The 144,179-nt window shown below is 42.1% G+C and overlaps 6 protein-coding genes across 11 annotated transcripts in view; 2 read left to right on the forward strand and 4 right to left on the reverse strand.

Annotated features, from left to right (window-relative positions):
• The first annotated feature begins 31,730 nt into the window (after positions 1-31,730).
• LOC108440028 (uncharacterized protein C1orf87) lies at positions 31,731-39,314 on the forward strand. Its single transcript, XM_017718728.2, has 8 exons — positions 31,731-31,930; positions 32,123-32,261; positions 33,063-33,198; positions 33,891-34,010; positions 34,339-34,578; positions 36,237-36,305; positions 38,260-38,425; positions 38,946-39,314. The coding sequence occupies exons 2-8, from the start codon at positions 32,158-32,160 to the stop codon at positions 39,104-39,106; spliced, it is 996 nt and encodes a 331-aa protein (XP_017574217.2). The 5' UTR covers positions 31,731-31,930; positions 32,123-32,157; the 3' UTR covers positions 39,107-39,314.
• A 2,003-nt stretch (positions 39,315-41,317) lies between these two features.
• Positions 41,318-52,965, reverse strand: LOC108440004 (cytochrome P450 2J5-like). Its single transcript, XM_017718689.2, has 9 exons — positions 52,725-52,965; positions 51,067-51,226; positions 50,122-50,274; positions 48,919-49,079; positions 48,345-48,518; positions 47,155-47,296; positions 46,063-46,247; positions 45,671-45,812; positions 41,318-43,104 (listed from the first exon to the last, which is right to left on the reverse strand). Exons 1-9 carry the CDS (start codon positions 52,917-52,919, stop codon positions 42,914-42,916), a joined length of 1,503 nt encoding a protein of 500 aa, XP_017574178.2. The 5' UTR covers positions 52,920-52,965; the 3' UTR covers positions 41,318-42,913.
• Positions 52,966-62,104: 9,139 nt separating this feature from the next.
• LOC108440005 (cytochrome P450 2B4-like) lies at positions 62,105-76,696 on the reverse strand. Of its 3 annotated transcripts, none has more exons than XM_017718692.2 (9): positions 76,441-76,696; positions 70,540-70,699; positions 70,234-70,386; positions 69,556-69,716; positions 69,106-69,279; positions 68,047-68,185; positions 67,518-67,705; positions 65,622-65,763; positions 62,105-63,790 (listed from the first exon to the last, which is right to left on the reverse strand). In XM_017718692.2, the coding sequence occupies exons 1-9, from the start codon at positions 76,633-76,635 to the stop codon at positions 63,600-63,602; spliced, it is 1,503 nt and encodes a 500-aa protein (XP_017574181.1). In that variant the 5' UTR covers positions 76,636-76,696; the 3' UTR covers positions 62,105-63,599. The 3 variants fall into 3 exon arrangements, with proteins under 3 accessions (XP_017574181.1, XP_017574179.1, XP_017574180.1); XM_017718690.2 differs by having other exon boundaries at positions 68,047-68,191; XM_017718691.2 differs by having other exon boundaries at positions 68,047-68,188; positions 76,441-76,695.
• An 11,104-nt stretch (positions 76,697-87,800) lies between these two features.
• On the reverse strand, positions 87,801-97,762 carry LOC108440008 (cytochrome P450 2B4-like). Its single transcript, XM_037541471.1, has 9 exons — positions 97,538-97,762; positions 96,246-96,405; positions 95,931-96,083; positions 94,195-94,355; positions 93,748-93,921; positions 93,288-93,429; positions 93,021-93,208; positions 88,768-88,909; positions 87,801-88,639 (listed from the first exon to the last, which is right to left on the reverse strand). Exons 1-9 carry the CDS (start codon positions 97,730-97,732, stop codon positions 88,449-88,451), a joined length of 1,506 nt encoding a protein of 501 aa, XP_037397368.1. The 5' UTR covers positions 97,733-97,762; the 3' UTR covers positions 87,801-88,448.
• Positions 97,763-101,659: 3,897 nt separating this feature from the next.
• Positions 101,660-124,033, reverse strand: LOC108440009 (cytochrome P450 2J2-like). 3 transcript variants are annotated; one of them, XM_017718696.2, is made up of 10 exons: positions 123,944-124,033; positions 121,430-121,660; positions 120,309-120,468; positions 120,023-120,175; positions 118,043-118,203; positions 117,469-117,642; positions 115,982-116,123; positions 103,958-104,145; positions 102,354-102,495; positions 102,035-102,225 (listed from the first exon to the last, which is right to left on the reverse strand). In XM_017718696.2, the coding sequence occupies exons 2-10, from the start codon at positions 121,622-121,624 to the stop codon at positions 102,035-102,037; spliced, it is 1,506 nt and encodes a 501-aa protein (XP_017574185.1). In that variant the 5' UTR covers positions 121,625-121,660; positions 123,944-124,033. The 3 variants fall into 3 exon arrangements, with proteins under 3 accessions (XP_017574186.1, XP_017574187.1, XP_017574185.1); XM_017718697.2 differs by lacking the exon at positions 123,944-124,033 and having other exon boundaries at positions 101,660-102,225; positions 121,430-121,624; XM_017718698.2 differs by lacking the exon at positions 123,944-124,033 and having other exon boundaries at positions 101,660-102,225; positions 120,314-120,468; positions 121,430-121,567.
• A 12,311-nt stretch (positions 124,034-136,344) lies between these two features.
• The window catches only part of LOC108440012 (cytochrome P450 2H1-like), an 8,986-nt gene continuing 1,151 nt past the window's right edge, over positions 136,345-144,179 (forward strand). The window contains exons 1-8 of one of the 2 annotated variants that reach the window (XM_037541233.1): positions 136,345-136,412; positions 136,583-136,813; positions 139,502-139,661; positions 139,847-139,999; positions 140,304-140,425; positions 141,101-141,242; positions 141,456-141,643; positions 141,979-142,120. In XM_037541233.1, coding sequence (XP_037397130.1) covers positions 136,619-136,813; positions 139,502-139,661; positions 139,847-139,999; positions 140,304-140,425; positions 141,101-141,242; positions 141,456-141,643; positions 141,979-142,120 — 1,102 coding nt within the window. In that variant the 5' untranslated portion in view covers positions 136,345-136,412; positions 136,583-136,618. The remainder of the gene's footprint in view (positions 136,413-136,582; positions 136,814-139,501; positions 139,662-139,846; positions 140,000-140,303; positions 140,426-141,100; positions 141,243-141,455; positions 141,644-141,978; positions 142,121-144,179) is intronic. The other variant, XM_017718701.2, reaches the window with a different exon arrangement.

Raw genomic sequence — 144,179 nt, forward strand, 5'->3', positions numbered from 1 at the left:
TATTTATTTATTTAGAGGAAACTGCTTTCTGAGTCAGCTGTTCAGAGGGAAGAAACGACTTCGCTACACATAAAGGAAAAGAACAAAATCCACCAGCAGCACAGATCAGGCCTGGGGCCACATTCATACCGCGCCTCACAGTAATGACACTGTTTACACAACAGAGCAGACACTTTAACCCACTGCGGCTGTGAGCCGCTGCCAGATTAGCACTTCAGCACCTCACACTCAGTACATTTCAGCTATTAAAGGAGTATTTGGCCAAAATTTCTGTATCATGTAATAGCTGAGGCATTGCGAGTGCTGCGATATGAAATCTTTCTTTATCAACACTCTGATTTCTTTACATCTGCTGGTAGGAACCAGATGTCACAATGTCACGTAACGTCACTCCAAAAAATGGTAAAACTGAATAACGAATAGGTTTTTTGCCTCGCAGTGCCCCACATGAACCCCTCCACCACGAATGGATTTAAAAATATGCATTTTTGGGCAAAACTGTCTTGTGTTAATGTGCCAAACATCAAGCGTTGTATTCAGAACCATTTCATGTAGTAACGTTCTGTGAGGGAGCTTTTCAAGGCAGATGTCCCATTACCACCACAGTGAACCCATTCTGACTCAGTATGTTTGCCTGGAACAGAGCATTTCACACCAAACCACTCTGAATGACTTTATTTGCGTTTCAACCGAACTGCTTAATTATGCAGAACTCATTTCTCTAAACTTAACAGACCTAAATGCCTCCCACCCTCTCAGCATAGCTTGTTTTTTGTTATAGTGCAGAATATATATGCTTTAATAAGTATATTCTCTAGTTCATTCCTAGCGTGGAGAACGTGGATATGTGGAACCATTAGCTTGATGCTAACACAACACGGGAAATGACGTTGATACGCTAACAAAAATGTGCATTACTGAAGCAAAAAACCCTTTAGAGGCAAAGGTTTCATCAACACTACTTACTAAAGTATAATATTATCTGACAAACAGTTACAAAGTGACTGCAATATACAATGATGGCTGGCCCACGTTATGCCTAACAACACCTGTTACCCATGATCAAAATCACAGCTGTGCTGCTTAAACCAGCACAGATCAGTAATGCCGGTCAACAGCAAAGCCAGCATAGGCTGTGCTTTGATTGTTGGTATGCTGGTCCACCAGCATGACCACCGGCCGAAGGCCAGTATAAACTAGTATGTGTGTAATCTGCTGTTTGTTTTTTTTTTTTTTTCAAATGGACAAAATTTCACACTCAAAGCAGTAAATTTACATTTTTATTTATGAATAAATGATCTTTTTTAGTCCCAACCATCCAGTGTAGTCCAGCAGATGTGGATACCGTACCTGTTAAATGTGCAATAAGAATAAAAAAACCATAAAACCATGACTCTTGACAATTAAGCGAGCTACTTAAGTACTTCCATCAGCCGCTTTGCCTGCAGGCGTGAGTAATAAAGCAGCCGTATCCGCGGCGGACCCGCAGCGTGGGTGTTCCAGAATAAAGGAGGACTGCGAGAGAGCAATACCTTAACGCTGACGATTAACTGTCTTCCATTCAGCGCTTCCCCGTCCGCCCACGTTCAACTCCACTTCTCACAAAAGGTTAAAGCATATTAAAAGCTACGCCTGACTAATTTAGCCACAGTAAATTGAATTGTGGCTGCGGATTTAATATAGACGAATGAAGAGAGCAGACTTGTGCAGTGATCTCAACGGTTCCAGAAGGCTTTCTGTACAGAAGAGGTGTCTAATGAAGAAGACTCCGCACCGTCCTCTTCTTGGAAAGGCGGCTGACAGGATTCATTTGATGCAGCCAGATTTTAAAGCAGTGCCCTGTGATGGACTGGCGACCTGTCCAGGGTGTATCCCGTCTTCTGCCGATGACAGCTGGGATGGTCTCCAGCACCCCCCGCGACCCAAAAGGAGAAGCGGCTTAGAGGATGTGGATGTGGTCATATTAGCTAAATGATACTCATAATACTTTGCAGTTAGTGAAGGTTAATCAGTGCTAATGTGCTGACCATAGTGCACCTGCAGAAAGGGGCTACTATCTGATTAGAGTCTACGTCGTATCAGTCGAAGTCCTCCAGCCTAATTTCTTTACTCAAGTTGATAAACTAGACCTAAACAAACACTGTATTCTGTAGAGCGCCCCCTCCAGCAGGCCGCCTCTGTTGGCTTCTCTCTCCCCGAGGCTTCTCTCCTGTGGTTAACACAGTGCAGGGTGTTTCTCAGCTGTGACGCAGGACAGATTGGAGTTTCTGAGATGTAATTACCACAGAGGGAGGTGAGAGAAACCCCAGGCCTGTACGGACACCGGCTTACCCCCACCTTTCCCTCATAGAGCGTCCCACAGGGCTACAACTTTTAGTGTTTTTATCTGCTCCGACCTGACCGGCCTGACCAATTATCCGATGAGTCTGAATCAGATGTGCACTGCAAGTAATTTCAGTACAGTTTTATTTATTTATTTATTTATTGCATTCGACTGCTGTTCAAGGAGATATTCTGCCAAATCAGTTTCTTTTTCTCACTGACTTTCCAACCACCAAGTACTCGACGCTTAGACAGTTGCGCCACTCGGGAGCCTATCAACGTTCCATGTTAAACTCATCAGATACGTGTAGGTTCACTTGTGGTTTTAGAGAGTAAATGAAATGGACATGTTTGTGTTGTAGACATGGCAACCCCTGGTTCCTATCACCACCACTGTAAAGTTGAGTCTGTAAGCTTCTCTACACAACGACCCCGAATGACGTACAGACTTTGTTTTTTTCAGAATTTCTGCATAATATAGACTTTGAGAAGGAAACAAAGACATCACAACCCCAATATTCATGCTATCCCATACATAAAAAATGCATAGCCTACAATCAGAGAGCAATCTTTGGAACACCTGGTTTCGGAAAAGTTTTTGCCGCTGTTTGTCCTTAAAGCCTCCCAAGATACCAACTGTGTGCCGCATTCGTACACAAGCAGATCCAAGAAAAAGCACCTCCCTTCACCTCCCAACGGGCTGCACAAAGCTCAGACCACAGTTATTAATTAATTGTCATACGAGGTAATGAGGTCTGCAATGAGAAATTCCCACCCGTGCTGGTGCCGAAGTACAGAATACGGTGAAATATGTGGAATGTGTGAAAAATGAGTTCTGTTTGCAAATGGGACTCCTGTGATAGAGCTGGATGCGGTGGTCCGGAAGGAAAAACGTTGACACTGAGAAATGGTACAAATGCATTCTTTTCGACCTCAGGCCAATTTGCTCCCAGCGTGGACGCCATTTATCAATGTCTGGAGGCTTTTGTCAGTGCCTTCATGCTCACCAGGTGCTCTACAATATGGACATATGTATCCTATGTGAGAGAAAAGGGAAGTAAAAGACACTGTACTTTTGTGATTGCTGTTCAGAATGACCCTGATGACCTTAATCCAGAAACAAAAGTATAAGATCAGTGTAGGGTCAGTTTTAGGGCAAAGTGACCGCCATACAGTACACAAACCATGTACTTGAGTTAAAATAGAAACACCCAAGGTAAAATATTCCTCCAGTAAAAGTTCCTCCCTTTAGACCTCCACTTGAGTAAAAGTACTAAAGTATTTTCCTTCAAATGTACTTAAGTATAAAGTAAAAGTACTAAAAGAGTAATTCTGGCTCTGATCTGGTCCTGTTATCATTTTTATAACCAGACTGGCTTCATGAACTCATTTCAGGTGAAAGTCCTCCAGCGTCTCTCTTGGTAAACCAGTCTTTTAATAGAACGTCATTAATTAGTGACGATGACGTCTATTAAAATGATCAGAAGCACAAAACACTGAAGGTAAACAGTTTCCATCAGGGAGAACCGAGTGGGACTCTCAGGGGACAAGTGGACCTAAACTATACCAGTGAACTGCACACCTGCTGGGGTTAAGCATTCTGGCCTGTACTGTTCTCTTGGTGTATGCTGCACATGCACTCTCCCATTTGTGGAGAACATGGTGAAGGATCTTGATCATGTTTTCCACATCTCTGTAGATGGTTTTTATACCAATGGACACTAAAACGGTCATTTGTCTTTGCATTGAGGGGTTTATACACTGCAGCCAAGTCGGCGCTAGCAGCTTTGGCAGTCAGGCGGGTCATCATCATCGCCTGCCAAGTCATTGAGAAACAGACCTGAAGAAGAGAATGGATGACTGCTGGAGGTCAAAGAGCACTCACATATTCTGAAACAGACCTGAGGTTTCAAGTATAATTCTTCACAAATGAAGTCATGCTTGGTTGGTGACAGTATCTGTGCTGCTTTGTGATTGGTCACATCTCTGATTTTGGAGCTTTAGCTCTTTATTTTAGACCAAACGTTCCAAACAGAGAACAATAAAGTTCCTGTTTCCAGTGCTGATAGAAGCTGGATGTTCTAAGAAGTTCCACAGCAGTTCTACAAGTTACTCAGTTCTTAAGTAGTTTTTTGACTTAATACTTTTGTACTTCTACTCAGATTATATATTGTGGGAGGGTACTTTTACTTTTACACGTCATTATTTCAACCACATATTAATACTTTTATCTAAGAGTTGATTTCGGTTATTTACTCACTTCCGTATTTAATCTACAACCCTATTTTCCAAAATGTTGGGGCATTGTGCAGAATGTAAATAAAAATAGAATGCAATGTTTTGCAAATCATATAAACCATAGTTTTTAAAGGAAAATAGTACAAAGACAACATTTCAAATTTTGAAACAGAAATTTTTATTGTTTTTGGAAAAATATATGCCCATTTTGAATTTGATGCCAGCAACAAATTTCAAAAAGTCGGGATGAGGCATGTTTACCACTGAGTTTCATCACCTCTTCTTTTAACAACACTCTGTAAGAATTTCTAAATTTTCTGCTTCACCTTAGTCCATTTCAAATGAACCCTGGCCCAGAGAAGGTGGCAGCATTTCTGGATCCTGTTTATATTTGGTTTCTTCTTTGCATTTTAGAGTTTTAACTTGCATTTGTGGATGCAGCAGCCAAATGTTTTCACAGACAGTGGTTTTCAGAAGTGTTTCTGAGCCCATGCAGTGATTTCCACTAGAGAATCAGGTCTGTTTTTAATGCAGTGCTGCCTGAGGGCCAAAAGATCTTGGCTAACCAATGCTCGTTTTCGGCCTTTCAGCCCTTACATAAAGAAATTTCTCCAGATTCTCTGACTCTTTTAATGTTATTATGTACTGTAGACGATGAAAAGCAGAAGTTCTTTGCTATTTTATGTTGAGAAACATTATTCTTGAATTTATGATCTATTTGATGGTGCAGGATTGTTGAACCCCTCCTCATCTTTACTGCTGAAAGACTCTCTGGGATGCTTTTTTATACCCAGTCATATAACTGATTTGTTGCCAATCAACCACCAGGTGTTTTTTTAGCATTACACAACTTCACTAAACTTTTCTTGCCTATGTCCCAACTTTTTTGGATCTTGTTGTTGGCATCAAATTCAAACATTTTTCAAAAAACAATAAAAATTCCTCAGTTTCAACATTTGATATCTTGTATCATTTTCCATTAAATTAGGGTTTAAATGATCTGCACATTGTTGAATTTTGTTTTTAATTACATTTTGCACAGCGTCCCAACCTTTTTGGAAATGGGGTTGTAAAATTGAACATCCAGAGATCCATCTTCTGTTCTGACCTTCAGGCACAGTCCACTTCTAAGGTTTGTCTGAGTCTAAGAAAGTGACCCTGTGAGTCTAGACGCTGCTTTATAGAAAATGTTGCGTTTTGTCTTTTTCAGTCCCTTCAGTGGATGAAAAAGGCTTTTTAAGAAGCAGTAGATGATGTTACAGAACAAGTTCTACAAAGTGACTCCACTCTTGCAGATTTGGAGACGGAAACTGGGCCACTCGACTCCCACCGGGACCCAGAGAAAACTGTTTGTTTTAACAGCAGAGAAAGTGAGGAGAGGTGAGGGATGTTCTGTACTGGAGGGCCAGAGAAGAGCTTAAAGAGACAGGCTGACAGAAATGCTAATGCGGTTAAGGACAGACGAAAGCTTGTCACGCTCTGTTATGATTAGCATTATGTTAATGGCTCCGTATCAAAAGCACTAGTGGAGAGCTCAAAAAGATGGACTGACCAAAAACGCTGAGGGAGTTAATAATGAGTGAAAGCAAGCCACACCCACTTAACATCATCGGCATGATCATTTCTTTATGATTAGCGTTTTGTGTTAGCGTTAGGTTAGCCGTTCTGTGTCAAAGCACTGGGCAAGGATTTAAACGGACAGACTCCAAGAACGCTAACAAGGATAAGAACGAATGAAAGCTGTCTGCACTTAATTAACATGGTCTGTAATCACTGCATTATGATTAGGGTCGTTCTACAGAAGCGTCCACTTTCCTATCTGTCCATAGGTGTCACTGGTGTTACGGATCGTCACTGGTGTTACGAATCGTCACTGGTGTTACGGATCGTCACTGGTGTTATGGATCGTCATCTGTGTTGTGGATCGTCACTGGTGTTACGGATCGTCACTGGTGTTATGGATCGTCACTGGTGTTACGGATCGTCACTGGTGTTATGGATCGTCACTGGTGTTATGGATCGTCATCGGTGTTATGGATCGTCACTGGTGTTACGGATCATCATCGGTGTTATGGATCGTCACTGGTGTTACGGATCGTCACTGGTGTTACGAATCGTCACTGGTGTTACGGATCGTCACTGGTGTTACGGATCGTCACTGGTGTTATGGATCGTCATCGGTGTTATGGATCGTCACTGGTGTTACGGATCATCATCGGTGTTACGGATCGTCACTGGTGTTACGGATCGTCACTGGTGTTACGAATCGTCACTGGTGTTACGGATCGTCACTGGTGTTACGGATCGTCACTGGTGTTATGGATCGTCATCGGTGTTATGGATCGTCACTGGTGTTACGGATCATCATCGGTGTTATGGATCGTCACTGGTGTTACGGATCGTCACTGGTGTTACGGATCGTCACTGGTGTTACGGATCGTCATCGGTGTTACGGATCGTCACTGGTGTTACGAATCGTCACTGGTGTTACGGATCGTCACTGGTGTTATGGATCGTCATCGGTGTTATGGATCGTCACCGGTGTTACGGATCGTCATCGGTGTTACGGATCATCACTGGTGTTACGGATCGTCACTGGTGTTACGAATCGTCACTGGTGTTACGGATCGTCATCGGTGTTATGGATCGTCACTGGTGTTACGGATCATCATCGGTGTTATGGATCGTCACTGGTGTTACGGATCGTCACTGGTGTTACGGATCGTCACTGGTGTTACGAACGAAAATGCTAAGAATGAATGAAAAGTATGTTAGCATAATGCTAGCTGTGATGAGGAGGTGGACGCATACGCTGAGATAAGCGACTTTTATTATGGGCCAATCCAGGGTCGTAGTCATGACAGTCCAAGTTCCTGTAACCAATACGGAGAGAGAGTGCGGGTCAGACATGATCAACAAAAACACAGAACCTCCACCAAGAACCAAACAACAAACAAGATCAAAACATCTAAAGACCATCCAAACAGAACAAGCAAACACCAGTGTGGCTGTGAACAAATGAAGGCTCACTTATTTATGATGAGTGTCCTTTCAGCATTTGTGGTGAGCTGTGACTTCGGCAGCGGGCCTCATGGTGAGCCTTGGAGAAAAGAAGAGTGTCTTATAAACACGCTGTGAGCTGAATCACCACCCGCTGCCTCCCCTGGGGCATCCAGAACACTCACAGCACCTTCCTGACAGTCGGTTAGTCCGTACATGCAGGCTTTGCTTCGACTTTCTTTAAGAGGACCAAAGAACTTTCGGTGGGTTATAATCGTGTGAAATCTAAATATCCCGCATGATCAATTTCATTCTGTTGCATATGCAGATGTTTAATCTTACAGGCCCGCTGTGTGTGTCCAGCAGCTCCACCTCACAATCAGCACAGTATAAGTAAACATGACTTGACCTTCTTCATGATTCTTCATGATTCTGTGCTAAATTGAATTTAATAAATTGGGCAGATGAGCCATAACATCCTGACCACCTCCCTGTTACACTCACTGTCCACTTTATCAGCTCCACTTACTGTATAGCTGCACTCTGTAGTTCTACAGTTACAGACTGTAGTCCATCTGTTTCTCTGATACTCTGTTACCCTGTTCTTCAGTGGTCAGGACCCCCAGGGACCCTCACAGAGCAGGTACTATTTGGGTGGTGGGTCATTCTCAGCACTGCAGTAACACTGACGTGGTGGTGGTGTGTTAAGTGTGTGTTGTGCTGGTGTGAGTGGATCAGACACAGCAGCGCTGCTGGAGGTTTTAAACACTGTGTCCACTCACTGTCACTCCTACCTGGTCGGTCCACCTTGCAGATGTAAAGTCAGAGACGACAGCTCATCTGCTGCTGCACAGTTTTTGCTGGTCATCCTCTAGACCTTCATCAGTGGTCACAGGACGCTGCGCACAGCCTGGATATTTTTGGTTCTCAGTCCAGCAGCAACACTGAGGTGTTTAAAACCTTTCTTTATTGGCTATTTTGACTGGAAATTGACTTTTTTATTACCAATTACATAACATTTATTACACATCTATAACCTAAGAATAGCTCAGCTAGTTTGCATTGAAGTCTGTGCAGTTACTGAATAACAAGCTTCATTATGCAATAAGCCTGAGATTTGAAAGGGTTAAATAAACGAAGGGGCGTCTCTGGCTTTCACACACCGCCGTACAACGAGGGAGAATCTACGCGCTGCGCTGAATGCCGTTATCTAAATGAACATTTATCATGCGTCGCTTTTCCCGATCACATTACCATAAGGTAATTCAGCTCATGTGCTCGAGTGGCTATCTGGTAAGCAGAGAGAATGGAGGGAGACAGAGAAAAGAGAGAGAGAGAAAGATGAAGATGGGGAAAATGGAGCGTGGGGGGGTGGAGAGAGAGAGAGATGGGGGAGGGGGAGTGTGTGCTGAATGCTGATGAGAGAGGGGATAATTTGTGCTGTGTTTTTGTCATGTGCAGATAAAGTAGGGCTGTATGACTGTGCCAGTTCAGAGAGGTCAAGTGGACTGACCCCGGCTGTCTGAGAGAGGAGAACAGACCGCTCACCACTGCACACCCAGACTCGTTCACCAGCACTCTGCTCCATTTCAGTCACACAAACACAGTCCCTGAATCGCAGGCCTACTTTACTAAAGCGGAACACACACACACACACACACACACACACACACACACACACACACACACCATCTCTGTATGATTTATTGAGCACGTTTTGCATCATGACTCATCTGAGCTCTCTGAGATAATGGCCTATTCATACAGTCTGTCACCAGCGCCTGCATTTACATAAAAACACTGGGCTATATTGTTCTATACAGAGCAGCAGGACTCGAACCGTAAACCCACAGACCTCCGAGGACGTGTCGTCACTTTGTAGTCGGTGAAAGGCCTAAATCAGTGACTGAAGAGCTCTGATATACAGCAGAAATACCGTCGCATGCAAGAGTTTGAATAGCTGTGGTTACATTACATATGCTCCCCATGTTCCCCTTTACAGCACACAAACACAAACATGGCATTTTCTGCAAAGTGTGAAGTAAAATTAGTGTAGTTTCTATTTCTGAGCGGAGTTTTATATTGGAAAACAAAACAAAAAACAAGACGGAACAACAAAATCTAAACTGTTATTTGTTTTCCACCAATATGTTCAATTCATATATCTGTGGAAAATGATTTATCAATTTATCGTAATAAATCAACTTTAATTTAACTTGAGAAATATATATATATACAGTAACTTAATGACTAAGTTGAAGAGCTTTGCAAAATTAACTCTTATAAATCATTTATTTTATTGTGCATTCTAGGTAAAATCAATCCAACTGCAATTGATTAAGTAGAAATAACAAAATGCAGGTAATTTATGAAACTAAACTTTATTGAAAAATTGGTTTTCTTTTCATTTTAATGTTGTTTTTCGGCACAAGCAGACTCGCTCCACGTTTCCAAGTGAAACAAAGACGCAATGGAAACTAGATTAAGTGCAATGTTTAACATTCTACATCACAAAACAAGCAGATGAAGTGCAATAAAATCAGCCCATTAATGGAATTTATCTGAAAGTATTCATTCATGTCAATATACACTCACCGGCCACTTTATTAGGTACAGGTTCAGTTGCTTGTTAGCACAAATAGCTAATCAGCCAATCACACGGCCGCAACTCACTGCATTTAGGCATGTAGAGGTGGTCAAGACGACCTGCTGAAGTGCAGACCGAGCATCAGAACGGGGAAGAAAGGGGATTTAAGGGGCTTTGAACGTGGCGTGGCTGTTGGTGCCAGACGGGCTGGTCTGAGTATTTCAGAAACTGCTGATCTGCTGGGATTTTCACACACAACCATCTCTAGGGTTTACAGAGAACGGTCCGAAAAAGAGGAAACATCCAGTGAGCGGTCAGTTGTGTGGACGAAAATGCCTTGTTGATGTGAGAGGTCAGAGGAGAATGGGCAGACTGGTTCCAGATGATAGAAAGACGACAGGAACTCAAATAAACAAACAGAATCTCTGAGGAACGTTTCCAACACCTTGTTGAAAGTCTGACACGAAGAATTAAAGCAGTTCTGGAGGCAAAAGGGGGTCCAACCTTTTACTAGCAAGGTGTACCTAATAAAGTGGCCGGTGAGTGTATAAGGTGTGGATATAAGAAAAACTTCATATCTCCATTTCTGTTGTTTTTTGGTTTTTGGCATAATTTGAAAGTGCCTGTTGGCCTTTATATTGAGTGTAAATTTCACGATGAATGGACAAAAACAAACATCCCAAACAGACTTGTAAAAAAGTCTGGTTCCACTGACTCACATTTAAAGTAAACTGTCTTTTCCTTCTCCTGTAAAGTTACCATTTTAGAGATTGTTTTGTTGCGACAGCAGTGATATGTGCATTTACACCTTTCTTTGCATAAAATTTAATAAAATGTAAGCAATTATGTAAATATAATACAACATAATAGAAGTACTTGTAGTGTATACATGCAACGTACATTATCCTGACTCTAGACTGGTCCCTCCACCCGAATCTGCTACAATAATCCAGGTTACTAAAGTTCCAGAAGTGGGCGGAGTGACAGTCTGTCACTCTTTCTAAGCTCCTCCCTCACAGTGACTGTGCAGACAGCTGGCCCTCTCACACCTCGGTGGCCTGAGAGAATACTAATAAAAGCCACATGACGAGCGCATACTAACGACAGCATTGATATTCTAAAATATTCCAGCACAGCAGGAGGTCCAGGACCTGCAGGAGTCGTTCTGCAGGAGAACTGACGGCTCTGTGTGCAAGAGGAGACGTCCTTATTAACCTCTAATACACACACACACACACACACACACACACACACACACACACACACACACACACACACACACAGGTGCACATACATACAGCAAGGAACACAAAGGGTTCTTCAAGAGATGCTTGTGGTTCCTTGTTTCTACCAGATATGTGTAAAGATAAAGAACCCTTCCTTGATGGGAATAATCTTTCTAAAATGTAATGGTTCTATATGTCATGGTTGGCCCCTCCCAGTCCTCCATGTGCTTTTGTTTTGTTTTGATCTTGTCAATGTGCTTTCTTTGTTTTGATTCTTCCCTGTCCTGCCCCCTTGTTTCTTGACTCCACCCTTGATTGTTCTCACCTGTTTTATCCACCTGTGACTTGTTAACCCTCATTGTTTCCTGGTATTTAAGCCCCATGTTTTCCCCTGTTAGTTTACTGGTCTTTGTTTGGTCTTTGCATGGTATTGTTTGGTGTTTGTTCTTCTGGTCTCCTTTATCTGTGTTGGCTCTCTGACCCTGGACTGTCTTGACCCTGATTATGGATTTGGCCTTAATAAATCTCACTTCTCTCGGTGCATGTGTCCACCTCATCATCACTCCCCAACGTTACACTATACAAATTTAAAGGTTCTTCTTTGAACCTTTAGATCAAGGGTCTCAAACTATCAGCCCACTGAGACAGCTGATCATGGCCCATCATGTATTTACAATTTACCTTTTTTTTTTCATCCCTACAGCGTTTTGAAGCTACATATTTATATCCGATGGGTAAGTTTGCTTCACTCAGGAAACTCTGGTTGGTTACCAAATGTAAGCTATGTAAAATCCTCTTAAACCAGGGCTGTATGTAAGCTTTTTGAGTAGGTAGCACTGGTGCTAGAAAAGTAACAAGCGGTGCAGGACAAATGAAAATATCGTAGCACTGAAATAAAAAGTGTATAATCATACTTCTGAAAGTACCTGGAGGTTCACTCAAAAGAGGCCCTGAATATTCTGTATATGTACTCTCGGCAGGACAAAGCAGTCTGAACGCAACAATGTGCAATGTGCTCCTCAGTAGATGAAACTTCGAACAAGCCAGGATGCCCCTGCGTCAGAGCGATGAGGCAGGTACTAGACAGCCGTCTTGACATTTAACCTCCGTTTAACCTGACAGGTGCAGACCCAAGTACCCCTTCATGTGTCTGTCAAAAAATGTCCCAGTTGTGGGATTAATAAGGGTCATTAGTTATTATTCTATTTTAGATTGAAAGTAACTTATATCAGTTGTTGTGGATTCATTCATGATATAGCTGTAGATACAGTGTGTAAACATGAAAAAATAATGGTAATGTTTTAAAAATTCACTATAACTTTGAATTTACTACCATTCAGCAGGAAAAATAATGGTATTACATTAAAAGTTACATAGAGTTCCACTGTTAAAATGTAGTAGTCATAATTGCACATATCCCATTTACAAAAATGGCTCTCTAAAGAACATAGACCTTCTTCAGAGTGTTCCTTCTGTGGCATTGCTCAAAGAACCTTTTCATTTTTTAAAAATGTACTTTTACGTACAAGTTCAGATTTCTGTTAAGATTCGTCACTGCTCGTTTATTGTGCATTTGCCGGCGGCTGACTGTCAGAAAGTAAACACACTCATCCAGGCATCTGTCGCTTCTTCAGCTCGAGGAGAGCAGGACAGCCTGACAGACGGAGTGCATGCAGACTCGCACTTGTTTGGTAAATAATTAACAGTGTGAGAGCTAATCACAGTTCAGCTGTTCGGACAGGACTCACATGATTGAGAAACAGACTGGAACGCACTTGAAACAAACTGCCCTGCAGTCAACCTGAAATCTACACTCCTGACCACCAGAAAAAAATCTGAATCAGAGTAAAAGAAGATAATTAGGAGTCGAATCAGAATCAAAGACAGAATTGAAATCGGAAAGAGAATCAGAATCAGTATTAGAATCACAAACAGAATTAGAATCAGAGTCAGAATTTGAACTAAAATCAGACAGAAAATCAGAAGCAGAATTAAAATTACAGTCATTGTTAAAATCAGAAACAGAATCGGAGTCAGAATAAGGAGAAGAATCATTAGGATCAGAATTAAAATCATAAGTCAGAATGAGAAATAAAATCACACAGAAAATCAGAAGCAGAGTTAGAGTTACAGTCAGTGTTGAAATCAGAATCAGAATTAGAATCACACTCAATCACAAACAGAATTAGAATCATTCTCAGAATCACAAACAGAATTAGAATCACTCTCAGAATCACAAACAGAATTAGAATCACTCTCAGAATCACAAACAGAATTAGAATCACACTCAGAATTAAACAGGATTAGAATCACTCTCAGAATTAAACAGAATTAGAATCACACTCAGAATCACAAACAGAATTAGAATCACTCTCAGAATCACAAACAGAATTAGAATCACTCTCAGAATCACAAACAGAATTAGAATCACACTCAGAATCACAAACAGAATTAGAATCACACTCAGAATTACAAACAGAATTAGAATCACACTCAGAAAAACAGAATTAGAATCACACTCAGAAAAACAGAATTAGAATCACACTCAGAATCACAAACAGAATTAGAATCACACTCAGAATTACAAACAGAATTAGAATCACACTCAGAAAAACAGAATTAGAATCACACTCAGAATCACAGACAGAATTAGAATCACTCTCAGAATCACAGACAGAATTAGAATCACTCTCAGAATCACAAACAGAATTAGAATCACTCTCAGAATCACAAACAGAATTAGAATCACACTCAGAATTAAACAGGATTAGAATCACTCTCAGAATTAAACAGAATTAGAATCACACTCAGAATTAAACAGAATTAGAATCACTCTCAGAATCACAAACAGAATTAGAATCACACTCAAAATCACAAATAGAATTAGAATCACTCTCAGAATCACAAATAGAATTAGAATCACTCTCAGAATCACAAACAGAATTAGAATCACACTCAGAATCACAAACAGAATTAGAATCACACTCAGAATTACAAACAGAATTAGAATCACTCTCAGAATCACAAATAGAATTAGAATCACTCTCAGAATTACAAACAGAATTAGAATCACTCTCAGAATCACAAACAGAATTAGAATCACACTCAGAATCACAAACAGAATTAGAATCACTCTCAGAAAAACAGAATTAGAATCAGAAGTCTGAATCAGACATAGAATAAGAGTCACATGCTAGAATCAGAATTAGAATCAGAATTAGAGCTACAGTCACTGTCAGAATCAGAGATAAAGTGAGAGTCATAATTCAAATTAGAATCGGATTTGGAATCACAAAGAAATTCAGAATTAGAATCGAAACCAGTATCAAAATTAGAATTGCACAGAATACCAGAATCAGAATCACAGAAAGAATCACAATCACAATCACAACCAGAGATGGTACAAATCAAAGAGTAAGAATCGAAATGACCTCACTGGTCAAGTAGATGTCAATAAACAAGAAATTTGCCTCTTTGTATTTGATACTTAGGGCAAATGCAAAAAAACAAAAAGCAAACAAATCATGTAAAATAAAGTAATGACACTTTTCAACTACGACGGTCGGAGTACAATTACAGTCTATCTTATTTGCATGTATTTGTTCTTTTTTTGTCTTTCCTTCCTTCTTTCTTTCTTTCTTTCCTTCCTTCTTTCTTTCTTTCTTTCTTTCTTTAAATTACATTCAGTTAATTCTTTACCATTTATTACAACAGACATTGCCCCAAAGCTGCTTCTTTGTTTCTTTGTTTCTTTCTTTCTTTCCGATTGACACAACTTTAGCTTGAGATCTGAATCTCGTTCTTCACCTGTCTGTATTTGTGGACGATGTTGAATAGATGTGGTGGGAAGGCTATTCTTCGGGCCGCTCCTGAGGGAGGCTGGGCCTGCAGTGTCCTTAAAAAACCCCTATAAAACCCTGAGGGTCTGCTTCAGAGCATCCATTATCCCCCCCACCCCACCTGGGATGAGACAGAAAGAGAGAGGAAAAGAGAAAGAGCATAACCTAACAGACAGATCCATGAAAAATCCGCCCCATCAAACGAGCCCCCTTTAACAATATATGTATTAAAATAGGGCTGCATTAGAATAAATGAGCGATCAGAGCGATAGCAGCACAGAGCCGATTTGCATCCGTTAACATTTAAAGGGCTGCGTGAGGATTTTGGGTAAATTCGGTGACCTCTCTGTCTCTCACACACACTCTGAGACAGATGCGCACACACACACACACACACACACACACACACACACACACACACTGAGCAGGGATTTTCCTCTTTTGTAATGCAATGACAGTCAGTCAAACCTCCCCCTCACTAAACACCCTTATCACTGCCACAGCTGCACACTGGCATATAGTGAAAGAGGCAATCATTACACAGGAAGACAGAGAACTGAACGATTTAGCTTGAAAAAATTTAACCTTTTTCTGGGGTAGAAAAGGGAAAGTTTAATTCGATTCTGCAGGACTTGGACAAAGCTGATGGACATAGGGTCACCTACTACATGTCCGCAAAATGGACACAGTCACCTGCACATCACCTAAGTTCAAACGAAAAGCATAAATATAACTGACTGACAGAAATACACATTTTTCTCTGCGTATCATTCACCTTCAGAAATCTAGACTTTTTTCATATACTGCTTAAATCCAACCACAAAATGAATTATATGATTATTCATATAATCAAACAGATTCTAGAGGTCTTCAATTTAAATCCTGCATTGGCAAGTAACAAGTTTGAGTTTGCATTTCTGTTTTCTTTTTATTAGTCAAATTAAAAAAAAAAAGCTCTTTTCACAACAAACACGACTGTGCAGACGACAATAACTTTCCATCAAATTCAGATTATTATAAACCATCTCCTCTTTTACTTACAACCCCAAATGGAGAATGCACTGAAAGTTCAGTATCTGCAATTTCTTTGCTTGTTTCAAAGAGCTACAAATAACAAGTAACTCACACAAAATTACACCATGCATTTGTTATCATCATCAATGATTCTGACTTCTGAAATCTGGGATTTTCACATGTTGATGCTTTCGTAAGGCCTTTTACAGATACAGCAATGTCATGAAGGGGGTATTAGCGTGAGGTGTTTTGGTTGGCAATTTTATTAGAGCCTCATTTTTAACGTTCTACAGTCATTTTACAGTCTATAGAATCTACAGTGCTGCACATCATTGTGGGCATCCACCAATTATATATATATATATATATATATATATATATATATATATATATATGTATACTGGGTTTCCAGCATGGGTCCTCAGTGATTTCCTGAGTGTCTGTTGGTGAGTGTAACATGCAGTGTAGACGGACATACGATTTCACCTATTATACATGGTAAGAGGAAGATGACATGTATCTCAGCCCCTCTTTATAGGCTCATAACTCCGGATGTGATTCATGTACAATCTTGTGATAAGATGGAATGGAAAGGGTGACTTTATAGACTCAGGAAATGATTTTCTTACCAAATCTCCAAATTTTTTTGGCTGTTCATATTATCTTTTAAATGTGATCTGTCGGCAAAATCAGTCTGAACAGATTAGCGCCTAAACTGACCTGCACGTGCAAAAGAATCAAGGCTTATCCAGAGGTAAACAATCATGATGGCTAGTGAACGCCTGTCACTCCTGGAGCTTCAGTTTCATCTTCGCCAGCATCACAGGATTATAAAGTTCCAGTGGTTGACAGCTGGGCTCTTCCCCCAGAATGGCCCAGTATTCAGCCACGGCCATTTCTTTGATTTGTGTCCTCGGATTCTTTAAACTGTTCTCTGACGCTGCAGCCTCTGTCTCCTCCGGCCGTTCAGCCGTTACAGAAACTTCAGCCTAAATATTTCTCAGCATCACAAAATTATGACGAAATGTCAAGTTGGACTGACATAAAAGACACATGAATTCTGATCTGGCTGTTCAGACTGAGTAGCATTGCTGCAGATCGGATATGTATCGGATTTTAATACCACAACTGAAAGTGTCTCAAATCGGAATTGAAAATTGATTCAGTGCGTTTTCTGCCGTTCACACTGACACACAAATGACACATCTGTGTCAGATACGGAGAAAAAGATCGGACTTGGGCCACTTTTTCCTGCTGTGTAAATGTAGCCATCGTTTTAAATATATTGAATTGACATGGGGGCAAAGTTGTGGAGCTCAGAGGGTTAAAACTGACAGCAACAGTACATTGTTTAATCTGTATTAAATCGAAAACACCTACAGGAACTTTATGATCATCCCAAATATGCTGAAAAAGACGTTGTCTAGAAGGCAGCACATGTTGTTCCAAAATGTGTATGTCTTTTCATGTTAGTGCTGCCTTCACAACAAGCTACCCATGCTTAGTTTTGAACTTTATGCTGGTAACAATCTGGATGATCCCATTTCTAATTTCCACTGAACATCAGTCCATTTCAGATGAGCTGAAGTCCAGAGAAGTCGGCAGCATTCCTGGACACTTTCAGCATTAATGAAAATCTTGACTCCAAACTTTCGAACGGTAGTGTATGTAATTAATACTAACCAAATAATAAGATTCTGTTAGCTTGAGCAGGTGTTTGGTGTGTTAGAGAAAGGAAGACTGAGAGAAAAAAAGAAAAGAAAGAAAGCAAGCAGATACAAAAAGCCTCCAGCTGCTTGAGGGTCACTTTGAACTCTACAGGATTCCCGACTTGATGAGGAGAAATGTGTTTTTCTAATGAATTCTGCGTTTTTGGAGCTCAGTGTGAGTTTATATCTGAATAACAAGGTCTGGCAGACCAACTCTTCTCCTTCTTCTTCTCTTGTTCTTCTTCATGTTCTTTCCATGCATTTTCCCGTTTGAAGGTCAAACAGAACTCAGGCATCTGAGCTTCACCCAGAAACAAATGGACATGGATCAGCAGGGACCAATATGACTGATTTATCATCTTGAAAATGATCAATAATGTCCTGACAGGGTTTCCTGAGGTATGAAATCAGGTCAGCTTCTTCTCCCAGTGGGTGTTTGTATTTAAGGCAGAGATGCACAAATGAGAAATGGTGGGATTTTAATTCTTACATATGATACTGAATGAGCTTTTACCAATATATGGCAAAAATATACAGAAAAATCTCACTACCTCGCTGCTGTTCTGCTCCAGAGCTCTGGACAGGCTACATTTAGCACCTGAACACGGCACTTCAAAGTGATGATCGCTCACCATTTTTGAAGGTGGTGCAAACGTCCCCTGAATGATGTACGATTAAACATCCTGCTTGCCACAATGAACAATACATGCATTGTAATTGCACTTAACATCTACTTTACAAGAGACATCAAAGCTGTACCTTGTGCTTCCGCTCACTGGCCACTTTATTAGAAACGCCTCCCTTGTGCTTCCGCTCACTGGCCACTTTATTAGAAACGCCTACCTTGTGCTTCCGCTCACTGGCCACTTTATTAGAAACACCTCCCTTGTGCTTCCGCTCACTGGCCACTTTATTAGAAACGCCTACCTTGTGCTTCCACTCACTGGCCACTTTATTAGAAACACATACATTGTCCTTTCACTACCTGGCCACTTTATTGGAAACACATCCATTGTACTTTCACTACCTGGCCACTTTATTAGAAACACATACGTTGTACTTTCACTACCTGGCCACTTTATTAGAAACACATACGTTGTACTTTCACTTCCTGGCCACTTTATTAGAAACACATACGTTGTACTTTCACTACCTGGCCACTTTATTAGAAACACATACGTTGTAATTTCACTAACTGGCCACTTTATTGAAAAATTAAGGACGAGAAGATGGCTGATAGAAGCTGTGCATCAACAGATGGGCTACAATCTCAGCAAGTTGGAGCTACAAGGGAGGGGTTTCCAATAAATAGGCCAACAGTCATATTTTGAAGTACTTGTACAACAAATACAGGATAATTCATTTCAAAACAACTCCCTAAGGTTCCACTTTCCTTTCTTCTCTGAACACCTGATTAAGGTTTAGGTCAATGCTTTTGTCCATTAATACCTTCACAAAGTTCCCAAAGCTTGAACTAATTTCCCTCAAACTCTGGAAGACCTTGAGAGTGTGTGAAGGACATGCTGAGACCAGTGTGTGTGTGTGAGAGGAGGGACACACACTTATGCAAGAGCCTAATGATGATGTGCAAGAGGCTGGAGGAGAGGGCTGAGATGGATTACACATACACACAAACACAGAGAGAGAGGAGAGAGAGAGAGAGAGAGAGAGAGAGAGAGAGAGGTTGCTGTATGACGGATGAGTGGCAGCACCATTGGCCTGTTGGAGATTGAGGGTGATGTTGAGGGTCTGATCGATGTTTCTCTGACAGAAGATCCACATTTAAACACAAGCTCCCACTGCAGCCTGACTTAAAGAGACAGTTCAGCCAAATGTTTATAGCATTGCTAGATTAGCTTTCTCGGTCTTTACCTCTCACTTGTTAGGCTTCCCTGACTTGAACACAGTTTTATTAACCCTAAAAACCCTAGAATTTTGGGTGTTGTGGTATTTTGGGGCAATTACAGTACAACTGCAGTTACAAAGTAGGTACATGACAGTCCTACATGCCATACGTTGTTATTGTCACATGCAAATGCAAACAGAAATCGGATACCTTTAGGAATTTGTGGTCATTTTTTATCACAAATTTACCAAATTTTGTACATTTTTGCTTATGGATATCTTGAAAACAAGTGTCGCCTCAGATACCTTTTCAGAAATCGCTCGTCTGGGGTGCCTCTGAGCTGAAAGTGCAAATCATTTTGACGGTGATTCGTTCTGCTGGTTATTATGAGTAAATATTAACAATTAGAGTAAGGCGGCCTTGTCTTTTATTGATTTTCCGTCCTCTTGGATTCAGGCTGAGTGCATGAAATTCTGATACACAGGCTCTATTTGCATTAAAATTGATTAAAACGGAGTTGCATATTTAATATCATATATTTTTAGCACTCAAAATCAATGCAAACTGAAAGACAGTTAGATATGATTGATTTTATAATACTATGTCCTATTTATTGTTATTTATCTGTTAAAATGTGTTTTAGGGCCTGTTTGTTGGAGGGAAAGTGAATTGAAACACTGAATTTGTCTTTTCCACCCCTCCCCCACTCTTCCAGCACACACCGCATGGCTACCGGGTAGCCTCAGTTTTAGAAGTGGGGCTGCATTTGAGCTGAAAATCTTCACAAAGTCACTTTGGACATGAGGGCTAGGGCCTGGCGGTCAATGCGATGTGTGAATTGCATCGCTGTTTTACAGCTGGGTGGGCGGGACAAACCATGTCAGCTCCGTGATTGGCGAGGGTGTCTTACGAAAACTTTCCTTAAGATTAGGACCAGCTGGTCTAGTCTAGGTTGTAGGATTAACCTAAGGAGAAAGAAAGGAGGCTTTAAGAACTCAACATGGTGTCAGGCAGGCGTGTAATGATTTATGTTCATGGTTTGCATGATGCTGATTGGTGGGGTATATGCTCTGATTATGTGTTAGCCACATTAGTGCCAGTGCAAAGCTAAGGATTATGTGTCGCACCAAATCTCACAAGTTTGCGTGATCAACTGCATTTGGGGTAAGAAGGAAAATGTGATCCTCGACTGAACTTTATCCTCTGCCTCTCTCTCTCTCTCTCTCTCTCTCTCTCTCTCTCTCTCTCTCTCTCTCTCACTCTCTCTCCCTCCCAAATTAAAGTTCAAAAGGCTCTATTAGCATGAAATGAATGTTTAATACTAACACTGATCATACTGTTGAAAAATCTGTATCCCTCTCTTTATCGCCTCTCTCTCCCTCTCTCTCTCTCTCTCTCTCTCTCTCTCTCTCTCTCTCTCTCTCTCTCTCTCTCGAGTTTTAGTGACTTTCCCCAGCCTGTGTAATTCATCTGTTTTATCTGGTCAAGCTGATTGAACCGGCCACAGTGAGCATGTTTAGATAGCCGCTACATCCATTATCTGTCCAAACCTGATTCAGGCCTTCACTCAGAGAATTACTCATTCTGCTGAAACATAGAGATACCACCGACTCTCTCTCTCTCTCTCTCTCTCTCTCTCTCTCTCTCTCTCTCTCTCTCTCTGTTTGTCTGTGTTGGCTTTAATTGGCTGGCTGATCAATCACATCTGTTTCTCGAATGCCCTCGTGGCAGGAGGTGTAAAACAGAGTGAGGAAATCAAACAGGATTATGGGTAGAGCAGAGAGCACATCAGGCTAATATGTTAAACATCCATACAGTGACTGAGATAATGATCCGTCGCCAACAGGGATTTCACAAAGACTGAAACTGAATCCGTTTTGGATCAACATTAACATTCACTGAAATGGATTCCCGTTAATTTTTGTCTATTTTATGTAATCCGGTTACTTAAAGCAACGTTACGAGATGCCGTCGGCAAGACTGAATTTGGCAAAGACAACAACAGAAGAAAAAGTTGTTGGTGTGGGTTGTGGCACTGAAGTGCTCTCACAAGAGCTTTTGTACCAGCTCCTCCAAGGATTCATAGCACTCTAGCAGGCATTCCTAGCCTAGAGAGGCATTAACAGAGATGCCTTTTTTCCATATTATATGTCAGTGTACCATCAAAATGATTTTGAAGCTGTTATTTTTAAGTAAAATTGTAACAGAATTTTGCTTTAAATGACAACACAATTAACTGACACAGCTCTAGTTTGCATGTCCAACATCCCTGTTCATTTTTTTGAGTATAGGTCACAGAAGGCACAAGAACCTGGTTGAACTTTTTACAGTAGTTGTCTATGTTTTTAACTGGATGATAACCTATGGTTAGTGTAAGTGAGCACATTTCAGATTAGCATAATATTCTCTGTGGTGTACCACAAGGCTATGTACATAGCCCACTTTTATTTTCTAGCATATTTGGCCACTGGACCAGATTATTAAGATATTCAGTTTCCATAGATGTGCACATGCTAGCAAAGATTAAGAAAGCAAGTACAGAAGGAACATAAGTGGCAGTAGAGTTTAATGTTTTCCATACATGCTTTGAAAGAACCCAACACGTCTGGTTCTCCAGCATAGTACGGGAGCCTAAGAGGGGCTCAGCAGGTCTACGAATCCAAGCTAAAGAGATCGATCTCTATCTGTCTCCCTCTCCTCTTTCTCACTGCGTGAGGGCAGAGGAGGGGAGAATGTTAAACCGACAGAAATCCTGATAAGAGATTATGGTGTCAAACTTCAGACAAATCCTTTCCTACTCGATCCTGATCTGCAGATTTATCCACAAAGACCAACACACTGTTACACTGTCTGACAAACATTTACATACACCTACCTCTTTTTTCCCCATGTTGGTAATGTGGGAAGCTACCTTGAAGAGTTTCCCAAAGAAATAACATTTCACATGAAGCTCTGCACATGTTCAGTTTCATGCCTTAGAGATATAATTAGAGTTTGAAGTAAATGAAGTAATTCCCATTCCTAGAGACTCCCTGAGCTACAGTTTTTTCCCCTTGCTGATTTCACTTCTTAAATGCTCAGGATTTGTCAGCAGGTCCAGGCTTAAGAGTAGTTCCACACTGTTTGCCATGCAATTCGCTGCTGTCAGAACAAAACCTTGCATCTCCCAAATGGTAACTTTACAAGAGAAGGAAAAAACATGATTTACTTTTAATGTAAGTCAATGGAACCAGACTTTTTTCTCCAAGCAATTCTGGACTATTTGTTTCAGCCCATTCATCATGAAACTGTAAACACATAATGCAAAGGGCAACAGTTGTGCCACAAAGGACTCTTAGTATTGATGTATAATTGAACTTATAGAATCTAAGGGTCATTTATATGGTTCAGAGTTAGTGCACATCATTGAGGGAATATGGTTTAGGGTGGTGTTTATAATATATGTTAGTCAAGTTGTAATTTAGGGTGCGACATGAGGGTTTGCATGTATAAATGACCTTATAGGGTCTAGGGTTAATGTTTCTAGGCTTTAAAGTCAATGTCTGTGTTTAGAAATGAAGTTTATAGTCTGTATTTTATAATTTAGGATATAACAGAAATTTTAGAAGTTTTACATGCCAGCTCTAAACCCTAAACCCTGAACACTTACCCTAGCTCCAAAACTTTGTATTCTATTTCTACACACAAGCCCTAAACCCCAATGCCTGCGCCAGAATTTCTTCACACTGGCGCTAAATGTTAAACTCTCCACTCTATTCTACACACTATCCCACAACCCTAAACTCTATACCCTAACTTCTACACACTAGCCCTGAACCTTAAACTCTATACCTTAACTTCTACACACTAGCTCTGAACCCTAAACTCTATACCCTAACTTCTACACACTAGCTCTAAACCCTATACTCTATACCCTAACTTCTACACACTAGCTCTGAACCCTAAACTCTATACCCTAACTTCTACACACTAGCCCTAAACTCTATACCCTAACTTCTACACACTAACACTGTAACTGTTAAACTGACTCCTGATCTACATTCTTACTGAGAGGTCTGAGAACTATGAGCCCAGCTAAAGATAAAGTTTCCAAATAGACCCTCAGCCCTGTGGGACAGCAGGTGGGCTTTTTTCTGTACAGCAGCGGTCACTAAACAGTGCTGTGTGTCCATGCAGGAGGAGAACAGGCATCAGTGCTGCAGGGAGGAGCGACTGTCGGCCTTCTCTCTGCTCCATTAGGCTGAGTGAGAGTGACCTCACACACACACACACACACACACACACACACACACACACACACGTGAGTTACCTCCTTTCTTTACCTCTGTTCCTGAAGAATCACTCTCCACAGAAGAGACACGTCGCGTACCTAAACCACACGCACCCCTCGAGGCTGAAGAGTGCATGAATTCCATACTGAGCCACGTGGGTTCCTGTAGTTTTACCATGATGTTTTCCCTTTTCAACTTTCAATTATTCAGCAGGACTCTTCTTCTCAAATGGATTTCAGGCTGGCGCAGGAATTACTCACCTTAGCTGTGCTTTCCTAACCTGACAGCAGAAGCTTTGGGTTGGAGAACACCTCTGAAGTCCTGTCATCACTTTGTAGTCAACGTCCAGAACATATTAGGAATCATGGTAAACAACCAGGTCTAGACCCGATACGTGTTGTCATTCGAATGTTTTTCCAACAAATCACTGGATCCTTTGAATTCAAGGTCATTAGGGAGTCGATATTTATACATCGCTACATCTTTGATAATAGCAGGATTGTTATATTCCAATATTAGTGTGGCAGTCGCCCAGACGGGGCCTGATCATTGTTGTTCTCCCGTCTTCCTCCCATTGTCACTCACGGCTCTTAGCATGCGAAGCTCAGGCACCGCCTTCCCGTCCTTTCTCAGCCTCAGGAGTTTACAGGAGGAACGACCGGCCACTAGAGGCATGAAGGCTGGACACGAGTCCTGAACTCCACAGCCCAGGCACCACCTCGTTCTCAGCTCAGGTGTGTGAGGATAGAGAGTTTGTTGCTCTACCTCACCGTCTGTAGCTTGGCTACCCTGGTCGAACGTGGGTCCTCACCCTGGAACAGGAGGTGGGGCCTGACTGTTGTCGTTCTCCCGTCCTCTGGCAGGGCTGTTGTACCCCTTCCCGCCCTCTCTCGTGGCTGTCTTCAGTGCCCACGGACCAGGCAACTACCACAACTAGCTTCTCCAAATGTACTCTACTGCCAAAACAGCTTCATTACCACTTGACCGTGCTGGTTTAGTGAGGTGTCCAGTCTATTGATTCTAAAGAGAGTGCAGTAGTGTTAACTTATGTAGACAAATTCATATTTCAGTTTGACCTCTTAATTCAGAGGATCCAAATCACGTTGGGAGGAAACATCTACAGGCAGCAAAACATATCGGGTTTGAACGTTTCTGATTAACCCCATTCATTTTTCCCTATTGAGGAAACAAGCTTGGACCCAGAGTTCCTAATGTGGGCATGACGCAACCACAGAATGACGTGTGGCCATTATGGTTCTAAATTTTTCCCCATCACTCTGTGTGTGTGTGTGTGTGTGTGTGTGTGTGTGTGTGTGTGTGTGTGTGTGTGCGATCAGTCTTTAGATCAAATGAAAAGAGAAAGAATTAAAGTGGTGATTCATCACCATGTCAATGCCCATGACATCTTCCCCTTTATCTACACTCGTCTGCTCTTTTTTCCCCTCCTCGCACCCTCCCTCTTCTCTCCTTTTCTCTTTCACATCTTTCACATTTCTTCTGTCACTCTTCTTTTATTCTTGAACATTTTGTCTTGCCCTTCTCTTTCCTCATCTCTCTCTCTCTCTCTCTCTCTCCCTTCCCCTGGTACTTTGGTCAGTGTTTGTCTGGCTGTGTGACCTGATACAAATAAGCCTCGAGCCAAAAATGCGTATAAAAGAGAAAACACACCTTTACAATAGTGCGAAATTCTGCACCCCTATGGCATTTCTAATACTATGTTAGCACTGAGTTAACACTGTTGCACAGGAGTATTTTCGCTTGGTTATTTTGAAGGTTATAAAATATGTTCTATGAAGTTTGGAACAGATATTGACGTTTTACCTTGAAGCAGTTTCATAGTCAATAACAGCTAACAGGGGCCTGAGACTACCTGAAGCTCATATTCACACTTAGGGACATATCTTGAACTAAGACTAGAGTGTTTTGTCTCATGAAACTGGCTCCACCCTTTAAATCAAAACACGATTGGTCGATTCCCCTGCCACTTCCTTATTAGACTGGGGGTTAATTTAACATGCAAGGCCTTCAGTTCAGCTCCTGAAGTCCTGACCAATAGGACAGCTTGCTTGGCTGTATCTGTCTAGACACCACAGAGAAAACGATCTGGATTGGAGCGTATAAAAGCTCCCAAGGCTCGTCTAGGTTCACAGGTGGTTTTGGATAGTAGATCAAATGTCTGTATTAGTGTTGTAGTCATGGCGACCCCCGGTTCCTATCACCACTTCACTCTGTTTACGTCTCAATTATATACAAATTTTAATTTTGAACCAACTTGAAATTGGTAGAGTTCCACTTTATGGTGGCTTATTGATTGAATGTTCACTTCAAAATAAAACCAAGTGGAGGCTTCAACTCCCTCTTTGGTCACAGATTCTAAACCCAACATATAATAAAACATTATTTTACACCACATAATGAAACATCTCCTATAACCTTGCCCATTAGTTTCTAATATGAGTCAACAGGCTTAAATGCACAAGGAGATTATTGTCTATCACAACTGACCGAATACTACAGATACTACAGCTAGGCAACAGCTGAAAAAGATGCTGGTTTGTATAGAGCTTTAGTGCGGAAGTGATAAGGTTTTACTAAACGCTAAAGGGTGCCTGGGGTCTTCAGGACCCCAAACAGATCAGGAGGGTTAAAGCGTTTGACTTTCACACTTCAGCCGTATTAAGCTGTGGGACGAGTGAGGTGTGAGTGGACTGCTGATGGGCCTCAGAGTGAGCTGTTATTTCCACATTCATTTACAGCCACTTTCACGGTTTAATTTGCCCAAATCAAACAGAATGAGACGGGAAGTCCGCAGCACAATGATCTCTCATTAGGACACTCGTCTTTCTTTAGAGATTACAGAGCAGCTGCAGCTTCAGCTCTCAGAGGCGAAACTTTGGGGGCAATGAAAAGTTAAAGATCTTAAATGAATCAATAGCATAAACACACACACACACACACACACACACACACACACACACACACACACACACACACACACACACATATACGCATTTGTTTCTACACACTATGAGGACAATGAGTCCTGCATTTGTCTCACATGTGTTATACATACAAAAAAGGACATTGTGCAGAATATAAATAAAAATAACTCATTCATATGCAAATCATGCAAACCTTATTTTTAAAGGAAAATGCTACAAAGACAGCATATCAAATGTTGAACCTAAGAAAGCTTATATTATGAAAAATATATGCCCATTTGGAATTTGATGCTGACTTTTTCCAAAAATGTTGGGACGGGGGCCTGTTTACCGCTGAGTTACATCACCTCTTCTTTTAACGACGCTCTGTAAGCCTTTGGGAACTGAAGAGTCCAGTTGCTGTTGTTTTGAAAGTGAAATGTGTTTCGGTTCTTGTTTGATACAGGATTTCAGCCGCTCATCAGTCTAGGATCTCCTTTTCATTTTGCAATGCGCCAAATGTTTTAAGTGATGACCGCTCTGGACTGCAGGCACTAATGCACCCCTATACCATCATGAATACTGGCTTCTGAACTGTACTCTGATAACTGGCTGAGTGGTCTTTAGCTCCAAGAGCACAGAGTCCATGATTCCAAAAAGAATTGACAAATGTTGATTCGTCAGACCACAGGACACTTTTCCACTTCCCCTCAGTCCATTTTAAATGAACTCAGGCCCAGAGAAGGTGGCAGCGTTTCTGGGTCCTGTTTATATTTGGTTTCTTCTTTGTGTTTTAGAGTTTAACAGCATTTGTGGATGCAGTGATGAACTGTGTTCACAGTCAGTGGTTTTCAGAAGTGTTTCTGAGCCCATGCAGTGATTTCCACTACAGAATCATGTCTGTTTTTAATGCAGCGCCGTCAGGTGGCACAAAGATCACGGCCAGCAAATACTGGTTTCTGGCCTTGTACATTGCCTATAGAGATTTCTCCAGATTCTCTGAGTCTTTTAATGTTATTGTGTACTGTAGATGATGAAAAGCAGAAGTTCTTTGCTATTTTATATTGAGAAACGTTCTTCTTGAATTGTTGCTCTATTTGATGGTGCAGTCTTTCACAGAGTGGTGAACTCCTCCTTATCTTTTCTTCTGAAAGACTCAGACTTTAAGATGAAGGAATGAAGGGAAAGAGTGGACACAATAAACAATGGAAATATGGTACATATTTAGTAGTTGAGGCTTCGGTGTAATGATCTTTTTCTGTCATGGAAAAATGAACTTGTACTTAATGGCACTTTGACTAAAAATTGAATTGAATCAAAATGAATTATTATTATTTCATCTTCTAATAACTTCTGTAAAAGTTAGCCCTGTTTTTCTGTAGGTTTAGTCCTGAAAATGTATGAACACACACACACACACACACACACACACACACACACACACACACACACACACTGTGTCCTCAGGTAATTGCTCCAATTATGTTTTTTCCCCTCCATTATCTGCCCTTAGTCCTCTTATCATAAGGTGTCCTTATCAAGAAAAGCCATTTAATTAAAATCCAAATTCAATTAATAAAGTTGGTTAGCCTAAGTGTTAAGCTCTTCTGCACTGTCATCTAACAGCTGTAGGCTATTACACCCTTTTAGCCTCAACAAATGAGACTTTAGTCCAGCTCTTTTCTTGGCAGCACTGATAGAGAGATGACTTACAAGCAAAACTGTTTGTAGATCTGCATGTAAAATGATGTTTTATCATGTTTTTTTGATGTTCGTCCTTCTACTTTAGGTCGGTCAAGGTTCTGGGATACAGATAATTGGACCAGAAACTGGAGATGAGCTTCTTCTTGGATGATGCACCAGAAAACAGACAAAAAACACCCACAGCACACGGACATCAATACTCTTTTCCAATTAAATCCTATGAACATAAAGAAGCTGATCTCAGTAAGAGAGTTCTCATTGTTCTGCTGACTGAAATCGAGCCCTATAGTAGTTTAGTTAAAGAGAGTGCGCCACCTGGAGGCGACTTGACAGAATTAGGCTTTATCTATCATTTTTTCATTAGGCTGGTCGGCCTTGTCATATGTATGAAGGGTGTGTACACAAAAAAATGATACTGATGTGCAACAAAATCAATATTTATTAAAGTGAAAGGGCTTGAGAAAGCAAGTCTGCATGCTCTAGAGGTGGTGTGCACATTTTGGCTGAGAATGGGAAGTACTGACAACTAGTGAAAAGAAGAGGTACTGCATTTGAAATGACTCTAACACAGTTGTAGGTAAATGTTCAAACATTCCTGGTCAAATTACATGTGTTGTTAATTTTCTAAGTAAAATTAGCCAAAGCATTCTCCTAAATACGGCATTTTGCCCATTTTAATGCACAACTTATATTTAAAACATTAGAACAATAACAAGATATCAAATGTGCCATAAATTTTGCACAAGCTACTTTTTTGGGCATTTGTAAATTTAATTTCTATATGGTGTCAGAAACCACATGAGCAAGTATATCAGAAGTTACCTAAAGGGAAAGTGAATGTATAATTAACTAGTTCAGATGTAAACAGAGTCGTGCAGAGTGGTTTGGTGCGAAATGCTCAGTTCTAGAGAGACTTACTGAGTCAGAACTGACCACAGTGGTGGTGGTAGGAACCAGACGTCCACTTCTAAAAGGTGGAAGGAAGTTATTACAGGAAATTTGATTTCTGGGACAAAGTTTTCTTTTTCTAATCCAGGAAAGCTGAAGGAAAATTGCCCTCACAGAAAATTTCCAGATTTACTAATATTTTACTATTATTTTCAACTCAGAAGACATGTGTGCTTATAATGGCTATAACTGTGTTGTCATGGTAACCCCTGGTTTTATCACCACCACTGCAAAGAAATCTCCAAGAGTCTCTACAATCAATCATTTCATGCCGCACCACTTGGAGTGACTCTGTTTACATCCCCATCACTGAATTATACAGACTTTTTGAAGAATCAGTGACATTTCCAGTTTGAGGCGGATGTATGATGATTTAGTCATGCAGTTTTCACCAGACTGATTGGTGTACATACACTGTCGCTCGAAGGTTTAGGGTCAGCTTCATAATCATAGCACTTATTCAGTAATAACTCATACAGTATAACTGACACCAACTTAAACCAATACTTTATTCACTGTTTTGGGAACAACATTTAGTTGATAAGACATGGTAAGAAGGGCCCGGGTTCGATTCCCCGGCCGGGCGACCAGGGTCCTTTCTGTGTAGTTCTCCCTGTGTCCATGTTCAGTCAGGCCATTTGGACATGGTAAATTGTCCCTAGGTGTGAATGTGTATGTCAGTCTGTCTGCCCTGCGATGGACTGGCGACCTGACCAGGGTGTATCCTGCCTTCTGCCTGATTACAGCTGGGATAGGCTCCAGCACGCGATCCAGAAGGAGAAGCAGCTTAGTTGATGTGTCTGTGTGTGTTAAATAATGCATTATAATTTTCTGTTTACTGGAATTTGGTTATTGGTTCATATATAGGAGGCATTCCGAGTTCATTCTCAGTGCTATATGGGTTTCTGTATTATCATGACATCACTTACAACTGTTCATTATCAAAACGTCTTTGTTTACTGGTTCTTACAAACTCTTTGAAACGTGTAAGAAATTAGCTTCATCACAGAATCATTTTATACATGCATCCTCAAAGACATCGATTTCTAATGAATTAAACTGTCTGACCTGTGATGGACTGGCGATCTGTCCAGGGTGTTTCCTGGCTTCTGTCCAATGAGCACTGGGATATGCTCCAGTACCTATCCAGGAGGATCAGTGCATTTCACTGACCCCAGAATAAAATCACTTAGCTGGCCTGGAAAGAGTCCTTATCTGTGGGGAAAGTCTCACGTTGCAACTATGGTGCATCACACAGGCGGCCGGCCTGGGAAGTCTGAAAATGTCCTCAGCCAAGAAGGGGCAGCATTTTCTTGCAGCTTAACGTCACCAGTTCAGGCAGCCTCATAGCTGCAATGAAGCGACACCCAGGTGGCTGGTCCAGGTAGCAAGACAGCTGCGATGTAACGTTGCTCAGGCAGCCCAAGACGTCTCGTAGCTGCGGCATAGCACTGCTCTTGCAGCCAAACACTACCGGTCCAGGCAGCCCCATAGCCACAGTGCAGTGTCAATCAAGCAGCCAGCCCAGGCTGCGATGTCACGTTGATCAAGTCCTCAGTCCAAAGAGCCTCATAGCATATTAAGCATCACTCAAGTGGCCGGTCCAGGCTGCATCATAGCTGTGATGTAGCATCACCCAAACAGCCAGCCCAAGAACCCTCTGAGCCATGGGTGGCTTATCACCTTCGGCCGAGGTCTCAGTCGATATCAGCCAGCAGGGAGACATCGAAACATACACACAAACAATACAAAACACACGAAAAGCTGATATAAACCGATGAATAAAATCAGTGACCCCAAACTTTTTAAACTTCCGTTGCTTGTTTGCTACATTAGCGTAACTCCAGTGCTGAACTAAAGAAGCTTCAGTCTCTGAATATGCCTCGGATGATGTGCTATATTTGCAGTAAACTGTATAAATTTGATGTTGTAGCCAAATTAAGGAGTCTGTGAGCCTTTAAAGAGTCTGAATAGGTAAATAATGCATGTTTTCAAGGTTTTCTACAGTAACCTCGTGGTTTATTCTCTCTGTTTGCCAGTGGAGCGTGCGAACCTTTGCGACTGCGCTGTGAGGAGACTCTTCGCCCACCAGAGAGCAATAAATCGCACTGTGTTACAGCTGAGCTCATGAGGGAGGGCGCATCAGGTAACCATGGCGCAGTATGTGTTATGAGGGGGGCACGCCGTGTGCATTCTGCTTCTATTAGCCATTTCAGCATTACAGAGACCGGTTGATCGATCAGAATCTGGACCTGGCGTTGCCATATTGTGTTGTAGTTGGACTCAAGTGGACGATAACAGAGCTGTGAGTAATTACTTCTTGACTGTTCTTTCCTCGGAGCAAACTGGTGATTCATCACTTCTACATAAGAGCTCATCTCACCTGCTTTTCTTCCCTGCCTTAGACACATACTTATACTAAATGGGGTCATTAATAACGACGGTAGAGCACATTAAGAACAGCTCATTTCTGCTCTATTGTGGTTTCCTATCACAGATCTGTGGCTGCATGTCAGTAACAGGCCTCTGGAGATGATGATGGATGTAAAGCGGCACTCGGGGAGGAGCGCCATGCCTCAGCTGCTCGTGAAGATTGTTGGCGGAAAACAAATTAAGCAACTCATTGATCCGAACAGGCATGTTTTGCATTTGGTTAAATAATACTACAGTACATGTGTGGAATAAGCCTAATTAGTGTTGGCTAAAGCCTTATCTTGGGCATGTTTACTGTCAACAGTGGAAGCTGTAGAATATATGAGTGTGCAGACCACACAGAAGCTTCACCAATTAAACACAATATAATATTTTTCAGTGTTTATTGTGTCCATTCTTTACTGCAAGGATTCAAAGTTCAGTCTTAGAAGTTGGTTGTAGCTTCTGCAAACCCATTCAGTGGTGTTGAGGTCTGGACTCTGGGGCGGTCAGTCCATTGTTCAGCTTCTTAGTTTGATGTGTCCGTCTCCTTTTCTCAGCGAGGTTCTTCTTGATCAGCTACACGTCCTTTCAGACCCACAGCGCTGAGTGGTCTTCTCACAGTGGAAGGATGGACAGAAACCCCTGTGGATGTTTTCAGATCTGAAGCAGCTTGATCTTCTCCTCTCTCTCAGAGATCAAAGCTTTCAGTGCTGTTTATCTGATGGGGACAGTTTTGGTGACTACCAGGTCTTCCAGGTGGTTGTTAGGAGGCCCATTTTCCCTGGAGCTTTTAATCAGATTTAGAACTCCAGTTCTGGAAACTCCTGTTTTGTTCACTTTCTTTCTTAGACTTTCTCCTTCAGTAAGCAAGCAAATTATCCTATATCTGATCTCTGCAGAAATATCTTCCGAACTACCAACAACTTGTGCTTTCTGTGAAAAGAATGATTTAAGTTAAGGGTGGTGTGACTTGTGCACAGTATATATATGTATATTATATAGAGCCTGGTGTTGGATTTCAGGACTGAAGCTGCTGGCAGGCAGAATGAAGACCCCAGTGATGCTCCCACAGTGATGAAGACTTCAGCACAAAAACTAGAGCTGCTTAGTCCCTCTAAAAACACAGAAAGTGCCATCATCCATGCTGCTCTCGCACAGGTAATGTAAATATATACACACTAGAAGGGTTGACTGGATACCTCACAAGAACCACTTTTGGTTCCCTAAAGAATAAAGAACAATGAAGTTAAACATTGCTGTCCATCATTAAACTTCATCGTGTGTATATGAAGTTAAGTGACCCTTATTAGTCCCACAATTGGGAAGCTTCACCGCTGCCGTCTAACCCATCCGTGCAGTGAAACACCACATACACCCTAGGGGCAGTCAGCCCTGTCCACAGCACCCAGGGAGCAGGTGGAGGTTGGGTGTTTTGCTCAAGGGCACCTCAGTCACATCCTGTCAGCTCAGGGGATCAAACCAGCGACCTTCTGGTTGCGAGGCAGGTTCCCTAACCTCCAGCCCATGACTGCCCCAAACGTTTGACCCACTTATGTATACTTTACTAGACTAGAATGTGTAGACTGTATGTATTATCCCATCCAGGCTTCGCCCACGAACGCATTCTGTATGTTGGACAAGCTTTTCAGAACACTGGGAAAAGTTTCATTCAATCTAATGAAGAAAAAAAAAACTACATCTTTCTGATCTTTTTCAAAATGTGTTCATTTATGGTGCAAATCATATTTCATTTGTTTGCATGTGATTGGATGTTGGTAACTGTTTCTACATGTTCATTCAAGCAGGACGTTGTTATGCTTTTATTAAAGTGTTAATGCTTCGCCGCTCAGGTTCCAGACAGAGTGTGTGTAACAGCTCCCAGTGGAGATCGCTCACACTCCTACATCCACCTCAGGAGACCCGCTGCTAACAACACTAAAACACTGCTGCAGTCACACACAGAGCAGGAGGTAGGAGGAGGGTCTGCATGATCCCCCAGCACTCATTCCCATCTACTGCAACATGTAGAATGGGTTTTTACAATCTACTGCAGTGAAGCTCGGAATATTCAGCTCATCAAAAAATGTCCTACTGGATTGTTATTTTATTTACTAATTACAAATACAATGTAGATTTAACGGTTATAAACCACACCTCAGTTTTTTGGGATGTATCAAGAAGTATTAAAATATATAAATATATATATATATTATAACTTCTTGTATGTTATTTTATTAGAATTTTCTTCTGCTTTGTCTAAACTGAAATGAAAATATCCGATCGGTCGAACCTCCACAGGTCAGGCACGTCCATCCTGAGGACTGGCTCCTCTTACTGGTCTCAGAGGAACTTGAGGGCTGGAAGCTCCAAACATTAGAAAAGCTGGAGGAGGACGTTGCAGCTCTTGACCCCTCCCACACGGGCAGCGTCCACCAGTCAGAACTGACATACCTGTTTCTCAGGTGGCAGGTGCCCCTCAGGCTGCCCACCCTGGCCTCTCTCCTGAACGTCTTCTGTAGCTCCGCCCACCCTGAGCAGGTACCTCCCATCAAATCCGTAAAACAGCTGAAGATGCCGTACAAGATTCAGATGCTTTCACACTAATAATAATAATAATAATAATAATAATAATAATAATAACAACAACAACAACTACAAAAACTTAGCTGTCCTATAAACTCGAGTCAGTGTCATAAAGGCAGCCAGCTTAACCGACTTATTTAAAGTTAGAACCTTAAATAATTTTTACAGTGCAAGCAAATTTCACCGTTGTGATGATGATGCTTTGGTAGCATATGAGCGTTAGGCCTGGGTGCGTCTGGGTCACCAGAAGAATCTGTACAGTGACCTAGTTTTGAACCAAAAAATCTTTTTTTCCTTATAATCAAAAAGGTAGGATGCTCTAAAAACCAGGACGGTACAAACAAAAGTATTTTCACTGTCAAGGTACTGTAAAATTTTGACCAATACCATTTTAAACAAGGTTAAAAGCATATAAAATAATCTTACATGCACTGAACTTTAACACTGCTGCTGTAAATTTACAGAAATTACCACCTTTATTTAACCAATATTGCATTTAATTGTTGTTACTGTTAAGATGATGCTAAAATACTGTATATCAGAAGGTGAGAAGCTCTGTCGCCTCACAGTGAGGAGGGCCCGGGTTTGATTCCCTGGTCCTCTCTGTGTGCATGTTCTCCCCGTGTCTGCGTGGGTTTCCTCCGGGTTCTCTGGATTCATTCCACAGTCCAGGCCGATTGGACATGCTACATTGACCCTGGGTGTGAGTGACTGTCTGTGTCTGTCTGTCTGCCCTGTGATGGACTGGCGACCTGTCCAGGGTGTGTCCTGCCTTCCACCTGATGACCACTGGGATAGGCTCCAGCACCTCCCTGTGACCCTGAGGGAGAAACGGCTTATTTACCTTTTACCTGTTTACTCAAATAAACACAGTACCAAAAAGTCACAAAACCAGACAATTCAAAAATAGTCAAAAACCAGGACAGCTTACAAAACCCAGAACAAAGAGAGTCCAAAAAGGCAAAGACTTCAGAGGAAAGTCAACTATAAATCCAGGAAAGAGAGAAAATATAACGACAAACCGCCGTCCTTCACAGAGAGCATGTGGAGGTGTGGGTCTATAAAAGGGAGGCATCTGAGCTGCAGGTGAATGAGATCAAGGTGTTATCTAGGATAGAGTTCAAAGCTTAGGTGAGGCTGACCTCTGGTGTCGAGGGTGGCTGTTACACCTGACAGTCAGTACTGATAAACTACATTACTGTCATTTTACAGATGTTTACCATCATTAAGAAAACGGAACATTACTGTTAATTAAAACATCCTTTGGCACAGACCTGCAGATGATCCTAGACTCGCCCAGAAAACGAGCTATTTTACAAATGCTGGTCCAAAAAAAGATGGTCAAAGCTAGTGGTAGATAAGTGGCCAATAATAATAATAATAATAATAATAATAATAATATTAATTTGACCAAAACAGCAAACATAACCTGTCATCTACTTTATAAACTCTACATTAAAAAGATCTACCTTAAGTGACTTATATCCTATATTGCCACATGATGTTACGTTCTGTTTTTATTCTATTGAAATATTTTCACTTGCAACATGAATACAAAGAAAACTAATATGAAAAAGAGAAAAGCACTAACCTGAAAGTGTTTTACTCCACAGGTGATGTATGAGAAGCTGCTGCGCTTCATACAGAAACGGACTCAGCACCAGGAGGTGCAGACGGCAGAGGTGGGTTTGTTATTTGCTCTCTGATTGGCTGTAGACGATGTCCCTTCCATGCACCAGTTGTTATCAGTGCAATGAGAAACAAGCTTCAGATTCAGTCACTCTGTACGATTACGTTAGTTCACAAGCTGTTCCGTAGTTTTCTTTGAAGAATTTAGTAGCCCATATATACACGACGTAGCTTTGTGTGTCCGCTTTGTTTCACAGGCAGGGATGGCTCATGGTATTGTGAGGCCAATGGGCACCGAAATCTTAGGAGGAGACCCCCAAAGTCTAACAATAACAGTAATTTACTAACTAACTAACCTGACAGGTCAGATTAAACAATAGTTGACTTTCGTTTATGTGCACTATAGTCTCATTAATGATGAATGTGCAATACTCTGTTATAACAGATCATTGCTGTTCACAGGAAAAAACACTCTCTCCTTTCACTGTAAGTCAAAAGAGAGAGATTTAATTCGAAGCAATTTTTGGAGCATTTCTATTGGTCCAATCACCATGAAATTTCCACACAATGTAAAGGATATTTGCTGAGCTTAAATGATTCAAACTCAAACTTCCTTCAGAAAAGGAAAAATTGGCAAAAAAAATGGAGATACGTGTTTTTCATTGGACATTGATGATATATTCACCTCACCTGGGCAGTCGAGGGCTGGAGGTTAGGGATCCAGCCTCGTGACCGGAAGGTCGCCGGTTCGATCCCCAGAGCCGACAGCACATGACTGAGGTGTCCTCGAGCAAGACACCTAACCCCCAACTGCTCCCCGGGCGCTGCGGATTGGGCTGCCCACCGCTCCGGGCAAGTGTGCTCACTGCCCCCTAGTGTGTGTGTGTGATGGGTTAAATGCAGAGGTGAAATTTCCCTGTTGTGGGACTAATAAGGGTCAATTAATTAATTAATTAATTAATTAAAGACAAGCTAGAATACATTTGTTCTTATTTTCCTGTAAGCCAAACTGAGTTGTAAAGCAGAAAGAAGTATTTCTACATGCAGTAAAGGGTAAAATACCCCGTATAATATAAAACCTGAGGTCTGGGAGAAGTCTGAGAAAATGTTATACGTTTTCATTGCTTTATTTGATGTATTTCATCTGTTGTATGCATTCAGTGGCTATTGAGAGGACTGCCCCCACTGGCCCCCAGGCCCACTGGCCCCACTGGCCTGATCAGTAACCCATCACTCTTCATGTAGGCCTGTTATTGTGGTAACACTGTTTGGACATGGTGGTCAGATGAAGATAAGAAAATACTTGGTTGTGTCCAAAACTGTGCCCTAACCCCTTTTTTGGGGGGTTCTTCCGTTTTGCAGTGGTGTGTGAAAACACAGTACGGAAGACCCAGTGCACTCAAACAAACCCACAATGTTCCACAAAAAGTAGTAAATAAGCGATGTACCCTAAGTGTGGATGCCCATAACGCATTGCATTGTTTGGTTTGAAGATTCATGTGATGAGTGAGCCCAGCTCCAGTGGCAGCTTCTCCACAGACCTCTCTTCAGATCAGGCACAGATGTTAAATCCAGTGGTAACAGCGGACCGGTGGCAGGACGCTTACAGCGTTCAAGCAACGGAATCTGCTGTCACACAGTAAAGAGAGTCCGAAACCATTTACTACGGTCAGGAGTTCTGTTCCATTTCAGACACGGCAAATGTTTCCATCAATTTATAGTAAAAAACCTAAATAAATAAATAAATAAATAAATAAATAAATAAATAAATCAAACAAACATTTGGAAGTTCGCCAATATACTAAGGCCAAACTTCAGTCATGGGAGAAAATGACTTCCCTTTCTATTTATTTATTTTTTTCTTCTTATTTTTCCATTTTTCTCAACTATTATGAACCATTATTAACAAAACGTCTTATGCGCTGGAGGAGAAAAAACACAATGCTTCAAAAATGCTTCTCCTGCTCTAGTGCCACTCAGACGCTTAGGTTCCCATTGTTCCTTCAGGTAGATATCTGGAAGGCGTCTCCTGAACTGGGGAATGGCAGCGATGTGGGCTCATTGTGGAGTGAAGGTGTGCTGATGTCTGTAGACCCTGGTGAAACTGAGACGTGGCTTCAGAGGTTCCAGAAAATGGAGAGTGCCTTGCGATTGTGCGACAGCCGGAATACGGGTAAGAAACCATAATGCCCAGGCAACACTTAGTACTATGTAAAACATTTGACTGAGTTTTTGTGATATAAATGTAATTTGGTCAAACACGGGGCTTAATTTGTAGCTGATGAGGTCCATAAACACTGACTAGTGAACTGGCAGGTCGATGGGGTAGGAGGATAGACCCAAGGAGAAAACATGACACTTAAAAGGTGCATCAGACATGTAGCTCTGTGGGAACTAATGACTGTATAAAACAAGACTCTTAAGTATTGATCATTTTCTGATGGTGTCAAATGATTTACCTCAGTGTTTGGCTCATTTGAGCTGTGAACAGTCACAGCAGTAGTCGCACATTTGCGACAGTGTTGGTGTTTTTATCCCCATTTCTGTGGCTCTGCCACAAACAAGATCTAAAACTGAAAGTACATGTGTGCGATGGCATGAGGTCATTTTTGCGTACTTTTTCCATAAAGTTGTTTGGAGAAAATATTATGGTGATTTATCTTAATAAATCTCACACATTCTGGTTGTTTTAGGATACATAGAAAAGGAGCAGGCCAGGCGTTTGATCCAGAACTACAGCCAGATCTTCGATTTAAACCTGAGTCCACTGAAGATCAACGAGGTGATGAGAATTGCTCAGCTACATGGCCGAGTTCACCTGGTCACTGCACTACAGCTATTGAAGGATCGCTGAGCATTGGACTGACCCTACACAAGCGTGGCTTTTCTTCTCTTGAAAGCATTATTTGAGAAAACCTTGTCACCCCAAACATATACAAGTGTGGAGTGGAATAAAATAAATATTATTAATATATAAAAATGTCACTGTAACAATGGCCTAGCATTGTGCAAGTCATAGGTGGATAATTATAAACGTAGTAATATGTTGTGCTAGAAATAAAAACGAGCAGTTCTGTTTAATTCAATGGTTGAGATGTACAGTCATTCAGACTAATTTGGTGTGAAATTGTTCATTGCAAAGACTTGACTGTGGTGGTGAGAGGAACCAGGTTCCTGCTCCTTGCACCCCCCCATGGTGCCCCCTGAGCTCAGAGCTATGACAGCTAATGGAAGGTGTCTTGAGTGCCTGTCCAAGAAAACTGGGTCTACTGTTCATCACTGACTTTTAGGGAGCACATCTGTAGGTACAGGGATTGCCTTCTATTCAACTATTATAAATGGTGGCATCTGTAGGCGCAAAGCTCTGTGCAGGACCATACAACAACTTTAAGACCCCTCCTAACCCCCCCAACCCCCATGAATCATGAACCAGTTGATAACAGGCAATGGTTCATCTTTATAGATACAACGCACAAATCATCCACTGCTCCAGTTGCTCAGGGTGTACCCCAAGGTTCTGTACTCAGACCCATCCTTTTCATCTCACCACAAGGTCAGATCATTCGAAATCATGGGCTTAGGTTTCACTGTTGTGCTGATGATCTCCAGCCCTGCATAAGCACTGCATCCCTCAGAGTCTCAGCTCAGCTGGTTGGACAATAATTTCTTGAAACTAAATACAGACGACACAGAATTCTTGTTAGCCGGTCCTAAAACACTTGTTTCCTACTTTTCCAATCTCACTGTGAATGTAGATGGTATCCCTATTGAATCAGTTCAAGTCAGTAAAAATCTTGGGTTTTACATTGTGCACTTTTATTTGAGCCCCACTGTGAAGATCTTTAGGAGGCTGGACACCAAGTTTTCATATTATTCTGACCACAATGCAAACTGTTCAGCTTTCCAGCTGGCATTCAAAACTAAAGAGCATGTTCACAGAAACCTTTCAGTCTTTTTTCTTTCTCAAGCCTCCACTGGTCTCCTTCTATCTCTGTGCTCTGCCATCTACTGTGAAGAGATGGCCATAAGTAGGCTGGCAGAAACAAGGCACAGGTGAATCTTATCAACTTCTCAGCCTGCTGGTTCAGCATGACTGGCTCTCCATCCTGCATGTGATGCTCGACCACGCCCCCTCCTCCATACCCATATTAAGTCACTTACCAAGGCTGCATTCTCCCATTTGCATAACATTGCACGCCTTCACCTTCTGCTCAACAACACTGATGCCAAAATCCTGCTTAATGCCTTCATTTTGCCCTGTTGTTATTATTGCAACTCCCTCTTCAATGTTTTCCCTGTTATATGGCTTAACCGGCTTCAGTTCATTCAAAACTCAGCAGTCCTCACTTTCAGTAATGAAGGGCCAGAGGGAAACTATATTTCCCAGCCACAATAGTTTATCAACTTTTCTCTGAAAACATCAGGAACTCTTTGTCTAATGAAAACCAAAAATATTTCTGCAGTAGCTAAAGTGCTTTCAATTGGTAACAGTATTATGCTCATGTAGCATGTCATGCGCTACCCTGGGCACAAGGAGGACACTGGAGGCAGGAGAAGTGTTTGCAGGAACCATGTTGTCTTCAGACTTCTCAGTCCTGTTCAAGCTAAGCATTTTAGCTCTTCAGTCCTCTTTTGTTGCTGCTGCTTGTCCCTCTCTCTTCTCTGTTCGTTCATTACTCCTCCTCTCCGTCACCACCCCTGTGCCGCAGCTCGGCCACCTGGTTCAAACATAGGTGTAGTGAAGCAGCCTCACTGTGGAGAAGGGGTTGGGGCCCGGGTGATGGAGCTCAGGATTCGCCCTTTGCTCTGGCGGCTGGCACCATCGTCCTCCTCCTCCCGCCATCACTCACGTCCTTTGGTGGAGCTCAGGCTTTGCGCTCTGTCCCCCACTCATTTGTGGCTCTCCCCCTGCTGTTCTCACTGGTGTTCATCACCACTTGGTGTTCAGGCCCCACCTTCAGGCAGGCTCTCGCAGCCGTCATCTGGACCCAGATCAAATGAAAACTCACTACTTTGGAATTATGCTGCTATAATCATTTTAAATCATGATGTCTTTCTGTTAGAATTGAGGATTTTACAAACTGGCTTTTATTTTGACAGAAAAGTCATGTGACTTTACAGCACCTGTTACTCATTTCACGGCTCTAGTAGGGATGGTGTTTATTTTGATCACATGACAGTCACTCCTGTAAAGTTCCATAAAGATGGGCGTTGCCAGGAGAAGGTAGTGTAACCTTCAAAAACAATACAGAACTGCAGACAAATTTCAACAGCACAGACAAACTTACTCTCACTTTTATGGCATATAGGTCAGATGTTCACACAGTTTACACTCAGATCTTACAATCTCATATCAGCAGTCAGCACTGAGGAGTCTGAAGATTTGTGTGATGCAGCCTGTTGGATTCAGGATTTCACCTTTGAGTCATTTAGTGTGTCTGCACACAGCATTAGACTGAACAAGAGAGCAAGGCTTCCTCCATTGCTTGCTCTGCTTTGGTAGAGGCAGAATTCAAGTCTGGCATTTGAAGTGTTTTAATCTACAAGCACATTAACATGTTTAAATCTTAACCAGGTTATTTAGACAGAAAAAAATCGGTTACTTCAGTTCAGTGATCTCAGATGGAGGTATCGCACTCGGCTGGATTTGAGAACAAGTTCCAGAAGCAGCTCACCCCGAGACTGAGACAACATTAGACCATTCATTTCCAGTCGTGAGGGCAAGATTGGACTTGAGTACTAGACTATATACATAAGACCTCCACATACACTATATATATAGTCTATATGAAGACTTTTTATACACATACACTACATTGTGTTACATTGTAAAAGCAAGTTCAGGTGTTAATATAATAATATATATAATAATGTAATGTAGGTAAAATGAATAACAACTACTAGCGCATGAATTGTTTTCTGCTTTCTAGCTTTGGTTGATTTTTAATTTTTTTTTCCTAGAGCAACATATGTGAGTGTTACCTCACCGACAAGTCGAAATCTTACATTTGCTAGAAAAGTCAGGTAAGTTGTTCCAAGCCAACTAATTCAATGTAATTCTATGTTGTTTTAACCTGTATCCATCAAAACAAATATGATTAGTGAAAAGAGGCTGTGTCAAACACAGGGAAATTACATTTTAAACAAAAACATAAGATTTTAAAAGCTTTTTAAAAATTAACTGCATTGAACTGAGGTGAGGGAAAATGAAGTGCACTCAATGTTTAGTTTGGGATGCTTAGTTGTAAAACTACCCCCCCCCCCCCCACCACACCATGTGGTGTGTCCATGTGGAGGCTGTACTTTGGCCTGGTTATCTCTTACGATGTGCTGTTTATCTGCTTCTAAACAGTCTGATGTTTATAGACACATTGCGGCTTTATTGCAGTGACTGTCATTATGTCTCCTATGTCATATCTGCTGCTCATCTAAAACAAACAAAAAACACAATATAAAAAGTTACTTCATAGTGCAATAACTGTCTTCAGGGTAAATCCTCCATCTGTCCATCAGATATTTGTCAAAGTTTACAGAGGTTGTTGCTGTGGTACTATTAGAAAGTGATGAGAAGTTCAATCAAAATCTGTGTTGAATTTTCCTCTGTGTTAGGTTGTGTCCAGCTCTCCAATTGGGTATTTGTGGTGTGAAAGCTGAACAGGATTCAGTGGGTGGTCTCTCTGCTGAGGCAGATTGTATTGAAGGGGAACGGAGAGCGGACGACGCCCAAGATGCCATCCATGTTTGGAGGTGGAGCTCCAGGAGGCCATGAGAACTTCAGTCGCTGGAGCAGAGCGGTGAAGAAGATGAAGAGCTCTGTTCTCGCCAGAGTCTCCCCCAGACACGCTCTTGGACCTGGAGCACACACGCAGCACTGAACGTTAACCCTCACACATCATGAATATACTCACAGGATGATGAATGCAATTTTCATATTGAAGTTGGCTCGTACAGGTCAAGCTTTAAAATATCAGCGGTGTAAAAACGAATACAGTATGTTTTATACAACTGACCAGTCACATATTAATTATTAAAGCTGCACTATGTACGTTTGGAGACCCCTCTGGTGGAAATGAGTAATTCCACGCAACATCCATTTTCTAAGCCGCTTCTCCGTCAGGGTCGCGGGGGGGTGCTGGAGCCTATCCCAGCAGTCATCGGGCAGAAGGCAGGATACACCCTGGACAGGTCGCCAGTCCATCACAGGGCAGACAGACAGTCACTCACACCCAGGGGCAATTTAGCACGTCCAATTGGCCTGACTGCATGTCTTTGGACTGTGGGAGGAACCCGGAGGAAACCCACGCAGACACGGGGAGAACATGCAAACTCCACACAGAGAGGAGCCCGGTCACCCGGCCAGGGAATCGAACCAGGCCCTCCTCACTGTGAGGATACAGCGCTACCCACCACGCCACCGTGCCGCCCAACTCGCAACATGTGGAAGAAAATTTTGCAGCATTGGTTGTGCTTCAAACCCCTTCCCCCAGTGGATGAATCGGATGCCTGAGTGCGTTGAAAGTGAACTCAGTCAAAACTTGGTGAAGGACGCGCCTTCTGATGATGTGAGTGAATCATCTACTACTGTCCTCATATCTTCATCAGTATAATGTTGCTTTTGAGATCATTTGGGACAATTGAGACCTAAGCATTGCGTCAGACTTTCTTTTTGAGCCTCTGCATGAAGTTAATGTGTAAAGACAAGTGATTTAGTGTGAAAAACTCCCGACCCGACGCCTCTGATGATTATCTTAAGCTTTGAAGGGTGACACACAGCATGATATTTTAGCTTGTTTTCATTCTCTTGACTTAGTAATGATACTTTCAGTTTTAACAAAAATACGTAGAGAAGCAAATAATGTCAAGAAAGATGCCACTTTGATTCATTCGCACAAAACATTTCTTGTTTTTATGAAAATATCGGTGGTGACTTTCCATTGAGGCGTTTTGTAATATGCAAAGAGGGAAAAAAAATCTTTTCAAAATTTTACAAAATAATGCGAGTACAATACTCAAAGTGTAGAAGTTCACACACAAATGTGCATAGGCTGACTGTATCTCGCAAACAAAGCCGTAAGATGCTCAGTGAAGTCGCCATCAGTAAACAAGAAATGTTGTATTTTCAGTGTATTTTTGCATGCATGTGTAATTTTACCTTTAAATCAATTTCATTTTTGAGGGTTTTGAAAATATTACTGGTAACTTCGGTTGCATGTATCTGTTTTTTTCTCTTTGGAGAAATTAAAATGTCAATTTTACAAAATTGAATGAACACATTTTGTTTAAGGATTTACATTTTATTCCATATTCATTTTTACTTAAAATTCTGGTAATACCAACTGGCTAAATACCCCACTCAATGTTGCTCTTAACTGCTGTCTTCGGCACCAAGTGTTAATTAGTTAGCACTGTAAATTAGTCCAGTGATGAATCAATTCACATTATGAATTTAATGTTGGGCTCAGACTCTTTGCTAAAAGATCTACACCGATCAGATCCTTGTTTCTACACTCACTGTCCACTTTATCAGCTCCACTTACTGTATAGCTGCACTCTGTAGTTCTACAGTTACAGACTGTAGTCCATCTGTTTCTCTGATACTCTGTTACCCTGTTCTTCAGTGGTCAGGACCCCCATGGACCCTCACAGAGCAGGTGGAACATGCAGTGACACTGATATATATGGTGGTGGTGTTTGTGTGTTGTAAGTAAGCTCGCTGGATCTGCCCCAGTCAACAGTAAGTGCTGTTATTGTGAAATGGAAGCGTCTAGTCAAATAGTAGACTAGCAGAACAGGACATGAGACATTTGACTTTATGTCTTTATATACAATCACTAAGCACTTTATTAGGGGCATCTGTACACATATTCATACTGCCAATCATGTGGCATCAGTGCAGTGCATAAAATCAAGCGGATACGAGCAGCAGCTTCAGGTAATGTTCATTCCAACGATCAGGGAGGGGGTAAATGTGATCTCAGTGATTTTGACTGTGGCATGATTGTTGGTGCCAAATGGGCTGGTTTGAGTGTTTCTGTACCTGCAGATTTCCTGGAATATTCATACAAACTGTCTTTAGAGTTATTTAGAATGAGGCAATGAAGAAAAAACATCCCATGAGTAGCAGTTCTGCAGACAGTTGGTAATATGACAATATTTTACTGGCCTGTTTAATTTGATTGTTTAATGCGAAGCTGTATATAAATGGATGAAGAAAAAATATACAAACAATTTGGATGGCACTTCTTAAATGTGGCACATGGGGTTTTTTTGTCTGTTCCAAATGATCAAAGCAAGTCATCAAATTAAATATAGGGGTATGTACTGTGTATTGTGAAAATGTCTTGAAATACTGTGATGTCACATTTTTCTGCCCTATGTGTGTAACTCTTTAACATTGCTGTAGGCACAACAGACTCACCCAGAGAGAACGGCAAAAAAGAGTCATTTTTGCAGAACTTTCCTTTCTCATCCAGAAAGTTCTCTGGGCTGAATGTGTCCGGGTGCTTCCAGTGCTTTTTGTCAGTCATGATGGTCACATAATTGGCCATGACCTTTGTTCCCTGCCATGGTGAACAAAAATAATAATACATTAAAAAACACCAGGCATAAATCATCCAGTCTATTAAAGTCAAATTTCTTGGGGAGTGTACACGGAATTACTTTATGAATGTATTCCTTATAAATGCTACAGATTATTTATCACCTGTTCAAAAATGTAACCCAGTCCAAAGGATTTCTATATTAGAGTTACATAATTAGGTCACGTTCCATTGCTTTTGGATTCCAGCCATTTCTCTATCCCTTCATTACCTTGGGGAGGTTATATCCGCAGAGCTGTGTTGGCTGTGTAGTTTCGTGTACGATGACCGGGACAATGTGTGAGCAGCGCTGGATCTCGTGGATGGTGGCATACATGTATGGTAGCTGTGTGCGGTCATCCATGCAGGGAGAGCGGTCAAAACCCAACACCCGAAAGATCTCCTCATGACAGCGCTCTGACATGTGGTCAAACGGACACACACACACACACACACACACACACACACACACACACACACACACACACACACACACACCCATCTACATCAAAAATGACAGCTTAACTCATTGTTTTATTAACCGTTTCTGTTACATGGGGCTGGCTTACCTACTGTGAGGAACAAGTAGTCTTTTGGTAGGGAAGCCAGAACACTAAGGGTTAAGCCATAGGCCTGAGGCAGACTCAGGAGCAGAGTGGTATGGAAGCTGCTTAAGCTGAGATAATTCTAGGTCAAAAGGGGGTTAAACCACCAACCTCATGGTCAAAAACCCAACATGCATATTGGCTGCCTTTATAAAACAGGAAATTATTGATTCCTAAAGTAAAGGAACTAAACTAAACCAAACTCTTTCTTTAATTGTTTTCTTTTATGGCTGTCTTTGCTGGTCAGGTAGTAAAGATAAACAAAAGGATTTTCAAGTCAGGATTTAAAACTTATACTAAGTGTTTTAACTTGAGGAGATCCAGAATGACACATGCTGAAATTGAGAAAGCAATACCAGAGATTACCAGCTTAGTAAGAGACATGCATGTGGCTGAATGGACTCAAGACTGAGCATTGAGCTGTGTGTGAGCTCTCCTGAAGTAGGGCTGCTTCACCACTGACACCTGTCAGCCCTAATCAGTCAGGTGCAGCAACCTTGCTCCCACCTTGTGGTCAAGGGTGGCCTAGCAGGAGGCCAGAATGTTACAGATTCATTAACCTTTCAAGGTCTAGAAATATTATTCCTGTATTGCTATTTGTCATACATTATATAAGTACTTCTGTGCAGTCGCATCAAATTGCATTCGATCATGGCAGGACAGAAGGAACATTGCTGTGTGGATATTGCTGGCTCATGTTGGTCCATACTGTTGTTTACCTTGCACATCAGGGTGGTCCATCATGTAAATGAGGCCCCATCTGAGAGTGGTAGCTGTAGTGTCCGTCCCACCGAGGAAAAGGTCAGCCGTGGACATAATCATGTTATCTTCATGGAATGTAGAGTCTTCTTTTGACCCTTGCTGCCCAAAAACAATAAGGAATGTTTGTAACACATCAGCTACCAGACAAGATTGAATTACTCATTATAGGCTGTATTGGACAATTTCAACACCCCCGTCATGTTTGCAACTTGAACATTTCTTCTGACATCCACTTGCAACATCATAGCCTGATAATATCTTTCAACTCTGGTATATTTCCACGAGCATAAAAACACATTTTCCAAGTAGACAACAAAGCACTTCTAGAAGTCTCTCTGGATTAGATACAGTTTAGAAAAGATCCAGATACTGTAATTATAAATGTAAAACACCAGGGGTTCTTGGTGCTCAGTTTCAATCAAATACTGCACTGTACAGAAGATGATGCAAGTGTCTATGATGCATCATTTAAAGAAACTTTGCATGATTTGCAGGGTGGCAAACTTTACTCCATTCCCTCTTGTGGATGATCCAGCTAGACTTTTTTACCAGCCAGCATTTGTGATAACTACACACATTTTCTATTCTACTCAGTGTTTTTGGTGGATTAGCAGAGTCTGGGACTGTTATTAGCATAATAATGGACTCCAAGATAATTACTACACCCACACACACACACACACACAGACACACACACACACAAATGTTTACAGTTTGATGTAGTTGCAGAGAATCATGTGTAAAGTTAAACGATTTTATAATTGGTGCACATATTCATCATGTACTAGTGATAAATAACAACTGCAAAGCCTGAGCTCAAATGAAACGCAGTACTCACTGCTGTGTTATTGCACCCATTATTATGAAGAGCTTTTGTTGCTTTTGTTAGATAACTTCATTATTTGTATGTTAGCCCTAGTATGTTACTATTTTACCTACTGTTTATCTAGGGGGATGCTTGCAAATACATTTTTCCACAATGGTATCAGTCAGTCAGTCAGTCAGTCAGAGAGCCACAGCAGTAAACAATACAATAAATTTGCTAACACTGTTCATAATTAATAGTTTGGGTTAAATTATACGAATAAATATGAAATGCCAGGGTTCCTCCTCTCACAATGGTCAACAATTTCACCTGCTATTTCACCTTGGTCATCTCCACAAGGTAGGCATCAATGAAGTCTCGAAGGTGTTCTGGGTCCAGAGACTTCCTGTGCTCCTCCACAGCCTCATGGATGAACTCTTTTAAGGAGTTGGCATTCTGCCACACCTTCTGGTGTGGCCCTGGGAAGTGTTTTATGAAGGGGAATAAGCTGAAGATCTGAGGAAGAAGGTGGATATTCCACATTGTCTTTACAAACAAGCACATTTTTGCATCTTGACATCTTAGAACTGTGTTTCCACATGAGGAGCTACTAACAAAAATATTACAGTGATGTTACATGTTTTGCTAAAGCTAAATTAGCATCTCTCACGCTAAAGATGACGGGGACTGGTTGCCTGGAACACAGGTTCCAAGGGTAGTCAAGGATTAATTAAATTGTCAATGCATATTGTCCATTTTCTATAGTCTAGGTGTAGGATTAATCTGGAATCTCAAAACATCGGCATTTTATAAAATGAACTTAGGTCATGGACATTACTAGCTGTAAAAACCATTCGACAACAAATCTTGACTCTGAGCATCAATCATCATCAGGAAAGATCTAACTGGTTGTTACCCGTCCTGGAGTTGATCCAATAAGCTGAAAGTTTTCATTCAGAATTTCCAGCAGCTTAGCAAAGCGCTTGTCATCATATTCAAAGCGGTCCCCAAAGACGACGGAGCAGATGATGTTGGAGACTGCGTTCATAATTGGGTGGATGGGATGAAAAGCCTTCCCTTTAAAACACAATGGCAGGACAGTGAACTTGATGGGGAAGAACACAACAGCAGAACCCCGACACTCAAATTCCACAAAATATCTTCACTAGCAATTAGAAATTTGGCTCTTATTGCTTTATCAGTGAGCAAGATATCATGTTTGTGCTACAGTGGAGAACACTGAATAAGAATTGACTTGTGAGACTTATTTGAACAAATATTCAGCAAACACTTAAGTAGCCTGACTATAAACATTGAAGTCAATGAACAAATGGTAATATAATGCTTTAGGCACCCTTAGAAACCTACAGCCATAGGTTTGATGTACGCTGCATGGTGTTTGTCGATAGAAATTGGCTAGCAGACCTGAACCCAGCCCGAAACCCAAGCTTAAGGGCTCTAGCTTAACTGAAAAGGGTGTTGAATTTCAAACCTGTTGTCTGGACTAATGACGTTTACTGTTGAGTGCTCGGCCACAGACACACACAGCTAGCCCATAAGACATAGGGCTAACACAGTTATATAGCTGGGCTGATGCCAAGAACAGCCCCAGTCACAGATACAGGCACAATGCAAAACCAATTCCTTCAAGGGGCACATCTCAAATGTGATGACGTAAGCTATTCAGAGGTATTATTTGTGTAGTCCTCCCATCTAATAGTATGATATTATGATCAGCCACTGTTGATATTTCTTTTTATGCAACAGTATAATTATCAATTACATAATGAAATATATTCAAATTCAATTTCCAGTCAGACAATTTAAGTTAGAATCAAGTTTTGTCTGTTTGCTTTAGTGCCAAACCATGTTCACAAGCATGACCACAAACATGGCAAAAATGTGCAGGATGTGTTTTTCTTCTCCTACTTACAAACTCAAACGTTGCAAAGACTGAACGTCTAAAATCTGCATTTTCAACAAAATTTCTCTCGTTTGTTTCCAAGTGAGAGATAATTGAACTAAACCTAGGAAGAGGCGGAGCTATGATTGTTCATTTGAGCACCGGACCCCAAATCAGCACTGATCCACTCAGAAAGTTCACAAATGCTGTGGCTACCTTCCTGCTTGAGCAGCTCTTTTATGAGGTACTGCGCCTCCTCGGCCACACGTTTCTCGACCGTTTTCTTCCCCAGACCAAAGTTGCGCAGCGTGTGCAGAGCAAAGCGACGCTGCTGTTTCCAGGAATCGCCATACGCAGCCATCAGGATACCTGAGAGAGGCAGACAGAGGCAGAGAGAGAGAGAAAGAGAGAGTGAACATCAGACACAAAGGCAAAAGGACTGTTAATCATCTATTGAGATATTGGAGAATGAAGTCATAATATTTTGAGGAAAAAGCTGTAATATTTAGGGAAAAACTTCATACTATTTCAAGAAAAAAATCATATTTGTATGATATTATAAAAAAGATTTTTAAAAAGTATAATTTGAGAAAAAAGTAATATTTCGAGAAAAATAATTATATTTTGAGGGAAAAAATGTGGAATTACAACATTAAAGTGGCATTAATACCAGGAAAGATTGCAACATTGTGGCCAAAGGCTTTGCAAAAGGAAGGCAGCACCTCCTCGTGTTAAATGCGGGGCATCAAGTTGGAGGTATACTTTCACATGGATTTCACGCATAAAGAAACGCTCAGTCTCCCTGTCTCTTCCGCACATCAGTACCAGCCTGTTATAATGTAAGAAACGGCTGAAACGGCTGAGCAGGAAACTGCGTTTTTCTACAATAAAGAGCCAGACGGACGTTTCACAGACTGAATGATAATCAAAATGATCCACAGAGAGACAGGAGTGAGTGGAGCTCCGGCGTCAGTACAGCAACCGAGACCCTAACACGTTATGGTAGCCCCCAAAAATTAGCCTACTGTATCCCCCAAATGCGTCTGTTTTCTCTCGAAATATTAAGACTTTATTCTCAAAGTCTATTATTTTTATTAACAGTGGCCCTAAAACACCATTGTAAATAGCAATGCTGAGAAGCACAAGTTTTGCGTTACTGACCGTGCCCATTGGTAATCCAGTCTAGTATTGGGTCGGCTGGCCTTCCAGCATAAATGGCCCCATTCTGAGCAAAAGATTCCTTCAACAACTGCAGGGTATTCAACACTATTACTGGCTTCCTGCCCATGTACATGGAAAACATCTCCCCATGTTTCTTCATCTGTAGAAGAAGTGAAAGGTTTACTGCATCTACAGCTTGATGGAAAAGTGTAGGATGTAACGCTTTGAAAGACACCACATTGACGTAGTGGCCTGGTTTCATATTTGTTCACTGGCTGCCTTACAGCGCAGATCTTAATATCCTCAGCTATCACCTAGACTTTAACACATCAGTAGTCTTTTACAATCCCCACACAGTTCAGCGATTTCACTGCTTCAACTGTAGGACAAAACTGGCATAAGTAGGATTTAATCCAGTGGGAGAAAGTGAATGTACACCACTGTTTTCTTTGCACTAACATAATACTGCAAAGCCCATAAAGGAAAATTAGCATTATTTTGATAGTCGGAATCAGACAAAAAGGCTACTTAGCTAATTAGATATGCCTACTGCTATATTAATAATATGGAGCATGTTTGTTATCAGATGTCAAAAAAATATATAAATGTTTGAACTTCTCATGCTTTCGTTTCCATCTGTACAGGTGGTACTAGGTTACAGAATTGCCCAGAGACAAAAACACCCCTGTGGGTTTCAATGTAACTTCATAGCTCCCTGATGCACCAACAGCTGTATTACAGTCACCCATAACGGATAATGGATATTGGTGGTTGGCCTCACTTTCAAACACTGGAGCAAAGTTTTATTACTATAGATCTGAACTGAATGGAGGCGGTGCAGTGGGTAGTGGTGTCGCCTCACAGCAAGAAGGGGGTTCAGTTCCCTGGCCGGGTAACAAGGTTCCTTACTGTGTGAAGTTTGTATGTTCTCTCTATGGCTGTGTGGATTTCCTCACACAGTTCAAAGACATACATGCCACTTGGACACGCTAAGATTCCCCTCTGTGTGAGTATCTATGTCTGTGTCTGCCCTGCATTGGACAAGTGACATGACCAGGGTTCTTTCTGCCTCCGCCCAGTGACTAGTGCTGGGGTAGGCTCCAGTATCCCCCCACAACCCAGAAGGATGAGTGGTTTAGAAAATTAAAATGAGTTTGTGTGTGTGTGTTTATAGAAGAGTAGTTGAATATCATATTTAAGTAGCCTTTTTAACCCTACCAAGCTATTAGTGATTTATTTTCACTTTCACACTATAGGCTTAGCTTAAAAGTGGACGTTTGAAGCTGAGAGACATTCAAGAAATGTACTCTTTGCATGACTTGTAGTTGTACAGACTGCAGCTCTTGGTATAAAGAGTTTCTCTTTCCTGCAGGCACATTATATATGTGTGTGTTGGCCATCAGCTGTAGCCATTGCACTGCATTCAAGTGTAAATATTTACAGAAGATGACAGGTGATGATGAGCTGGCCTTAGTTGGCTCAATTGACTCATCAATCATAAAGCAATTAGTGTTTTTAGAGATTACAAATGAGATACATATCAGGTTTCAAACATGCCCCACTTGCTAGAGGATTATTAGCGGTCGCTTCATAACACAGTACATACTCATGACATGGTCTCACTACTACACGCTATCTCAGCAACAGAATAAACTGACCGATCTGATGCTGGCCATTGGGTTCTTTAGGATCTCTGGCACGTTCCCCACAAAGGGCAGTGGCTTGGGTCCGGGAGGGTAGCGGCTCCTGGAGAGGTTCAACCTGAAGATCTCTAGCAGAAGCAGAGTGAGCAGACCACCCAGCAGGGCCAAGCCCACTGAGGTCCAGTCCAAATATCTCAGCAGAGACTTCATTCTGAGAGAAGCGTAGAAGAGAACAGACGCTCACGGCTTTATACACCAAAACCAGGAGAAAGGAGGGTGTTTATTTTGATCACATGCCAGCCACTGCTGAAAGGTTGCATCATGGTGGGTGAGTCTAGGGAGAAGTTGATGTTAACTGTTCAGAGGTCTAAAACTGCAGACAGAGTTCAACAGCACAAACAACCTTACTCTCGCTTTTATGGCATATAGGTCAGTTGTGTTCACACAGTTTACACTCAGATCTTACAATCTCATATCAGCAATCGGCCAGAGTGCAGAGTTACAGAAAAAAATAGAATAACTCAATGAATTTAATTAAATGCCCAATTAAATTTTAATACTACATCTCTTGCATATTAGTCTTTTATATTGTACATTTAATACTTAGATTCATTGATTGCTTTTAAGATGTATTACCCATGTGTATAGAGCTTCACGCTGCCTCCCCAGTGAGCCATAAACCAGTAAGATCAATGCTGAACCTAATCCAGTCTGTCTCCTGTTGTGAAGCAGGAACAATCCATACTGGTACCTGGCAGCAGAACAAGTAATTGCTGTATCCCTAGAAACCAGAACGGGTGAACAAGGCTAAAATCTCAAAGGCTAAGATCTGCTAAATGTCCCATGTGATCTATGTGCTTGTAAAGGCTTGGCTTGTGAAGGCCTAGTCATAGTGGTAGCAGTAAAGCCTGTTTGTTCCTGTTGTTAGTAAGGCCAAGCATGAGACTACTGTGTATCAAAGGACAATCTCCGGTGATCAAAACAACAGTACAATCACCACAATAATCAATGATTATATGAAGATAAAGAGTAACGTTCAGAATACATTTAAAATACATATTGATAAGACACAAGGGACAAAACTCTGGTGTTGTCATTTTTAGTAATTCAGACTGTTTCTTGCTGGTAGTGGTTTGCAGTTTTCTTTATGTTATGCTTCTGTTACTATGTTTCATAAAAAAAGTCAAAATAAATGAAGTTAAATTTTATATTATTTTGGCTCTCAGCACCTGTTTCAGTCCACTGTACCTCCTACCATCCCTCTGCCCTCTCAGGACCAAAGCCAGCAATTCATTTCATAAGAACAAACAATAACCAATAAAAATCTTTCAAATTTGACTATAAAGTAAGTTGCTACTTGCCACTATCAACATGCACAAGTCCAGATTAACCACTGTGAGACAGGCCTTTAGTTGCTTAGAAGTTATCCTGGGTTCCTTTGTGACCTCGCAAACTATTACATGCCTTGCTCTTTGTGTGATCTTTGTTGGTTGACCAATCCTAAGTAGGAGTCTTCATAGGACAGTTCTACTGAGGACCTGACCTACCTCAGGATATGGAAGGAAACGTGCAAGATGTCAGTCTATTTGTGCAGGTAAGTTACAGTAAGATAAGAGTGAGTCTGTTTGAGGTGTGGATGTGGTGTGGATTGTCCATGGTAATTATTGTGATGATGATTCAGAGGTGTATAGTGACTGGCCCATAGACCGATACACCAGCAGTACTGACTGTTCAGCTGGCTGGTTCTGTAATTTATGCTTCTGTATCTCCTCCCACTTGGCAGCTGTAAGTACAAACAGTTGTTCAGGTAGGTGGAGTCCTTTAGAATCTTTGTCAGACAGCGGCTGGTGTCTGGTTTGGGAGCTGGACCCCTGTCAGGTACTGGGCTGTCACCACCCTCTGCACAGCTTTCCAATCAGTGGCAATGCAGTTACCATACCAGGTGGTGGTGGAGCCTGTTATAAGCTCTCCACCATATAAGACCACTCAGCTTGTTATCAGTGCATAGTTTAAAAGCCAGTATTCATGATGTCATGATGGGGGGGGGGGCGGCTTGAAGCGGCTTAGAAAATGGATGGATGGATGGATGATAGGGGGTCATTAGTGCACATGGTATGTTTGACATGCACATCTCTGAAGGCTCCATTAATGCCAAACAATATATACGTGTTTTGGTAAAATATGCTGCCATCCAGACGACGTCTTTATCAGGTAAGGCCTTGATTATTTCAGCAAGACAATGACAAACCACTTTCTGCGTTTATTAGAACAGCGTCGCTCTGCCTGCAGTCCAGACCTGCCATCCATTGGAAACTTTTGGTCACATTTTGAAACAAAGCAAGTTCCTGAACTGTTAAGCAGCTGAAATCCTACATCAAACAATAATGGGGAAACATTTCACTTTCAAAATTACAGCAGTTGCACTCCTCAGTTCCAAAATGCTTACAAAGTGCTGTTAAAGGAAGAGGTGATGGGACACAGTGGTAAACATGCCCCCCGTCCCAACTTTTTTGGAACTTGTAGTTGGTATCAAAAGAATTAGATTCAACATCTGCTGTGTTGTCTTTGTCTTTGTAATATTTGCCTTTAAAAATATGGTTACCATGATTTGCATATCATTGCATCCTGTTTTTATTTACATTCTGCACAGCGTCCCAACTCAGTCCATGGGGTTGTATATGTGTATTATAATGATAAGTAATGTAAATGGGTGTGTCTGGTCCCCCTAGCGTCCACTCAGATTTACATCTGCCATGTGTTTGCATTAAAAGCTGATTTTATAACAGCTAGTTTTAAAATTTGGGAACAGTTTTAATTTTACATCATGAACATGTTGATTTGTGATGTGTTTGACCTGCTGTGACCTGCTGTGTTTTGAGGACTACCCCAACCTCTATACGTCAAATAAATACATACATGTAACTGTGAATATCACTTCACTGACTCAGAAACGGCTGTTACCTCGCTCACTACAATTCTGACAGCTCGTGTACAGCCAGGCGCCGGGGTCCGAGCAGTTTTATGGATAAAGTGGTGTGTAAATTAGAAATTTAATTTAAATAGAATTTAGAAATTTCTAACAATCAGAACAAATGTGGCAAAAATCGATTCAGTGTTCAGAAAGTCAGGGCTGGACTGTCTCCATGTACATCTCGACGTGAACATGACAGTGACAATACACGCAGAAGGTCGACACCGCCATCTAGTGGCAAGTGCAGTACTTGCCTGAAACATTCTGAAGGCCAAGACATCAGCGGTTTGGAGATTTCAGCAGGTTGAACCTGAGAGTTAGAAAGTTGACCTCTGCTTTATTTTTGCTTTTATTTATGTATGCACGTGTGTACATCTGTATGTATGTATGTTTGTATGCATATATGTATGTATATGTACGCACGCATTTATATATGTATGTATATATGTATTTATGTATGCATTTATTTTTTATGTATATATTTATGTATGTGTGTATTAATGTGTGTATTAATGTGTGTATGTGTGTATTAATGTGTGTGTGTGTGTGTGTGTGTGTATTAATGTGTGTGTGTGTGTGTGTGTGTGTGTGTGTGTATTAATGTGTGTGTGTGTGTGTGTGTGTATTAATGTGTGTGTGTGTGTGTGTGTGTGTGTGTGTGTGTATTAATGTGTGTGTGTGTGTGTGTGTGTGTGTGTGTGTGTGTGTGTGCGTGTGTGTGTGTGTGTATTAATGTGTGTATTTATGAATGCGTTTATTGGCTGGACGCTGCTGGACGCTGCTGGACCGGCAGGTCGCCCGGCCCCGGGTCGAAGGCGGTGAGACTCGCGCTTCTTCCCTTCGTGACGAATCGAAAGCGCGAGGCTTTTCCACTGAAACGAAAGAGGAAGCGCGCGCAGCGCGAGCGAGGACGCTGGGAGAGTTGATCCGCCGCTCGAGGTGAGTTCAGCGCAGTTTTAACGGCTCTGTGTGTTTCTGCTGCGGCTCTTCGGCTCTCAGACCTGCTTCACGGTTCCCGTCAGGAGGCAGTGATGACGCAGGGGACCGGAGCCGCTGGACCCGCTGGACCTGCTGGACCTGCGGTCAGATCCTACAGAGACGCGGCGCTCGCGAACCTGCCGCCCGATTTCCACAGCGGTGAGTCGCGCACGAGCTTCACTCCTGGACCTGTGCACGTATTCAATCATACGGACAGAAATGCGGAGGTCCTGAGGGGCTCGAGCGCTTCTGTGCGCCGTCAGTGAGGGCTGTTCGATAAACAGTCGCGTCTGTCCGTCTGTCGGTGTGTCGGTGTGTCGGTCTGTCGGTCAGCTGATTCAGTGGCGATTAATCGAGTGTTATATCATCGTGATTCTGGATATAATGAACTATATATCAAAACTATATATATCAGATCGCCAAACTTCAAGAACTTTATTTATTAATTTATTTAATTTATTTTTACAGTACAGAGCATGTGATGATATTTGTTTTTTTCCCCTGACATCTGATAAGTTAAAGAGACAAAGTCCAAATAAATAAATAAATAAATAAATAAATAAATAAGTACGTCTCATCCGATCAACCTAAACATTGAGTGGTAAGAAGTAGATTAACTAGTCTAATTCAACCCGAATAAACACTTTGAATGGACAGTTCTTGGAGTCAGTGTCACTTGTCTGGGCTGAATAAAGTCTTCAGCTGCTACATGATGTCATTTATCACGGTGACGATAAATATCGCCATATGTCCCAGATCTATGATCAGCCACCTTAGATAATCGCACATCTGGACACAATTAATCGCGATTAATCACAGGTTCGCTCTTGAAAATGAAGGTGCCAGAAGGTGTTGGTTCTTGGTGCCATTGAAGAACCAGTTTTGGTTCTTTAATTAAGCTTCCAGTGGAACCATTTAAAATGATACGCTATAAAAATGTCACATCAGATCAACCAAAAAAACCTGATGTAGAAACAAGTAGGTTAGCTCATTTTATTCAACCTAAATAATGACTTTGAATCAGGGGAATATTTTAATAATATGGATGTAGACAGTCATGATTCGTTGTACTTTTAGAGCTCAGATTAAACCTTTCGTAGCCCTTATTTAGTACATGACTAAATAAACGATAAAATCAGAACTCAGTTCGGTACAAATAATCATGATCAATCGTTTTGGATATAATTCATTCAGTTATTAACCTCTATTGAAACTTGTGTCATTTTAAAGTGGTATGAGTATAAATGAACACGCTTATTCTTTAAGTAGGTGATAATAAACACAGGTGTAGGTTATTTTGCCCTGAGTGACAAGGATGGACAAGATTAGAAACGAGCAGATCAGAGGGACGGTGAAGGTGGAGCAGTTTGGAGATAAAGCCAGAGAGGCCAGGTTGAGATGTTCTGGACATGTGTTGAGGAGGAATAGTGGAGATATTGGGCAAAGAATGTTGGAGATGGAGCTGCCGGGTAGAAGGAGAAGAAGTAGACCTCAGAGAAGGTTTATGGATGTAGTGAAGGTGGACATGGAGATGGTTGGTGTGAAAGTAGAGGAGGCAGTGGATAGGGCAAGATGGAGGCAGATGATCCGCTGTGGCGACCCCTAAAGGGAGCAGCCGAAAGACGAAGAAGCTACATATATAGAAGTCTTTCATTGCTCGCTTTATTTTTAACGAACTAAAGATTTGATTCTGTTTGCTAGTGTGAGTTTATAGTGAAGTCTTTGCTAATTACATGTGGACATCACTGTGATTCAACTGCGTCCTTCAACTGTGTGATGAATATCTTGATATTTCCTTCTTGATAATGGTACTTTTTATCGTATTGTCACGGTTGGCTCCTCCCACTACTCCAGGTGCCCCTTTGTTTTGGTTTTCTAGTCCTGCCTCCTCGTTTCATGACTCCGCCCCTGATTGTCACCACCTGTTTTCCACCTGTCCCTCGTTTTCCATGTGTATTTAAGCCCTGTGTTTGCCCCTTGTCTTGGTGGGTCTTTGTTGGCCTGTTCTGCTGCCCCCCCCCCCCCCCCCCCCCCCGCCCGCCGATCTCTCTGTGTTGGCTCTATGACCCTGGACCCTGATTTTGGATTGGCCCTTAATAAATCTCGCTTATCTCCGCATATGCATCCACATCCTTGCTCCACATTACAGGTATATTAGGCCTCCAACTTAAAACAGCATCAGTGCCATGAATCTAAAGTTCTACTGTCTATCTCTCTCCTAGGGACACCTACAGACCCCCGTGTCTCGATGCTGATTGTTTCCCTAAGAAGTCTTCTGGCCAGGTACCCTGCTGGAGTGTCGCTGACGAAGGCTCGCAGGTCCTGTCCGCTCCTCCTGGACCCGCATATACTCAAAAGCCATCCCTCTGTCCGGCACCTGCTGGCCTCCATGCCCAGTGTGGTCCAGCTGCAGGGAGTTGGTGTCCAGACCCGTGTCCTCCCTCCTGTCTCTTAGAGGGGATGGGAGATGATTCTTCTCCTGACCGGGAGTTTCTTCAGGGTGGTGGTAGCCCCTTCACAGAAGCCCCCGGGTTCTGTGGATGCTGGCGTCTATACTTCCATCACTTTTTAAAAATGTGATCTGTATTAAGAAAATAGTCCAGCTTGTCCGTCTTCGCAGACATTCCAGCCTATGACGTATCGGCCTCTGGTGAATGTTTTCTTAATGGCTGTTATCACCTTCCTACATTTTGTTTCTTAAAGATGAGCGAGATTACAAATCATTTTACTACCGAACATTTCACGGCAAACTCGGCTACGGGATAGAAACGAGGGACGCAACCTTAACAATACTTTTATCCCGAAGATACTCCTCACTCTGTCCCACCTAGAGATTCTTTATTAGTTTCATTTTGCCAATAGTGAGCAAACGAACTAGGATATTAAACACAAATTCCTTATTAAATTCCCATATCATCCCGTATTAAATCATCAGGATGTGAACGTCATTCCAATGTCTTTACAGTGGTGGTGATGGGAACCAGGGGTGGTCATGACTACAACTATAATATACAAATATAGACACTTTATTTACCATCCAGAACCACCAGAGAACCCACACGAGTCTTCTGAGTGTTTATATGGAATTTTGAGCATAGTACATTAGTGGAAAATTTGGAGAAAAAAATCCAGATTTAGAGATTTAAAGCACTGAAAATTAAGCTTTAGGCTAAAATCAATCATATAATCTCAGTATCTAAGTGTGTTTTTATACCTGAACATCTGGACCAAGGTTCATGTTTTTGCTGCATTGTACAGGGAGATTCACTGGAAAGTAACTTCACTGGAAGCAGTCTAACCCAAAAAAATGCGTTATATACCTTGACGTACGTGTAATCAATTGCATTATATGCGATGCTGGAAATGATCAGACACGTGAAGGGGTACCAGGGTGTGGACCTGGAAAGTAGCAAACGGAGGTTAAACGTCACAACGGCTGTCCGGCTCCTACCTCATCGCCCCGACGCAGGGGCTTCCCAGCTGGTTCAATACTTCATATACTGAGAAGCTCATTGCACACTGTTTCGGTCCTGGCGAGAGTTATTACAGAATACTGGGGGCCTCTTTTGAGTTAATCTTCCTGTATAAATTTAATCCGGTCAGTTCTGGTTTTACGTTGCATTTAGCGAGTGCACCAAAAACTTTGCGACATGCACCTCATCCTGTCGTCATTGTCTGCATGAGCTGTGGCTCATTATACTTAACTCTGTTTTGTAGGGGAGCATCTGGCGTTGGCATGTTGATCATTTGGCAGGTAGCTGTTTATATTTGCTTGCATTTTTGAAGCGTTTTTTCATGCGTTTTTCTGACTTTTACCTTTTCAGTGGACCAAATTAGTTATATATTTAATCTCCTCCTTCCTAATGAGCTGCCATGACTCATTTTACTCCTCTTGGTTCTTTTTCTTCTGTTGTTTAAACCCTTAACATTCCAGGCTTATTTCATACTAAGCCTTATTATTCAGTAACTACAAGAACCTCAATGGAAACGATTGGAAGTGTGTAGTGGAACCTCGGGCCTGCTGGTGGCCCCATGGCTTCGTGAAGGGTTAATAGGTGATGATGGCCTGCTTCAACTTCCTGTAATAGATTCTAAAGTAGGAACCATCTAGAAAGTGGTTTCACACTAGAAAGGAACCAAACCATATTCAGTTTGATCTGGACCAAGACCACCTTCTTTGGCTCTTTTGGTCAGTGGTCTGGACCGTGGTCCAAGGCACCTAATACACCTGCTCTTTTGGTTCAGACCAAAATGAAAAGCCCGAAAAATCCAGACTAAACGAGGAATGTGTGAAAGCACCCTCAGGCATGAGGGAGAATACTCAAAACCAGCATTGAACTCTTTAGACGTCTGGTTCCTATCACCACCATGGCGGCCCATTCTCATACAGCATTTCACATCAAACCATTTTTTTGCAAAAATTCTAAAGAAATATAAAATTTGATAAACAAAGGCTTAATGTAAGGTAACATCTTCAGGGTGCAGAATGGATGACGGTGATCATTTACTGCCTCTAATTGTGCCACTATGTGGAATGCAAAAGAGAGAGAGATTAAAAACACCCTTAACATGGACAGTCCAGTAACTTAAAACCAGCTGCTTTTTTATGGGACAGTTACAAACCAATGACATTCCAGGATCAGGACCAAAACTGTAAACACCACAAAGTTGTGAAGAATGAATTGTGCAGACAAGTGTCTGAGTAAAGTTAGATTAAAGTTTCTCTTAACTTCAAAGTCTGTTTTTTACATTTTTGTAACACACAGTGCTCAGTGGATGGTGGCAGCTCATTTTTCAGCTGATCTAAGACCAGTTTTATGTACTTCATTTATCTCAAGCTTGTTGTGAATGGTGGGCTGGTTCCAAATCAGACTAAAAGCTCAACTGCACCCTCCTGTGGTGGATTGAAGAAATACTGCACTGGTTTAATTGTCAGAAAAAATCTTGTTTTTATTGGCCGGTCTTTGTATTAATGAAATGCTGTTCATGAAATGAATGTGGTGTAAAAAAAAAAATTAATAAATTATTTTTATAATGTATAAGATAAATTATGTGGTGTTGGTTAAAAAAGTTTGGAAAGTGCTTAGAATTACAAGTGTTCTATGTGTTTGTCATGGAAAGTGTTGAATAAGTAAATAAATATTGGTGTTAACACCGGTTAGTCTGGTCTTTTACACTGTCGTATTGGATACCAGTGTTTTCTGTTTCACATGCTTTGTGTACGCATGGAGATCTAAGCAAAGACATTGTGGAGCGCAGGGGCTCAATGGGGGGAGTAAGGGTACCCGTGACGTGAATTACACTTCATTTAATTTACAGCACGTTTTAGGCACTTGTGCCAAATGAAACCGCAAAATCCCTGCGTTACTGCCTGAGCAGGGATTCGAACCCTCGTGTTCCACATATGAGGTCATTCATTACTATGAACCCATCGGTTGCAATCCTATTTCCACAGAGTCAAATCCTTTTATTGAAGTATAAAAAGTAACACTTTAGCTGAAGGATATCTACATAACGCATTCAAAACATCTTACATAAACACCCCATAACGTCTGCATGAATGTTTAAATCAAGTCTACATGTTTTACATGATATTGATGTGGTCGTTTTACAGAGATACAATTTTAAAAATAAAAATCCTGGACAGGCAAAATAAAATTGACCTTGCTTTATCCCTTTAGTCATTAAGCGCTTTGACAATGAGGCACTTTTCACGTATATTTCAATCCCTTTCAATTGTGTTTTACTTAAGCATTTGTTGATTTACATGTTATTTTACCATATGGACAGTAAATTTCTCATAAATATGCTGAGAACAATCATTTAACGGAATCTTAGTGTGGTGATGGGATCGCGTGAAGGAATTTACGGGGCCGGAATCCTCACCCGTTCTCTGTAGATGTTGGACAGCCACATGAATGCATGTAAACTGCTTTGCATTGCTATTTAAAGGCTCACGTAACATGCGTCTCAGTCTTCCATCACTTTTGAGGTAAAGGCCAAACAGACATTCATCAATGTCTGGGTTCACAGTGCAACATTAACCCTCAGAGAATGTCAGTTCAGTGGGACAACCAGGTTTATTAATAATTGGGCTATGCTACTGGGGTGAACTATAAGAGTCCTGGCATTATTATTTGGAGTGATGAGTGTGGAGTAGTTTCATGTATTCGTATTTTTTTGGGGTTTGTGGTGCTTCATTGTAGTGTGATTTGTGGTGTAAATTCTTTTCTCTCTGGCCTCTTGGGGCTAGATATATATATATATATAGATGTTATGAAGTAATGATTGTGTTATGTAGACACTCTTCAAGTAAAGTGTAAAGTGTCCTTCAATGTTTTTAAATTAAACCTTATTCTACCTTCTAATTAACTAATCAACAAAATTTGCATTGTGTTTGTTATTTAAAGAAAACTCTAATCGCTGAATCAAATATTCACATGTTGACAAGTACTTTTATCGGATGAATCAAGATGTAAAATGCAGGCAAATTCATCAACTATCAACAAACAAAGAAGGTACAAGTCAAACACTGTAAGGACTAACAAGGCACAGTTGGCCTCAGCCATGAATTACAAAAAATACAAAAACCATAGGCAAATTAGCACGACAAGCCACGGGTGTTGGGAATAATGAGGGGGTGGAGCTGGAACGTTCAAAGAAGAGGCAGGAGGAGGGTCTTCTTAGTCTTAGAGCAACCCATTTGTTTTCTCTTAATTTACACACAAATTGTCGAACCTTCGACTACAAGAGCCACACAACACTAACGTTTGACATTAAGTAGAAGCAAAAACTAAAAACCTCTCAGGAAATTAAATATTTACTTCTCAAAATGTAATGAGGTAAAAGTGAAACTGCACAGAAACATTTCTACTCATGCGGAGTAGAAATGCTCCAAAAATCCAAAAGCAGGTTTTGTTTTCTGTACACCACGGTCTGATTCAGTGGGTGGTCTCCCTGCTGCGGCAGACTGTATTGAAGGGAAATGGAGAGCGGACAGTGCCCACCAAGCCATCCATGTTTGCTGGTGGAGCTCCAGGAGGCCATGAGAACTTTAACCGCTGGAGCAGAGAGGTGAAGAAGATGAAGAGCTCAGTTCTGGCTAGATTCTCACCCAGACAGACCCTCGGACCTGCAGTGTACACACAATAATGGACATTAACCCTCACACACACACACACACACACACTGTTCATACTTTTTTCCTATAAAAAAGGACAGCAGGAAATTCTCCATATAGTGGCTGAAATGGAACTGTATTTTTCCAGATGTTCAGCTTTTGCCTTTTTAAATTCTCTTATGCAAAGATCACACACTGTAGTTCTGTGCACTGTCCAAGACCGCCAAAGCTTGTAAGGGTCCAGCTTGCACCACCTGCCGCCAGCAGAGGGCGATGGCGGCAAGGTGCCCAGCCTGAGCCGCCAGCTGCATGCAGAGAGCATGGCTGCAAGGTGCCCAGCCTTCACCACTGGCTGCCAGCAGAGGGCGATGGTGGCAAAGTGCCATAGCTTCAGGGAACACCAGTTCCCAGAAGCCCTCGGGCTGATTAGGCCCAACCTGACACACCTGTGGACTCCTCTACTTAGCCATGGCAAACAGCAGCCCTTTGTCACACCTTTGTAGAGGGGTGACCGGTATGGTACGCAGCCCAGGTGGGTATTTAGACAAAAAGAAAAAATAAAAGCAAAAAAGGTCCTGGAAAAAAACAAAGAGAGTAGTTGCCCCAAAATTGCTCAAAACAACAAAAAACACAAGCTATAAAAAAGGCGTTTGCTCCTCTAAGAGCAACAAGTTAAACAAATTCTGCCTTCCCTCCAGAATTACAGTGGAAGAGTCTTTTATTTTCTCATTATCTTTTATTTCACGTTTCTAGTTCAGCCATTATTTGAGCTGCTTTCAGCGTTTCCTTTGTTTGCCCTTTTTCCTGGTAAACCCACAGACTACTGGTCACAACATCAGCAGTTCGTGTCTGGCTCACCTCATTCTCCACATGCCAAATTTACATCCCATTACCTCAAATTTATTTAACACCCTTCCTCACGGGATTTCATCTTGGGTCCGCCTCCCTTGCCACCCCATAGCAAAGCTAGAACTACGAGCTGACACTTTATAACTGTTGGAACAAAACTTCATTTCTGGTCTCTCCCAAAAGGTAGCTCAACGTTTGGTGGAGTTTAATGGAGAAATGATTTATTGTGAGTAGATTCTGAGCATTTCTATTGCTTCATTCATCAGGAAATAACAAAGAGCCACTGGCACTAAAAATGTTCAAAATTTAAATACTGCATTTTCAGTGGCATTAATTACAGATTGTCACATGACTCTTATCAAACTATATAAAGATACAATATTAAAAACATAACTTTTTTTGGACTCTAGGAAACCACCACCTTTAGCGACATAAGAACGATAACTGTTTCCATATATTTTGGGTGGATCATATTAAGTAAACGAGTAAGAACTACCATTGTTGCCATCAGTTTCCATTGTTTTCACGTGAAGTGCAGACCTGCATTAACATGCATTTGTTAACAGTAAATACACTTTAGGTACTACATTAGCGAAGCTTAACTGCGAGTGCGTTCTGTTTGAACAGTCCTCACTGTTGCCTCCTCCGCTTCTGCTGTGAGTGGTCAGTTGTGTAACGTAGTTGTGATGCACATCCGAGTGTTGGCTCACAGTAGACGTGGGCAAGTTAAAGAAGAACTGAAACTGAAACTAGATGTTAACAACAGTGCCGGTGGTTTAAGTAGCATGTGATCAAACATGCTTGAGCGTCGCACTGGAAGTTTGTTTTTTTTTTTGCATTTGCTTGCAAAATTTCTAGATTTTTGCAAAGGTCTTTCATACTTGTAGGACTCCAAGTATGTCAGTCATGTCAATGAAATGAATCTTAACCATAGAGCATTTGTAAAAAGCATTTAGACAATTAACTCTTGTTTTGTAGACACTAGTACACTCACCCAGAGAAAAAGGCAGAAAGAAGTCGTTTTTGCAGAACTGTCCCTTCTCGTCCAGAAAGTTCTCTGGGTTGAATGTATCTGGATACTTCCAGTGCTCTTTGTCAGCCAAGATTGCAGTCAGGTTGGGTAGAATCATTGTTCCCTGCCATGGAAAATATTCATAATATATTTGTAATTAAATTCCGCCATGCAATCTATAATTCCTTTTGTTTAAAGATCTTCCAGGATCAATCCAACCTACTAATCCTCTATCCCTCAATCCAATCCAGAATGATTCCATTTTCAGATCTTTCTGGATCAATCCATTCCTCAATTAAAGTCCAAAGGTAAAAGTTTGTATCCATTAATAAACATCATTAACATGACACTTAGACTGCTGGGATAGGCTCCAGCACCCTCCACGACCCTGACGGAGAAGCGGCTTAGAAAATGGATGGATGGATGGATGGATGGATGGATGGAACATGACACTTAAGGGCATGAAATAAGACATCAACCAAATGAAGCAGTGCTTCTTAATAAAGTGCATTAAATTAGCCCACACTCAGTTGCAAACAATCAAAAATGTCACTGTAATAGTTTAGAACTCTTGGCAAGAAAGAAAGCTGGTGTATTTTTGTGCAGCTCAACATCCACACAAATGTCCTGCTGTTCCATCAGGAGTAATAGTCTGATTATACAGGCAAATGCACATGAAAGGGGTGTCTCAAGTACAGTAGGATGCTGCTGATCTCTTTCCTGGTAGTTAGATAAATGTCAAGTAGTACATCTGGTGGGAGGCCTGCATGCTTAGCAACCCTCAAGTAATGTTTGTGAGGTTGGACTCTGATGTAGAGAGATGGTTATCTGGTGCCAGATCTGAGCTCATCTGAGCACGGTAGGAGGGTCAGGTCTGTTCTGAGGCTTCCTGAATCTGTTAATGTCTTCTTTGTTTTTTAAAGCATTTTGTTGAGGTAATCTGGCCTCACTGGATCAAAAGCAGATTGCATCTGTCCAGGAAGAGATCCCATCAGCAGCTCGTTCAAGGACAGATCATCACCATACTTGATGGGTTTCACACATGTAGTATATTTAAAAATAAAAAAAGGAGAGGTGATAACCCATCCTTACAGCGTAGACACCTAAATTTGCTAAATTTCCTTCGGGATCAATAAAGTATCTATCTATCTATCTATCTATCTATCTATCTACCTTATGCCAAGGACATACAGTTTCCCCAATGTACAGCTTGTTGTCTTCCCATCAGATAGCTATGAAGGACAAGCATGAATAATTGGAGATACCAAGAGAAGGCTAATGTAACTAAAAGTTGACCATGATCAATTGTGACAAAGGCCCTCAAAAGGTCAATAAGTGCAATATGGGCATCCAGCTTAGGAGGAGTCTTCATTGCATCCTGCCAGCCATGCATGGCTTGCAGAGGAGCAGAGACCATCAATCTGTTCCTGTGTTGGTGCTTCTGATTGCATTATCTTCATATACCCTGCCTGTACAACTAAGCAAGGATACCTGTTGGAAATCCTGGGGGGGAACTGTGATCTGCTGTTCTTTAGTACAGCACAAACCACTGAGCTGGAAAGTGACCTGCAACCTGGCAAAAAATAATCCACTCTACAATGCTTCCATCCCTCAATCCATTTTACAGCTCTGCCATTTTTTGATCCAAGGGTTTTCATTGGTTTTTGTGATCTTTCTGGATTGACTCAATGTACAGTTCCTTCATTTTGCTAATCTTTCTGGGGCAATCCAATGCACATTTCCTCCATCTCTTGGCCCAATCTACAAATCCTATATTTCACCAACTTTCTGGATCAACCAAATTTACAATTCCTCCATCCTTCCATGACCAATCAATCCATTTCCATCTACGACTCATTCTAATCTCTCCATCGTTACCTTGGGCAGGTGGTATCCTTGCAGCTGTGTTGGCTCTGTGGTCTCATGCACTACGCTTAGAGGAACGACGTTTGCATAGCGCTGGATCTCATGCACAGTGGCATAAGTGTATGGGAGGCTGGCACGGTCTTCCATGCAGGGAGAGCGGTCCCAACCCAGCACTCGAATGATCTCCTCGTGACAGCGCTCTGATGTGGTCAAGTGGGTGAACAGGGGAGTATGGGGGAGAGACGGAGTACAGGAAAGAGAGTAAATGACAACAAAGCACATACAGCCATAGTAAAATTGGGTTACTAAGCAACTGTAAATTCTTAGAAGTTTGAAATTTTAATCAAAGTAAAATTATTGCTATTCATTCAATTCCCATCAGATATTTATACATTTCTTAAAATATTCAGCTAATTTAAAGGTAATATAACAAAAAAAAACATAGCAAGCCATAAATTGTTGACTAAACTTGACTGATATTTTTAATTCCCCACATCACACCCAAGTGTATGAAATCAGCCCATTTGTCCTCTCATGGTACCTTGCACATCAGGGTGGTCCATCATGTAAATGAGGCCCCATCTGAGAGTAGTTGCCGCAGTGTCCGTCCCAGCAAAGAAGAGGTCAGCAACGGACATAATCAAGTTATCTTCATGGAATGTGGAGTTTTCCTTTGACTCCTGCTGCTTGAAACAAGATACTGTTTTGTTTATCTGTACTAGAAAAGACAAAGTTGATGGAAAGACTGATTCTCTGTAGAATGCAGAGGAATAAAAACTTGGCTTTTGAAATTGAACTGTTTTCACAGAGACAGATTCTACTACCAGTGTTACTGGCAGTGCTGTGGCCTCTTAGTCTAGAACTTGAACTCAGATTCTGGTCCTGATTTTTTTTTATTTTTATTTTTTATTAGTACTATTAGTAAACACAGCTGTTGATTGGTCATCTATGCTAACCAACATTTTTTTTCATTAATTTATTTATTTTTGGTTAGTACACTAAAGTTCAATTGTCTATCAATTGGACAATAACAAAATATACTAGAACAACATAATTGTTGTCTTTTCATTTACTTATTTTGGAAAGAACTGGGTTGAACAGGAAACTGTGTTAGATACCAAACCTTCACTGTGTTCAGTAGATGAACTGAATTCAAAGCAGGCCAGGATAGATAATGGGGATTGGGGGACAAGTACAGGCAGGGACAGGAACAGAAACATTAACGGGGCATAGATGACAAGGGCTGGACTAAACCTATTGACAGGAAACATAGGCTAACTGATCAGAAGACTTTGGGCTACTGTATCTTACAAAGAACTGGGGGCCACCCGAACAAGGAGCTAGGGAACTGGGGGCCAGACAAGCGTGGAACTGGAGGCCTTCTAGTCGGGAAACTAGAGGGCTGGCCAAGGAAGTAATTGAGCTCAGCATGCCTCTCAGTTCCTTAGTAGGGAACCAAGTGGCTGGCCAAGGAGGCACATAGCGGGGTAGCTGAGCAGGGACCCGTGGGCTGGATGTGCAGGAGAACTATACAGTGAGGTGCAGTTAGGATCCCTGAGGTCTCTGCTTACTGCTTCTATCAGAATGTATGGCTTCTCACCTTGGACATCTCGATCAGGTAGGCATCAATAAAGTCCCGGGGATTTTCAGGGTCCAGAATCAGCCTGTGCTCCTCAACAGCCTCGCGGATAAATACCTTGAAGGAAATGGCATTCTGCAACATCGTCTGGTGTGGGCCCGGAAAGTATTTTATTACTGGGAGCAAGTTGAAGATCTGCAAAAAAAAAAAAATGTTTCCATGTTCCATGAATGAATATATATATATATATATATATATATATATATATATATATATATATATATATATATATATATATATATATATAATCATTTCAGTGTAGATAGAAACTTAAACATAGAGACAATTAAAAACAACTATAATTCATATGTAAATTGTATCATTTTGTGCCCTTTTGTCTCTCAAGCACCATTGATAACACTGACTCAGTAGCAATAAGAGGTCATCAGGAAAGTTCTTGCCGATTGTTACCTTTCCTACAGGTGATGCACCGAGTCGCATGCTCTGATTCATAATTTCCAGCAGCTTAGCAAAGCGTTTGTTTTCATACTCGAAGCGGTCTCCGAAGACGATGGAGCAGATTATGTTGGAAACTGCATTCAGAATGGGGTGGAGGGGATAAAAAGCCTTCCCTTCAAATAAAAGAGCAGGAGAAAAAAAATTGAACATAATAACAGAACCCTGGCCATCAATTTTTATAAAATGTTCTAAATATTATCACTGGTACTGAAGTGTTATTACAAATGTATATCGACCAGTTCTGCTGTGCAAAGTGATAAGTATGGAACTTGACTTGGGCAAACAGTCAGCAAACAAATTTTGACAGACAATATACTTCTATATTATAGAGTCCACAAATATAGCTCAATTAAATAACCAAAATAAACCAAATAAAATGAATATTGAATTATCTACCCTTCCCCTTTCAAACATAAATATGGAATCAATTGAACAATGTAGAAACCACACTTTCTATGCCATTTACCCACTTGTTTTAAAGAGCAAGAATTGGAAATTGACTAAACAAAGTGTAAGATGAGTCATTTTGAGCCACAAAGTCCTGGAGGTTTAAGAAGGTTGTACACCTCAGCCCTCAGTTCCAGCTGTAGATTAGATCAACTATCACTAATCCATTGAGAATTTTAGTACCTTCCTGTTTGAGCATCTCTCCGATGAGGTATCGCGCCTCTTCAGCCACACGTTCCTCCACCGTTTTCTTGCCCAGACCGAAGTTGCGCAGCGTGTGCAGAGCAAAGCGACGCTGCTGTTTCCAAGAGTCACCATATGTGACCATCACGATACCTGAGAGAGGCAGAGACAGAAAGAAATGGACAGATGATGATAGAGTGTTAGAGGCAGGGACAGCAAGGGGGATTATTAGTTGGCTACAAAGTAAAATCGTACAAGCAGTTGTTAAAGAAGTGCAAAGAAGTTAATGAGCCATGTGATGCTGACCATAGCCATCGGTGATCCAGTTCATTAACGGTACGAACGGCCTTCCAGAAAATGCGGCCCCGTTCTGAGCGAATGCTTCTTTCACTATCTGCATGTTGTTCAGCACAATCGTTGGCTTCCTGCTTAGATACATGGAGCACATATCACCATATTTCGTCATCTGCAGAGGAAAAAACATTGATAGCACATTACAGGTTAGTAATAAGCAGGTAATAAAAGTGTAATATCATACGTTATATCTAAAAATCACATGCTAATTGCCTAGTTCTTAATAAATAACAAGTTGGGGCACTCGTGGGCTGGAGGTTAGGGAACCAACCTTGCAACTGGAAGGTCGCTGGTTTGATTCCCTGAGCCAACAGGACATGACTGAGGTGCCCTTGAGCAAGACACCTAACACTGTGGACAGGGCTGCCCACTGTTCCAGGCAAGGGTGCTCACTGTCCCCTAGTGTATCTGGTGTTTCACTGCATGGATGGGTCAGATTGCGGAGGTGACATTTCCCCATTGTGGGACTAATAAGGGTCACTTAATCTTAATGTTAAGTTGAAGTGATAATAGGTTTGGGATAAAATGGATAACGGTAGCCAGTTGCAATGATTATGAATTCTATAGTAATTTTCTACTTATTGATAAGTAATAAGATAAAGATAAAGATATAAACATGCATGTAAAGCTATATGTGGTGTGGTTTGAGTTTTAAACTAATTATTAACCCTCTTGCGAGAGCTGTGCTTTACAATAGAGTAACAGTATGTTATTAACAGGTAACATGACAGGAACATGTGATGCTACATTTTCCAGCTCTGTGGAAATTCTGTGAATTTCATTGTGACTCTGTACCTGAGTAAGTACACCCGTGTGTAAGTGGGCCTGCATTGATCATTTCAAAACATTTAGTCACATTATTCTGATGTAATCACCTGATGAGATGCAGTAACTAAGAAGCAAGAAGTAAGTTTGCATTTTCAGCTTTAATAACATTTAACATTCAGTAGATGTCTGTACATCGCACTGTGCCTGACCATTTAAACACAATAGTTAAGAGTCAAAGCCACAAGTGAATCAGTACTTTACAGCACTAATACATCAATTCATTTTAGGGTAATATCTCTAAAACTGTAAAAACACAATAATTTCATAGAACTGGGTTTATAGGTTAAGCAGGTGTGCTGTAAGAGCTGGATGCAACATAATATAATAAAACATGTTAAGAAGAGAACAGGGAGCTAGAATGACTCAATAATTGTTTAGTACTTTCCACATTTTATATGTACTTGAAAAATAAATAATAAAAAAATTATTAATTGTTTTTCCTCTCCAGTCAAATAGATGGTGATGTCATTTTAAACCCTTATAATAAAAGAAGCTGAAAGTCGACCCGTTTTTCCCCAAATCTGGGCTCTAAACTATAAACAGACGGCGTCTCTTCAGTGATCTGCTCTGGAAACATCACTTTTAGAAAATAACACAAAGAGCGTCTTAAGATTTTTGGCTTTCAGCAGTAAATTGTAAGCGTATAGTGACGTGGAGATCATAAAACACATGTTCTGTTAATACGAGGGGAACTTTTATGATCAACATAAATGAGTAAATAAATAAATTACTTAAATAAAAACTTGAATTTATTTCATGCAGTTACTGAATAATTTTCCTTATGATTTGGTCACGTAAATTCAGATGGAAAAACCAAAATTCACCCTGGAGAATAAGAAGCCAAAGTTTGTTACCATTATTTTTCCATATTATTACCTGTTGTTAAAATGACTAATCTACTGTCTTATTAACAATTAGAAAATTAGCATGTCATTTTTAGGTAACTAAAATGTATTACCATAATATTTCCATATCATTTCCATATCACTTCTTACCTCATCTTATTTATAAAGTGCTACTAAAACATTTTTACCTAATCTAGAATTTTGAGATGGTGGCCGCAGTAGCTGCTAAGATCTGAAGGGCAGACATTTTTCAGGTTTGTTAGCTGAACGGTTTATAGTTCTCAGTTATCAGCTGTCCCAGCTGTCATTGGGTAGAAGGTAGGATACACCCTGGACAGGTCTGATCACCTGAACAGTGGTTCATAATCCAGTTATGAAACTGGTACTCAGGGCTCCCGAGTGGGGCGACCGTCTAAGCATTGGCCCTGTCATCAGGAGATCGAGTTCGATCCCGGGGATGCTACAGGCGTCTGTAGCCGGGAGACCAAGAGAGCACAACTGGCCTCGCTCTCTCTGTGTGGGTAGGATGGCCCCTCCTTCTCCCCCATCAATCAACGTGATACTAGTTAGCGCAGGCATCTGTTAGCTGACACAACAGATCTGGCGGTCAGCAGAGGTCAGCAGTTTCCTCTGAGAGCGTTTGGCTGTCCCATGACGTTGCATGAGCAGCAGGTCAAAAAGAAGTGGTGGCTGGTTTCACAGGTCTCGGAGGAAGCCTGTGCTGCCTTCACCCTCCTAGTGTTGGTAGTTTCGTGTGGTTTGGAGAGTCCTAAGTAGCGGGTGGAATTGGAAACGACTAAATTGGGGAGAAGGGAGAGCTCAGGTATTCAGGGGAGCAGAGATAAAGCAAAACATGGACAACCAACTATCATGTTAACAAACAAGATGCAGGAAAATGGATTGAGAACTGCTGCTTTAGCACAGGTGTGCAATTATTGTCCACCCAAAGTTCCACACACCTGAATGAATCCAAGCTTTGATTAAAATTGTTTGAGTCTAGACTCGTGTTTTACCACAGGGTCGATTTTGAACTATATGACTCGCCATTCTCCCAGTGTTCAGCACTTTTCCCAAGAAGTTGAGACATAGTGATTTTGAATATAACCCAAGCCTTTATTGAGAAGAATAACTTCATACAGCACTCAGATAGCTTGAGGGACAGACTGCTTGACATGCCATGCCTTGCCCAGTGTGTGCTGTGTATTGTAATATCGATACCAGGACTATCATTAGTGGGTGTTTTCCAGTGAAATGCGGGAGACAAACTATGTGGACTGTCATTTCTATAGTGATGTACTATGTTCAAGCCAGTTTTAGAGCTCAGAGGGAGGTGGTATCTCTTCAGGAAGATGATGAGGTTAGATCCATGTTCTTTTACATGTGGTTACGTGAGTTTTCCAGTGAAGTCATTCCAAATACAGATATAATCTATATAGATATAAAGGACATTGTTGTTGACTTAGACCTGCCCTGCAGGAGTGGAGTATGTTTGGACAGGATTGACACATACGGCCTACTCAGACATTACAGTCCTGGGGCTACTTTGCTTTCTTTTTTGATGAACTTCTTTTGGAGTTGTAGGATTGAAACAGCCCTGAGATACGCGAACTTGGAACAGTACATCTGTTTGATGTTTGTTAGTACAAAGACCAACACAGATCGGGGCAAACACAGGGCTTAAATATACGGCAGGATAATGAGGGATAGGTGGGAAACGGGTGGAAACAATCAGGGGCGGAGTCATGAAACAAGGGGGCAGGATTGTGAAAACCAAACCAAAAAAGCACATGAACTACCGGGAAGAAAACACAACAAGGTGAGTGGGAGGAGCCAAGCGTTTACACAAAGCAACCATGGACTGCTGAATTAGAGAACGTTTGGTCGCCCATCGCTGTACACTGCGGCCATTCCATGAACTTTTGTCATATAATAATTAACGTATGGTTACACAGCACTGTTTCATACCATAATTTCTCAATCATTATTGGTCACCAAACTACCACTGCAGGTCTTATGTAGCACCAATTCAGTGGTGCCCCTCTTCCTACGCTGAGGCTGAATCTCAAATGGCTCCCTGCTCTCTACATAGTGCATTTAAATACTGGCTCATGCACCCCAACCGAGCAAAATGTAGCCAAAAAATAAATATGGTAATTTAGGATTCAGCCACATCCATAATTGACACACAATGCGCTATTTGGCTGTAGAAGCTAGGATGTCAAAACATCCATAGTTGGAACACTATTTAGGGAGAATGTAAGGCATTTAGGATTCAGCCTGGGATTGGTCTGACTTCTGACTTTGGAAGTGTGTGCAGCAAATCATGTTGTAAGTACTTTAATTCTAGCCTGTGATATTAATAATGAAGTTGTTTTAACCTATTGTGTGGTTGGTTAGTGTAGTGGGTAACATCTCTGCCTTCTATGCTGCAGACTCCCTCCTGGGCAAGCACCCTACACTAAACCAATAAGACTCCTTGGGCAAGACTCCTAACACCGCCTTCACCTACCTGTGTAAAATGATCAAGTTGGAAGTCGCTCTGGATAAGAGAGTCTGCCAAATGATGTAAATGTTAGCCGCTGAGCAGCTTAGATCTAGTTCAGAAAATAAATGGTCAGCCCCTAGTTTAAACAGAAATGGGTTCTTACTCCATCAGCACACTCAGGTGTCCATGCGAGCAGCATAAGATTGAAAGATAATTCCATTAACAGTGCAAGGATATTTAATTACGTGGCATAGTAATACAGACTTCAGCTGCTTTAGGCGGCCACAGGTGTGTGTATATCTGGTATTTTACAGTAGCTTTGAATACAGCTCAGCAAACCAGATTTTAGGACCGACCTATCGGTTTTATAATAGTACTTAAAGCATCATTATATTTATGTAGGACCGATTTGCCTTCACCTGCATTTCCAACCAGCAGTAAATACACCTGAGGATTACATTTGCGGTGTCCACTTAGCGCTCCAGGAAGCTATGGTCAAGTTGTTGCTTCAAAGCTGATCAGCCGGAGACACCTGTTACCTCTTACCCCCCGAGGGCCAGCAGAACCTGAGCAAATTCGTCAGGAATGCAGACACTGCCTAAAGTCAGTTTCTGCTATGACATTTGCTGTGGTGCTGGCAGAAAAGCACCACCCGTGGTGGCCACGTAGCATTGTGACATGGTGACACGTGGAAAGCATCCTTTACAACCAGTATGAAGACAACTAAGTTAGAAAGATCAGCACTATCTAGTAGGTAGGTATCATTTTGCCATAAAAATAATAATAATAATAATAATAATAATAATAATAATTTTTATAGCATTTTAACAGAATATTTATAGAAGAGATTATCAGCATTTAATTAGAATGAGAAGAAAAAGAAGATTAAATTACAAGATAAAAATAAAACCACAAGACATTCAGTTTTAATTAAATGCTCATTTAAAGAGACACGTTTTTAGGTGCTTCTTAAAAGTGAGCACTGAGCTTGACTGTCTAATAAAAGGAGTTCCACAGTTTAGAAACTGAAAGAGCCTCTCCACTTTTTCGGTCTTGTACAGAGGGTGTCTGTAGTAGGCCACTATCTGCAGATCTTAGATTACATGCCGGAACAGACACTCTGTGATGTCAGCAGCTGTTTTAGGGCTGTTTTGAGCTTTAAAGACGAGTCGCAGAGCCTTGAAATCTATCCTGAATGATACAGGCAGCCAGTGCAGTTCTTTCAAAACGGGAGTGATGAGATTTCTCTTTTTTGTTTTTGTTAGGATGCGCGCTGCTGCGTTTTGTACGGGTTATAAGGAATGTGTAGTTTTCTTAAGAGGTCCAGTAATAAAAGGTCATTCATAACGTGAATCAATGCTGTCTCTGTACTCTGGTTGGAACCAAAACCTGACTGAAACTCAATTTTTCTAACTTGTCCCTAATCAGCATGTTTACAACCATATTCAGTCACAAATCCATGTTTACAGAGCACAAATGATGCTTTCTTGGGCCTACGAATGAAACGTGTCAGGTATCACAGTTCCCAGAATTAATCAAACCTGGTAGAAAGTCGTTACCACCATCATTACACCTGATCCACAGCACAGACGCATAGCTAATCACTGCAGCAATTTAACCCTTTGAACCATCAGGATCTTCTCAGAACATACAGCTAACAACTGCTAAACAGGTGAAGAAAAGGAGAAAACTGACCGATCTGATGAAGGCCATTGGATCCTTCACAAATTGGGGCAGGTTACCCACGAAGGGAAGTGGTTTGGGTCCAGGGGGGCTGCGGCTCCGGGAGGAGCTCAACCTTAAACTCTCCATCAGAAATAGAAACAGCAGACCACCCAGCAGGGCCAAGCTCACAGACGTCCAGTCCAAATATCTCAGCACAGACTCCATTCTGAGAGATGACTAGGAGAGCACAGGCACTCACAGCTTTATACACTAAAACCAGAAGGGGAGGGGAGAGAGAGAGAGCGAGAGAGAGAGAGAGAGAGAGAAGGAGAACCAGTTTCTTCTGAGAAATGATAGCTGTTTGTGTAGGATTCCGTGATCATGGGCATGCCTAAGGATGAGTCTTGATGTAACTTGTTAAGAGGTGAAAAAAAGATTTCCCTTTAAAACATAACTGTCATTTCCCTGGCATGTAACTGTCAGACACTGCTTACAAACCGATTTAATATCTATATTTCTAAAAACCTACATTTTAAGGTCATTGATCTCCCCACGTGACCCTTGCAAGTAATTGTCCACAGGCAAAACGAAGAAAATGTGAGGATGTGACTAAATGAACTGCAGCAATCTCTTGTAGACACCACTGTTTCAACATAGGGGGCGTGTCCATCTAGAGTACGTGACAATCAGTAAAACAGCTCTGTTTCCTCTGTTCTTTCCGGTTCTTCTTCCTGTGGTGCCAGCTGTAGAAGTGTGTAAAAAGCTGCCTGTAATATTCTAATATATTTACCATCTAGAATAAAGGACAAAATGAAATACACAAAATAAAATGTACAAGTGTGTGTGTGTGTGTGTGTGTGTGTGTGTGTGTATGAGAGAGAGAGACCCCTACACATCCATAGGCATTATATGGAGTTGGTCCCTCCTTTGCCTGTGTAACAGCCTCCACTCTTCTGAGAAGCTTTCTACAAGATTTCGGAATGTGTTTGTGGGAATTCATCCAGAAGAGCATTTGTGAGGCCAGACACTTATTTGGACGAGAAGGCCTGGCTCGCAACCTCCCCTCTAGTTCATATCAAAGATGTTCGATGGGGTTGAGGTCAGGGCTCTGTGAGGGTCAGTCAAGCTCTTCCACACCAAACTCACCCAGACAGGCCTTTATGGGCCTTGCTTGCGCACTGGGGCTCAGTCATGCAGGAACAGAAAAGGTTCTTCCCCGAAACTGTTCCCACAAAGTTGGAAGTGTACAACTGTCCAACTAACCCATTAAGATTCCCCTTCACTGGAACTAAGGGTTCTAAGCCAACCCCTGAAGAACAACCCCATAGCATCAACCCTCCACTACCAAATCTTACTGTTAGCTGCTCGGCCATGGAAACCCATTTTGTGAAGCTCCTAATAAAGTTATTTTGCTGATGTTGCTTACAGAGGCCGTTTGTAACTCTTTAGTGAGCGATTCAACAGAGGATAAACACTGTGCACTTCAGCACTCGCCAGCCCCATTCTGTGAGTTTTTGTGGCCTACTGCTTTGTGGGTGAGCTGTTGTTGCTCCTAGACACTTTTATTTCACAATAATAGCACTTATGGTTGACAGGGGCAGAGCTAGCAGAACTGAAATTTCACAAACTGACTTGTGGCAGAGGCAGCATCCTATGTTTAAAGTAACTGAGCTCATCAGTACGACTGATACGATGTGTTTAAGTTTATCCACATGTTAGCAATGCGTGTAGCTGAAACAGCTGAATTCAGTAATAAGAAGCTGTGTCCCAATATGTAGTAGAAACATCTCATTGAAGATGGGAGCTCAATTTTTTTTTGTCGCTTTTTATTTATTTTTTTTTGTTTCCTGCCCATGCTATGTGAAGCAACCTTGGGTTTGTGAGAGAAATTTATTATTATTATTTTTATTATTATTATTATTATTATTATTATTATTATTATTATTATTATTATTATTATTATTATTATAGATAAGTGTAAATTACACTCCAAATGAACTGCAAATGATTAAACAAAGTAAACCTCAGATATGCTGTGACACGTTCAAGATTTATACCACTTTTGGTAAAAATGATTTGGCAAAGATTAGGATCTTTATGTGCACTAAGAAATAATGCATGATTGAGTGTATCTTGTAAACCAAAAGCAGTGCTGCAGGGGTTTAACAGCAAAATGTATAGTACCTGCAGAACAAAAAACATAACTGTATGATCAACGTAAAGAGGCATATTACACTCAGTTAAAGAAGAAACAATATCATTAGTATACATTGAAAACAGAACAGACCCCATGATTGAGCTTTGTGGGACACCTTTTGTAATCTGCACAAATTCAGATCTCCCACAGTCACACGCTGCTGTCTGTCCATTAGGTCGCTCAGAAACCACTGATGGGCAATTTGATCAAAACCAAAATTAACAAGTCTTTTTAAAAGTAATGTGACCCACTGTGTTTAATGCATTTGAAAGATCAATAAAAAGGGCTGCACCACGCTTCTTTTTATCTGAAGCCAAAGTCATGTCATTTAAAATAAGAATGGTGGCAGTAACAGTGCTAGTTTTCTCCTTGAAACCAAACATTTTTTGCTAGGTATGGTAATTTAAAGATAGGACTATAGTTGTTGAGGTCAAATGCTCTGTAATGATGTACGGCATCCCTACACATTACCATCTAAGTAACCTGTGTGTGCATACTTACCTGTTGTAATGGGGCACTGTTCATACTTACCTGTGGGGTTCTAAAAGAGTACCTATGGGCTAGCTCTGCTTATACTTACCTGGGTGAGTTCATCCTCTGTAGAAGGGGAGGGGGCTGGTGGACCTACATGAACGGGGACAATGTGCATTATTAATTGTGCTGGGCTTATAATGTACTGCTGAGGTTTTATTGGACATTGGGAATATGTTTGATTTTACCTTTGCCCATGTTTGTTGGTTATTGTACTTTTTGTGTATATACTGATTATGTAACTTACCTGTTATCAAACATGGTATGTTCAAGGGCGGTGCTTAGCATATAAATACCTACCTGATATGGAGGTTGGGGGAGAGGTTGGATGGCTGACACTGAGCTAGACTGTGGTAGACAGTCTATCCATTGCTGGTGACTTTCATGACTTTGTAGTCATTTAGTCTTAATCCTCTGATGAGAGGTTATTTGTTTTTGTTTGTTTATTATTTTTTTTGTCTGGCGTGCTTGTAAATACTTGCACTGTTGTGGTGGAAATAAATTCCCACTCTAAAGGATCCTCTACTTTCCTGCAATTTTTACATTCGGCTCATCCTGTGCCCAAGGCTAATCGCCCAACACTACCCATAAAGTGTATTTTGTGGATACCGATCCGGTAGACATGACACGCACTTTATCACATGCTCCACCCCTCTTTATGAATACTGTCCAGTCCAATGAGCTTAGCACAAGTGAACGTTAATCAGAATATCAAGGATGACCCAGTAAACTCAGGATGCAGTGGCTCTCATCAAAACAGGTCTAAATACTTGGGCAAATGTTATTTCAGGTTTTAATTACAGAGCTTTGCAACGTTGCTTAGGCTGACCCAATGATGCTGATGTGTTTTGATACAAGCTTGCGTCAAAATCTGGCATTTCACCTATTATTGAAACATTTTGTTAGTGTGAGGGAGTGACTTTCTGCATCACTTGCTTTGTTTTGATAAAGATCAATTTTGAGGAATCTGAACTTGAGAGATGTAATCTAAATCCACAGCATGGAATCCCTATGCAACGCTCTAATAAACAGAATTAACTGTCCATCCAAGTATGTAGAGAAATTGTTTTCTTTATATGTTTTTAATAGTTTACTAGAACAATCTTTACTCTATAAACCCTAAAAATCTAGATAGACATTGTCCACTAAAATGCACAAAACTGGGCTGATAAGTTCTCTGTGCAGTCCACATTAACACCTATAACAAGCCAAGTTTTATTACACACTTCTATAACCATGGAATAGTGCCACTGGTGTGCATTGAAGCCCCTGTATTTTCAGAATAATAAGCCTTTGCATGAACTAAACCTTCACTTCTTGAGGGGTTGACTTCATTTCACTTAGCAAATCAACAAAATATGTAATTAGATGGGGATATTCAAACTTTTGCAAATGACAGTATGGCATAAATTGTTTTCAGCCCTGTTTTGTTTAACACATGATATCTTTCTTGGTATGAGCAGTCACTCACGGCCCCCAAACCAACAGGGGTATGTACTTCTTAAAAATGATACAACATTGTCTGTAAAAAAGGAAACCCAGTGAGTCCTATTTTTCTCTGATTAAAATCACAAATCCAAGTCCAAAACCACCAGGGTGTAACGCAGAGCGGAGGCGGATGCATACGCTGAGATAAGCGAGATTTATTAGGGGCAAATCCAGGGTCGTGGTCAAAACAGTCCAGGGTTAATGAACCAATACGGACAGATCATGAGTCAGACATGACAAACAAACTATAAACAGACTCAAGCACACAAACATAGACCAATACAGCATACAAGGCAAGGACTAAGACCAGCAAACACTAAGGGCAAACACAGGGCTTAAATAACAAAGGGTAACGAGGGACAGGTGAACACAATCAAGGCAGAGTTACTAAACCAAAACAAACACACATGGACAAACCAAAACAAAAAGGCACGTGGAGTGGGAAGAGCCAATCGTGACACAGGGCAGTTGGTGAAATACAATTAACAGCAAAAAGCAATAGTTTGTAAATTACCTTTTACCTGTATTTAAACAGAGCAACAGAGTAACCATGTCAAAAACACTGCCGACTTCTCTGGGCTTGAGCTCATACTCAAATGGGCTGATTCATGGTGGAAATTTACTGTGCTCTAAAGTGTTAGCCTATTAGATTTATTTGTTTACCTGGATGATTTAAACATATTTTAAAGAAGAAAGTAAAAAGTCCTTGCTTTCAAAATCATTTGGACATCATCAGAATGCAGTTATTACAGTATTCGGTACATATGGCAATTCAATTTAATAAAAAATGACAGAATTGATAAATCTGTCTGGTGAAGCCTTGCAAATGCATGTGTTATATGATCTATAGGTCCCCCCCCATACACTGTAGCACTGTAGGTCAGTGATCAGTTTGAATCTGGAGAAAGTGTCGCTGGTTTGTTTTCTTAGAAATGGAGGAAGCTCAATGGAAGGAATTCTGATATTAACTACATTCACTGTTCAAGCTCAGTGTTCCCTTCAAGGGCATCATAACGCAAAGAAAGGACAAAATTCATCAAAGATAAAGACCACCATCTACTGGCTGACTGCCACAACACAACCCTACATTCTAGACCAGTTACACTCTTGCTACGTCTAATTCGCCCTACATAGAGAGTCTAGTGAAAAGGTTGGGAACTGCTGAACAGTTTTTTAAACAATGTAAAGGGCAGCTGGTGAATTCAAATTATGTAAAAATATTGTGGCTTTGGCATGAAAGATGTGGAACGTGATGCATATATAGCTGAAATGCTGTTTTATTGAACAGGCACTTCAACAAACGGCAAGAACTGCCCAGCCCAGGGTTAGTGAATGACGGAGGGAATAGCAGAAAAGGTCACCAATAGCCATACAACCTCACTCAGAACCACACTAACTAACCCACAGCCCAACTGTTACTCTGAACAAGCACAGAAAGACAATCTTAAAAACGACAGTTGGTTCAATGAGAGAACACTTGGGAGAAAGGACAGAGTCAGGGCAAATGCAAAATCAGAAACCAAAGAAAAAGAAAAGAAAACAAAAAAAAAAAACACAAGCAACCAGATCAAAAGGGCAAATCCAAAAGACCAATGGTCAAAAAACAGGCATTGGGTTCAGTACACTAGTCATGAAGTCAGAAGAGAAACGCTCAGTAAACCAGAAGAAGTCTAGACTCGTGTTTTACCACAGGGCCAATTTTGAACTATATAACTCTCCTTTATCACAGTGTTCAGCATTTTGCAGAGAAGTTGAGACATACGGTGATTTGAATATAGCCCAAGCCTTCACTAAGCAGAATGACTCCATACAGCACTCAGATAGCTTGGGGAACAGACCGCTTGACATGTCATGCCTTGCCCAGTGTGTGCTGTGTATTGCAAGACACCTTGACTGGATCATCAGTGGGTGTTTTTGAGGAAAATGTAGAAGATGGACTACGTGCTGTCATTTCTTCAATAAGGTACTATGTTAAAGGCTTCATGATACTATAATAATCTATCAATGGCTAATCAGACACATGACAGATGACGTAAATCTTTGATCTTGCGACAGACAGAGAGTCAGGAGACCAGGGTTTGCAGAAATTATGGTTTTATTTGAAGAGCTCTGTCCAGTCTGCCACCAACGCTAGTCTGAAAAACCAGGTTGGACCTAGGGCTTTTAACTCTAAGTCTTCCCACCCCCATTCAGAGAGCCATTCAGTGGGAATAGAGTGGGAGATTTGAATCCTGTCCTAAATACTTTACTGTCATAAAACGACCACAGTGCTCTGCTCCTGTCCCCAGGAAATGTCCTAAACTGCTGTTATTGTTGAAACCGTGAGAACAGGGTATACATTCTGTTTGATAAAACTGTCTGTCATTTCCCTGGCACGTAACTGGCAGACTTTATTTATAAACATTACATGCAATCTTACATTAAATCACTGCAACTCTGAGGAGTGAGGTGTTCTGTGTCCATGTGACCCTTACAAGTAATTACCGATAGCACTACAAAAACACAGAAAAGCAGACATGACTGAATGAATCATGCAACCTCTGGTCTGATGTTTCACCACTGTTTCAACATAGGGGGCGTGTTCACATAGAGCACATGCCAAAGAGTAAAATACCTGTTGTATGTTTCTGTGCAGTTTTCAGGTCAAACAGAATTTACAAATCACCGATTTCTTTTTCATGCACATTTCATACCATCCCAGCTTGGGTTTCGAAATGAAATATTACTATATTATCTATAAAAGAATATGCCTGGGCTGCAGGTGAAGGACCAAGTGGAATGTTGCTTAGGGTCCCCAAAAATGTCTGAATACTTGGTGCTAATGTTAATGTTGCAACCTCTTGTAAAAGTCTGACCTTTCACTTTTGTTATGACATTGTTTGTGTGGGGGGAGTGGCTTTTCACATTGGTTCCTCTGTTTTGATAAAGGCGAAATTAAAGGAATTTGAACCTGGGAGATGTAATGTAAACCCACAACATGCAATCCCTGTGCAATAATCTAATATGATGGGCGTGACTGTACATCAAAAGTATTGGCTTGCAAACCGCTAAGAGGTCCCAGGTATGTACTTCTTCAAAATTATACAAAACTGTTTGCAGAAAAAGAAACCAGGGATTTTCGTATTTTACTGATCAAAATCAAAAAACAATTCCAAAGAAGTTGGGACAGCAGATGAAATGCAATTAAGAGGTTTGTAAATCCAATAAAAACAGTATGAAGTAACCAGGTCAGAAATGCTGCCAACTTCTCTGGGTTCAAGCTCATCTGAAATGGACTGATGCACATTGAAAATGTGTGGTCTGAAGAATCAGCCTTTTTAGATTGTTTATGAAATTAACGGATGACGAGTTCCCTGGGCCAAAGAAGAAAAAGATCATCCAGAGCGTTACCAGTGTAAAGTTCAGCAGCACCACCATTAACACAGACACTAAACATATATTAGGGCAGCATTTGCTGCTTTTTAGATAACATCTTTTTCAGGGATGTCTGTGCTTATTTCAACATAAATTAAACGTTTTGCATGAGTTGGAACAGTGTGGCTGCATAATATGAGAGTGCTGGTGCTAGACTAGCCTGCTAGTCTGCTCCTATTTGAAAATAAGAGGCATATAATGAAGGACAAAACACAAAATTGAAGGCCCAGATGGTTGTATAATATAAGAATGTCAACAATTCTAGATTGAAAAGTGGCCCAAATGATTTTGAAGTGTTGATTAAGCAAAAGTGGTGTAACACAGTGATGGACAACTTTTTTGTAACAATGTTACAGGCACAATATGCAGAATATGTATGTATGCAAAAAAAACAATATTTAATCAATTTTTTTTTAAATGTCAAAACAATACAGGTTAAATTAAATGCACTAATCACTGGTTTCAACTTTAAGTAGCATTTCACATACCATCCCAACTTTTTGGCATTGAGCTTACAATTAAGTATTACTTGCATACAAAAGAATATGATTGGGGTAGAGGTGGGGAACCAGGTAGAATGTTGTTTAGGGTCCCCAAACTTTCAGAAATTACTCTGTTTCTCAGTTTAAATAAAGTCTTCATCTTTATCTTCTGTATTTTCACTCTGTAAACTTATTTCAACATGTACAGTTTGTTTATTAAGTGTGTTGGAAATTCTTCAATGTAATAAATGATCTTTTATTATATTTCTTTGTTTTAGTATCATATGATTTGAAAAGACATTCTTTTATTATTCCTGTTGTAGAAAATCCTTGCTGTAAGCAATTTTACAGGCCTTTAGAATTCAGTTATTGCAGTATTTGGTATGGATAACAATTCAGTATGACGAATTGACAAATATTTCTGGAAATCTGACAAAAATACAAGCTATTCAATTTGTTTCCCTGCACACTTTGTATTTGTGGAGTGAATATTGTCACTTTTGAGCACAAACGGTCAGTGATCAGATTAAATCTAGAAAAAGGTGCTAGTTTTTGAGGAAAGAAGAAAACATCGAACTGAAAGAAATCCTGCTTTAATTACATACGGAATGTTGAAGAAAAGTTCTACAATTCTAAAAGAAAGATACTAGTAGTTTCATAACAGTGATGAACCCTGTCCTTTATTACAGATAAAGATGAAGACCCCCATCTAGTGGTTGACTGTCACCAACACAAGTTTCTGGACCAGTTACTCATTAGCTCATTAACCTCTAATTCATCCAACCTGGAGTCCAGTGAAGGCACAGGAAACAGCCTGCACAAGTACTGTATTATTTTTAATCTATAATCTTTTTTGACACAATTTACAGGGCAGCTGTCAATTTCAAATTATGTAAAAATATTTAAAATGACAAAAATGTAGGTACAAGGTAGCTTACAGATGACAGAATTTTCTGTTTCTGTTGTATTCATCACTCAGACCACCTTGATTTTCAGTGCAGTTTGCAACGTAAAACCAAGTAAACTGAATGTTATGCTTTTGGAATATTAAGCATTTCAAAGTATTTTACTGCCATGGGTTATAAGCTGGTTATAAGCTGACTTTAGAACAGATAAAAAAATAAAAAAAAAAAAAACACCAGCACTTAAAAAGTGAAAAAAAGGTAAAAAAGTATTTGTATTCAAACAAATCACTGTTTATTAACCTGATGTAATATGATCTCTTTTATATTAGATCATGATATGAAATCTATTGTTTTGCAACTAATAAAAATCTAAAATGAAAAGAAATTACATGTAATCTTAAAGGAATGTGGATGTAATTTTTAATTTGGAAGTAGTTTTTTTTTTAGAGCTGCAATATGTAAGATTTTTTACTTTCATTTCACACCATGTCATGTCTTTATATGTTAAAATCATGTGCACAGCCTTAAAAAGATGGTCCAACTTGATGTATCGGTTTTAAATGCAAAATCAATGTTATAAGATGACCGTAGTACATAAATCGCTCACATCCTCAGAAAACACATCACGCACCAAGTTCTGACTATGTTCTTTTTTTGAAGTCTCTTTCAAAATGCTCACAATTATCAGATTCAACTGCTGAGTGAAGGGGTTCAAAGCACTACCTACTGGAATGCATAGTGCCAACAGTAAAGTTTGGTGGAGGAGGAATAATGAGCTGGCCTGTTTTTCAGGATTTGGGCCCCTTAGTTCCAGTGACGGTTGATGTTAATGCTCCAGCACACTAAAGACAACTACATACTTCCAACTTTGTGTGAGTAGTGAAGACCCCTTCCTGTTCCAGCATGACTGAGCCCCTACACACAATGCAAGCTCCATAAAGACATAGTTTGCCGAGTTTTGTGTGGAGGAGCTCCAGCGGTCTTTCAGAAGACCTGGAATGTCAATTCTGAGCCGGGTCTTCTTGTCCAACATCAGTATCTGACCTCACATATACTCTGACTGAATGGGCACAAATTCCTACAGCCACAGTCCAAGATCTTGTGGAAAGCTTCCCAGTAGTACAGAAGCTATTATTGCCACAAGGGGGACCAACTCTGTTTTTATTGCCCATGGTTTTGGAATGGGATGTCAAATAAGCTCATATAGGTGTGATGTATGGGTGTCCACATACTTTAGCCACATAGTATAGATGACACTGGTTAAGCCATTCTTTCACGCTGCAGTAGCGGCCTGCTTCACCACCTTACTACACACACACACACACACACACGCATAAACAAGGCATGCCCTGCAGCTGCTTCACCTTTATACACTAATATGACTGGTAATGTGTCTGGGTATTTGCCTCACTCTTCACCTGCACTGCCCTGGTAGCTACCTTTGTAGAGTAATAGTGTTGTGTATGTTGCTGTGCCAGTCATTTTTATTATATATGTTGGTATTTACACAAAGCATCTGAAATTCAGTGGTAATATGCAAATGAAAAGAATACACTATATTAAAGAGTTAAATATCTAATTAGTTCCATTTAAGGTGTGAAAACTGTATATTAACCTAAAACACTGGCTTCATTCTTCATCTTCTACCGCACTAGGGAGGTAGGCTATGATTCTGACTATAATGATTTGTTTCATAGCTGGTATAAAGAAAACACTGAGCAGCCAGGCTCTAATTGTACCATTAACAGGCTCAATAGTTTTTTATATTGGGTCGTGCAATTTCCACAGCTGTCATTTGTTATAAACAGTTTAGAAAAGAAAAAAGCAAGACAAAGAAACCCCAGACATTGTTTCAAAGATATGTTTTAATATTCATCGATAATAAACTAAATGTGTATAAAAATAATCATTATAGTGTTTTTTCTATTGGGAGGTCTGTCCTCTCCTCCTGTCCTCCTAACGCGTGTGAAATAAAAATAAAATTTCAATGTTGTTTTTTAGAAGATGTTTCTAATTTTTAAACAGAAGTTGAAAGATTTAGAAATAAAAAAATCATGTCACTACCAAAACAGAGTTTTGGCCATGGCTATAAACCAACTCTGAAGAATGCACACACTGTACAGCACCCCACATACGACTTTTGGGAAATATCTTTAGCTACGTTTACCAAGCAGGTAAAATTGGCCCAAATCTGATTTTCTCACCAAATCCGTTTTTTTTATTCTTTGTTCACATTATGTTTTAAAAGTGATCTGTATGAGACATCAGTCTGAACAGATCAGCTAAACTGACCCACATGAACAAAAGAACAATGCGTCATGTGGCTTGTCCAGAGGTCAACAATCATGACCGCCAGCGAACGCCTGTTGCTCCCGGTGGTTCAGTTTCATCTTTGCCAGCATCATAGGAGCAATTATGAAGTTCAGATGGTTGACAGTTGGGCTCATCACCCAGAATGTTTTCGAGGTCGCCGGGCCCAGTATTCGGCCACGGCCACTTCTTTGGTTCCTGCCCTCTGATTCGTTCTGATTTGGCCGTTTCGTTCAAAACCTCTTTGAACACAAAATGGTTGTGATGAGTCTGTTCTAATTTTTTGGCGCAGAAACATCAGCCTGAATGTTTATGAGTCTCAGCAGCGCAAAATTATGATGAATGTCAAGATGAACTGATGTAAAAGTCGCATGAATTCCGATCTGGCTGTCCAGACTGAGTCGCATTGCCGCAGATCGGATACGGGTCGCGGTTCAGTACCACATATGAAAGTATCTAAATCAGAATTGAAAATGTCAGATTCACTGCGTTTCTTGCTGTTCACACTGAAACACAGACACACACCTGTGTCACATATGGAGAAAAAGATCGGATCTCGGTCGCTGTTACCTGCTGTGTAAACATAGCCTTAGTGTAAAAATATATGCAGTTGGTTCTGGGAGAAAGTGAGATTTTTATGAGTCACATCTGAAGTTCTCCAGGGTTTATACTGTCCATTGGTGGTGTAAAGGCTGCACATGGTGGTCTGATTCAGTTTGTGGTCTCTCTGCTGTGGCAGACTGTACTGAACGGAAACGGAGAGCGGACCGCTCCCATGACTCCGTCCATGTTTGGAGGCGGAGCTCCAGGAGGCCACGAGAACTTCAGCCGCTGGATCAGAGAGGTGAAGAAGATGAAGAGCTCGGTCTTTGCTAGAGACTCACCCAGACACACCCTCGGACCTGCAGCACACATGTAATCACACACTTTTTGCAGCTTGTCTGGACATTTGGACATACATGTGTCCCATATGTGTCTTTTATGTTTTCACTGTAATCTACTGGCTTTGCTGTAGACGCTGCAGACTCACCCAGAGAGAACGGCAGAAAGCAGTCGTTTTTGCAGAACTGTCCTTTCTCATCCAGAAAGTTCTCTGGGTTGAACGTGTTCGGGTGCTTCCAGTGCTCTTGGTCAGTCATGATGGCCGTGAAGTTTGAAAGGATCTCTGTTCCCTGCCATAGGAAAAAGAAACAAATAACAACACACATAAATGATGCTGTTAGTTATAATCAAGATAATCCTGTGACCAGTAGGAGGCCTTTAAGCCTCTATTTCATGCATTATAAGAGCAATGCATCATCATCATCGTTTACTGCTAGTCCAGATAGGGTCACGGTAGCAGTTGGGAGAGCAGAGAATCCCAGATGACCCTGTCCTCCGCAACTTCCTCCAGCTCATTCCCGGGGACCCCAAGCCACTCCCAGGCCAACTTGGAGATATAATCCCTCCAGTGGGTCCTAGGACGACCCCGGGGTCTTGTCCCAGTAGGCTGTGCCTGGAACACCCCCACTGGGAGGTGTCCAGGAGGCATCTGGATCAGATGCCCGAACCACCTCAGCTGGCTCCTCTCAATGCGGAGGAGTAGCGGCTCTACTCTGAGCTCCTTCCGGATGACCAAGCTCCTCACTCTATCACATAGCGTGTAGCCCGCCACCTGATGAAGAAAGCTCATTTCCGCCACTTGTTTCACAATCTCGTTCTTTCGGTCATTACCAACAGCTCATGACCATAGGTGAGGGTCGGAATGTAGACCGACCGGTAAACAGAGAGCTTCGCCTTTTGGCTCAACTCCCTCTTCGCCTCTACAGTCCAGTACAGTGACCGCATTACTGCTGCCGATCTCACGATCCCTCTTCCCATCACTCGTGAACAAGACCCCAAGATATTTAAACTCCTCCACCTGGGGCAGGTCCTTTCTCCTTACCTGGAGTGGGCATGCCATCCTTTTCCAGGCCAAGACCATGGACTCAGACTTGTAGGTGCTGATCCGCATTCCAATCGCTTCACACTCAGCTGCAAACCGCTCCAGCAAGCGCTGGAGGCATCCATGTGATTCCGCCAAAAGAACAATATCATCTGCAAATAACAGAGACGCCACCCTCCGGCCTCCAAACATAATGCCCTCCTGACCCCGGCTACGCCCTGACACTCTGTCCATAAATATCATGAACAAGAGTGGAGACAGGGAACAACCCTGGCGGAGTCCAACGCTAACACTGAAAGAGTCTGACTTAATGCCGAGTATACGGACACAGCTCTCACTCCGGGAGTACAGAGATTTGGATGGCCCGGAGTAGTAGCCCCGGCACCCCATACTCCCAGAGGACCTTCCACAAGATATCTCAAGGAACACGGTCATAAGCCTTCTCCAAATCCACAAAACACATGTAGACTGGGTTGGCAAACACCCATGCCCCCTCAACAATCTGTAAGTGGGTGAAAAGCTCGTCCATTGTTCCACGGTCAGGACAAAGTGCACATTGTTCCTCCCCAATCTAAGGTTCAACTATCAGTCGGAGTCTCCTTTCCAGCACCTTTGCATAGACTTTCCCAGGGAGGCTGAGCAGTGTGATACCCCGATAGTTGGCACACACACTCCGGTCCCCCTTTTTAAAAATAGGGACCACCACCCCAGTCTGCCAGTCCAAGGGTACTGTTCCCGAGGTCCATGCAATATTGCAGAGGCGTGTTAGCCACAACAGCCCCACAATATCCAGAGCCTTAAGCATCTCTGGATGAATCTCATCCACCCCTGGTGCCTTGCCACTGAAGAGCTTACCAACTACCTCAGTGACCTCCACCAGGGAAATGGAACTTGACACCCCAGGAGCCTCTGGCCCTGACTACTGTGAGGGAGGCACGTCTCCCAGATTAAGAAGTTCCTCGACAATATCCTCATTTGAAGTCAGAGTTTCTCCACCCTTGCCGAATACAGCTTGGGCGCAGCCACCCTGACCACTCCTGAGTCACCAGACAGTTGTCCAGAACCTCTTTGAGTCTTTTTCCATGGCCTCAACAAACTCCTTTCCAGAACCCTGCCCACTCGCTCCAAGAAGGCCGAATACGAATTTGGTGCTTAAGCACAGACAAACGTCAAAGTTTTCCTCTCTGCATTTTTAATTCGCATTGAGGCGACCCTCTCGTCCAGGACAAACTCCAACTGCATGATCACCAGCCGGTGACCCATGAGTATCCCCACACCCACCCGGCACCTCTCACCCTGTGCAACCCCTGAGTAGGAGAAAGACCAACTCCTATCCAGCAGTTTTGTTCCAGAGCCAACCCTGTGGGTGGAGGTGAACCCAACTATATCTAGTTGGTACCTCTAAACCTCCTGCACAAGTTCCGGCTCCTTCCCCCCCAGTGAGGTTACATTCCATGTACCAAGAGCCAGTTTCTGCTGTAGGGGCCTAGGCCACCAAGGGCCTCCCCGCAATCTCCCACTGCCAATATGGCACTGCACCGCTCCCCCATGCTGGACCTTGTGGGTGGTGAGCCCACATGGCCTCCCCACGTTGCCTTTTCGGGCTGAGCCCGGCCGGATTACGTGGGCTGCTCAGCCACCAGGCACTCCCTGTGAAACACTACCCCCAGGCCTGGCTCCAGGGGAAGGCCCCGGTGACCCTTTCCTGGGCAGGGTACATGATTTTTTGTGCACGATATGCATGGAGTAGTTTGGATCGTGTTAGTCTGGGTCTTCACTCCAGACCTGTTCACCTTGGGAGACCCTACCAGGAGCATATTGCTCCTGACGACTTAGTTCTGAAGATCCCTAGACCACACAAGCCCTTCCGCCATGACAAGGCCCCAATCCAGGAAGGGTGGTGGCCTGTACGGGGACCAGATTTTTCTTGGACCAGATTATTCAATTCAAAAATTTAAAAAAAGGTGCACAGGGGTGTTTTTGGAGTGTGCTGCTTTGAGGCATCATTGCACAAAAATGGAAAGAACTTATATAGACGTGTGCTGCTTGAAGTGGTGAGACCTGGCTTGTAACTGGCTAAATCCATTCCACTGTAAAACAATGTTGCTTCTAGGCAACAAATATATTACTGCAAATTCTCAAAACAAAAAAATTAATACTGAACACTAAAAAAAGAGGTTTAAATGTACCCACTAAGAGAGAGTATTACCAAGTACATGGTTTTTATTGACTTACTCAAACTCCTCAATTTATTGTCCTTCAGACAGCCTGTACCTGTTTTACTTAATCATATTTATTCATAACTTTTATTTTTGTGTTAGGTATCCTTAGTTCTTTATCTCTTTTTTACTTACGTATTTACTTCCTCTTATTTTATTTTTAATAGTTTTGTATCATTACTTTTTTTTAATTTGTGATATTGTATTATTACCTTACTAATTTCTAATCTACTTTTGATCTTAATTTCTTATCATTTAAATCTCAAGTTCTATTTTTATCTACTTTTATCTTTTATTCACTGTTATTTTAAATTTTCTCTTAATTTAAAATGATTAAATGTAGTTATTATTTTCTTTGTCATGTCAGTCCCTGTTTTTGTAAATGCTCGGCTACATTGAAATTGAGGGTTGCCCTTAATGTACTTTCAAGTCAAAATAAAGGTTGTTTGATTGTTAACCCTATTGTTGTCTTTAATTAGGTATAATGTCATTGTAAAGTGAGGAAAATGACTTTGTTGCCCTGAGGCAACATTGAGCAATAGAGGGTTAATGTTTGAAGTAAAAATAAATTTCTTTAATCAGCACCAGTAACTGTAGTAAAACCTGGTGGAGGGAATATCACTGAATGGAAGAGGTTATCTGTGGTTCCATATCTGTTTATACCTCTAAACATTCTACCTTCCATTCTTTCAACTCTCCACCCATTCAGCCTTTCATCCCTCCATACTCCAGTAAGTTCATATTCATATCTGTTTGACCTTCCATTAATGGTGGCTGGCATTCATCCATCCATCCAGTCTTTCACCCATTTAGATATTCATCTACTCCTCCGTCCATACTTCTGTCAATTTTGTCTTTCATTCAGCCTTCATCTTCCACCCTTTCTGGTCCTATTACCATCCTTTCAGACTTTTCTTCTTCCCAAAATTCCATCTATTCTGCTTTTTCATCTCTATAGTCTTTCATCAATTCATCATTGTATTAATACTTCCATCCAGCGATACTTCAATCCATTCAAACTTCCATCCCATGCATTCATATTTTCATCCCTCCATGCTTTCATTCATTCATTCAGAATTTCATCCATTTATATTGCTGTTCATCCAAACTTTGATCCATTCTTTCCATAGCCCACCTTACCGCAGGCAGGTGGTATCCCTGTAGCTCTGTGGGCTGTGTGGTTTGGTGAACCACGCCAAGCGGAACAATGTTAGCGCAGCGCTGGATCTCACTGACAGTGGCGTAAGTGTATGGGAGCTGTGCGCGGTCATCCATGCAGGGAGAGCGGTCAAATCCTAACACCTGAATGATCTCATTGTGACAGCGCTCTGATAAACCAGACACATAAAAGAAGGAATAAATAAACAAAATGAAATAAATTAAATAAAATCAGGTCTGTTTCTCTACCTTGTATGTCGGGGTGCTCCATCATGTAAATCAGGCCCCATCTGAGAGTGGTGGATGTAGTTTCTGTCCCAGCAAAGAAGAGGTCAGAAGTGGACATGATCATGTTGTCCTCGTGGAATGTAGAGTCCTCCTTTGATTCTTGCTACTCGGAACAAAGATGTAATATTTTTAATGCTCTATCAATGTGTTTTACAGAGTTTTACACATCCAGTGTTGAATTAGAGTAAACAAAAGGAAATGAGATGTGCGCAATACTTTCCTGTGGAGTTTAATTCCAACTACGATCTGCCACACCTGCTCCAGCAAATTAAGTAGTTGACTGGATGGATCAGATGCACCAGTGCCAGGTAAGCCTTTGAAATTCAGGTTGGAACTAAACTCTACTAGAAAATAAATCCCCAAGAGAAGACCTGGGGACCTCTGGTGTAAAGTGTGTGTGGTATCCTAGCTCACTGTTTACCTTGGTCATCTCCACCAGGTAGGCATCAATGAAGTCTCTGAGGTTTTCTGGGTCCAGAGTCTTCCTGTGTTCATCCACAGCCTCACGAATGAACACTACCAAGGAGTTGGCATTTTGCCAGACCTTCTGGTGCGGCCCTGGAAAGTGCTTTATGAAGGGGACCAGGTTGAAGATCTGCAGGGACAAAAAGACTGTTTTTTTGCGGTTTATACTTTTAACTCATTCCCAGAATTTAAATCCAGTTCACTCCTAGTTGATTTATTTTATAGCTACCTGGATGGAATACTTATCTGGGATTGAATTCCATTGTAAATGTTTATGATATTTTTATTCTGGGTGTGGAGTAGAACCTGGGCCTGTAAATACCTTCTAGCATGAAATTCATCTGGACATTGTATTGTTTTGACTTTCATCAGCAGTGATCATCATGATCATGCTGGTCATTACCTGTCCAACAGGTGATCCGGCAAGCCGAACGTTTTCATTCAGAAATTCCAGCAGCTTAGCAAAGCGCTTGTTGTCGTACTCAAATCGGTCTCCAAAGACAACGGAGCAGATGATGTTGGAGACTGCGTTCATAAAGGGGTGGATGGGGTAAAAAGCCTTCCCTTCAAAAAATGTAAAGAGAATGGATGTGATCAGAAAGAGTACAATGAAAGATACATGTACAAAAGTATGTGCGCACCTGACTATCACACCTATTTGAGCTTGTTGGACATTAAAAAATTCCCAAACCTTGGGAATTAATATGGAGTTTCCCCCTCCATTGCAACAGTAACATATTTTGGAGTGTCTCTGTGGGAGTTTAAGCCCATTCAATCAAAAAAGTATTCATGAGGTCAAGCACTGATGTTGGACAAGAAGGCCAATTCAGGTGTTCAGCAGGGTCCAAGTCAGCGCTCAGGCTACTGGAGTTCCTCCATACCAAAACCATGGACACAGTCATGCTGGAACAGGAAAGGGTCTTTCCTAAACTATTGCCACTAATTTGAAATTATATAATTTGCAACTTTACAGTATATGTACACCACTCCAGCCGACGCTTGGCATTGCACATATTGTTCTTAGGCTTGTGTGCAATTGCTCAGCCATGAAAACCCATCTTACAAAGCTCCTCCTGATCTTGCTTCCAGAGGCAGCTTGAGGCAGATGATAGATTGAGCTGCAGTATCCAAATTTTACAATTTAAGCAATTCTGTGATTTTGTGGCAACAGTTTGGAAAAGATCCTTTCCTGTTCCAGCATGACTGTGTCCCTGTGCGCAAAGTAAAGATCCTGAAGGTTTGATGGGTTTGATGTGGAGGGACTCTGTTTGTTTCTGTGAACAGCTTCCCATCCTGTGTGGTCTTATGCTGTTGCTACTTCTGCCTTGATCAGGTACCCACTGCTTGCCAGCCTTCTGGTCCATTTCAGTCTTCTGGAATATTTTGACCACCACTGAGCCTCACACTGTACAATACTGTGCAAACTTCACCTGCATGAACTGACCCTCCTGCTGCTGCTGCATAAACTCAAACTTTATACTGATACTGTTTCCGTTGTCACCCGGAAGAGGATGGGTTCCCCTTTTGAGTCTTGGTTCCTCTCAAGAATTCTTCCTCTTGCTCTTAGGGAGTCTTTGCTTTGCCACAGATGCCACTGACTTGCTCATGGAGGCTTTGACCCAGATTTTTCTGTAAAGCTGCTTTGGCACAACATGTGTGGTAAAAAGCGCTATATAAAAAAACTTTGAGTTTTGTGCATTATGCTCTTGAGCACTCTGCAGCCCCCCTCCATAATTTTGCATGGTCTACTGCTTCATGGCTATGCTGTTGTTGCTCTGAGAGGCATTCACTTCAAAATAATTGCACTTCCAGTTGACTGGGACAGATCTTGCAGGGGAGGATTTGCACAAACTGACTTGTGACAAAGACATATAAAGTCACCGAGCTCTTCAGACACGTTGCACTGTCGAAGTTTGTCTAAAGAAACAATGTGCTTGACTTTGTACACCTGGTTACAATGGGTGTGGCTGAAACACTTGAAGACTGTAAAATTAGGAGGTGTCCTCATACTCCTTGCCATATAGTGTACTGTATATATGCTACGGTTGACCAAGGAAGGATAGTTGGAGTACAGCAGCCTGCCATCTGTTGGCCTGCACTGATCGACTCAGAAGGCAGGTATAGCTACCCATCAGCTACCTTCCTGCTTGAGCATCTCCTTGAGGAGGTACTGCGCCTCTTCAGCCACACGCTCCTCTATAGTTTTCTTCCCCAGGCCAAAGTTGCGCAGTGTGTGCAGGGCAAAGCGGCGCTGCTGTTTCCAAGCATGACCGTAAGTGACTGCTAAAATACCTGAGAGAGGCAGGTAGAGGTAGAGAGAGAGAGATAAAGAAAGACAGATGGTGAGAAAGCATGGTAGTGGAGAAGGGATAGTTAACTGTCTATAAGAAATGCATGTCTGCCTGTTCATGGAATGACAGTAAAGGTACAGCAAAAAAATTGTGTGTTACTGACCATACCCATTGGTGATCCAGTGTATTATTGGAATGACCGGCCTCCCAGAAAACACGGCCCCATTCTGAACGAAAGCTTCCTTCACAATCTGCATGTTATTCAGCACGATCAATGGCTTCCTGCCTATATATATGCTGGACATCTCGCCATATTTCTGCATCTGGAAGGGAAGCAAAATATTCACTGTACCTGCAACGTTAGAACGTAAAAGTGTAGCTGTGGCTGAGACTATCTTACAATATAAATCTTGAAATATCCACTATAGGCTGAATATTTTAGCACACAAGTGAACAAGTAATGTCACGCCACAGGTCCATGCTCACACACCTGACTCAGCTCAACACATTTGAGCAAGATATGGCCTGAGAATTCTGCACAGTACTGTGAGTTCAGCTCACCAGATCAGATCATGGTCTCACTTTATTTAGATAGTCCACTATTGTCCCCTATAGATCATCTACAGATGTTCAAAATGATACCAAACTATCTGTAGAAACTCAGTTGATTCTGAACAGTGGTGGGGATAGGGTTAGGGTTTGGTCCAAGGTTAGGCCTTGGACCAGGGTGAGGGTTGAGATTGAGATTAAGATCAGGATTAGAGCAGATTTAGAGTTCAAGAAAATGATGGTCAATTTAGGAGATATTTAGTTGATATTTAGTAACTCAAAAATTAATGTAGTATGTACAAATCATCTAAAGTGACTATACAAATAATGCATTACCCTGTTTTTTGTTGGATGATCTTTAACAGCAAAGAGCACATTAGAAAAACCAACATAAAACAGCTGTGTTTTCAGCTGTTTCTGCACCAGCAGACAAAAAGAAGTGGTTACATGAGCCATGGTGTGTTTACCTGGCTGCATTCCAGTGATACACGTGACAATGCAAACTTTCCAACATGTTGAAGCATGATTAGATAACAAAGTCCAGCACGTGTGACAGACGCCGCTATAGTTTTCTAGGTAGTCTCACATCTTATGTCATACTAATTAATTGGACATGTGACTTATTTTTTACAAAATTTACCTTTTGTGGCATTAAATCAATATTCAGAGAAAATATTTAAAGTTTGAGTTTACTCTTCCCACTTCAATATAATTTTTTGTCTCATGTACAAATATAATAATAAACCATTTTCTTTCTCCAATTGTTTTCTTTTTTAATCCATTTCCATTATCACAAAACATACTGTTGTTATAACAGGTGTAAGTAGTGACGTCTGAATAATGAGCAGTTTAGGGGTTAATAGCTACTCCAGCACGTGTACATACTGTCAAACAAATGAAACTGACCGATCGGACGAGAGCCATTGGATCCTTCATGAGCTGAAGCAGGTTACCAACAAAGGGCAGCGGTTTGGGTCCGGGGGGGTTGCGGCTCCTGGAGGAGCTCAACCTGAAGATCTCCAGCAGAAGGAGAGTGAGCAGACCAACCAGCAGGGCCAAGCCCACTGATGTCCAGTCCAAATATCTCAGCACAGACTCCATTCTGAGAGGAATGCAGGAGAGAACAGGCGCTCACAGCTTTATACAGCAAAGCCGGGAGGGGAGGGGAGGGGAGGGGAGGGGAGGGAGAGAGAGAGAGAGAGGGAGAGAGAGAGAGAGAGAGAGAGAGGGAGAGAGAGAGAGGGAGAGGGAGAGGGAGAGAGAGAGAGAGAGGGAGAGAGAGAGAGAGGGAGAGGGAGAGGGAGAGAGAGAGAGGGAGAGAGAGAGAGAGGGAGAGGGAGAGGGAGAGAGAGAGAGAGACCTATGTTATGAGCAATTGGTGGCCTCTTTCATCATACTGGGTGTTTGTACAGACCAACTGTAAAACAAAGAAAAATACAAATCTGTTCAGAGGTCATAAAAGCTTCCCTAGAGGACAGTAAGTTACTCACACTTTTATAGCCAAGAGCTCAGATAGTGTCCATACAGTTTACACTCAAATCTTACATTTAATTTACAGATTTAATCTAATCAAATCTTACATTTCTTAGATCTCATTGTGTCAATCTTACAAACGTACAGTTATTGCAAAAAGTGGGAAAAATATGGCAGCTTGAATGATGCAACCTCAAGTCATATTCCAGGAATTCACCATCGTTGCAGTATACAGTGTGGGTGTGGCTTCCTTGTTTAGGTAGAGGCTGATTTTCTACCCTGGAGCTTAAAGCTGAGTGTCCTAATCCACATGTACATTACATTATGTGAACATTAGACCACAATCATTTTGCTTTGAGTGACTCTGTACATTATTTATGTTTATTCTAGTGAATTAAATATTCAATTTTTTGACTACCTACATAGGGTGTTCATTTATTTAACCTGAGAAATACAACAAAATGATTAGTCATTCCAAGCATTGTATAGCTTCCCTACATACGTTTTGGGTATTTGGAGACCTCTCTGGTGTAAATCTGTAATTACACGAAATGGGTGGAAGGACTTTTGTTGCATGGGTTCTGCTTTGGACCCCTTCCCCGACTGGATGAATCTGATGATTGCGAATGCGTTAAAAGAGTATTCAAACAGAATTCGATGAAGGATGCGTCTTCCAAGGATGTGAGTCATTTATCAACTATTGTAATTTCTTCATTAGTATTATATTGATTTTGCATTTGAGGCCTAAACATCGATCTGGGCCTTGCATGGAAACTATGTATTATTTATTATTCTACAACACACTAATAGCAATAAAACTGCATGGTCTTTCATTTAGCATAGTTATCAAACAAAACAGGGCACCAAGGGCGTAGCACTCTTCTACAACCAAAGCATAGCTCGACCAGTTTACATTGAAGTCCCTGTAGTTACTGAATAATAAGCCTCTGTAAATAATAATCCTGGGAGTTTAAGGGGTTAAAGGGCAGGGGACACAATGCTATATTTCTTTATGAGGTCTGTAGTTCTTCATAAGGCTTTAATGCATTTTTACCAAAACTGCACACAAATGTTTATCTGGAGGTCTCCTATTGGCTACTTGCTTTGGTGAGTTCACCTTCTATCATTTCTTCATTCATGTCTTCAGTTGCATCAGAAAGGAAAGAGGTGCTGCCGTCCATCTCTCAGCGACTGTGGCTGGCTGTGGAATGAACAGTGTGCGTTTCCCAGGTTAACTGCTGGGCTGAGGCTGAACTTCGGGCCAAACACAGTCTGCTCCATTAGCTATTTAAAAAAGCTTAATTGCTGCTCTGAATCAAATCCTGTGCTTGTTTATCAGCTTGTCAAAAGTTTGGGCACAAACTGATCCTCTAGTCTGTGGTGTAGCTTCCATTCTGCTGGCTATAGATGGCAATTGTAAAATGTATTTTTAAGATAAAATGTTATTTTATTCACACCAGCTTCTTAGTGGGGAAAATTCCCCTCAGAGTGTGTCAGGTGTTATTTTTGGATGATTGTGTCATGTTATGAATCATTATGGAGCGGGAAAACGAGGAAACGTACATTGTGCAATATATGCTGGTATTTCTCATTCATGAATGAGCAGAGTTGTTACTGCCATGCTATTAGCCTTCATCATCACAGTAAATCTGGATCTGCATTTCATGAACGTAGCGCACAATGTCTGAGATCAACTGGTACTGTTCCAGAGTCAGGCTCAGTGACCTGACAAAACACATGATGACCATTCATGTCTGGCCAAGACAGAAGAACTCTGGTAGGAGAGTGACTCAACATAACCCATTTTCAAAGTTGCTATTAAAAGCCGTTTCTGGCTATTTTGGACGTCACTCAGTTGAATTATGCAATATTTTCAATTCTTCAATAACGCTGATGAAAATCTTTAGATGAAAATACGATTTACAGAATTTACAAAATTGGAACCCAACTGCATTTTTTTGCAAATGTTTTATTTACTTTTTATTATTGTGTTTAAATTCCCTTTGACACATCTTTGCTCACTAGCAGCTCAACACAGAGTCAAAACATTTCACAGTTGGGGAAAAATATTATTTGAGTTTTTTTAAGAGTCAATTTCATTTCCATTATTTTGATTAGATCACTTTGTCAATTGTTCTCAAAATAGTATTTAATGTAAAATATTTTGCTGTGCAACTATTAAAGGTCTGAAACGAAATGAAATTAAACGTAATCTTAAGGAAATGTGGATTTCAGTGTCGAGTGGGTTTGTTGTTTTGAAAAACGTTTTTAAAGCTGCAATATGTAAATTTTTTTAAAAATAAAGAAGAAATCAAAGAATTTTTCTGACGACATCAGACATCTTTGCATATTAACATCACACACACTCAACGTTTAGGCCTCTATTGCAAAATCAATGTTACACTGATGAAAAATAACAATAGTTGATAATTCACTCACGTCCTTGGAAGACGCATCCTTCGCCCAGTTCTCTTTGGATACTCAGTTGCACTTTATATTAAGTGTCTATAACAACTGTGTAGTTACACATGAATAGCATTTGCAACAACAATGTAACTATTGATGATTTTGTCAGTGTGACAGACGGATTACAGAAGTGCAGCCTATGTAATTACACATGTGCATCAACGTCAGTTTTGCCTCATATAATTACACAAGTGTATTTTTGATACAGTACCAGATCAGAAGCCTTTTCCAGATGTAAAAGGAAGAATATTTTACATAATTACTGTGGAATAACTTTATTCATTAATACCATCCTATAATTACACTGCACCTATGTAACAACTACACAGGAACTTTGCTGTAGTGCAGTGTTAAAGTTACACTTTAAAATAATTGGGCAGTTCATGTGTAGTTGTTATGCAGGTATTGTGTAATAATGCAGGGGTACTATAAACATTGCTTTGGGTAAAATTCTATACCTTTAATTAAATGTCATATAGTTACATGTTAATATAAGGGGGCGTCTGCTGTTCTGTTACATTACAGACTGGGTTAAAGCCGAAACGAGTTATAGTGTCACAGCACTAACAACAGAAATGCTAGCTCAATGTTAGGAAAGCTAGCAGAAACAATGTAAGTAACATTAATGTAAGTCAATACTTCCTTTTACTGTGGGGAAAAAAAAACTTCTAAAAGTCACTACTGTTCCAGTCTGATTACAAATGTAATTATATTTGTTATTACCCTTGTGTAATTACAAGAGAGAATAGGCTGTTACAGCTATTAAGACACACGTGTGTAATGACATGAGGCCAAACTGAAGGTAATACATATGTGTAATTACATAATCTCTACATCTGTCGTCCGTCTGTAACGGTGACTAAATCATTAGTAGTTACATTGTTGTTGTATATGTTGTTCACATGTAACTACAGTTATTAGAGACACTTAATATAAGGTGGGACCGAAAACTCTTTTATCACAGTCGCAATCATCAGATTCATCCAGTTGGGGAAGGGGTCCAAAGCACAACCCAAACTACAAATGTTCTTCCACCCTTTTTGTATGATTACACAGTTCCCCTGGAGAGTGACAAAAGATCACAAAATGGAATGTTTAAATATTGATTTTATTAGAATAAACATAAATGATGTATAGTGTCAGTAACAGCAAAATGATTTTAGTCTAAACTTCAAGTCAGTTAAAAATCCAAAATGTGTTTTCAGCTCTAAGTAATTCCGTGCACTGATCCAGGTAAGCTCTAGTGTTAGCTTGAGTAGTGTAGATAACATTGGCTCACCAAACACTTTACAGCACCACACATATCACTATTGGAAAATCACTTATTATACCTATATATGCAGTTAGTCCAGTGAAGTGAGAGCTTGGTAATGTGCTCCTACTGAGTGAAGTTAGATCTGAAATAATGTACCCACTAAATATATAAAAATGCTGTGTGTTCATCGTTTTAAGGTTGAACATGACTCAGTGGGTGGTCTCTCTGCTGTGGCAGATTGTATGGAAGGGGAACGGAGAGCGGACCATTCCCATAACTCCGTCCATGTTTGGGGGCGGAGCTCCAGGAGGCCACGAGAACTTCAGCCGCTGGATCAGAGAGGTGAAGAAGATGAAGAGCTCGGTCTTTGCTAGAGACTCACCCAGACACACCCTCGGACCTGCAGCACACATGTAATCACACACTTTTTACAGCTTGTCTGGGCATTTGGACATACATGTGTCCCATATGTGTCTTTTATGTTTTCACTGTAATTTACTGGCTTTGCTGTAGACGCTGCAGACTCACCCAGAGAGAACGGCAGAAAGCAGTCGTTTTTGCAGAACTGTCCTTTCTCATCCAGAAAGTTCTCTGGGTTGAACGTGTTCGGGTGCTTCCAGTGCTCTTGGTCAGTCATGATGGCCGTGAAGTTTGAAAGGATCTCTGTTCCCTGCCATAGGAAAAAGAAACAAATAACAACACACATAAATGATGCTGTTAGTTATAATCAAGATAATCCTGTGACCAGTAGGAGGCACATAGAACAGAGCTAAGCCTCTACTTCATGCATTATGAGAGCAATTTAAAAATCAGTTCACTTTTTTCCCATAAAATGATGCTTTATTTATTTTCTTGGACCAAAAAAGGTGCACAGAGGTCTTTTTGGAGTGTGCTGCCTTGAGGCAACATTGCGCAACAATAGAAAGAAATGATATAGAGGCGTGTTGCCTGAAGTGGTGAGACCTGGCTTGTGACTGGCTAAATCCATTCCACTGTAGAACAATGTTGCTTCTAGGAAACAAATATATTTCTGCAAATTCTCATAAAAAAATTGATACTGAACCCTAAAAAAAGAGGTTTATCCACTAAGAGAGAGAATGACCAAGTACATGGTTTTTTATTGACTTACTCAAACTCCTCCATTCATCGTTTACCCTATCGTTGTCTTTAATTAGGTATAATGTCATTGTAAAGTGAGGAAAATGAGTTTTTGTGCAACAGAGCGTTAATGATTGAAGATGTTCCATAATGAATAAACCAGTTCTGTGATCAGCACTGGTAACTGGTAACATTCCACCTTCCATTCATTCAGCCCTCCCCCCATTCAGCCTTTCATCCCTCCATACTCCAAAAAGTTCATTTTCATATCTGTTTGACCTTCCATCAGTAGTTGCTTACATCCACACAGCTTTTCATCCATTGAAACATCCTTCCATTCATACTTTTCTCAGTTTAGTCTTTCTTTCAGCCTTTTTGTAAATTCATCTCTTTATATTTTTATTTGTTCAGCATTTCATCTTTCCATACTTCTATGCATTTTGCTTTTTCATCCTTTTAGTCTTTCTTTAATTTAGCATTTGATTCATCCATACTTCCATCCATCCAAACTTCCATTCATTCATACTTCCATTCATCCAAACTTCCATCCACCCAAACTTCCATTCATTCACATTTCCATTCATCCATACTTCCATCCATCCAAACTTCCATTCATTCACATTTCCATTCATCCATACTTCCATCCATCCAAACTTCCATCCATCCAAACTTCCATCCACCCAAACTTCCATCCACCCAAACTTCCATTCATTCACATTTCCATCCATCCATACTTCCATCCATCCATACTTCCATTCATTCACATTTCCATTCATCCATACTTCCATCCATCCAAACTTCCATCCACCCAAACTTCCATCCATCCAAACTTCCATCCATCCATACTTCCATCCATCCATACTTCCATCCATCCATACTTCCATCCATCCATACTTCCATTCATCCATTATTGCAGCCATTCATACATCAATTCATTCATACTTCCATCCATTCCAACTTTCAACCATTTATATTTCCATCCATTCAGCTTTTCATCCACTGAATCAGATATTCTTCCATCCCTCCATCATTACCGCGGGCAGGTGGTATCCCTGTAGCTCTGTTGGCTGTGTGGTTTGGTGTATCCCGCCAAGCGGAGCAATGTTAGCGCAGCGCTGGATCTCACTGACAGTGGCGTAAGTGTATGGGAGCTGTGCGCGGTCATCCATGCAGGGAGAGCGGTCGAATCCCAACACCTGAACAATCTCTTCGTGACAGCGCTCTGATCAACCAGACACACAAAAACAACAAAATGAAAGATTTAATAATCCATTATTTGTGCTCCCTCTAGGAAGTAATGTTTGGAACATTTCATCCCATTGCTATGCTGATGACACCCAACTCCACTAGCCTTTAAAACCAAATGACCTACATTCTGTAAGTCATCATGATATAAAGACTTCAATGGCCAGTAACTTTCTCCAATTAAACAAACAAAAATCTGGAATTCTTCTTTATGCCCCCCTATAATCTAAATGCCCTGGCTCACTGTCAAAATATGTTGAGCCCAGAGTTGAAAATCTTGGAGTTATCTTAGATCTCAGACTGGATCAGCAAATCAATTCTGTTCTTAGCATTTTTTCCAGCTCAGCGAAACCTCTACAATCAAGTCTTTTCTCTCTGTTCAGGCCAGGCAACAAGTCATTCATGCTTCTTTACTTTTTCACACAGATTTTGTCTCTCTATTTGAGCATGAACACAAATTAATTGGCACGATTGAACCCATAGGTACTCTTTTAGAACCCCACAGGTAAGTATGAACAGTGCCCCATTACAACAGGTAAGTATGCACACACAGGTTACTTAGATGGTAATGTGTAGCGATGCCGTACATCATTACACACCCCCCTCGACAAGGTCCATACCATCCCAATAACGAGATAAAAAATCTGCTGTCACATTCTGGGAACCTCTCCTGTAAACAATATCAAAACGGAAGGGCTGAAGAGACAGATACCACCTGGTCATTCTGGCATTAGAGTCTTTCATCCTCCTAATCCATTGGAGAGCCCTATGATCAGTTTCTAAAACAAAGTCATTTTCAAGAAGATAGTACCTTAGGGAGTCAAGGGCCCAGTTGATGGCAAGAGCCTCCTTCTCGATCGTGGAGTACTTTACCTCCCTTGGGAACAGTTTCCTACTAATGTACAGGACAGGCTTACGATCCTCCCCCTCACCCTGTAACAACACAGCCCCCAACCCAAGTCCTGACGCATCTGTCTGAATGACGAAAGGCTTATCAAAGTCAGGGCTAGCTAAAACTGGATCGTCACACAGTGCATTTTTAAGGTCCATAAAAGCATTATCACAATTCTCCGTCCACCTGACCCTCTGTGGCATGTCCTTTTTTGTCAGGCTCTCTCCGCAAAGTTGGGGATGTACCTGCGGCACCAACCAACTAAACCCAGAAAAGAGCGCACTCTCCGCTTTGTAGTAGGCTGCGGTGTCACTCTCACAGCTGCTACCTTGTCCACCTGAGGTCGCACGTGACCACCACCCAGGACGTAACCTAGGTAGGAGACCTCTGCACGAGCAAGATGACACTTACTTGGGTTTGCTGTGAGGCCAGCCTCGACGATCTTACCCAGAACAATGTCCAGATGCCTCAGGTGTTCCTCCCACGTCGAACTGAAGACGACGACATCGTCTATGTATGCCGCTGCAAAGCCTTCAGTGCCTCGGAGAACTTTGTCCATCAGCCTTTGAAAGGTCGCAGCTGCCCCGTGCAATCCAAACGGCATAGTCCGAAAATGGTACAGCCCAGATGGAGTACGGAAAGCAGTCACCTTCCTAGAAGACGGGCCAAGTGACACCTGCCAGTATCCTTTACACAGATCAAGTGTTGAGAGAACCTTGGCCTTACCCAAGCGCTCAATCAGTTCATCTGCTCATGGCATTGGATATGGATCGAACGCTGACACAGCATTCAACTTCGAAAAGTCCACACAAAAACGAAGTCCACCGTCCTTCTTTGGGACAAGAACGACAGGGCTACACCAGTCGCTGTCTGAAGGCTCAATGACGCCCGTTCGCAGCATCTCCTCCACCTCCTTCTGCAGTTGAGGGACTAGCCGCGCTGGTACCTGGCAGGTGGTCTGACGAATTGGCTCCTCTTTAGTGAGCCTGATGTCGTGCTGAATCACCGCTGTCCGTCCCGGTTCCTCTGAGAAGAGCCCTGCAGGAATTACTTGAAGTAACTCCCTCAGCTTTGGCTCCTCCAAGTGAGAAATCGCTGGGAGAACTGCCTCGTTTCGTTCTGTGGGGAAGTACTGTTCCGGCATTTCCTGCTCGTCTTCCACAGCTCTAATCCACAGCTGATCAGAGCTCGCAAACTCGGGTTCGTTCCAGGGCTGCAGCATGTTAATATGGAACCGCATAAACTTCTTTTTTCGGTCTGGGGTATGCAGCTCATATGTAGTGTCACCAATCTGCCTGTTCACTACATAGGGACCCTGCCATTTGGCCAAAAGCCCAGTGTCACTGGTAGGAAGGAGAACAAGCGCCTTTTGTCCAATCTGTAGCGTCCTGTGTCTCGCTGCCTTGTCATACCAGTGCTTCTGTAGTGTCTGCGCCTGCTCCATGTTAGCGCGGACTGCCTCCGTCAGCTCAGCGAGCTTCTCTCTTGTTTCTAAAACAAAGGATAAAATGTTCAGCTTCTGCTCTCTGTTCTCCCCCTCCCAGGCTTCCTTTAGGACGTCCAGAGGGCCTCTCACCTGCCGTCCGTAAAGCAGCTCAAATGGGGAAAAGCCAGTCGAAGCTTGCGGAACCTCTCGATAGCCAAACAGAACGTAGGGCAGCCACGTGTCCCAATCCGTCCCATTGCTGTTGGTGAGCTTGCACAGAGTCTGTTTCAGGGTTTTGTTAAAACGTTCAGTCAATCCATCAGTCTGAGGGTGCCAAGCAGTGGTATGTATAGCCCTAATGCCTAATAAGTTGTACACCTGTTTGATCTGCTTCGAGGTAAAGTTAGTGCCCTGATCAGTTAAGATCTCTCTTGGTACGCCTACCCTCGAGATAAGCTGGATAAGGGCATTAACTGTTTGACAGGTCTTAACCTTTTTAAGTGCAAACGCCTCCGGGTACCTTGTGGCATAGTCCACTATAACTAAAATGAAACGATTGCCATTTTTAGTTCTCGGTAGCGGCCCCACTACATCCATAGCGATGCGAGAAAAAGGGATGTCAATAATAGGCATATTAACCATCGGTACCCTGTCTGATTTTTTTTGCACTGAAGTGAGCTGACACTCTGGGCAATTTCTGCAAAACAAAAAAGCCAGTAAAATCAGTATGCTTGTAACGGTGCAACCTCCAAAAGAAGAGGCACCGGGATTTACGCACGGCCAAATTGGCGCTATGGGCGTGGGTGTGGATACGAGGAGGCGAGACTCCAAGTCCAAGTGCACACGTACTTATTTTATTAGACTCAAAACAAAAGAAAAACTGAATTAAACAGAAATAAAACAAAAGATAAACTTGAGATTTCGCCGCAAGGCTAATCCTCACCACAGGTTATTCCCAAACTGTTACAAGCAGCTAACAGCCTCGTACCGGGATTAAACCTCTCCTCCCACAGGTAGCTGAGAAAACCCCCTGTTGAAAGAACATCGAGCGTTCTTATTGTCGAAGCCCCGCCCCGACTAAACTAATAATTTGCTTTAAGGGACGATGTCCCAGGGCTCTAATCTACATTCACACATAAACATATATACACACCCATATATACACATCTACTGACTAGTCGTGACTAATATATACATATTACCGGTAAGTATTCCTTAGTTAACTAATTCATTCCTTTGCAGGTTTTTCACTTTAGGACACTGAGGCCCCTTTCCTTCCCTGAAGGTGGATCCGCCCAACAGGGACAAGAAGCCTCGGTCCACTTTACCTCCCATTTGCCCTCATCCCCTTCTACACAGGACATCAAGGTAGGTACATACAATATTCCTATTAATTTCAGTGATGGGCATACACTGCACCATCACACACCCCCCCCCTTACGTCAGTCACTGTCCTCGTGACGTGAGAGGTAGTCCGCTGTCACATTGTCCTGTCCCTTGCGGTAGCGAACCTGAAACCGAAAGGGTTGCAAGGACAAATACCAGCGAGTGATCCTGGCATTAGAGTTCCGCATCTGCCGCATCCACTGCAGCGCCCGATGATCAGTCTCTAACACAAAATCATGACCCATCAAATAATACTTCAAAGAGTCTAAAGCCCACTTGACTGCCAGAGCCTCCTTCTCTACTGTGGAATAGTTACGCTCCCTCGGAAAAAGCTTCCTGCTAATATATAGAATGGGTTTACGGTCTTTTTCCTCGCCTTGGAGCAAAACCGCCCCCAGTCCATTTCCCGACGCATCAGTCTGCACAGTAAAGGGTTGGCTAAAATCAGGGCTTACTAAAATCGGGTCAGAACACAAAGAGTCTTTAAGGTCCTTAAAAGCCTTATCGCACTCCTCCGTCCATTTGACTCTTTGCGGCTTGTCATTACGGGTCAATTCAGTCAATGGGGCCGCACGGCTTGAAAAGTTAGGAATAAAACGACGATACCAACCAGCCAATCCTAAAAACGACCTCACCCGTTTTTTTGTAGTAGGTATCGGACTATTCCTAATGGCCTCTACCTTATCCACTTGCGGCCGGATAACTCCTCCCCCCAAAACATATCCCAGGTAGGAGACAGATCCCTTGGCCAAGTGACATTTTGAAGAGTTCACTGTCAAGCCAGCCCCGCGAATCCGCTTTAGCACTTCTTCCATGTGCTGTAGGTGGTCCTCCCAGGTTTCACTGAAGACCACCACATCATCCAGATAAGCGGCCGCGTACTGTTCCGTCTCATGCAGCACTCTGTCCATCAGCCGTTGGAATGTCGCTGCCGCTCCATGGAGACCGAACGGCATGGCCGTAAAATGGAATAAACCATTCGGCGCCCTGAACGCGGTCAATTCCTTTGCCTCCGGGCTGAGTGGCACTTGCCAGTAACCCTTACACAAGTCAAGAGTGGATAAAAATACAGCTTTTCCCAACCTCTCGATGATTTCGTCGGTCCTTGGCATGGGGTATGGGTCGAAGACAGACACCGCGTTCAACCTTGAAAAATCCACACAAAAGCGCAGTTCACCGTTCTTTTTTGGAACCAACACCACAGGACTACACCATTGACTTGTTGATGGCTCTATGATTCCTGCAGAAAGCATTTGTTCCACTTCAACCTTGAAGTCTGGAATCAGCCTAGCTGGCACTCGGAAACTCGTTTGTCTGATCGGCTCGTCTTTCAGCAGACGGATGGAATGCTCAATCATTGTAGTCCGACCTGGCTCTCGGCTAAACAGACCTGCTGGTATTACGCCCTTGAGCTCCTCCACTTGCGCTGGTGTAAGGTGTCCCAGTTGTAAAACCTCTGATTGGGTGGTATTGGATGGAAAGTACTGCTCCTCACATTCCTCCTCCTCTCCAACTGCTTGCACCCACAGGTGTTCCGTGGAGTCTTTATCTCGTTCTTGCCACTGCCGCAACATGTTTATGTGAAAAGACTGCTCGGTTTTCTTACATTCAGGACGTAACAGTTCATAGGTGGTCTCATTCACCCTTCTTAGCACTTCGTAGGGCCCGTGCCATTTTGCCAGAAGACTTGTGTCAGACGTCGGTAGCAACACCAGCGCCTTATCACCTGGTGTCAGTGCCCGTTTCCTCGCTGACTTGTCATACCAGCTCTTCTGCTGACGTTGCGCTTGCTCAAGGTTCTCATGTGCTATCTGTGTTGCTTGTGCAAGCCTCTCTCTCATCTTGAGCACATGGGAAAGGACGTTCAGTTGTAAACCGGGGCTCTGTCCTTCCCAAGTCTCTTTCAGGACATCCAATGGGCCCCGTACTTCCCTCCCGTAAAGTAACTGGAACGGAGAAAATCCAACTGATGCCTGGGGCACCTCCCGGTAGGCGAACAGGACATACGGCAACCACGTGTCCCAATCAGATCCAGTCTCGTTCACAAAACGCCTCAACATCACCTTCAACGTCTTGTTAAATCGTTCCACGAGACCGTCAGTTTGCGGATGGTACGGAGTGGTTTTCAAGCCCTTAATGCCCAACAAGCTAAAAACATCTTTAAGCTGCTTTGATGTGAAGTTAGTGCCCTGATCAGTTAGAATTTCTCGGGGTATTCCTACCCGTGAGATCAGCTGGATAAGAGCGTTAACCACCTGCCTGGTCTTTACGTTACGTAAAGCAAACGCTTCTGGATACCGGGTTGCGTAATCACACAAAGTGAGGATATACCTATTACCCGAACGGCTACGGGGCAAGGGGCCTACAATGTCCATCGCTATTCGCGTAAAAGGTTCATCTACTATTGGCAGATTAATTAAAGGGGCTCTGTCTGATTTATTCGATGGGGCCGTTAACTGACATTGTGGGCACGAGCGGCAATAACTTACGACATCTAAGTGAAGCCCAGGCCAATAAAACCTCGCCAAAATGCGGCTTAACGTTTTGGCTTTCCCCATATGGCCCGCCCACTGTTCAGAATGTCCCATTTTTAAAACCTCTGCTCTAAGATCTTTCGGCACTACTAGCTGCTCCTGCTCCCCTTTCTGCCTATACAAAATCTGATCTCTGATGACAAACAAACTCCCTCTGTCGAGTGTACCCTGCACTGCTTTGAGAAATAATGACTGTAAGGTTGTATCGTTCTTCTGCAGCTCCGCAAGGCTAGGGTTCGTCAGGCCAGAGCCGAGGTCTGCTACCGCTACAGGCTCCGTAATTTTGGTGCCGCGCACCTTAGCTTGTCTCCGCTCTCGCTTAGACTTTTTAGCTTTAACCACATCGCTAAATGGCAACTCACTCAGGGTCCTTCTGTTACCCTCCTCAGCACTTTTAGCTCTTTGTCTGGTTGCGACTAAAACTTCTGATTCATTCTGCCTGTCCGTCAGCAAATCTATCAGCACTGGCACGTCGCGACCCAGTATAACCTTATACGGAGAATTCTGCATTACCCCAACCGTTAGCAGGTAAGTTTGCCCTTGTATTTCCATGTTTACCTCTGCTGTAGGATAGACTACCTCATCCCCGTGCACGCACTTTACTTTCAGTCTACCCGCTAATTTTAACATGTCATCCGGCAAGCAGTTGTTTAGAACGAGTGTCTGGCTGGCTCCCGTGTCTACCAACGCTTTCAGCTTTTTCCCTGCTATCTTAACATTGACTGTCATTTCTGTAGGCTTCTCAACCAAAGACACATTATCGCTAATTCCGGGGCTAATACCTAGCTGACTGGTGCCTCTAGCGAGCCTAGGACACACACTAGCTTTGTGACCGGGTTCGTTACAGTTAAAGCATTTAAAAACGCGCGATGTGCCTGGTTTGTCTAAGCTCCCAGCAGTACTTTCAGCCGTTTTAAAACTCTGGTGTCCCCTACTAAAGGGCTTGGAAATTTTAGGCTTAAAACCACTTCGAACCGCCCACTTTGACTCACCGGTCTCTTTGAAACGCCTGCCTTCGCTGTTGCCTCCGCCGAGCTGGAACGGTCCCTCCGCGCGCCTTGCCGTGACGTAGGCCTCCGCCATTTTGGCTGCTTCGGCCGCGGACGACGGACCCCTTTCCAGTATCCAGCTCCTTAGGTCGGGGTTGACAACTTTCAAAAACTGTTCCAAAATGATGGTTTCTCCTATTTGTTCTTTGGTCTTGGTATTCGGCAGCATCCATTTTTCATAGAGACCTTTGATACGGACGTAGAGTTCTCGTGGTGATTCATCTTCGCCCACTACATCATTACGAAATCGCAGGCGATATGTCTCAGGACTGATCTCAAATTTCTGAAGGATAGCGTTTTTAACACATGCATAGTCCAACGCGTCTCTCGGCTCCATGGCAACATAGGCTGAACGTGCCTTCCCATCCAGCAATGGTACTAAATGTATGGCCCACAGCTGCTCAGGCCATCCAGCGGCCGTTGCCAGCCTTTCAAACACAGTCAAAAAATGCTCAACATTGTCCGAGTCTTTTAACATGGGGAGTCTAGGTGTCGGCCAGGCTGTGACGGGCGGCCCGAGTTGCGCATATGCCGTTTCCTCGGCCGCTGACGCCATCCGGAGAATCCGCGTTGAGCTCGCTCTCTCCGTCGCTGCAACATTCTCACCGGCTACTTCACCCTCGGCTCCGCGTTCCGACCTTTCCTGCCACCGCGTCGTGCTAACTTGCTGCTGCAGCAAGCCAAACTGGTGCTGCATAGCGCGCCACCGCTGTTCTTGCCTCTCGGCCTCTTTACGTTGCAGCTCGTCCTTCTGTCGCTGCTCTTGCATGAAGCCGCTGAGCATTTTGCACAGTTCCTCGACGCTCGCAGACCTCGGGCCGGACGTCCCGTCGGAGGTAGAAGGTAAGTCGCTTTGTTGCTCCGTCTCTGTCATCGGCACCTGCTTCTTGGGCGCCATCGCCCCCTTTTTCCCACAGTACCCTATCGCTGTGCTGGTCTAACTGCAGGGGCACCCGATGCGTCAGGCGCTGGGCGTCCGCAAGCCTTGCACGCTGCTCCGTACTTCTTACACTGCTGCCACCATTTGTAACGGTGCAACCTCCAAAAGAAGAGGCACCGGGATTTACGCACGGCCAAATTGGCGCTATGGGCGTGGGTGTGGATACGAGGAGGCGAGACTCCAAGTCCAAGTGCACACGTACTTATTTTATTAGACTCAAAACAAAAGAAAAACTGAATTAAACAGAAATAAAACAAAAGATAAACTTGAGATTTCGCCGCAAGGCTAATCCTCACCACAGGTTATTCCCAAACTGTTACAAGCAGCTAACAGCCTCGTACCGGGATTAAACCTCTCCTCCCACAGGTAGCTGAGAAAACCCCCTGTTGAAAGAACATCGAGCGTTCTTATTGTCGAAGCCCCGCCCCGACTAAACTAATAATTTGCTTTAAGGGACGATGTCCCAGGGCTCTAATCTACATTCACACATAAACATATATACACACCCATATATACACATCTACTGACTAGTCGTGACTAATATATACATATTACCGGTAAGTATTCCTTAGTTAACTAATTCATTCCTTTGCAGGTTTTTCACTTTAGGACACTGAGGCCCCTTTCCTTCCCTGAAGGTGGATCCGCCCAACAGGGACAAGAAGCCTCGGTCCACTTTACCTCCCATTTGCCCTCATCCCCTTCTACACAGGACATCAAGGTAGGTACATACAATATTCCTATTAATTTCAGTGATGGGCATACACTGCACCATCACAATGCTACACGGCTGAATGTCTTTGCTTGGCCAAAATGGCCAGCCCAGGGATCTGAATGACCCAGCCTCAGGACTTCCTCACGGAGTCCTAGTGGAAGTACGAGTTGTTCCCCCTGCTCTAAGACTCTGTACAATTTATTGTCATTAATCGCTACATGGCAACCTTCCTCGCCGCTATCTGTGTATGGAACGCTCTTAGCATAAAGAGGCTTCAGTGTATTGTCATCTCTCTGCAGTTGCTCAAAGTTGGAGGGTAAGCTAACCTCTATGGCCGGGTGCTCTAATTCCTCACACACTCTGGTTCCTTTCACTTTCTGTTTCCTCCTTTCAATCTTAGATTTTTTCCGCCCAGCGTCTAGTGCATACGGCAGTTCGCTGAACAGTTTGGCTGCGTCCCTAGCTGCACTCTTAGCCTGGTGCCTAGTAACCACCATAACTTCAGCTGAACTCGTCTGTTCTTTGTTTAGCAGATCGATTAAAACCGGGATATCCCTGCCCAATACTACAGCGTATGGAGCGTGTGGAACCACACCAACATTAACCAGGCAAGATTGGCCTCTGATAGAAATAGTAATGTCAGTAGTCGGGTACACCTGCTCATCCCCGTGAATACACCTGACTTTTAGCTGTCCTATCAGACTGTACTGAAGGTGCTCGAGACATGCCTGTGTAACCAAAGTCTGACTCGCCCTGGTATCAAGTAGAGCTCTGAACTGTTTGCCCCCTATTTTAACTGGTATTGTGGTTTCCTCACAACTATCAGTGGAAATCAATGGGTTGTCAGTCCTAGGTAAGTAACAAAGCTGGTTAGAGCTAGTAGGTGGGTTCTGGCATTTGCTACTCTTATGCCCCATTTGATTACAGCTAAAACATCTTATTTTAAGCGTTTCAGTAGGGCTTTTAGAGCTATTGCGCCACTGTGCGTTAGACCTATTTTGAGTCACACCACTGCAAAAATCACGCCTCGTAGACTTACTGGAATGATTTGTGGAGTCTGGCTTCCCGAGATGAAAGTCCCTCTCTGCTCGCCGCGCTGAGACGAAAGCCTCGGCCATGTCGACCGCCTGCGCAGGTGAAGTTGGGCTGCGTTCCATGATCCAGCTCCGTAATTCTGGATTGATCACGTTCAGGAACTGCTCTAGGACAACTGTTTGCCCGATCTCCTCCTTTGATTTGCCAGCTGGACGCATCCATCTGTCGTATAATCCAGACAATCGTGTGTAAAGTTCTTTAGGCGTTTTGCCTCTCAACACTCTATCTGTTCGGAAACGCTGCCTGTAGGTCTCCGGATTGATCTCAAACTTCTTTAAAATAGCGTCTTTAACAGAGTCAAAGTCATAAATGTCCGCAGTGTCCATAGCGACATACGCCGCCCTAGCTTTTCCCTCAAGCAAAGGGACAAGCTGGAAAGCCCAGTCCGATCTCGGCCACCTAGCTGCTAGTGCTAGCCGCTCGAACATTACAAAATAGTGTTCAATATCATCCGTATCCTTAAGCTGCGGGAGCCTCGGCCACACCACCGGCGCATTCCTAGCGTGCTCTCCCTCTGTCCCACTCACCGACTCCGCTACCGCAACGGGTCTGTATATCCTAGTTCGCGCTGCTGCTGTTGTAGTAGTTGATGTTTGCTGCTCCTCCCGATCCTGCGGCATGCCCCTCCGACTTCCTCCTGTAGAAGCCCAAACTGGTGTTGTAGCGAGCGCCACCTCTGATCCTGCCTCGAAGCTTCTCTCCGCCACTCGTCGTCTTTCCGCTGCTGAATATCCATGAAGTGTTGGAGCATTCGCTGAAGGTTAGCGATCTCCCCCGCACTCCGGTCTAGTCCCTGTGCTGAGGACGGTTCTTCCTCTTCCTCAGCGCCGGTGTCCGGCTGCGTGTGAGTGACTGGAGGTTTCTTGGGAGCCATTGCCTCCTTACAACCGATACAGGTCACCAACTCACTGCCATTCACACCCTCGTGGGTTTAAAAGAAAAAAAATCACTGCCACCATTTGTGATAAAGTGCGTGCCATGTCTACCGGATCGGTATCCACAAAATACACTTTATGGGTAGAGTTGGGCGATTAGCCTTGGGCACGGGATGAGCAGAATGTAAAAAATGCAGGAAAGTAGAGGATCCTTTAGAGTGTGAATTTATTTCCACCACAACGGTGCAAGTATTTACAAGCGCGCAAGACAAAGAAATAATAAACAAACAAAAAAAACAAATAGCCTCTCATCAGAGGACTAAGACTAAATGACTACAAAGTCATGAAAGTCACAAACAATGGATAGACTGTCTACCACAGTCTAGCTCAGTGTCAGCCATCCAACCTCTCCCCCAACCTCCATATCAGGTAGGTATTTATATGCTAAGCACCTCCCCTGAACATACCATGTTTGATAACAGGTAAGTTACATGACCAGTATATACACAAAAAGTACAATAAACAATGGGCAAAGGTAAAATCAAACATATTCCCAATGTCCAATAAAACCTCAGCAGTACATTATAACACCAGCACAATTAATAATGCACATTTTCCCCGTTCATGTAGGTCCACCAGCCCCCTCCCCTTCTACAGAGGATGAACTCACCCAGGTAAGTATAAGCAGAGCTAACCCATAGGTACTCTTTTAGAACCCCACAGGTAAGTATGAACAGTGCCCCATTACAACAGGTAAGTATGCACACACAGGTTACTTAGATGGTAATGTGTAGGGATGCCGTACATTATTACAATGCCATTGTGTTAAATGTGCTACTTCCGACTCTAAGTTCACTTACTTTCCTACTTACTACAAAGAAAATAAGGCCTTATTCTCTACCTTGTATGTCTGGGTGCTCCATCATGTAAATCAGGCCCCATCTGAGAGTGGCCGCTGTGGTGTCTGTCCCAGCAAGGAAAAGGTCAGCAGTGGACACGATCATGTTGTCCTTGTGGAACGTAGAGTCCTCCTTTGCCTCGTGCTACTCGGGACAAAAAGAGAGGCACTATGTTCTTAATGTTCTTTAAACATGTTTTACAGTGATATACCCATCCTGTGTTGAGTTATGGGAAAACGTGTTGAGTTCTAGCAGATGATACTGCATCAGACGGCTTATTGTACTGCTAATGTAATACTATTGTAATAATATTGCAATAATAGATCAAAACTTTCAGTAGCATCAGCTTTACATTGTTTCCCTAACAGTGAGCATTCGAATGTTTTTTCATTGACATTGCTAACAGTGTTATCCAAAAGACAAAAGATTCATTGAAATATTGGAGATCTTGTTATACAATTCAATACACAGTCTAGTGCAGTAACTCTGTGTGATGTTCCTCACTTCGAGGGCTGGAAAAGACTAAGAATACTATTTTTTTCCTGGTAATTATTTAAAGCACAATAGTTGTCTTTGTGTATGAAATATGATACAGAAATCTAATAGCATGCTATACTACCTAGAACAACCTGTACCAACATATAATAAAGCAAAGAATATTCAAGGGAGTAACATATTTTGTCACATATGCCAATCTATAGTAGACACTAACGTGGAAACTTTCACGTATCATTTTTCTGTGTTAGAAAATTCCAATTCAAGCCAGCTATGGGATTCAGTCTCTATGGGAATTGCAATGCAATGTTAGTGTCAAGCTAACAAATCACTTTCTCACAGTGAGTTCAATACCATACAGCTGTAGTTTAAACACTGATATTTGAAGCATGTTAGACATGCATTTAACAAACTTTTACTTCATATATTGCAGTTTTCAATTAATTCATTAACGCGTACTTCCTCTAAAACCCTACCTCTGAGTATTTTTAGAGAAACTTGTTAGCTTTTGAAAGAGTAGACATAAACAGAAGGCTGAACATTAAAAGTTTAAATCTTATAAGCCAGACATATCCTACGTAAATTTTAGCATTAGTTTAACAACAGTTTGCCCTTTCTGGCATGTTGAAAACCAGAAGGTTGAGAGCTTGAAGCGATGAAAAGTATGGATAACCTGGCAAACTAGTTAAACTTCCATTTTTTGAAACATTCACAAGTTCTGTGCAATTGTCAGCACTGTAAACGAGCAGTTGATTCAGGGAACAGCCACTGAAAGAGCTGGTAGAGTAAACAAAAGTTAAAGAGATGTGCTTAATGCATTCAAAGTTTAAATTCACACCACAATCTGCCACACCTGCTCCAGCAAATGGAGTCCTTGAATGGATGGATCCGATTAAATCCAAGTTGGAACTAAACTCTACTGGAAAGTAGATCCCCAGGAGAAGTGTTGGGGACCTCTGGTGTAAAGTGTGTGGTCTCCTGGCTCACTGCTCACCTTGGTCATCTCCAACAGGTAGGCATCAATGAAGTCTCTGAGGTTTTCTGGGTCCAGAGTCTTCCTGTGTTCCTCCACAGCCTCACGAATAAACCAGAATAAGGAGTTGGCATTTTGTAATATCTTCTGGTGTGGCCCTGGAAAGTGCTTTATGAAAGGGACCAGGTTGAAGATCTGCAGGAGAGAAAAAGACCATGTCAGACCAAATGATGTTTGCAGTTTATACTTTCCAACAATTCCCAGAAAGATTATCATTGTAATGCTATTGAAAGTTGAGCTAAATCAAATATATTAGCTTTTACTGCAGTGACATGGTTCCTAGTGAATTTGTTCATTTATTTTATAGCTATCTGGACAGAAGACTTATTTGGGATTGAATTCTATTGTAAATGGTTATTTTATTTCTTTATTCCAGGTGTGGAGTAGAATCTGGGCCTGTAAAATACCCTTTAGCATATACTTCTTCTAGGCACTGTAGTGTTTTGTTCTCTAGTGTTTTCTCTACATTCTCTACAAACAATGACATGTCTTGACTCTTATTGGCAATGATCATCATGATTCTGCTGGTCATTACCTGTCCTACAGGTGATCCGGCAAGCCGAATGTTTTCATTCAGAATTTCCAGGAGCTTAGCAAAGCGCTTGTTGTCGTACTCAAAGCGGTCTCCAAAGACAACGGAGCAGATGATGTTGGCGGCTGCATTCATAATGAGGTGGATGGGGTAAAAAGCCTTCCCTTAAAAAAATAAAGAGGTACCTTAGCTCACCTTGTTTCAAACATCTTAAAGTGTGACACAATTAAACAAAGTCAGACAAGATAAATTGATGTATATGGTACATATGGCTGCCTAACCATTAAACTTATTGAATGAGCTTGTTGGTTATCCCATTTCAAAACCATGGGCATTAATATGGAGTTGACCCCCTCTTTTGCATCATGGGATCTCATTAAAGATTATGGAAACATACCTTGTTGAAATACTGGCTTCTTTGACAACAGTGCTGCAGCCAATGTGTACTATGAGCAGAAAGTCTGTGTTTTGGCCTGTGATCTTGCCAGCTTCCAATTTCTAAGTACTGTTTCGACACCTCAGGTTTCTAGATATGAATCAACCTGGCAGGCAAACACAGCATGCTACAGTCATACAAGCAAGCAAGCAAGCAAACTGGATCCACAGGAAAATCATTAGACTCTACCCAACCTTCTAATCTAAAAATATCTTCTAGAAAAAGCTCCATGACCAGAGACATAGTAAAACGTGAATAAATATTGGTGATGAATTTGAAAGACAGAGACAGCTTAGAGCCAGAAAGACTTTAAGACGAATGTTGAGTTGGCTTATTTTCTCCTGGACCGGTATGCAGTGAGGTTCACGCAAGTTAAGCCAAACTTAGCAGATTTTTCACCAGCTAAAAGAATGAATTTTTCACCAGTTTATAATTTGCAAACAATAAAACATTGCAAATGAATATATTAGCAGATCAACTTACATTGTAGCACTCGTCATCATTCGCTATTTTCTATCTAAATTTAGTGTCACCAAAGCATGGCAGCCCATGTAAGCTATGAGTCTAGGGAGGAGGGGACACGGGCCGACAACACTATTTTTTTTTTTTATTATTTAGACGGCAGTACCCATTTCAAACTATTGCTGTGAGAATTACATAATGTCCCTTTAATCAAACTGTTGCCACATATTTGAAAATATCGTTGCTGTCAGTTTTTGACATAATTTGAAAATACCTGTTGGTCTTTATATTGTGTCAAATTAATGATGAATGGCCCAAAAGAAATGGAAAAAAGTCTGGTTCCATTGATTTATATTAAAAGTAAAGTACCCTTTTTCTCTTGTGATGTTAAAGTTTTGGAGATACGAGGTTTTAATCCAACAACAGTGATAAAGACTTGTCTAAAACATCTTTGAAAGCTGCAGTATTGACATTACCCTGAACTGTAATGTGCTTTACACCACTCCAGCCAACCCTTTTGCATAATGATCTTAGGCTTGTGTGCAGCTGCTTGGCCATGAAAACCCATTTCATGAAGCTCTCAACACACAGTTATTGTGCTTATGTTCCTTCTATATATAGTTTGGAACCCTGATGACAATGAGTGAGGCAACAAACAATGAGTGAGGCAACAAATGTTAACCATTTTATAAGATATACACTTCAGCATTCAGTGGGCCTGCCCTGAAATCTTGTATGATCTATCACTTTATAGCTGAGCTGTTGCCCCTAGATGACTTCAGACAAAGGTGTCTTTGTAAAAAGTCAGTATCTTCATTACGATGTATTGTGATGTCAATTTTTGTCTAATGAGATTGCATGGCTATGACCATGTGCTTGATTTTATACCCCAGGTAACAATGGGTGTGGCTGAAACACCTGAACATGAATATTTACAAGAGTTGTCCTCGTACTGTCTGCCGTAACATGTGCTACGGTTGACCTAAAAGAGGTAGTGTGAGTTCAGCGGACCGCCATCAGTTGATCTGCACTGATTCACTCAATCACAAAACTAGTGAACGCAGGTGCAGCTACTTATCAGCTACCTTCCTGCTTGAGCATCTCACTGATGAGGTACTTCGCCTCTTCGGCCACGCGCTCCTCTATAGTTTTCTTCCCCAGGCCAAAGTTGCGCAGGGTGTGCAGGGCAAAGCGGCGCTGCTGTTTCCAAGCATGACCATAAGTGACCATCACGATACCTGAGAGAGGAGATAAAGGTGGAGATAAATGGTAGGACAGAATGGCAGTAGACATGATAGAAGCAGGGTTAGTTAGCTGTCCATAAGATACATGTCAAAGTGCAGCCAAAAATTTGAGGCATATGTTACTGACCATACCCGTGGGTGATCCAGTCCAGTAATGGAACGAACGGCCTCCCAGAAAACACGGCTCCATTCTGAACGAAAGCTTCCTTCACAATCTGCATGTTATTCAGCATGATCATTGGCTTCCTGCCCATATATATGGTGCACATCTTGCCATATTTCTGCGTCTGGAAGGAAAGCAAAATGTTTACTGTACCTGCAGTGTTAGGATGCAGAAGTGTAGCTGTCTGAGACCAGCCTGGTTTCAAGTTTGTTCATTAACCAACCCATAATGTAATCAAAATTTGATCATAATGTGATCAAATTTGAGCAAGACGTGGCCTAAGAATTTTGCATGGTGTAAGTTCAGCTCACCAGATCAGATCATGCATCTTATACTGATGAAGTGCACTGATTGCTCCTCCTAATGTCTTTAGCAAATGGGTGATGAACCTACTCTGATCAGTTGGATTATATTCAACAGCAGAGGAGAAAGTGCTTGAAAAACTAACATAAAATAGCTGTGTTTTCTGCTCTCTCTACACTAGCAGACAAAAGCAGGAGGCTGCATAGGTGGGGTATCTGGCTGCATTCCAGTGTAACACGTGACGAGGGAATGCAAACTTTAAAACACGTGTAAACATGTCTAGATAAGAAAGTCCAACTTGACTGACAGGTGGTTTTCTAGATAGTCTCACATTTTATGTTTGTAATCATATTCAAGTACAAATGCATTATTGTTTTTAGCACAAACTGAAAAGTAACGCCTTGTATCTGAAAAAGCCTTTTCCTGCCAAGTGGAGCAGAAAATATATTGTAATAGTATTCTATAACCTGCTTTCTCAACATGCTGTGTTACCATGTCAAAACCATTAAATATTTTCTTTAAATATTGAGTTATTACATCAAAATAATGGCCTATAGTGTCTAATTAATGACTCTTCTACTTACAAACACAAATGGACTGAACACACAGAAACGACAGAATGTCTCCATTCGTCTCTAAAACTGTTTAGTTATTACAAAATACGCTTTTGTTATAACAGGTGTGAGTAGTGACCTCTAAGGGTTAATACCTGAATAATGAGCAGTTTAGGGGTTAATAGCTACTCCAGCACGTGTACATACTGTCAAACAAATGAAACTGACCGATCGGACAAGAGCCATTGGATCCTTCATGAGCTGAAGCAGGTTACCAACAAAGGGCAGCGGTTTGGGCCCGGGGGGGTTGCGGCTCCTGGAGGAGCTCAACCTGAAGATCTCCAGCAGAAGGAGAGTGAGTAGACCAACCAGCAGGGCCAAGCCCACTGACGTCCAGTCCAAATACCTCAGCACAGACTCCATTCTGAGAGGAATGCAGGAGAGAACAGGCGCTCACAGCTTTATACAGAAAAGCCAGGAGGGGAGGGGAGAGAGAGAGAGAGAGAGAGAGAGAGAGAGAGAGAGAGAGAGAGAGAGAGAGAGAGAGAGAGAGAGACTTTTTGACTTTTAACAACACTTTATTGTAAGCACGTCTCATTAAAGTGTGTAAAAGCGACTTCAGGCCAATTCAGCCCTCAAATCAGCAATAAAAGCAAACAGGTTGATGAATAAATAAAAGAAATAAATACAAAAAAAGTGCAGTTCAAGTTTGTGTTAAATAAAATCAGGTGCAAAGCAAAGTTCACCATCTAAAACCGAGCACACTGCCTCTCCGCAGCACCACACCACTCTAAACGTCTCCAGGTCAGATAGACACTTATAGTAGTTAAAATCAATCAGAATCCCTGATCTGACCAGCCTAGAGAAAGTCCGTACTGCGTCGGAGTCGGCTGACCGCGCGACATGAAATAAAAGACAGAAACACCGTCTTTAAAACATCAAAATGGGGACGTAGCCTAAAACAGTGCATAAAAGCGTGAAACACTTTCCCTCTCAAAACAAAAAGGGCATCCTGGAGTGACCTCTGGATTTAAAACAGAAATAAACGAGTTAACAGAAACAATTCCATGTAAAACCCTCCACTGTAGATCTGCCACTCGTTTAGTTAACGGTGGTTTATACAGTGCTCTCCACTGTGGCTTCACCTCGTCAGCGAGACCCAGAGCATCTCGCCACGGCGTGTCGGTCCTGTTCTCCAGTCTCTTCCTATTAAAAACCTTCACACAGGCCGAGTAAAGCAGCTCGCCAGCGACTGAACTCAGGTCCATTCTCAGCTCTTCTGCATGGTCCAGGAGGGGGCCCTGACACCCCTGCAGGTCAGGAACAATGGTAACCTTGGGGAAGGGGTCATCCTCATCAAGGCTGAGCACTCCTTCACCATAGTCCTTTATCAGTCCTCGTTCCTCAGAGGACAGCACTGACCTGCAACACTGCAGAAGTTTGGCCACTAAACGCAAGGACCTCACCGCCAAGCGCACCGCCAGGTCCTCTACATGGTCCAGACCAGGTCCTGCAACGTCCACTAGATGACGGAGGGTAAAGAAACAAGAGTGCGGGAGACGTTTTTCTTGAGACGTCCAACTGAGACCCATGAATAACAGGTTCCTCCAGAAGCCAGTGTAATGAGGTGCTGCTCATTACAGACATGCTAAAAAAACTCCAGTCCATGATAAAACACAGACAGGCCATCAACATCCAGCGTTTTAGCATTCATAAAAAACAGAGCTCTGTCCAGTCCCATTCGCCCCACAGTGCGTAAAATCCTGCATGCCACTTCTCTCCACACCAAGTCTTTAGGGCCACTAAGGAGTCTCTGAAAGAACTGGAGGCAAAAGGCAGCAGTCCTGCTGGCTAAGTGAACCAGCCCTTGTCCTCCTTCTTCTTTAGGTAGATAGAGGACGGCCTGTGGTAACCAGTGCAATTGGTCCCAAAAAAAGTCCACCAGCAGTGCCTGCAGGTCAGCTAGAAGATTTGGTGGGGGATCTACACAAGCCAATTTGTGCCATAAAAAGGAAGCAACCAGGTTATTAACAACAAGAACCCATCCCCGATAAGACAGCTGAGGCACTAGCCAATTCCATCTACTGAGTCGTCCCTTCACTTTCTCAACTGCACCCTCCCAGTTTTGCTTTACATGCTTGCTGTCCCCCAAATACACTCCCAGATATTTAAACCCACCCGTCCTCAATCCAGGCAGTGTAGGTTCCCCACCAGTCCAATCCCCCACTAGAACAGCCTCACTTTTATTCCAGTTCACTTTAGCAGACGAGAGATTCCTAAAATCATTTAAAACATCCACTAAAATGTCCACACCCCTCTGTGAGATGGTTAAAACCACGAGATCGTCTGCATAGGCTGAAACACAGACATGTTGGCTACAGTTTGGTGCACCAAGGCCAGAGATCTTCTCTCTCAGTTGGCACAGGAGAGGCTCGATTGATTGCGAGTACAACATGCCAGAGAGAGCACAGCCCTGTCTGATGCCTCTGTGGACTTTAAAAGGAGCAAACAAACCACCATTAACTTTGAGTACACTCTCAATGTCACTGGACAAAACCTTGATCATGGCTATAAAACCTGGGTTGAAGCCAAAGTTCGCCAGAACTTTCCACAGATATCCATGCTCAACCCGGTGAAATGCCTTTTCCTGGTCTAAGAAAATAAGACCAGTCCTCAAACCCAATAGCCTGGAGACGTCCAAAACATCCCGAATTAAGTAAACATTATCAAAGATAGACCTACCAGGCACACAGTACGTCTGGTCACGATGCACCACCTGCTCCATCACCTTCCCGTCTGGAGGCTAACGCTTTTGAGAGCAGCTTGCAGTCTGTGCACAGTAATGCCACAGGGCGCCCGTTCTTCAGCACCGTCAGGTCTCCTTTTTTTGGCAGCAGGGTCAGGACAGCTCTCCTATAGCTAAGAGGAAGCTTTTCTTCCTGTACACTGACCCGGAGCACTTCCCGACCCAATACAGACCAAAATGCCTTGTAAAATTCCACAGGGAGACCATCAATCCCTGGTGCCCGGCCATTTTCCATACCCTGTAGGGCCTCGTGCAGCTCTTCCAAGGAGAGCTCAGCATCAAGCAGGGTGGCAGACTGCTGCGTGATTCTGGCCTGCAGTGGGAAGAACCTCTCCTCCACATCCCGGCAACTGGCCCACTCACTCTCAAACAGCTTAGAGAAGAAGCCGACTGTCTGCTGGCGAATTTCAGAAGGCTCAGAAACGAGACCCCCTGATTCAGACCGCACAGCATGCATAAACCTTTTCTGTCCGTTTTTACGCTCCAGACCAAAGAAGAACTTTGAAGGAGCATCCAGTTCCGTCACATTCCGGAAACGTGAACGGACCAGCGCCCCCTGTGCTGTAATGCCCAGTAGGTCAGCTAACGCAGCCTTTTTTCTTTTAAGAGCTGTAATATGCTCCTGATGTCCTGTGGCCTCCCCCGAACACTGGAGTGCCACTATTTCGATCTCCAGGGCTTTTAGAGATCGGATTATGTCCCTAGTGACATTGAAAGTGTACTGCTGGCAAAACACTTTAATTTGTACCTTTGCTACGTCCCACCACTGCTGTGATGAATTAAAAGATGTTTTCTGTGACTTAAAAACATCCCAAAAAAAGTAAAGGACTCTTTAAAATTAACATCATCTAAAAGTGCAGTATTAAAATGCCAGTATGCACTCTGAGGCTTAACGTTTCGTTTTTTAACAGTACACAGACCCATACAATGATCGGAAAACCAACAGGAGAAATAAAACACTGCGTAAAAACAGACAAATGATGTCTAAAACTGTAAAACCGATCAAGTCTGGCCAACGGCCGGGCATTATCCCTACAGTGTGCCCATGTGTACTGTATTTTGTTACCATGTAAAATCCTCACACAGGCATCTGCGGGAAGCAGTGTGTGGTTCTAGGTGGTTCCTATCCAGGACGTCTGCTGTGCAGTTAAAATCCCCACCCAGGACTAGAAAGTCAGTAAAATCACAGTTGGAGATTAAAACACTAAGCCTGTCCAAGAAAACCATCCTGTCCACGCCCACAGTGGGACAGGCAGCACTCCTCTACACTCGCCCTGCACACCACCTTCACCCCGCGCCTGCAGCCAGGCAGCTCCTCTACACTCGCCCTGCACACCACCTTCACCCCTTGCCTGCAGCCAGGCAGCTCCTCTACACCCGCCCTGCACACCACCTTCACCCCATGCCTGCGAGTCAGGCTCTCATACACGCTGCTTGGAGACGCCATACTCCCGGCGAAAGCACCGGCAACAGACCCTCCACACACACACACACACACACACACACACACACACACACAACCAACATCAGAATCACAACGAAACTTACGACCTAACAGAAAAGAAACTTGGCAGAACGCCAACTACACGCACTCACTCCCACCACACTCCACTCGCGCCACTGCTCACACCCGCGCATGCGCACAGAGAGAGAGCGACAGAGAAAAATAAATAAATAATAAAAATCTGTTCTGAGGCCATAAAAGAGGACGGCAAGTCACTCACAGTTTCGTGGCCCAGAGCTCAGACGCTGTATATAGTGTGTGGGAGGGGTTTCCTGAGTTGCTTCCTTTGTTTGTGTGGAGGCAGATTTTCCACCCTGAAATTTGAAGCTGAGTGTTGTGGCCTACAGGCAAACACGCAATGCCTGTGCAGTGACTTAGTATGCTGACTTGACATGAAGTGCCCATTAAAACTGGAGCACCGGATTTTAAAATGAGCTTTTATTTTTCACAGATTTTAGATTTTCCAGCATGTTGTATTTCTTGATTTACCAGAAGTCACCAAATTCAAACCTATGCTGGTTAATTATGTGTGTAAAAGTAAGTGGCAGCACTCGTGACAGTGCAAGCTCGACTTATATCCGTGGAAGACAAGTTAACTGCTGACCTAACGGGTTTGTCAACGTTTGCTAACTTCTGTGATAGAACAAGCTAACTGCTAATCTAGCTGGCTAGCAAGTCTCATAAAATGACCCAGAGTCTGACAGAATTGCGCCTATTTTAAGATTAGAAACTTACAAGCTTTTAACTGATTTCTTTCAGTAAGAATCTCACTGATTTGTCATAGACATTAAGCTATTTTCACTAGCTGGTGTGGAATTATTAGCCTTATTATTGTTCATATTACTCTTTTAAGATTTATTAAAGAAAGCTTATGTTTAGCATTGGAAGCTTAATGGTCATATTGTCCAATTCTAAGAGCTAAGAGTCAGCACATAAGGCTGTGTGCTGACTAATGGTGGAATACACAAGGACGTCAGATAACAGGTAATACCTCGAAGCTGATAGTAGTAGACCCTGGGATTAGCACACCACACATGTGGTTCATCTGGTCAGATAAGCAGAGCCATTGTCTGGAAAACGGGGGGAGTTGACAAACACAGGGAATACCTTAAGCTCACATCTGAGCACATCCTTAAACTTTTATGGTATAGATTGGTGAGCTGGGCTAACGCACACATTGGAGGCTTGATGGAATCTACTGCTATCTTGGGTAAGGAAGACCCCGGGGCAGACCCAGGACACGCTGGCGTGACTATATTGCCCAGCTGGCCTGGGAGCGCCTCGGAATCCCCCTTGGAGAGCTAGTGGAAGTGGCTGGGGAAAGGGAGGTCTGGGCCTCATTGCTCAGGATGCTGCCCCCGTGACCCGAACCCCGGAGAAGCGGAAGATGATGGATGGATGGATGGATGGATGGATGGACAATCAGAGAAACCATTCAGTAAGTTCAAGAGAAGCAATACTTCGCAATGACTAGTTCTAACGCCCGGGCTTATATTTTACCTACCTAGAACATGTGACAAACATACACAGGTGAATCAAGTCAGTAATCGGGTGATTGTGAGTGCTGATTGGTTGGTCTAACAGAGTCAGGAGTCATAAGATCCCCGTTGGGATTGTGGGTAGTGCAGTTCGACTCGGACTCTGAGTCAATGGGAAGTTTGGCTGTCAGGTGCTCTAGTGAAGGAGTCTGGGAAATGCAATCTGATTCATACTGCGTACGAGGCATGACAGTAACTGTATTAAGACCAATTGGCTTGCTTTTACGCTTTGGTTAAATGAATGTTGAAATCATACTGAGCTCCACCAAACTTTAACTTTCTAAATGTCTCCTGTGCTGGCAGGAATGGTAGAGGTATAGCTCTACATAATGACTTTCAAGTGCAAGCAAGCATCTTTTTGTGACTTCACATCCTTTAAGTAACCAAGAAAACTGCTTGGAAATGTCTACAGGCCTCTGAAGAACAATGCTAATTTTATTGGTGAATTTACAGATATCCTATCTTTTATATGAACAGATATCAACATATTGCTGGTGTATGTTTAACATACATGTGGACTTTCAGCATGTGAGTGGGATCACATACTGCCATGGTGACACACTGGATGTGGTTATCTCAATGGGTCACAACATATCAGCCATTGTTAAGGATGTTGCTTTGTCAGATCATTACTGTATTGCTTTGAAATATGGACCTATTCTGCTGAATAGCTTCAACTCAAAAACTGTCAGTGTTATGGTCGAAATTGAACCAGTTACTGTTAAAACCATGTCACACCAAGAAAAGAAAGAACACTGGAGGAATGCTATTGCAGCTCAACTCCAAAAGAGAGAATGTAGGTAGGCTGAACACAGATGGCATAAAACCAAGCCTCAGATCCACAAGGAATCTTCAAAGATAGACTGTGTTATTACAATATAATAATATGTGAAGCTAGACAAAGCTTTTTCTTCAGCATTATCAACAATAGCAAAATACTCTTCTCCATGGTTGACAAACTAAAAGTAACCACCAGTAGTAATCATCTTAGAACTTTTTATTATGCTAATAACAGTCATGGAGACTGCTAATTTAGATCCAGCTAGAAAACTTACTAAATTCATAACAGTGGATACAACAAGTCAGAATTAGGAAACAAATTCACAGAGAACAGTAAATAGTAGGAGTGGGAAATAGAATGTGTGTAGTAATTACAAAAAGTGGTTGGTAAAAAATGAGCAACCAGAAGATGTAAAATTTGCTGCACAAACAGCAGTTTTTTTGCACAAACCGCTTTTGGGATCATTCAGGATGATCGTCAAACTCTTTTGAACATCGGATCATAGCTCAGGACGGACTTCAACACAAACACACGCTCGGAAGACGCTGGCCCTTCTCTGCCTCTTTGTTTACCAACACATGCACGCCAGCGGAGCAGGAGGAAGCGCAAGAGGGGCAGACACACCGGGATACTGTGCAGGACAAGGAGAAGCTTCAACACTCCACTTCCGAGTATTCTGCTCGCAAATGTTCTATCGCTGGAGAACAAAGTAGATGAGCTGAACGTGCAGATCAGGTTTCAGCGCAACATCGAGAGCTGCTGCATTTTAGTGCTCACAGAGACGTCGCTCTCCGCGGCAACAACAAACAACGGCATCACACCGGCTGGCTTCACCATCTACCTCCAGGACAGGACTCTGGACACTGGTAAGGGCAGAGGCAGCAGTGTATGTGTTATGGTGAACTCTCGATGGGGAACAGATGTAGCAGTTCTTGCCAGTCACTGCTCCCCAGACACTGAACACGTAACAATCAAAGTTCAACCCTTTTTTTTTGCCCAGGGACTTTAGCTCAGTCATCCTCACTACCGTGTACATCCCATCTCAAACAAAGACTTAAACAGGCAAAACCAGTTCTCAGATCAGTCTATCAATGGAGTGAGGAGGCCATCTTCACACTTCAAGACTGTTTTGAATCCACAGACTGGATGATGTTCTGTGATGTGGCTGGCACAGACATCAATGAATACATTGACTCCATCACAAGCTGCATCAGTAAATGCACTGAAGACACTATTGAAAAAGCAATGTCATTTCCCAACCAGAAACCCTGGATCAATGCGGAGGTTCGAGACAAATTATGAACTCGGGCTGCCGCCTACAACTCTGGTGACCCGGCTAGCTACAAGAAGGCCAGATAAGTAAGATCCTTCAGGGCAGTTAACCCACGCAAGGCATCCAGTCCCAACGGCATCCACAGTTGGGTACTTAAAGCATGTGCCAACCAGCTGACTGAGGTTTTCACTGATGTCTTTAACTTCTCCTTAAGACTGTCAATGATTCCCAAGTGCTTTAAGGAAAGCACAATTGTTCCAGTCTCCAAGAAATCGTATGTCACCTGCCTGAATGACTACTGCCCTGTTGCACTGACATCTACAGTTATGAAGTGCTTTGAGCTGCTGATCAAAGCTCACATCTGCTCAACACTTCCAACCACCATTGACCCTCACCAATTTGCATACTGCTCCAACAGATCCACAGACGATGCCATTGCACTAACAATACACACTGCTCTCACACACCTGGACAGGAAAAACATATATGTACGAATGCTGTTCATAGATTACAGCTCAGCATTCAACACAATCATCCCTACCAAACTCATTCCTAATCTCACAGACTTGGGCTTGAACTCTCATCTGTGCAACTGGATACTGGACTTCCTGATGAGCAGACCTCAGGTGGTGAAAGTTGGGAACAGCTCCTCTTCCACACTGACTCTGAGCACAGGGGCTCCCCAGGGATGTGTGCTCAGCCCCCTCCTGTACTCCCTGTATACACATGACTGTGTAGCCAAACACACTTCTAACATCATCTTCAAGTTTGCTGATGAAACCACCATCCTAGGTCTCATCACTAATGGAGATGAACCGGCCTAAAGAGACGAGGTCAGTGCTCTGTCAGAGTGGTGCTATGACAACAATCTTTGTCTAAACATGAGCAAAACAAAAGGAGATGATCGTGGACTACAGGAAGCCGCAGAGGGGTGGTCCCTTTCCCCCCAGAGCCACAGAGGGGTGGTCACTGTGTATATGACATAGCTATAATGGTAGTCGCTGTAATATAGCTGTAAAATGTGGCCATAATAATTAAACTGTTTAGTAGCAGATAAACAGCTCACAGTGAGAGATAACCAGGCCAAAGTACAGCCTCCATAATTACATCCCAAAGTAAACAATGAGTGCACTTCACTTTTCCTCACCTAAATTGAAAGCTGTTCATTTTTAAAACTTTTTACAGACTCATCAAAAATGTACTGCAGATATCCATAGATGCAAATCTTTTTAAAAATAAATTTGCCACAGCCTCTTTTCACTAATCAGATTTATTTTATTTTTTCATGCATTGGAATCCAATTTTAGGTTCAAACAATGTGGGGGTTTTATTGAATCAATTGTGTTTGCTTCAATTTACCTTCATTTTTCTGGCAAATATTGCATTTATATTGAAACTTGTCCATTAATTAAATGTTCAATTGAATTGTTCACAAATGTTGCTCCCTGTGAAAATAAACCATTTCCCACTGAAGCTAGTGAGTGCAAAAAATTCATTCGCTAGTCCAGGGTGACCAATACACTGTAATTCACAATAATTCGTAGATCTTACCTCATTTAAATTTACATTACATTCAAACAGGCTATCAAATGTCAACACTTTACTACTCATGTTGGTGGGTAGGTAAACCTAATGACATTCAGCAACTGCCCTGCTGCTGCAGAACTTATTGCTTGTTACCATAGTTACTCCTTATCCTTCCATAAGCACTGCTGAGGGTTTGCCCTCTAGCAATATGGAAAGTTTTCATTAGCCAGTTCATGTGGCACCATTTATGCATTGTTTCCTTTTATAACTTACACTAACTTTCAGAAGATAAGTGTAAGCACCAAAAAATGGAAAACGTACCTCTTCCGTCATCTGCATGATTTTGAGTCATGTTATTGTGAAATGGTGAGATGGTCAATGAGGCCTTAGTCGAGACAGCAGACTTGTTGTTTTAAGATTTGAAAAACAAAACAGAGACAGTGTCAGTTAGTTGCTCAGTTATCCAGAAGCTCAATTATTGGCATCAGCAGCTACTGACCAGACTACACAAATCTGGCTGACATAGTTTAGTGCAAATCATCAGAATACGGTTAGTGTGGTTTTTCAGTCTTTTGTCAAGTAATACTGATAATATAAATAAAGGCCACTGAAGTACATTAAAATAGGTAGATATGATGACTTGTCCACTGAAAAAAAGTAGATCTCAAGCCAAAAACATGTGGCCACCCTGCACTAGTCGCCATTTTTACCTACAGTACATTACCTAGGCAAACACTTGAACTTGCTTATACACTGTAATAATTATGCCATATTGATGTAATGTAGATGTAGAAAAAGTGTTTTTTTTATTTAATTGCATAGTGTCTTGCTCAAGGGCATCAAACCGGCGACCTTCTGTTTCCCTAACCTGCAGCCAACTAATTGTTCTTGAGACCAGCTGAGTGCAATGCCTCCATCTGAGGTAGCTGAAAACTGAAGTGTTTTTGATCATTATTGAATAATTTACTACATTCAATTTATATAACGCCTTTCACAAACTCAAGGACGCTTTACACTGAGGAAAGAAAAAATAGACCTAACATTTTGAAGAAGAATGGTGAGTGGTCAAGAGGAAGGTTTTGAGTTGAAGTTGAATTTTAAAAGGAGATGGTAGAGCAGTCATACAGAGATTGAGGTAGAGGGCTCCAAAGTTTGGGAGTAGTAGTGCTGAAAGGCCTGCCATGCAGTGTCAAATATCTTCTGTGTGGGACAGCAACAAGTCCACTGCAAGAAGATCTGAGGGAGCGAGAGGGACAGTACAAATGAAGAAGTTCATAGGATAGGGGCAAAACCATGAAAAGCTTTGAAAGTTAGAAGTAGCCATTTAAACTTGATATGGGAGGATGTTGGTAAGCAGAGAAGCTGATGGAGGATGGGAGTGATGTGTGCTGCGCGCTTGGTGAAAGTGAGGACTGCTGAGTTCTGAATGAACTGAAGCCGGTTAGGCAATATAACAGGGAAAACATTGAAGAGGGTGTTGCAATAATAACAGGGCAAAATGAAGGCATTAAGCAGGATCTTGGCATCAGTGTTGTTGAGCAGAAGGTGAAGGCGTGCAATGTTATGCAAATGGGAGAATGCAGCCTTGGTAAGTGACTTAATATGGGTGTGGAGGAGGAGGCGTGGTCGAGCATCACATGCAGGATGGAGAGCCAGTCATGCTGAACCAGCAGGCTGAGAAGTTGATAAGATTCACCTCTGCCTTGTTTCTGCCAGCCTACTTATGGCCATCTCTTTTTCACAGTAGATGGCAGAGCACAGAGATAGAAGGAGACCAGTGGAGGCTTGAGAAAGAAAAAAGACTGAAAGGTTTCTGTGAACATGCTCTTTAGTTTTGAATGCCAGCTGGAAAGCTGAACAGTTTGCATTGTGGTCAGAATAATATGAAAACTTGGTGTCCAGCCTCCTAAAGATCTTCACAATGGGGATCAAATAAAAGTGCAAATTTTAAAATGAAGCCAAGGTTTTCACTGACTTGATCTTATTTAATAGGGATACCATATATACTCTGTGCAGGTTAATTCCAGCCACTTCCAGCAGCCACAGTGCAAAACTCAAGGGCATAAGAAGCAGCAGATTAGTTTCCCTGTTTAACTGTAAGTAATACCTCTCCACTGGATTGGCTGTCATGAGCATGGTCAAAAACTTGGCAAAACAGACAAAAAAAATCTGTGTATGGTTTAGTGTTGATGTCCCAAACTGCAGCAGCCCACTCTAGAGCCTTGCCAGAAAGACGTGAAATCACGATAGCTATCTTAGCTTGAACAGTGCTAGGCAGTGATTTGTTGAAAAACACTGAGCACTGAAGGAGAAAACCTTTACATTTCTCCGGATTTCCATCGTAAACCTCAGGCTTATGTACTGGAAAAACAGGTAGCAGTTATAACAGGCAAAATGAATAAGACACTTAAGATTCTACATTTGTGATTTATGATTGAGGTATTCAGCAGAATCAAAAGAAAGCATCTTATAGACCCCAATAATTAATTAAAGTTTGGGAACTTTGATCTGATGTAGTATTCACATAAAATTGTTTCTGTAAAATATCTAATTGTGTGTAGTTACGGCAAAAAAACCAAGTAGTTTACTACTTTTACTACTACAGTTATTACTATTGAAAATATTACCCAATTAGATTAGCGAGTAGTTATTGAATTGACAGCTTGATGGAATTCTGGCTTTTTAGGGGTTAATAAACACATAATAATGAACATCTAAACATTATATGCAAAACCTTAAAAGTTATTGGTAAATAAAGTTGTAATAAGCAACCAGTTACTAAGCAGCTATTTGCTTTATAAAGCTTAAAACGATTATTATGACGTCTCCTGCACTGAAGTGTTACTGAATCTACAGCTTTAATAAATAAACTCTGTTATCAGGTCAGTGAGAGTTCTGGGCTGAAGGGAATGCAGGTGAACAGTGACAGAGATAATGACATTATAGGTCGCGTGTGTGTGTGTGTGTGTGATAATGGGGCGGTTTAGTGTGTGAAAGGCATTTACACGCAAATGTCACACTACAACACACATCACGTCAGCGCTGTCATCGCCCCACATACTCTAACACTTCCCTCCTGACAAAAAACAACAGCAACCAAATCTGGATTTACACAAACAACCAACACACAGCACTTTCCACTCAACTCAGACACAACTTTCACACAGAGAAGATGACAAATTAAAACGTTTTTACATCCCAGCTGTCAGATTTTAATGTTACAGCCACAAATATAAAGATGTACAGACAAAGCTGAGAAGCAAAGAAGCCACAATTACAGATTAGTGCAACAGCAGGCAGACCAAAGCGAAGACAGCACACACACATAGATTTTCAAAGCTGCTTGTCCTTCTGGGTCACGAGGGGAGATGGAGCTTATCCTAGCAGTCAGTGGGCAGAAGGCAGGATACACCCTGAACAGGTTGGCAGCCCATCGTAGGCCAGACAGACTGACTGCATGTCTTTGGACTGTGGGAGGAAACCCATGCAGAAAACACCCCACACAGAAAGGACCCTGGTTGCCTGGCTGGGGAATCAAACCCAGGCGCTTCTTGCTGTGAGGCAACACTGCATCACTGTGCTGCTCCAAATGCAGACAACATGAAAGTTAAATCAACCAGCTGACGTGTGAAGACGAAAACAACCACTTAAAGCACTTAAACCTAATCATTGTAGGCTAAAGCATGTCGCCAGGGTGGACAAGAAACACGTTTATGGTTTATTTATATCTTACCTGTAATGACTCAATGCAGTGAAGTAACGGAAGTAATACAGGCATCTGAATGTAACTGCTACATTATTTAAGGTGGAACTGGAAATAAAGCTACAGTGCATCCGGAAAGTATTCACAGCGCTTCACTTTTTCCACATTTTGTTTTGTTACAGCCTTATTCCAAATTTAATTATATTAATCTTTTTCCTCAAAATTCTACACAAAATACCCCATTGTGACCATGTGAAAAAAGTTTTCTCGAGAGTTTTGAAAATGTATTAAAATTAAAAAACAAAGAAATCATATTTACATAAGTATTCACAGCCTTTGCCATGAAGCTCAAAATTGAGCTCAGGTGCATCCTGTTTCCACTGATCATCCTTGAGATGTTTCTACAGCTTAAATGGAGTCCACCTGTGGTTGATTGGACATGATTTGGAAAGGCACACACCTGTCTATATAAGGTCCCACAGTTGACTGCATGTCAGAGCGCAAACACCAAGCATGAAGTCAAAGGAATTGTCTGTAGACCTCCGAGACAAAATTGTCTCGAGGCACAAATCTGGGGAAGGATACAGAAAAATTACTGCTGCGTTGAAGGTCCCAATGAGCACAGTGGCCTCCATCATTCGTAAATGGAAGAAGTTCGGAACCACCAGGACTCTTCCTAGAGCTGGCCGGCCGTCTAAATTGAGCGATCGGGGGAGAAGGGCCTTGGTCAGGGAGGTGACCAAGAACCCAATGATCACTCTGTCAGAGCTCCAGCGTTCCTCCGTGGAGAGAGGAGAACCTTGCAGAAGGACAACCATCTCTGCAGCAATCCACCAATCAGGCCTGTATGGCAGAGTGGCCAGGCGAAAGCCACTCCTTAGTAAAAGGCACAAGGCAGCCCGTCTGGAATTTGCAAAAAGGCACCTGAAGGACTCTCAGACCATGAGAAACAAAATTCTCTGGTCTGATGAGACAAAGATTGAACTCTTTGGTGTGAATGCCAGGCGTCATGTTTGGAGGAAACCAGGCACTGCTCATCACGAGGCCAATACCATCCCTACAGTCAAGCATGGTGGTGGCAGCATCATGCTATGGGGATGTTTCTCAGCAGCAGGAACTGGCAGACTAGTCAGGATAGAGGGAAAGATGAATGCCGCAATGTACAGAGACATCCTGGATAAAAACCTGCTCCAGAGCGCTCTTGACCTCAGACTGGGGCGACGGTTCATTTTTCAGCAGGACAACGATCCGAAGCACACAGCCAAGATCTCAAAGCAGTGGCTTCAGGACCACTCTGTGAATGTCCTGGAGTGGCCCAGCCAGAGCCCAGACTTGAATCCGATTGAACATCTCTGGAGAGATCTGAAAATGGCTGTGCACAGACGTCTCCCATCCAACCTGATGGAGCTTCAGAGGTACTGCAAAGAAGAATGGGCAAAACTGCCTAAAGATAGGTGTGCCAAGCTTGTGGCATCATATTCAAAAAGACTTGAGGCTGTAGTTGCTGCCAAAGGTGGTTCTACAAAGTATTAAGCAAAGGCTGTGAATACTTATGTAAATATGATTTCTTTGTTTTTTAATTTTAATAAATTTTCAAAACTCTCGAGAAAACGTTTTTCACATGGTCACAATGGGGTATTTTGTGTAGAATTTAGAGGAAAAAGATTAATTTAATTCAATTTGGAATAAGGCTGTAACATAACAAAATGTGGAAAAAGTGAAGCGCTGTGAATACTTTCCGGATGCACTGTATAAACACTAAATCAGTTCATCAGTCAAGATGTCTTTTTTGCCATTTACACCAAAGAAATCCATAAAGTCAGATGACAGCCTAAGATTTGAGTGCGTAAACTCAGGGGAGTGAAAAAAGCGTAACAGCTTAATATAAATAAGATACATAAAACTACTCTGAGAATATGACAAGCACTGTTCTAGATGTGTAGGGGAACAGTTAACTCAGATATCAGTCTCTGTATGCAGAGAAGTTGGTGATGTTCCAACAGCTACAAGTGTTTTATTTGATCCTGAACTTTGTCTGCAGTGCCTTATTACGCTGGAAGCTCTCTGACCTCCTAACAGGTACGATTACAACACAAATTTTCTGGTATGAACTTTTCTCTAGTCACGCTCATCGTGACGCAATTCTATGGAAAAGGTGAAAATGTTTGTTTGCTTCTCTCTCTGTCTCTCTCTCTGTCTCTCTCTCTCTTTCTGTCTCTCTCTCAACCCACTCCACTTCTGGTATAAAGGTATGAGCAACTGTGCTCTCCTGCATTTCTCTCAGAATGGAATCTGTGCTCAAATATCTGGACTGGACATCAGTGGGCTTGGCCCTGCTGGTTGGTCTGCTCTCTTTGCTTCTTCTGGAGCTCTTCAGGTGGAATTCCTTCAGGAGCCAAAGCCCCCCTGGACCCAAATCACTGCCCTTTGTCGGTAACCTGCCCCAGTTTTCAAAAGATCAAATGGGCATCATCAGATCGGTCAGTTTCCTTGTATTTGAAGTGGCCTAATCATTTGCACACATCAGACTTTTTTCTCTTTTTTTAAACACACATTTAAGCTTAAAGGGCTGTTTTTGTATCTAGAATTCAGGCTGTGGAGTGCAAAGTTCACCATAGTTCATGTAACTAATTGATGTTTTTCTTCCACTGTTTATCCTGATGTGCTCAACGTGGGTCCATAGACCTTTCACATGACATGTAGTAACTTCCACAAGGAGAAGTAGTGCAGCCTTTTCTCCATGTCACTGTGGCAGTGTCACACATCCCTCTGGCTCAGACACAACTATGAGAGCACGTGACTGAGGACTCTCCACAGAGCTAAAATCAGTGCTCAGTCACCTGAATGCTAATTTGTGTCACCTGTGCTTCTGGTGATATTAGACCATTAGAGTTAGTACAAAGCCCAAGCTTTTAGCTTAGAGATACTAAGCGAGGTACTGATTGTTCTTTTGAGAGCTACTGAGCATTTTGTCTATTTGCCTGTCTTCTGTTTGCGATCTTGCCTGGAACTCGACCTTGATTTCTGCTTTTTGCTCTTTGGATCTGGTTGCCTGGTTTTGTGATGATTATTTTTCTTTTTTTGCTTGCTTTTCTGGATTTGGCCAATGCCTGTTATATGACATTGGGTTTTGCTCATTACTTTGTCTGACCTCATCTCTTCAGTTATATGTTAAAAGGAAACTGCTAAGCTGTACTTGAAGCCAGGGGTATGTTAATGACTGAGGTTCAGGACCATTGCTTAATATTCTTTAGTCGCATAGAACTGTTACAAATCTCTCTTGCCAGTGGTTTCTGCTCTGATTCAGGATTTTAACAGCTCTTAATCAGCTTTTAGTCGAGGCTGGCCCTGTCTAGAGTGTGTAAAAGCTACAACCCCAATTCCAATGAAGTTGGGACGTTGTGTAAAACATAAATAAAAACACAATATGATGATTTGCAAATCCTTTTTAACCTATGTTCAATTGAATACACTACAAAGGCGAGATATTTAATGTTGAAACGGATAAACTTTATTGTTTTTTGCAAATATTCACTCATTTTGAATTTGATGCCTGCAACACGTTCCAAAGAAGTTGGGACAGGGGCGTGTTTACCACTGTGTTACATCACCTTTCCTTTTAACACTCAATAAGCGTTTGGGAACTGAGGACACTAATTGTTGAAGTTTTGTAGGTGGAATTCTTTCCCATTCCTGCTTGATGTACAGCTTCAGCTGCTCAGCAGTCCGGGGGCTCCGCTGTCGTATTTTGCGCTTCATAATGCGCCACATATTTTCAATGGGAGACGGTCTGGACTGCAGGCATGCCAGTCTAGTACCCGCACTCTTTTACTATGAAGCCACGCTGTTGTAACAAGTGCAGAATGTGGCTTGGCATCGTCTTGCTGAAATAAACAGGGATGTCCCTGAAAAAGACGTTGCTTGGATGGCAGCAGATGTTGCTCCAAAACCTGTATGTACCTTTCAGCATTAATGGGGCCTTTACAGATGTGCAAGTTACCCATGCCATGGGCACTAACACCCCCCCCCCCCACACCATCAGACATGCTGGCTTTTGAACTTTGCGCTGAAAACAATCCGGACAGTCCTTTTCCTCTTTGGCCCGGAGGACACGACGTCCATGATTTCCAAAAACAATTTGAAATGTGAACTCGTCAGACCACAGGACACTTTTCCGCTTTGCGTCAGTCCATCTCAGATGAGCTCGGGCCCAGAGAATTTCTCCAGATTCTCTGAATCTTTTGATGATATTATGGATTGTAGATGATGAAACCCCTACATTCCTTGCAATTGCACGTTGAGAAACATTGTTCACATTTATTGGTCATTCCATCTGAAGATTTCACTCTGTAAATGTTTACATTCCCTGTTTATGTACAAACGGATAGAACAAAACTAATCCCATTTACCTGTTTTTTTTTCCGAGTATACAACCGCCCACATGTCCGGCTGGACACTGAAGGACGACTGAGTGCCGAGCCCCCTGCTACCCACTTCAGACCAGCTGCCCACGCCTCAGCTACCACCAACCTCCTTGGATGAGCTGCCCACCCTACCCTGATGTTCTCATAGACTCCTAGATATTCCTAATATCAATATTACTGCTATTAATATTAGTAGTATAATCACTTGTAGGTAGTTTGACCAGAGGAGGATGGGTCCCCCCTGGTGAGCCTGGTTCCTCCCAAGGTTTCTTCCTCAGTTCTGAGGGAGTTTTTCCTTGCCACTGTTGCCCCTGGCTTGCCCACTGGGGGGTTTCTGTACATTCTGTACATTCTTTCAGTCCTGTGGAAACTTTGTCTTTTCTGAAATCCTGTAAAGCTGCTTTGTGACAACATCCGTTGTAAAAAGCGCTATACAAATAAATTTGATTTGATATGATTTGAAGATGCACAAAGCCTTGGTGTAAATGTAGATGGCCTGTCACCATTCTCCGTCCTGACTCCGTCATGAAGCTTTCTCTTCTAAAGCACTTTTAAAGGCTTGACAACAAAGCCAAAAATAGTCCTGCCCATCAAAACCTGATTTTTTAAACAATGCAAAAAATTATAACTTAGAGACTGAAAACTTAAAGGTTGCCAATAAATCTAATGTGGAACAGTTATATCAGCACAGACACTTGTCAGTTCCAAAGCTGTAGTTGATGTAAATATTTTTCATCCCTTTAGTTGCCAAAATATGGTGAGATGTGCTCCATATTCCTCGGCAGGAAGCCAACGATCGTACTGAACAACATGCAGCTTGCAAAGGAAGCCTTTGTTCAGAATGGAACCGTGTTTTCTGGGAGGCCTCTTCTACCTTTACAAGCATGGCTCACCAAAGGCTATGGTTAGTACGGCATGACTCTTGTTGATATACTTGTTTGATATACTTTTACTGCCACACGTATTTATATAGGTTTTGAAAAAAATGGAAAAAAAATCTTTATTCAGGGAAAGCTACACCTTCCAATCCATTTTCAGACTCATTCCCACCGTCTCTTTCTTTATCTCCCTTCTCTCTGCCTTTCTCAGGTATTATCTTGGCCAATTATGGTCACTCTTGGAGGCAGCAGCGCCGCTTTGCTCTACACACACTGCGTGACTTTGGTCTGGGAAAGAAAACTGTGGAGGAACGTGTGGCTGAGGAGGCACATTACCTCATCAAGGAGATGCTCAAACAAGAAGGTAGGTGATGAATTACTGTCTATGCCTTCTTAATGCAGTTCTGTGGTCAGGTTATCTTTATCTGAGGTACAGCTACAGTGGCAGGCAGCAGCACTAGAATTAATATATTGGGTTTTCTGTTCTGTGGAAAATAATATTTATTTCGATCAGGAGTCAATAGTTTGTTTTAGAGTAAATTGCTGACTATTGACAAGGTAATGTTTAATGAGCTCAATCTTGCCCTTCAGACCACTGCATAGTTTTTCAGTAATACTGAATCTAATCAATATTTTAAAATCCTACTGATATTAAATTTTGAATGCAGTTTCCAACATAATCTGTTCCATCATCTTTGGAGACCGCTTTGAGTACAACGACAAGCGCTTCGCTAAGCTGCTAGAAATTCTGAATGAAAGCATTCGGCTTGGAGGAACAACTATGGCGCAGGTAAATACCAGGAGCTTTCCAGGTGATGTCATTCATTTTAGCAGAACATGTACAAAAGCCATCATAGCCCAACACAATATAATTTATCTTCTAAATTAATTTCAGGTCTTTTTCCTCATATATACCTACAATTAAATAACACAATAACAAAAAAAATCCTGTCTTGATTTGCTTGAAGTGCTTAAACTGAAAAGATTAAATGTATCATCAATTGTTCCTTTTTTTTGAGATCTTCAACTTGCTTCCAATTATAAAATACTTTCCTGGGCCACATCAGAAGATACAGCATAATTTCGAAGCCTTAAAAAAATTTCTCCTTGAAATTGTGGAGGAGCAAAAGAAGACTCTAGATCCAGACAACCCCCGTGACTTCACTGATGCTTACCTGATCCAGATGACCAAGATGAGATACTCTTTCTTTTGAGTGCAGTGTAGAGAATAGTGAAAGACCCCAGCTGCACTTTACAGTAACTCGTCCAGTAGGCCTGGTAATCTGTGCGCTCGGAGGACTAGTGTGGAGTATTTCCTATGAGCATTATTTTCAGGATGACAATGTGGGGACAGTGAAGTTGAAGTTCTCTACTGTAGATTATCCAGAATCAATCATCTGAGCCGCCTTCAGTATCCTTTGGTAGCTCTGAGTAACATAATTTAATCTTATCTTCTGTTGAGCAGGAAGAGTTAAAGGAGGACACCACATTCCATGTGGAGAACATGATGAAGTCAGTCTTTGACCTATTTATAGCTGGAACAGAAACTACAGCAACCACCCTCAGATGGGGCCTCGTTTACATGATGAACCACCCTGACGTGCAAGGTTTGTTGTTGAACATTGACCTGATCTCATTTGTACAGTAGGTTTGGTGTAAGGAATGTTATTCCTTTTGTTACTTCATATTTTCAATTGATATTTTTGTAGTACTAATTGGTTAATGACCCAATCAGAACACTCTTATGTCTCGTATGTCCAGTAACATCTTTTTTTTTCGTCCACTTTTTTTTCCATGCTTGTGTCTTGTGACCACGTCAGAGCGTTGTCATGAGGAGATTATTCGGGTACTGGGTTTTGACCGTTCTCCCTGCATGGAAGACCGCGCACAGCTCCCGTATACTCACGCCACTGTTTATGAGATCCAACGCTATGCTAGCATCACTCCTCTTGGCCTCATCCACCAAACCACTGAACCAGCACTGCTAAGAGGATACCACCTGCCCAAGGTGATGAAGGGATAGATGCATTGTGGACTGAATATCTGACAGGCCGAACGGCTTGAAAACAAGATGAAGCTTTCAAATGTAAAATAGAGAAATTAATATTCCAATTCAACAAATGGATATGAGTTTTCAGATTATCAGGTCTAGACTTTTTGAAATGTTATTGCACATATTTTAATTTTTTTCCATCTTGCATATTTCAGAAATTGTATAGCTATTTAGATTTATTTATATCAATCTCTTTTCTCAAATAAACCTTTGAGTGCACCTTCACTGTTCAACACATTTAATTGACATTAATACATGTGTTAATTATTTGTTTCTCTTTCCCATGGCAGGGATCTACAATCATGGTCAACTTAAAGGCCATCATGACTGATAAACAGCACTGGAAGTATCCAGACACGTTCAACCCAGAGAACTTTCTGGATGAAAAAGGACAGTTCTGCAGAAATGATGCCTTTCTGCCATTCTCTTTGGGTGAGTCTGCTACTGGTGTTTACCTGAAGGTCCATGTGCAACAGCGGTAGCAAAACAGTTTATTAAGATTTGTATGAGCATCAGCACTGGGAGAGCTAGAGTAGAACTTGATTTCAGTTGGGGAGCTGTATGATACTCTAATTCTGCCTCCTAGTGAAGAGGAATGATGGAAACAATTGTTAGGAGTTGTTGCTGGTGCAGTGCTGTATAGGCAGTGGGAGATGGCGCCAAGGACCCCTGCACCAGACACTGGCTCTTGGTGTGTGAAATGTAAGCTCACTGAAGGGGGAGGAGCTGGAGCTTGTGTGGGAGGTTGAGATGTACCAACTAGATATAGTTGGGCTCATCGACACCTACACTGTAAGCTTTGGAACCAAACTCCTTAATAGGGGTTGGTGCCTCTTCTCCTCAGGAGTTGCCCAGGGTGAGAAGCACGGGGTGGATGTGAGGATACTCACAAGTCCCTTGCTAGCTGCCATACCACTGGAGTTTGTCCTGGTGGATAAGAGCATTGCTTCAATTAAAATCACAGGGAAGAAAACTCAGACCCTTGGTGCTTTCACACCAAACAAAGGTTTGGAGTATGCAGCCTTCTTGGAGTAAATGGTTGGGGAAAGTACCCACCTACAGACTCCATAGTCTTGCTGAGAGACTTCAAGACTCATGCTGCCAATGACTGAGAAACCTGGAGGTGGGTAAATCTCAAGAATGGCCTGCCTGAAGTAAACTTGAATGGTCATTGGACTCGAATGGTTATTGGAATGTTATTGGACTTCTGTGCTAGTCATGGAGTGTCCATAACGAATACCAAGTTCAAACACATGGACATTCATAAGTTTACTTGGTACCAGAGCTCCTTGGGTCAAAGATCAATGATTGACTATCATTTCATTTGACTTGGGACAATATCTTCTGGACACTTCGGTGAAGAGCGGTGTTGAGCTGTCATTGAATCATCATCTGGTGGTGAGCTAGATCAGATGGCAGGGAAGGCTAGGGGTCAGACCTGGTAGGCCCAAGTGAATAATGAGGGCATGCTGGGAATGACCGGCAAAGGTCTCTGTTCGGAATAATTCTAATTCCCACCTCATAGAGAAATTTTCTCATGTTTTGGAATAGCTAGTGGACATGGAATCTGAATAGACTCTTCTGTAAACTTCTATTATGGAAGCTGGTGCCTGTCAGGGTGGCAACTCAAAAATTCCCTGGTGGACACCGGTGGTGAGGGAGACCTTAAAGCCAAAGAAGGAGGTCTTTAGGGACTGGATGGCCCAGAGGACCCCAACTCAGCAGATAGGTACCAACAGGCAAAAAAGGCGGTGGCGGCAGTTGAAGCAAAGTGCAGAACATGAGAGGCCATTGAAAAAACTTTGGGTTGGCTTCAAAGTGGTTATGTACAATTTTCTGGTGACTCAGGAGTGTTCAGAGTAGCTTTACTCAAGCTGGACTTTCACTTCAAATGAGGATATTATCAGTTGGTGGACAGAGCACTTTGAGGAACTCTCAAACCTGATAGACAAAACTCAGCTGTGGGAGTCAAAGCCAGAGGTTCCTGGGGTATCACACTATATTGTTTTGAGGGAGGTCACTGAGGTAGTTGGCAAGCTCCTCAGTGGCAATGCACTGGGGGGTAGATGAGATTCACCCAGAAATACTTAAGGCTCTGAATGTTGTGGGTCTGTCATGGCTGACATGCCTCTCCAACATTACATGAACCTCAGGAACAGTACCTTTGGTCTGGCAGATGGGGCTGGTGGTCCCTTTTTTGATGAAAGACCAGAGTGTGTACTAATTACTGGTGTGTCACACTTATCTGCCTCCCTGGGAAAGGCAAGGCACTGGAAAGGAGACTCCAACCAATAGTCAAGCCTTGGATTGAGTAGGAACAAAATGGATTCCGTCCCAGGCCCTGGAACAATGGACCGCCTTTTTACCCTCACACAGATTATTGAGGGTGTATGGGAGTTTGCCAACCCAGTTTACATGTGTTTTGTAGACTTGAAGGCTTATAACTGTGGTCCCTGAGATCTCCTGTTGGAGTTCCTCCAGGAGTATGGGC

This window comes from Pygocentrus nattereri, chromosome 9 (assembly GCF_015220715.1).
Source record: "Pygocentrus nattereri isolate fPygNat1 chromosome 9, fPygNat1.pri, whole genome shotgun sequence".
Taxonomy (NCBI): domain Eukaryota; kingdom Metazoa; phylum Chordata; class Actinopteri; order Characiformes; family Serrasalmidae; genus Pygocentrus; species Pygocentrus nattereri.

Excerpts from the sequence above, each read along its gene's own strand:
- LOC108440028 (XM_017718728.2), top strand. The coding sequence starts at position 32,158 with ATGATGATGGATGTAAAGCGGCACTCGGGGAGGAGCGCCATGCCTCAG. Across the intron at positions 32,262-33,062 it reads CAACTCATTGATCCGAACAG|GACTGAAGCTGCTGGCAGGC; the intron begins GCATGTTTTGCA and ends GTTGGATTTCAG. Across the intron at positions 34,579-36,236 it reads GCTCCGCCCACCCTGAGCAG|GTGATGTATGAGAAGCTGCT; the intron begins GTACCTCCCATC and ends TTTACTCCACAG.
- LOC108440004 (XM_017718689.2), bottom strand. The coding sequence starts at position 52,919 with ATGAAGTCTCTGCTGAGATATTTGGACTGGACCTCAGTGGGCTTGGCC. Across the intron at positions 49,080-50,121 it reads AGAGCTGCTCAAGCAGGAAG|GGAAGGCTTTTCATCCCATC; the intron begins GTAGCCACAGCA and ends TGTGTTTTAAAG. Across the intron at positions 48,519-48,918 it reads TTGGATCAACTCCAGGACGG|ATCTTCAGCTTATTCCCCTT; the intron begins GTAACAACCAGT and ends CTTCTTCCTCAG.
- LOC108440005 (XM_017718690.2), bottom strand. The coding sequence starts at position 76,635 with ATGGAGTCTGTGCTGAGATATTTGGACTGGACGTCTGTGAGCTTGGCC. Across the intron at positions 69,717-70,233 it reads AGAGATGCTCAAACAGGAAG|GGAAGGCTTTTTATCCCCTC; the intron begins GTACTAAAATTC and ends TTTTATTTGAAG. Across the intron at positions 68,192-69,105 it reads ACCTGATCGAGATGTCCAAG|CAGCAGGAGTCAAAGGAAAA; the intron begins GTGAGAAGCCAT and ends TCTTGTTTCAAG.
- LOC108440008 (XM_037541471.1), bottom strand. The coding sequence starts at position 97,732 with ATGGAGTCTGTGCTGAGATATTTGGACTGGACATCAGTGGGCTTGGCC. Across the intron at positions 94,356-95,930 it reads GGAGATGCTCAAGCAGGAAG|GGAAGGCTTTTTACCCCATC; the intron begins GTAGCTGATGGG and ends CATTTTTTGAAG. Across the intron at positions 88,640-88,767 it reads CTTTCTGCCGTTCTCTCTGG|GTCCGAGGGTGTGTCTGGGT; the intron begins GTGAGTCTGCAG and ends TGTGTGCTGCAG.
- LOC108440009 (XM_017718697.2), bottom strand. The coding sequence starts at position 121,624 with ATGGAGTCTGTGCTGAGGTATTTGGACTGGACGTCAGTGGGCTTGGCC. Across the intron at positions 117,643-118,042 it reads CCGGATCACCTGTAGGACAG|ATCTTCAACCTGGTCCCTTT; the intron begins GTAATGACCAGC and ends TCTCTCCTGCAG. Across the intron at positions 116,124-117,468 it reads ACCTGTTGGAGATGACCAAG|CACGAGGCAAAGGAGGACTC; the intron begins GTGAGCAGTGAG and ends TGTCCCGAGTAG.